The sequence below is a fragment of the Delphinapterus leucas genome, chromosome 3 (assembly GCF_059928025.1).
Source record: "Delphinapterus leucas isolate spDelLeu-1000000601 "Yukka" chromosome 3, BTC_Dleu_Yukka2, whole genome shotgun sequence".
NCBI classification, from domain to species: domain Eukaryota; kingdom Metazoa; phylum Chordata; class Mammalia; order Artiodactyla; family Monodontidae; genus Delphinapterus; species Delphinapterus leucas.
This window is the reverse complement of record NC_143131.1, coordinates 106189808-106333986: the sequence shown is the minus strand read 5'-3', so window position 1 is coordinate 106333986 and position 144179 is coordinate 106189808. Positions and strand designations below refer to the sequence as shown.

The 144179-nt window shown below is 42.8% G+C and overlaps 2 protein-coding genes and 1 pseudogene across 7 annotated transcripts in view; 2 read left to right on the top strand and 1 right to left on the bottom strand.

Moving 5' to 3' along the window:
* The window catches only part of MARCHF3 (membrane associated ring-CH-type finger 3), a 150882-nt gene extending 111691 nt beyond the window's left edge, over positions 1 to 39191 (top strand). The window contains exons 1-5 of one of the 4 annotated variants that reach the window (XR_016392758.1): positions 1 to 1842; positions 2335 to 2539; positions 28783 to 28992; positions 33625 to 34108; positions 35519 to 35633. The exon at positions 1 to 1842 is cut by the window's left edge and continues 519 nt beyond it. Coding sequence is in view for 3 of the 4 variants with exons in the window: in XM_089909256.1 (XP_089765382.1) it covers positions 1652 to 1842; positions 2335 to 2539; positions 28783 to 28992; positions 35519 to 35677 (765 nt within the window). In the remaining variant the exon portion in view is untranslated. Of the gene's footprint in view, positions 1843 to 2334; positions 2540 to 28782; positions 28993 to 33624; positions 34109 to 35518 lie in introns of all 4 variants that reach the window. The other 3 variants (XM_089909256.1, XM_089909257.1, XM_022588697.2) reach the window with 3 other exon arrangements.
* An 18650-nt stretch (positions 39192 to 57841) lies between these two features.
* Positions 57842 to 125379, bottom strand: LMNB1 (lamin B1). Of its 3 annotated transcripts, XM_022588696.3 has the most exons (12): positions 125255 to 125379; positions 124648 to 125151; positions 92749 to 92905; positions 91990 to 92115; positions 88838 to 89008; positions 87294 to 87419; positions 73182 to 73402; positions 71897 to 72122; positions 69940 to 70044; positions 66858 to 66977; positions 61486 to 61593; positions 57842 to 57934 (listed from the first exon to the last, which is right to left on the bottom strand). In XM_022588696.3, the coding sequence occupies exons 2-12, from the start codon at positions 125004 to 125006 to the stop codon at positions 57893 to 57895; spliced, it is 1761 nt and encodes a 586-aa protein (XP_022444404.1). In that variant the 5' UTR covers positions 125007 to 125151; positions 125255 to 125379; the 3' UTR covers positions 57842 to 57892. The 3 variants fall into 3 exon arrangements, with proteins under 3 accessions (XP_022444404.1, XP_089765381.1, XP_089765380.1); XM_089909255.1 differs by lacking the exons at positions 124648 to 125151; positions 125255 to 125379 and adding an exon at positions 124013 to 124224; XM_089909254.1 differs by lacking the exons at positions 57842 to 57934; positions 61486 to 61593 and adding an exon at positions 69652 to 69698 and having other exon boundaries at positions 66899 to 66977; positions 124648 to 125358.
* On the top strand, positions 108499 to 108907 carry LOC111182380 (protein S100-A2 pseudogene; annotated as a pseudogene).
* Positions 125380 to 144179: the final 18800 nt, after the last annotated feature.

Sequence of the window (144179 nt, the reverse complement as noted above, 5' to 3'; positions counted from 1 at the left end):
TTCGCTCTCCCTGCATCCCAGCCACGATCCTTCATACACACTCTGCCCCGTGAAGTATCATTGTCTCCCCCAAGTGATAGACCGGAGCCAGAATGAAGGCTCTGAGCAGCCCGGAGACGGCTTATCCAGGCCAGCACTTTGTCCCTGGAGGTCTCCTCTGGTGCTCTTGCTGCCCACTGGCAGGTTGAGAGCCACAGGCTGCCTGGCCACTAGGTACTCCTTGGCTTCTCCATTAGTTTCAGAATGGGTAAGTGGGATTGGGACTTACGACTGTAAAATACTGGACTTGCCTGTTGGTTTCAGTGCTGACACTTCCGGCCCTGAAACTTTGAGTCAGTCACTCAGACCTCGACTGCTTACCTTGGTCTGAGCAATTCAGCCAACCCCTCCGGTGCAGATACAGGCCCACCTACGTGCCCCTGCAGCAGGACTCCTAGTGACACCACAACATTCTCTGTCCCCCCCTCCTAGCCCCACACATGGTGGCCACCAGACACGGACTCACACACTGCCACGTGTTGTAAACATTATCCATGTGCCATCTACTTTCAATCCGTGTGGCTATTGCAAAGGGAAGAAATAGGAAAAAAATTAAAAAGGTCAATATATATTTTTCCACCTCTGGGAAAACTTGTAACAATCGGTTAGGTAGAACTCAATATACGATGAGGCAGTGAGCATCACTGCTCTGCTGTGAACTGAGACGGTTAGTTATCTGTCTGCATATGCCCCCGTCACCCTCGAGTCATCAATCACCTCATCTGATCAGGGAGAACAGTCTGCAGAGCTGAAACGACTGAGACCTGTGAGCCAATGTGCGTGTGTGTGTGTGTGTGTGTGTTCTACCACATAGAAACGTAAACCAGAGCTTTTACAGTTTTACACGCATTTGGTTCAGTGTGAATGACAGAGGCCAGTAATACTGAGAGAAAAAAGTCAACTCTTTAAACTTTCTTTTCCCACCCCTGAGCATGAGGGGGTCTTTTGGCAAGTGGGAAGGAGATCCTTTCCTCTTTTAATCCCCTTTTAGCCTTCACTCATTCCCAGGATCATCCCCAGAAAGGCCTTTCCACAAAGATGGAGTCAAAGAGAGTGGTGGGCATAAACCTGGAACACTGTCATCTCTGGGGGACAGGAAGAGGCGGGAGAGGGTGGGTAAAGAGTCTGGTCCTTGGGTTGGCACATACAATGATGACATTTTAAAATCTAATACCCAATAAGGACCTCTAGCAATATAAGAAGACATTAATCAGAGAGGGATATTCCTCCAGTATCCATTGAGAAGTGAGGCCATATTGGTTTGAGCCTTCCATTGGCCTCTGACTTATGTGATGAGGGCCATGTTTTTTGATTTTCCCCAACCTGAGTTTTTCTACAAGTGAAAATAGTTACCATTAACTAGGCACTTACCATGTGCTAGTCCCTCTTCTAAGCTTGTAATCTGGACTATCTTTTCTCATCCCCACAGTCGCCATATGAGGAAGGCACCATGCTTTGTGCCCATTTTACAGATGAGGAAACTAAAGTCCAGAGAGATGTTGTAACTCACCCAAAGTTAGCCAGCTCGTGAGCAGCAGACCTGCGGTTCAAGCCCAGGCAGCTGTACTCCAGAGCCTGCCTCACAAACCACTACCCTGTGTGTCCTCATAGAATGTGCAGGGGTGGTGTTTCCAAGTTAAAGGCCAAGCTGTGGACTGAGGCCACCTTGGTAGCACGTACCATTACTCACTTTCAGCTTACTGTCCTCAGCGTCCCAAAGTGCATCCTAGGAAAGCTCCAAGGACCAAGCTGCCACAGCGTCGTGCTCTGGCTCAGACTGCAGTTCTGTGTGGCAGCTTCAAGGTAGGCCGCCAGTCCGTTTCCCTCCTCTCACTCGCCTATCCCACTGAAAGAAGAAAGGAAAGGAACCTCTGGGCATTCAAAAGTGTCCCAGCCTGGTTCAAAAGATGCAGCTTGTCTAGAAACTACAATTGGTGTCGTTTCAAAACAACTTCTTAATAGCTAGGGATGATTTTTATTTTTTGATTGGTAGTTTGCCTGAACTACTTCGATGTCTAAGGTAAAATTAACACATTGCTCCTTTTCACTCGCTTATGACCCTGGTCCCACCTGCTCTGGTATTGGTCACCCCCTATTTCTTTGTATTGACAGAAGTAGACGCCCAAGGACCCCAGCTCCCACTACTGAGTGCCAGTGTAGATCTCGGGTTGTGAACCAGGTGTCTGTTCTGAGCAGCTGCCTCGGGTGAGGGTCCGAAGGACACAGAGCCAGAGGACCACGGCATGGCAGTGGTTTCCAGCCCGTTACCAGCAGGTGCCCCTTCTTCTCTTGCAGCCCCTTCAATGACCGGCCGATGTGCAGGATCTGCCACGAGGGCAGCAGCCAAGAGGACTTGCTCTCTCCATGTGAATGTACAGGGACCCTGGGGACAATTCATCGGAGCTGCCTGGAGCACTGGCTGTCATCCTCAAACACCAGCTACTGTGAACTCTGCCACTTCAGGTTTGCAGTCGAGCGCAAACCCAGGCCGTTAGTGGAGGTCAGTAATTGTGGCACGTCTTGAAAACTTAACTCTAATGAGCAAATGATGTCTGCTTGTATGCCCAGATCACAAACCCTGTGCAGCTTCACTGAAGCACAGTAATAGCTCTGTGTGTGTGTGTGTGTGTGTGTGTGTGTGTGTGTGAGAGAGAGAGAGAGAGAGAGAGAGAGACAGACAGACAGACAGACAGACAGAGCCAGCACTAAGGAGCCAACAGTAGAAAGGTGACCTCCACAAGGTGGAGACGAGAGAGTGGGAGAAATCAGTGTGAGAAGGGACGTTTGGAGACTTGATCTCCATTTCCCATTCCTGTGACGTGGAGCAAACAGATCAGACACTGTTCTCTTTGCACACCATCTGCTCACCTTGAAGCAACAGATAAATGGGCATTTGGGTTGCCTAGTCTGAGGAGTCTTTGTGAAAAAAAATAGTGGCATTGTATAATGCATATAGACCTAGACTTCTGGGTTTGAATAGTTCTATGACCTTAGGTAAGTGACTTCACCTATTGGAATTACTATGAGGGTTAAATGAGTTAATATTTATTATACACTTATAATACCAGATACATATTCAAGTGTTTGAATAAGAAAAGTATCAGTCTCTCCTAGGAAATTACATGCAAGCTTTTTTCAGCTAATAACCTGAATCTCTTTTCTTAAAGAGATTCTTAGGATTGGAATCTCTTTTCTTAAAAGGGATGCTGTCAACTCAGCCATTAAAATGTCAGGACATTCCTTTTCCTATTTTAGGGGCCATGTGATGCTTCTTTAGACCCAGGGTCTGGTCTTGTATTAACTGGGGGAATTGGAAAAAATTATTAGATTATTTTTGCCTTCTCTCCTACCCCCAGCTTCTAGTCAATCAAAACTTGGATATCGGCAACAAGAAATATTCTAATACATTATGAAGCATAGCTAGTTGAAAGGGACCAACACATTGTGCCTATAATCCAGTCAGGCTGATAACCTCCTCCTTATTTCAGCAGCTGACCCAGTGGAACTTTGACATTAAACTAGAGCTAGAAATCAAGAAGCCCTTCTTGGAGGCTATGTAAAATGGTGTATTAGCGCCCTGGCACTAAGGCTCTATAGGGAGCTCAGCTTAAACATTCTTTTGGTTTTGACCTTGAAAATTTAATCAGGACCTGTAACTGGGGCCTGTTTTAACTATGACTTGCTTGCCAAATGGCACAAAATTTATTTGACTTGCCCCAATAAACACTATGCTTCTCTTTAAGATTCTGGATCAAGTGACCTCTTAATTTAGGCATCTTGCTCCTTGACATCCACTTCCAGAAATTCGTTTTTGTAGAGTGCTGTGAGGGATTTGGCCCAATGCTGCATTCATTGGGATTTGCATTTCAGAACTTCTCTGCAGAGGGGGAAATATAATTAAATAATAAACAAAGGAGGTGCAGACTTCCAAGCCCAGTGGCAAACGTTAAAAAGAAGCCTATTTCTCCTTTCCAGAAACTTTTTGGAACCTTCCCAAGTTGATATTGCAGCTTCGTCCAGGGAAGCCGACTTCCCAAAGTAAGGAAACCCTGCTTTGAATGGGTTGCATCCAGTGGTCTTTTTTTTACCCGTCTATCCCCAGTAAAGAAGACTTTTGCTTGGTAAAAACCCCAGTGTGTGTATGCATAATACAATAGATAACAAAGGAGGGGGTGTAGGTGCGTGCGTGTCAGATAACACATATGTGTGAACCTTTTCAGTCTCAGAGAGGGACACGTACCCCAACACAGAGGTTTCTTCAGAGCTGCTGATGTCAGGCTATAGACAGACTCCAGCATCTTAGGCAACTGTCATTAAACAAGGAAACGAGGCAAATGACCTTGAGAATGTGTGAGGTGCTCTGCAAGATTTAGGGCCTCGCCTACAAAAACTTCACCCAAACGGTCACTGGTGGTGAAATTTTCATTGCACAAATGGAATGTGACATTTTTCAGAGTTAATGGTGATTGAACAAGTTGAAAGTGAAAGGCAGACCTTCTCAAGCCGGGGAGGCTGGCCATTTGATCATCCCATGGCGAAATGAACTTGCTGTTTGACCACAAGCAATAAAAAGAAGTTGTCTTTGGTTTCTCAGCTGGAGGACAAATGAGAACCAGGTGCAGGCAGATTTTTAAACAAATGACATTACTAATTGACTTTTATCCTCTTACCAAAGGGCGGGTTTATTCACAGTGAGCATTGCTTCCCAATATGTTTACCTCTAGGTGAACATGAATCTTTTAAGTAAATCAGCAAAACCTGCCTATTTGGGTTAAGCATTAGGAGTATTGTTACTTTATTTCTCATTTCCACTCTTTTAATTGCTTTCATCATTACTTTATTTACCAGTTGGATCTGCCTTCTCATTAAAGCAAGAAAATTCCATAACATTTCATTTCAAAATCAATGGGATAATAATAACTCCATTGCTAGAGGAAGTGGTTGAAAAAGTCATTTATAAATTTTATTTGTCAGCATCCAGACGTTACATCAGTCGGAATTGTTGTAACACCTCAGACTCCCATTCTTTAGTAAACTCTCAGTCCTTCATTCACCGTAAGCCTTCGTCTTCCTCAGTATTCCTGCTGGGAAGACACTTCCCCTTCCATCTTTTCCTACACTCTCTGCAACCAGCAGTTGGATGTTCATTTTTAACATATCAGGAACCCAGAGCCATCTTCTACACAGGCTGCTACATAAAGTCTTTCCTCCCTTTCCCTGCAAAAGGGTGAGTTTCTACTCAAAATGGCCAAATCAATAGGCTGGTTACTATTAGCATCTCCAAATAGGGCATCACCTCTCCACTTACCACTGACCATCTGGGTGGTGTGGCTGTTTCTCTGAGCTGCAGTGTGGAGGGTGAGCTACAGGCTCTCTGTGATCTCTTTGGCCTCTATAAGGCTCAAATTCTTGGGCAAAAAAATACATTCTACACTTAAAATAAGTACATTGTATGGTAAGTAAATTATACTTCAGTAAGTTGCTTGTGTGTGTCTACTTACTTACCCACCTACATGGCGGAACTAAATCTGTTAGTCTTTTAAGTTCATTGCCAGTTTTATACCCTAAATATTTTCTTGGTGCTAAGTAAGCAAGTATAACAAGAGTTAGTTTCAACCCAAGAGAGCTGCATTGCGATCATCCGGTTTATTCAATTGTGGATGAATTTCCTCCACTGTCCAGCTAAGGTAAATCTCCTAAGATCTGTGCCTACTTGGGCAAAGCTTGAAAGGAAAGCATTCGAACTGTCCATAGCAAAAAGGAAGAGCAGATATAACCCACATACATATCATACCTACACAGCCAGCACTTCTCTCATGAAAGCTACATATTTTTTGTTGATGACGGAAAATGAACCCAGTGGCGATTTGTCAGATGAATTAGCTCCAAAATATTGACCTGGTATTGGCAGAAAATAGACATCCACTAACCATAAAAGGATTCACGGAATGACCAGGCTGGGTAGTTTTATGGTCTCCTCCCTGCTCATTTTCAGTTTTCCTCATTTCTATCTGTAAGTTGAACTCTAATACCATTCTTTTATAAGGGTGAAATACAGCAAACCAATAAAAATATCACAGTTTGTTCCCAAAAATGTGCGCCTTGACTTCAGCCTGTTGCCATGATTGCATATCGGATTGAGCAGTTTGCCAAGGAAGCCCAGGTTGCTATGTGCAAGTAGCATGCTTGCAACATCAGCTTCTAGTGATGGGAATATCTGCCAGTGGGCTTTCCTAAGACGTGTATCAGTAACACCCACCCTTGCCCGGGAAACTCATGAAGTAATAGGTCAGCTCAACAATGTCGTGATTAAAGTGAAACAGCCAGGAAATGGTGGAAACCTGCAGGAAAGGCTTGCTAGGATCTGATCTTCCTCCAATCAGGGAGACACGGTGATGTTTCACAGAAGGAGTGATTAGGTTTCCATATTCCTATTTCCTTTACCCAACCCCAGCTGACTGATAAGAATCGTATGAACAATTTAAAAGCTGTTCTCTGTGAGTCAGAGGTTGAGCTAAATTGAAACAGACTGTTTTCACACATATCAGTTACTCAGAATAATAGGATATAAAGGGAACTGAGGATTAAGGATTTTTTTTTTAACTTTTTATTTATAATTTTTTTTTTAAGTCACTGGAGGAAAATGGTTTTAAAGTGTGCCCTGGATTCACTGTCATCTCTAGCTATACAACAGGGGGCAGAGTTGAACTGCTGTGAAGAAATGCCTTTGTACCTTGGTGCTTCACTATTTAATAGATTTGAGACTTCACTGAAACCCTCCTACTGTGTTTCTATCACACTTAGGTGAGGACATTGCTCACTTCGTTGTAGTGGGTTTGGTTTGGTTTTGATTTCCTTTTAATATTTATTTATTTTATTTTATTTTTGGCTGCGTCAGGCCTTAGTCGCGGCACACGGGATCTTCATTGAGGCGTGTGGGATCTTTCCTTGCGGCACACGGGCTTCTCTCTAGTTGTAGCACACGGTTTTCTCTCTAGTTGTGACATGTGGGTTTTCTCTTTCGTTGTGGCGCACGGGCTCCAGAGCGCATGGGCTCTGTAGTTCGCAGCACTCAGGCTCTCTAGTTGAGGCGTGTGGGCTTAGATGCCCCACGGCATGTGGGATCTTAGTTCCCCGACTAGGAATTGAACCCATGTCCCCAGCCTTGGAAGGCAGATTCTATACCACTGGACCACAAGGGAAGTCCCTGGTTTTGATTTTTAATGTATTATTGGAAGTAAAAACGTGAGCTTTGTGTTTCAGAGTATTCATTTTCATCAGCAAACCCTTGTAGCATTGGGATAATTAGGGAATGACACCAGAGGGGGTGTAAACTGATTGAGAAAGCTTCCCAGGCATGAGGACCACCTACTTCCTCGAAGGAAGGCAGGCAAGCTCCCCTCTTCATTCCAACCCGCGAGCGAAGGGCAGGCCAGTGAGAAAGGTGGCTGGACCATATTCACAGCATGTGATAGGCAATCACGAAGCCTCTGTTCGTTGAATAAACGGATGAATGGAGAACCTTCCCTCCCCCAGTTGCAAACCCTGTATCGTATTTGGGGCCTGTGGTTGTAAATCAAAGAAAATGACCCTTTGCCCTTACAGTTCAGGACAGACACAGTCGGACAAGGGCTTATATGACACAAACTAGCACCACTGCTTTGAGCCACACAACAAATGTGATGATTCTCACAAATCCTGGCTCCCGTTCGGTCATCAGTCCTCCATGAGGTTTTCAAGAATGGCAGGTGGCAGGAGCCCTGTACCACTGGTAGCCAGTGGGGAGAAAATGTATGCTTCAGGGCTTAGCAGCGAGACACTTGCCCGAGTCAGAGGAAGGTTTTGGGGGATGGGGAGGACCAAGCCGTTTGGAAAGATTCAGGCCCAGCTGGCGTTTGTCAAGCCTTTCTGAATCCAAACTCTGGGCAAGCAAAGGCTTCACCATAGTATTGGGGAAAAACGATCGTCTTACCCATTTGGTAGATGAAGACACAGGTTTCCGGTGGTTATGTGAGGTCAAGATCCCAGTGAGGAGGAAGGAAGGTCTCAGGAGCTGCACTCAGGCCTCGCTCTCTCCTGTATTCTGGAGGGACGAATAGAAGACAAGCACCGCAGCAGCATTTGCGCAGTGGGATGGGGGAGGGATTTACCTGAACCCACCAGGAGTTCCCACTTCCCACCTTCCTGTGCACTGAGCACAGGTCCTCAGCTCTCCTGGGGCTGATCAGGCCCCTCCTCTATGGCTCAATCTCCCAGAGGCAGCACTTCCACCCGCTCCAGGCCAGGCTAAGGCCTCCCAAAGCAGAGTCAGGACTCGTAGCATGAAGGACAAAGGAAAGATAATGTACCAGAAAGGGGAGCGTGTGGAGGGACTTTGTGTCTGTTTTCCGGACAACACGGCAAAGACCCACTGAGTGACATCTGTGCCGGTGACTTTTCCTAGCAGGGCTTAACATCCTGGCCGTGGCTACTGTTCTAGAACCATGAGACAGCCAGCTGGCTGCCCACCACCTCAGTGAGAACCTGAACAAGTCATTTCTCCTCTTAATGCATCAGCTTCCTCACCAGTGAAACAGAGCAGAACTAGCCAACTGGCGACCTCATTCACGCACACAGGTGTGCTTTATTGAATTAACACTTTTTAGTGTGAATGCCTTCAGGTGAGACATGCATGCACTTTCCAGTTCCCCCAGGCCTTGCCTTTTGCTTACACCCACCCAGCCCTCTTCACCCTCTTGCATTATGTGCCCACTATTTACATTTGAGATTCCAGAATTGGGTGATGTCTTTCAAAGAGTTTAAAAGAGTTCGCTAATGCTATGTGATTTCTTTCTACCAACATCTTTCTTCCAGGGTAACACAGACTGAACTTAATGATCTCCCTTCTATTGTCCGCACATTATTAGTGGCTGGTTCAACATCACACAATAAATAAACCACTAAGAGGCGGGGTAATAGCACCAACAGTGGTGAGAAGTACGTTGCACCGCAGCATCCCTTAGTGTTGGCCAAGCACTTCCCTGACCTCTGATAAAGTTGCTGAGCAAGCCACCAGCCTCCCCATCCTTTGTCCAGCAGCTGAGATGACCTGCCTGATGACCGAAGTCCAGCGATGCTTGATCCTGCAGTTGTTCAGTCTTGGATTTTTCCTCTTGGTTCTGGTGATTAATTTGGCAGTTGCTTCGTTACTTAAGGCTTAGTTACAAAGAAGCTGTTTTAAGGTACCTATTAAATTCGCAGCTTGCTTCATTAAAAATCACTTCATTAAAAAAGTATGCCAACTGAAGTGTTCACACGGCCATGCCAGATGAAAGGGAGCTAACTGACTGGTGCCTGGGTTTTCAGCCCATCCACTGCTGGGAAAGGACTAATTTGGGGGGGAAATCCTGTTCCATGCACTAAAAGAATTACATGACCAATTCTAGTATTTTAAATTGTATTGATACTTACAGTAAGCTTGGGTTGAAATACAAATTAGAATTCACGTTTTCAAGAGGACTTTTCTTGGTCCTAGTAGCTGCCCTCAACCCCTCCCCACCTGAGGGTTTCCTGCAGCAAGGCGCAAAGATGCGAAACACCAAGAATTGTTTCACACAACTTTTTAATTTTAATTATTCTGTGCTTTAACACATACAGAGGAGGGCAAAGAACAATATATAAACAGGTTTGTATCTACCACCTAGAATTAACGAATGTCACCATTTTGTGAGTGACATACCTTTCAAAGAACAGCTTCTTGAGGGGGCAGGGAGAAAATGTCTGGAGTCGTCACTAATTCATCCTCAGGTAGTCTCAAAGACAGGAGAAAATTCAGCCAGGTTTCCCTGAAGCACATCTGGGCCAAGAACAAGAAGTAAACAGAATGAAAGAGATAATCCTGAAAGATTCCAGCCCCTTTGAGCTACCTCCAAATGTAAGAACAAATAGTACAGGTAGTGCTGGCCACCAAGGGGTCCATTTCTTGGAAAGGTAGACAATTCGAAGTTACTATATGGGAGTTCGGGGGGCAGCAGGTGGAGGGGAAAGTGTCCCTGGGCAGCTAGCGGGAGAGCTTTGTAAAGGCGGGTGTGATCCAGGAGCAGTGAAATGTCACTGAATGAATACATCCAGTAATCATCTCTCTCCTAACTCCTGCCGAAATAACAAGGCACAATTAGCTCACAGGAGCTGCCCTGTGCAGGTAGAAGGCACCAGGTTGAACTGAAGTGAGACATAAATTGCATAAGCCCTGGTGCAGACTTGAGGTGCAGAGTTACCAAATATGCATGAAACTCCCCACTGAGGGCTTCTGCCTGCCCTGCTCTTGCCTTTTCAGTTGTAAGTGCCAACACCTGACACTGTTAAATCCAGAGAAAGAATACACATTTTTAAACACATAGTGGTGTGAAATATTGTGAGCAGTACATGGTTATGGTTAAATGCTGCCTAATGGGCAATTATATTCGAATGAGCCAAGTGGAGAAGTATCCTCAGTTAAGCAGTGGGAGCTCAGTGGCCATTTATTCACTGAATAACAACACCCTGCTTTGCCCATTGACGCTAAGATCTTCGTTTTCTAGCACAGGCACAGATCTTGACATGACACTCCAATCCTGGGGCATTCATTCATTTCGCTGTGACTCCATCTATTTTTATCCTTAAGATGTTCACACTCCAGAGTTTTCTCTTCTTAAATTATTTAACCATTTCCTAGGCAGAGGGGAAATATTATATGCTATACACTTTATATAGTCATCTTATTTCAATGTCTCGGGTATCCCTAGAATGGATATTATCCCGTTTGGTAGATAAGGAAGCTGAGATTCTGAAATCTCACCCTTCAGAGATCTTAAAGACTTTCAGCCACAGGGCTAGTAAGCAGAGAAGGCAGAAGAAGAATGCAGGTTCCTCTGGCTCCAGAGCCCATGCACTTGCCACCATACCTGGCTTCTTCCTTCCTGGCTCAAGACTACTTTCTTTCACTTGCTTATTGACACACACAGGTGCAAGCACACACAGAAGCGAGGACAACCAGCCTTTCTAAGGGACTAAATGTCCCTTAAAAAGGGGAGAATGCAAAAAGTGATGATTAAAGCCCCGATTTCCTCTTGACGTTGGCTTCGTCTGTGAAATCCAGAGCTGTTAGCGGGGAGGGCAGGATGAACAGGCAGAGCAGAGAGAATTTTTAGGGCAATGTACACCACTGCAATGGTGGCTACCTGTCGTTATACATGTGTCCAAACCCACAGAATGTACACCGGGAGTGAACCCTAATATAAACTGTGGACTTGGAGTGATGATGACCTGTCAATCTAGGTCCATCGACTGTAGCAAATGTACCAGTCTTGGGGGGAGGATGTTGATGATGGGGGAGGTTGTACATGTGGGGAGGCACTGGGTGTATTGGGCCTCTCTGTACTTTCCACTCAATTTTGCTGTGAATCTAAAACTACTTCTAAGAAGTGAAGTGCATTAAAACAACACAACCACAACGAGCTGTGCCAGACTCCTGTGTGCTGGGACAGTGGAATGGCAGTTCTTCTCTGTGCTCCTGATACCCTGGTCTCGGGGAAACAAAGCTCTTAGGTACACCACCCTATTAGAAGCCAGAAAACTCATTCTTCATTTCCAAGGGACTTTACACACCCTGACTTTTTCCCTTTCCATCTAGTTACTCTTTCTCTGCACTTGCGTCTTCATTTCCGTGAGCCATTATGTCACCCATTTCTTCTGAGATCTCTCCTAAGGGAGAGATGTTATTAGAAAGCCTGGTGAACTCAAAATGTTTGAGCCTTTTCCCTCCTTTCAGGAACAGGTTGTGAAGGTTAATCGCTCATAATATGGTTGTACACACACGCGAGGTAAATTTCTTTAAAGACTGTCATCTACATAACTCGGATAGGTGACACTGGTCTTGCAGCTCATGAAGGAGAACCCTGGTTTTTCTCTTGAATTATGTATGTAATTGCCTCGGTTCTTCGCTTCCCTTTCTTGACAGGCGCCGCAGATTTGGGGAAAGATAAGAAAGACTCTGTCAGGTCTTGTCACTTTGCTTTCCTCCTCCATATTGTTCACTAAACTTACATTCCTGTGCGGTGCCTCACGGCTGCCTGACTTCATTCGTGAAGAGACAGGGACCCCGTGAGATTGTCTGGGATAAAACTGTTTCTTTGCCATCCGTTATTACAGAGCTAGAGGGATAGGTTTATGCTGTGATGGATACATGAGAGCAAAGTTATGTTTGTGTGTGTCTAACATGAAAGAGAAAGTCTTTTGAAGCTTTTAGTTTAGAATACTGAAAAGCAGGCTTAATTCTTCGGTGTGCCACCTATTAAAATGTGTAAAACATCTGTTTGTGAAGACTGAGGTCAGATTAAAAGAAGAAAATGAAATATTTTCTACTCATTATTTTACCATCACTTCACCTCCAGCGACCCTATTAGAGACAGAAAGTTGGCATAAATGGTGAAGTTCAAAATCTTTTAGGGCTCTGAGGGAAAATGGCTAGTGTAGTACACGTGAAATGCTGCTGGCAGGTAGGAATAGCAGGAAAGTTGTAAAATAGAGTTTATAGGCATTAAGGACATATCTGTGTAGAGTCAATAAAAGCAGAAATCAGCAGATGAAGAGAAAACATTCACCATCCTAGAAAATTATGCAGCCCCTCCTAACACTTTGCTTGCTTCCAAAGGCTAGATCTTTGCATTAAAGCTGGCCGATGATGGGAGACAAGGCCTGAGAGATGAAAGTAAGAAAAGGGCTCTAATATTTTGCTAAACACTGGCTCATCTGCTTAAAAGCTATGAGTTTAATGTTGAAACCCAGAAGTCATTCGTTCATCAAAATATACACATTTTCGGCTGCTGGTAAGATGTACCTGACACATGCATATGTCTGAAGCATGACCCTGTTGGATGAAGCTATGGCAAGGCGGAAAGAAATATCTACAAAACAGGGTTCATGCGGGGGGGGGGGGGTCTGTAGGGAAATCTACAAGACACTTCAAGTCACTTTTACCAAGGCTGTTTTTCGGTCTCAGATTTTTTAAAACACGTTTATTCAGATACAATTCATTTACCACATAATTCACGGATTTGAAGCATACAATTCAGTGACATTCAGTGTATTCACAGAGTTCAGTAACCATCACCACAGTCAATCTTTTTAATAAAAAAATTTTTTTTAATTTGCCTACAGAAATTTCACTCCTAGGTATATACTTACAGAAATGCATACCTGTGTTCACCATGAAACATGTACAGCAATGTTCAGAGCAACACTACCTATACTTGCCAAAAACTGTATAAAATCCATGTGTCCATCTCTAGCAGACAGGGCTGGAACCAGAGTGAGGTAAGTGAAGCCCTCACCTCAGGAGCAAAATTTAAATGGTGCCCAAAAATCTAATACTCAAGATAAATAATATTTTAATGTGATGGATTTTTTCAATCAAAAGTAATGCAAAAACTCCATGATGAACAAAATATCAAATTTTTAAATAAAAGCAGGATCAGTATTACTGACTTTTCCTCAGGCTTCAGGATGGCTTGGCACAGAAATGACAGTAGAATGGACAAATAAATTATGCTATACGCAATGAGAATAAATGAACTACAACTACAACAATAGCATAGATGAATCTCACAGATATAATGTTAAGCAAAACAAGCCAGACACTAAAGTGTATGTACTGGTGACTCAAAAATAGGCAAAGTTCTTGTTCAAAAGTAGGTGAAACTAATCTAGGATATTAAAAATCAGGATAGTGATTTCCCTTGGAAAGGGGCATGGGAGGGGAAGGAGGGTTCTGTAACTCTAGGAATATTCTATTTCTTGATCTGTATGTTCCATGGGTTTTAAACTTTGGGAGAATCCATCAACCAGCTTATTTATGACTTGTGTACTTTTTATATGTGCTAAAAAAAATTTAGGAGTTGTCTTACTCTAGACCTAGAGATTATCATACTAAGTAAAGTAAGTCAAAGACAAATATCATATATCACTTATATGTGAAGTCTTAAAAAATGATACAAATGAACTTATTTACAAAACGAAGCAGACTCACAGACATAGAAAAGAAACTTAAGGTTACCAAAAGGTAAACAGGGGGAGAGATAAATTAGGAGTTTGAGATTAATTTATACACACTACTATATTTGGAATTAACAGATACATACTATTACAGATAAAATAGATAAACAACGAGGACCGCCTGCGTAGCACAGGGAACTGTATTCAATATCTTGTAATAACTGATAATGGAAAAGAATCTGAAAAAGAATATAGATATACATATATGTGTATATATATCTCTCTCTATACACACTCATATATATGTATAGCTGAATCACTTTGCTGTACACCTGAAACATTGTAAATCACCTACAGTCCAATTTTTTTTTTTATTTTTATGGCTGCATTGGGTCTTCGCCAATGCGCGGGCCCTCTCTAGTTGCGGCGAGCGGGAGCCACTCCTCGCCGCGGTGCGCGGGCCTCTCACCGCGGTGGCCTTTCCCGCTGCGGAGAACGGGCTCCAGGCACGCGGCCCCAGCAGCCCTGGCCCGCGGGCTCCAGAGCGCAGGCCCAGCTGCTGCGGCGCACAGGCCTAGCTGCTCCACGGCACGTGGGACCCTCCCGGACCAGGGTTCGAACCCGCGGCCCCTTCCTTGGCGGGAGGCTTCTTAACCACTGTGCCACCAGGGAAGTGTCTATAATTCAATTGTTTAAATGTGTGGGAAAACGAAAAGTATTACAAAAATAAAGAATAAAATTGAAAAAAGAATTCCCCTACTTAGAAGTGACAATGTATACAAGCAACTTCAAGATGAGATGAGCCCCTGGAGGAGGAGACCACAGTCAATTTTAGAACATTTTCATCACCCTAAAAAGAAACCTCACACACTTCGGCCTTCACTCTCCAGTCCTCACATCCCCGCCCCCGCCCCCTCCCCCCAGCCCAATGCAACCAAGAATCTATTCTATATCTCTATGATTTGCCTATTCTGGACATTTCCTATAAATGGAACCCTGCAGCGTGTGGTCCTTTGTGACTCGTTTCCTTCACGTAGCATAAGGTTTGCAAGGTTCAGTGTCAGATTTTATAGAAAGCGTATCTTAGCCTTCCTTGCTATCATTTTTATTTGACTCCTTCTCAACATCCTATTTACCTTAATATACTACCATTTACTGAGTCCTTACCCTGTGCCACTCTTCTAGGTACTTTCGTGTTCTATTATTTGTATGTACAACCTTCTCCATTTTAGAAAGGAGAAAACTAGCACAGAGGTGTGGATGGTTTACTTCCCTTTTAAAGTTTTGTCTTTTCCCTATCACAATTTATGTGATGAAACCCTGTTCGTTTTTTTTTACTCTTTTATTGTGTGGAAATCATCTGTGCATTGATTTTTTTATGTGGTCTGAAGTTTAGCCATCTTTGTCCAGTAAAAGTCCTTTTTTTCTTTAAGCCCTTTAATTTAATTTGGCTGCTTTCATGATTCTGCTGCCCTACAACTGCACAATTAATTTTTTAAATATTATAGTTTGTGCCCTAGGTTGATGTTTTTCTTAAACCAGGGTCTAAGGAGAGATTATGGATTCTCAGAAGGCAGTCAAATCCTACTGCCCATACTCCCATATTCATCAAAGCTCAGAGAGTTGGATTAGACCAAAGAGTGTCTTAAGACAGTTTAGGAAGATACCCTGGAACAGTGCTTCTTCTCTGCAAATATGTTTGAGAATCAGATCAAAGCTTGAATTCTCTCCCCTGAAATGCACAGACACCCAGTGTTCAAATAAAGTCACAAAGGTTTTCTGAAGCCCTATGCCCAGGGTCAAAGACCCCTGACCTAGAAGGATAGTTATATAAGCTGCAAGGGAATATGTAGATTTTCCAAAAGTGTCTCTTGCACCCTTAAAATGTTTTAAGCGTGAAAAGTAAGGGAAACTTATCAACCCTTCACTGTAAATTCCTTCTTCTGTGAGGAGGCCACATTATAACTCTGGGGTGCCACAACAGCGGATATGATTTGCTAGTCTTGATGGGAGGGCTGCTGGTTCAGTTCTGCACATATACGGGACTGGGCTAGTTATTAACTTGGGTTCTTCCATGGTTGGCTTGGTTCTGCCATGAGGGCACATGTCTCAGGATCGCTCATGCTAAAAATGCATGTGTGTCTCCCGATTGGAGTCGAGCTTTCCCACAGGCAGCAGCAGCTGTGTTCATCCAGCCAGTCTCCGGCCTGCCCGTCTGTAAATGCCAGTCCCTGACGTCATGACCCCTGTCATGGAGCCATTGCCTCTACCCATTAAGAATGTCTTCCCTGAAGGCAGCTCTGGGAGATTTGTAGCAAAAGGGTCTACAAACATTGAACATAATCAAAAGAAGTAATGCCAGCAAAATGGAAACCATCACCCTCCCCTCACGTGACACCGCAGCGTATTTCTACCTGGTGGTCTGATATTCCGGGCCCCATACCTAATGGAGGGTATCTGAAGAGTCCAGGGGAGTGGCTGGGGGAGCCTGGACAGAGAGGGGGAGACTCTTTCACCTGGATGTGAGGAGGCTAAGGAAGGGCATGTCTGAAATCTTACAAATCATGAACAACTTAGATAACGTGGGCATGACGTTCATAGCACGATCCAAATTACATGAATGCTGGTGGGCTCCCCTTGAAATCTGAGGGCAGGAGTGTCGAACAAAAATAAAGAGGTTCCGGCAAATACTGCAACTCATGAACTTAAGACATTGCCTTCGGTGGAGCCTTGAGAGATTCCAGATCCATTCGTTGCTAAGATGTGTCTAATGTCAGCAAGGTCAGACAGGCCCTAAATATTTGGGGAACTTTTTGGCAGCAAAACATTGGACTGTAAGCACTGTGAATGTAAAAGTTCCTCTGTTCTCACAGTTGTCCATCTAGCAGAAAGTTCCTCTTTTCACAGTATTCCCATCCTTGCTGACTTTGGGAATATATGGCCCTGGTGAGAATGTCTCTTCTATCCTGTATTTTACACATGCATCATATTTCAGTGAAATCCCTCCACCACACTCTGCTTGGATAGCTTTCATACTCACATTCTCACTACATCTGAGGGACACAGATTTTTTAATGTGGTCCCATTTTGAGGACCTGGTTGTGAATTTGATTTCTCCCTCTCTATTCCTTTAAATATCCCCAATTCTTAAAATAGGGATGTGTTATCCTTATTCATGTTATTCATCATATTCTCATCTTCTGTACAGTGTTCCAACTGGGGTTTTTACTTGGTACCCTGTCCTGGCATCTTTTGTCCCATGATCCTGTCTTTCTGCTGGAAGTAATTATTCGAAGCTCCAGAAACCTGGGCTCCAACCGCAGACCAGCAGAAAGGGTGTTAGATGCCAGCAGCTTTACCAGCTGGAGCGCCAGGGGCCCCATAAGAGCCAAAAGGAAGCAGAGCTCCAGGAACTGGGAGCTGCTGTATGTGTCCTGTTTATAGTAGACTACACGGTATGATTCCATTGGCTCCCAGAGTAATCATTTTTATTGTTGGCACTATGCGTTCTATTGATTAATTTCTTCTGCAAATTTCTGTTTTCTTTCTCTTCATCCTCTCTTGGTTGTTTATCTCATCTTCTTATGTTTCCGGCTTTACATGGATCACATATGCCACATAATTCTGCAGTACCTTCTCATACTTTGTTTTTGTTTTTTTTAAGATTTTTTTTGATGTGGACCATTTTTTAAGTCTTTATTGAATTTGTTACAATACTGCTTCTGTTTTATGTTTTGGTTTTTTTGGCCACGAGGCATGTGGGATCTTAGCTCCCCGACCAGAGATGGAACCCCGCACCCCCTGCATTGGAAAGCGAAGTCTTAACCACTGGACCGCCAGGGAAGTCCCGCTTCTCATGTTTTGGATAAGCAATCTCCATTTGGCTGTGATCACACAGTGATGATCTAAGCTAATTAGAGCCAAATGATTCGCATTTTACTTATATCTGAAATTGCAAGTGAATATATACAATTATTTTGCCATCTAATCCTGCTATCTTATGCTGCTAATCTTATCCTTCGAAAATTTCAAACCATCGGTGTGAGTGTGTGTAGCATTTGTTTAAATAATGCTGAAGCCAAATTATAATGTTCCAGACACAAATATAATACTTATGGAGCATTATAGTCCATTAACTGGCTTACCGGCCTGAGGACTCCAGGGAGCGTCACAGATGTCTAGGGTGTCCCTGAATATGATGTACACTTCAGTCAAATCACAGCTGTGAAGGCCCAGAGCAACTGCTAAGCATGTGTCTGTGACAGAAATTACTTTACTGGATTTGATCAGAAGAGTCGGGGAAGTGATTTTATTTATATATGTATACATTTCAGTTAAACCCATCTGATTTCTACTCAAAGCGATCCCCAGGTTAAGAAGGATTTGTGTATTTCTTCGGCTAGTATTTATCAAGCACAAACTAAATATTTTAGGAAATGGGGATATAACTGTGAATAGGCCAGAAGAACGCTGTGTACTAATAGAGTTTACCTGCTAGGAAGAAAGACAGAATAAGCAAGTAAATAAATAAAAAGATTATCTGTGATGGTGATACAAGTTATAAAGGAAGAAACAAGCTCTTGTGGTAAAGGATGACCAGAGAGAGAGAAGGTAGGGTTTTGTGAAGGCCTCTCTGAAGAGGTGACCTGTGAACCCAACACCCATGAGAAGGAACCAGATGTGGGAAGAGTATCAGGCAGAAGCAACAGCCACTGCAAAGGCTCTGAGCCAGGCCAGTTCGGTATTTCTGAAACAGGAAAAAACACTGCAAAGGAGCACTGTTTGAGGGGTCAAAGGAGCTAGATTGGAAGGTGCTTCAACTTTTCTGTCGTGGACTCCTTGGCCGTCTGTTGAAGCCTACGGATGGATCTCTTCTCATAACCATGTTTTTCATTACATAAGACAAAAATACATAGGAATGCAAAGAAGACAAATTACATTATAATACAGCTATCAAAATATTTAAAAGACAAAGCTGCGACATAAAATATAAGTGCTGCTTTAACACATTTTGTAGAAGATCTAATAACTAACTATGAAGTACAATTTGTCTGAAACAGTTGTAATGTGATATGAAATGTCTGTGGTTTCTCTAGGTGACAAAGTCACAGGTACTGCTCATACCACTAAGATTTTCTGCATTACTCAATGAAATACTAAATTTCAATTAGAGGATGTGAAAATAAAGGTGTGATTCCCCCCATTGTAAAATCACAGATCCCGTGAATCCTCTCCTTGGACCCCCTGGGGTCTGTGGAGCCCTGGGTACAAACAGCAGGGCTACATCACGCAGGTTTCTTGGGCCACGGCAAGGCGTTAGACTAAGCGCTATGGGGAGCCGCTGGGGAAATCTAAGCGAGAGAAGTGGTGTGATATTGCTGCTTTATATATAGAACCTGGATTCTAGGATAACAGTAGAAGAGTGAGGCGACTATTACATGGTTCAGGTGAAAGACGAGGGTGGCTTGGAAAAGAGTAGTGGCCCTAGTGAGTGAGATGTGAACGTGTTCAAGATGTGTTCCAGAACTGCCAGGACCTGCTGATGGATTGGGTAGAGGGGGCGGGGAATGAGGAAAGGCAGGTAAGGATGGCACGGAGGTTGCTCACAAGAGCCTTTGGGTGTTGGTGTTGCCATGTACTGGTGTGGAACCACCCGGGAGCGGAATTGGATTGTAGGAGAGTTAGGGCGGTGGCTGTGAATCCAGTGTGGCATTGTGGACCTGGTGAAGTGTGAGATGTTTATTACACAAATGGAGAGGGATCTAGTATGCAGCAGGATCCACAAGCCTGGGGCTCAGAAGAGAGTAGGGCCGAAAGATGACATATCCACTCTACAGTTGAACCTGACGTTTTGAACAAAAGTGGGAAGTTAAGACAACTTGAGAGGGGCTTTCACTACTCCCCTCAAAGCTGCACCTTCCCACTCCTTTGAGGGAGAGCCCCCATTTTTCACTCCCCAAGAGAGGTGACGGAACTTGATAAAGGTCACACAGCATAAGGGGGAACCAGGAGGGGGCACCTGGAAGCAGTATCCTGTCTCCTGCTTCCAAGCACGTGTTTTATCTCTGCTCAGTGCTACTTCTCCAACCTTATCCATTGTGAGAGCAAACAAAAATTAGGATCAAGGTTTTATGTAGCACAAAAGCTAGCTGAAGGGAAGATGTGAAAGAACAGTAGGCTGCAGATTTCAAATACTGGCTCCTCCACCATATAACATTGAACAAGTCACTTAACCTCACTGAAGCTTAATACCCTAATTCAAAATGGGAATAACACCACCACCTGGTGTTGTTAAATTCAGTAAAAATACCTGGCACATAAAAGGCACTCAGTACATATTTTTGGTTGAACTTGAGTTGTATAAATTTTTAAAATTTATTTATTTTTGGCTGCGTTGGGTCTTCGTTGCTGCGTGAGGGCTTTCTGTAGTTGCGGCGAGCAGTAGCTACTCTTTTTTTTTTTTTTTTTGAGGTACGTGGGCCTCTCACTGTTGTGGCCTCTCCCGTTGCGGAGCACAGGCTCCAGACGCGCAGGCTCAGCGGCCATGGCTCACGGGCCCAGCCGCTCCATGGCATGTGGGATCTTCCCGGACCGGGGCACGAACCCGTGTCCCCTGCATCAGCAGGCGGACTCTCAACCACTGCGCCACCAGGGAAGCCCAGGGGCTACTCTTCGTTGTGGTGCACAGGCTTTTCATTGCGGTGGCCTCTCTTGTTGCGGAGCACGGGCCCTAGGGCGCGTGGGCTTCGGTAGTTGTGGCATGCAGGCTCAGTAGTTGTGGCTTGCGGGCTCTATAGCGCAGGCTCAGTAGTTGTGGCGCACGGGCTTAGTTGCTCCGCAGCATGTGGGATCTTCCTGGACCAGGGTTCGAACCCACGTCCCCTGCGTTGGCAGGCAGATTCTTAACCACTGCACCACCAGGGAAGTCCCAAGTTGTATAATTTTTAAGTGGACACTTGGTATTGTCTTTTTCTCATATATTTCAAGGTAGTTTTTTTCTAGAAAAAAGAAGATAGTAATTGTGATGAAAACAGTACAAAGGACCTTGAATAATTTACTGAATTTCTCATGCTATTTCATGACCTATGGAAAAATAGATGATATTCCACGGTTATTTACATATTAGAAAAAAAAGCTTGAACAGAAACTACAGGGTTTTCACCTTGTAGCAACAAAACACTATGTAGGGGCTTCCCCAGTGGCGCAGTGGTTGAGAGTCTGCCTGCTGATGCAGGGGACGCGGGTTCGTGCCCCGGTCCGGGAAGATCCCACATGCCGCGGAGCGGCTGGGCCCGTGAGCCATGGCCGCTGAGCCTGCGCGTCCGGACCCTGTGCTCCGCAACGGGAGAGGCCACGGCAGCGAGAGGCCCGCGTACCACAAAAAAAAAAATAAAATATGGGCAGAGCCCATTCCCCATGTGAGAACAGCCACGTGTAAATTTGAAAATGAAGGGCGAGAGGTAGTAGGAGAGACACAGAGGAAGGCAGAGGTGAGGTCAGGTTTTCTTGTAGTCCCAGGTAAACAGTTTGAACTATATTCTAACCACTGGAGAATTTTAAGCAAAGGAGCAACATGATCTGATTTATATATTTACAAGGTCACTGTGACTGCTGTTTTGGAACTGGCCTAGGAGGTGACCAGAGTGGAAGCAGGGAGACTGTTGCCTCCCAAGTAGGAGGTGCTGGTAGCCCCGGGATGGCAGCAGTGGACATGGAGAGAGGGGCACAGACTCCAGATGTATGTCGAAAGAGTGCCGACCAGACTTACAGAAGGGCTGGATGTGCAGGGTAAGACACAGAAAGGAAACAGGATGACAAAGTGACTGGGTGGTTGGTGGTGTCATTTACCGATTCGGGTTGCAGAAAAGAAAGGTCATGAGGTCCGTGCTAAATCAAGAGTTTGGTTGTGGACAGATTAAGTTTGAGTTGTCTATTAGTCATGTAAGAGGAGCTGTTGAGTGGACTGCTGATATGCACATCTGGAGCTTTGGAAAGAGGCCGAGGCTGGAGATTGGCATTTAGGGTCATGAGCAAATCATCTGTGAAGTTTTCATTTGAAGTGCGTTGTTTCCAGTCGGGGTTGATGGATGTCTGGAGCGAGCATCTCCTTAGCTCCCCTGGAATCAGGATCACCTGAGCAGCTTCAGCTGTCCTGGAAATTCACTGACAGACTGCGGAGTTGGGGGATTTAAAACACTGGCAGGAGTTTGTTTGGTTTTGTTCTCTGCTGTTTCAAGTTAACTGAACTGCATGATTTTCAGGTTTCATCTTCAGTTTTTGTTTTTTTGGTTTTTTTGTGGTACGCAGGCCTCTCACTGCTGTGGCCTCTCCCGTTAAGAGCACAGGCTCCAGATGCGCAGGCTCAGCGGCCATGGCTCACGAGCCCAGCCGCTCTGCGGCATGTGGGACCCTCCCGGACGGGGGCACGAACCCGTGTCCCCTGCATCGGCAGGCGGACTCTCAACCACTGCGCCACCAGGGAAGCCCCATCTTCAGTTTTAAATCATGCAGAGGACCTGTCACATGTCTTCTGATCCTCGCACTGCCCCTTTCACATTGCGGCTCTCCAGGAAAGTAAGACAGCTCAGTGCAGGCTGTGTTGGACTTTAAGAATAAGCCCTGTCCCAAGAAAGGCAAGCGCTTGGTAAATAACTCTGCCAAGTGTCAGATTAACAGGAGACGCTCAGGCAGATAAACATTCTGAGTAAACATCCTGAGATCATGCCTTTTTTTTTCTACTCCATAAATTTGTTATGGTTCTATCACTTTTACCCCTTCTGTCAGTTTCTTTCATTCTCATGATGGTTTCTCATTAAGGAGATTCATGGGGAAGGTTGTAATCGATCAAAGCTATTAGCCACCAGAGTGTAATCTGGTTCCAGTACAAACTGACCTGCCCGATGTCCTGTCTGCCTTGGAGATTTAAGCCGATTAACTTAGAGTCTGGGAGGCAGGATCTAATGTCCTGTAGCACTGCACCCTCTCACCTCTACCCGCCAGTAAGGGATTTAATAAACTGACACTGTCATTAGAACTGAACCCACAGTTAACCCACCTTGAAAGTAACCACTAGTGCCTCGCTCACCTTGGATGTACATTTACAGCCAGTGAATGACGCTGTGTCCCTGGCAATGGAATGCTGCTTTAATTCCCTCTGCTGTCTCAGGCCCTATACTGCTGATTATGGTGGAGGTTTCTGTTTTGTTTCATTTGTTGGTTGGTTGGTTGTTTTTGTACCTACTTCCAAGAGTAGATCAATCTCATGGTTCGGGAACAAGTCAGTGATTGGAATGAGGTCGCCACAAAAAAGGGCAGCTCACTGCCAGGGCTTTCAGTAGCACAATCTCTGTCTGCTTTATGTTTTTGGTGGAATTAGAGAACAAAAGGCAGGAAGCTGCCCTGGGCTGCCCACAGATCCCCTGGAAGCCATATGGGTGGACCTGCCAAGTGAAAGATGCCATGCAAATTAGCATTCTCCATCACAGACCTCTGCTCTTAAAATACAGCTAACCACCAGGTACAAGCTGAGCACTAAGGTCAAACTAAAGACTCTTCAAGAATGATATTTTGGCTGCAAAAGCTGTCCACAAGCAGCAGGATAAATTAATGGGTATTTTGCACCAGGGGAACCATGATAAGTAAATATTCCTTCTTGCACTGATAACACCAGTTAAGGTGCAATCCTCCACCCCCCTTCATCCACCCGCTCTTCTCCCCCTCCCTTCCTTTTTTTTTTTATTGACAATGATGATATAATAGGAGCACAGTCCTTGGAGCTAGACCACACAGATCAAAGCCAAGGCCAAACTCCTACAAGTTTTTTAACTTCTCTGAGCCTCAGTTTCCCTATCTATAAAATGGTGATGATAATAATGGTACCTCTTTCAAAGATTATTGAAGAGTAGATCAGTTACTACATGTAGCAGATAAGATAGTGCTTGGCGTGTTGTAAGGTCTGAGTAAACGTGTAAACTTAAGCTACTGTCATTCATTCAACCTTGTGAACGTTGAACGTGCTACAGATGCCAGTGACATAAAGGTAAGGGCCTACCTCAGGTCAGTGGGAAGACGGACACACCAACAAACCTGCCACTCTGCCTCAGCAGGCCCTTTACTGAATGTGTGCGAGATGAAGATGCTACTACAGAATAGATATAATACTCTCTATATAATAAATATAACTGGTAAGAGAGGCAGAAGACATAGAAAAGCAAGAAATGTAATTGAACAATAATTGAGATCAACCTTTTGCCTCTTAAGACTTAAGCTAGGGCTTCCCTGGTGGCACAGTGGTTGAGAGTCCGCCTGCCAATGCAGGGGACACGGGTTCGAGCCCTGGTCTGGGAAGATCCCACATGCCGCGGAGCAACTGGGCCCGTGAGCCACAATTACTGAGCCTGCGCGTCTGGAGCCTGTGCTCCGCAACAAGAGAGGCCGCGATAGTGAGAGGCCCGCGCACCGCGATGAAGAGTGGCCCCCACTTGCCACAAGTAGAGAAAGCCCTCGCACAGAAACAAAGACCCAACACAGCCATAAATTAATCAATTAATTAATTTTAGAAAAGAGTTAAGCTAAAATGCATGACAATGTAGCTGAGGTTAAATGCCCAGAAATTGGACCTTATTGTGGTTTAGTAAAAGGATTAACATAGAACAGAACAGCAGCCTAAAAATATTTTATCAAGTTACCATGATAACATCCTGGCCAGCCAACCATTCAGTTATTTGATGTACCGATAAAACAGCAGGACTTACCGTATTCCACCAAGCTGAAAATCTGCAAAACATCTAGTGTGTGCATGTGCAGGCGTATACACACACACACACACACACACACACACACACACACACACGCCCACGCGCACATGCAAATGCCATTTGGTGCAGAAAGAAAACATAAATATGGAGAGCAAGGAACAGATGTGAGGCTGGTTTCAAGCTCACCCCTAATACCCACTTGCAATCTATCCTTAGGTGAGTTACTAAACTCTGCTCCCCAGTGTTTGCATCTGTAAAATGGGGATAATGTTAGCACCTGCCTCACAGGGTTATTGTGAAGACTCAATGAGACATTGCATAAGACACTCCAAATAGCTAGCAGTGGCTTGCCTCAGCCTTGGCTCTGTAATAGTTTATTTTATTGCTATAGTTTGCTGTGCACTAGACACCTCCCTCCCCTGACTCCCTCCTCTCTCCCTGTCTCTCTCCCTCCCTCCCTCTCTCCCTCCCTCCCTCTCTCCCTCTGGATGTATATATATATATATTTACACAAGTAATCCATGTTCCTTTTAGAAAAACAAGAATATACGTACAAAAAGGAAAAAATTAAAGACCATTCTGATTCCACCACCAAGAGTAGCAACTATTTTGCTAGTATCCCTCTGGTCTTTGTCTATGTAAATTCACTACATCTATGTAAATGTCCGTGTGTATGTAAATACATCACTACATATACAGGATCATACTCTACGTTCTGTCTAGTAGAATTCTTTTCCTGTTCAGCAATATATCATGTCAGTAAATATAAAATATACATTACCATTTCAGATTACTTTATAGTAGTCTGTTTTAAGTAAATTCCATATTGTAGTTAGACAATCCCCTATTGCTGGAAACTTAAGGCAAAATCCCATTTTCTCTGTTATAAACTCTGTTTGTATAAATACCCTGTATCAGCCTATTTGGATACTTTGGCAGAGGTTCTTACCATGGCACAGGGCGAATTTTTCCTCAACAACAGACATTACCAGTGGTCTTATTCATGGGGCCTGCATTTGTGTAGGAGATAAATTATACTTAGGGTCCTGAAGAAGTCGCAGATTTTAACATAGCAGTACCTGTTTGAAGAACCTCATACCTAAATGTGACCCAGCAGCAAACAATACAAAGGGTGAACTGAGCCAAAGAAGAACATGTATAGTGTTAATAAGGTGCAGAATCCAGGTACTGGTGGTCATGGACATAAAAAGTGGCCTGGAAATTTTTCAGGAATATAGAAGATCAAAGAACAATTAGAAAATAGGAAACTGGGAACAAGCAATAGCAATTTCTAGTTTGCCTTTGCAATTTATTTTACATCAGAGCTCAGTAGTCATCCACAATTACCTCCTTGCATTCCTGAGTCATTTCATTGAGCAATGTCAAGGGCCACATAAAGTGCTAAGTTATTTTTAATAAAACGTACTCAGAATTCCCAAGGAACAGAAACTGGGGGGGGGGGGAGTCTTAGCCAATGAGATAAGCTTGTCTGTGCACATCTGTCGCATAGTTATTGAGAACCTACTATGTTCCAACAAGTGGGGACACAGAGAAAAGTAGGCCAGGCTCCCAGATCTGCTTCCAGGGAAAATCTAAGCTGTCAGGGGGTGAGGGGGAGGGCGCGGTGGGGGAGGGCCGCTGCTAGGTCGGCACTGTTGTTAAAGAATCTGGACTTCTTTAATGTCTTGCAATGTCAATTTTCAAATATTTTACTGACAGGACATCTGAATAAGAGTGGAGAGTTTCTGATTCCCTTCTCAGTATCACCTGGAGCGGTCATTCTCCCTCACTGAGCCTCTGTAAAGTTGGGATAACAAGGCCTCGTTTCTACTCTCCACTTCACAGAGATAGTGCCAATGTTTAGATAAGAAAACGTTAATAACTAAGAGCTCTTTGAATTTCTTTGAAGCTGCCCAGATGTCTGAGGTAGCATGACAACACGTAGCAGGGTTAATACTGTTTGCACTTGATCATTTTGGTATTGTATTAAATTTGTATAATACTGCGTTTATATTCACAGACAAGTCAACTCCCCATAATCTATGTTTTAATATGTATTCAGCTCCATTTTTGAGCTGAGGTGACTTCTTTCAGCATCTCAGCCCATTTTTAAAGTGGATTGTCACTGGAAAGCGGTAATTTAGGCATTCGGGGTCATTTACTATTCACCTCAGGCAAACATTCAAGGGAGGGAACGTTCCAGAAAACTGTCTTCTGTGCCTTTGACCTCCCATCTCTTGTGCTCACTCCTTGAGGCTTTTGTGTTGGCCCTTACACAGCTCCTTCCTCAACTTGCTTGCCCTCTTCGCAGCTCGTATGTCTCTTGTCTCTGCCCCGAGCCTGGCCTTCCCCCTCTCTCCAGTCACTTCCATCCACTCTTGTCTCCCTGTCATGGTCCTTTCCCTCCCACCAATGGTTTTGTAGGAAATGCTGTGCTGGCCCCTTGGGGTATCTGCTCAGCAGCCCACAGCACTGCTAGTCCCCGAGATGAGATGGAAGCCAGCCAGCCAGTGTCTCTCCCACCTCACCCTATCAACTGTGTGTGACCTCACTCTTTCCCTGGACTCCTTCGCCTCTGTCATCACTACATGGGATAGTGAGATGGGAATGTCAAATTACTTGGGCACATTTCCCTGCTAATCCAAAGGAAAGCCACCTGGCTTCATTACCACTATGCACTGACTCCAATATGGAAGCATGACATTTCCTAGAATGGAAAACATCTCAGCAGACATTTAGCAGTTCCCCAAGTGGGAGGACAGCAACCCTATTTCCCGTCCTGCAGGAATGCTCATCTCTAGTCTTTCAACAAGCTGACGTTTTCCCCACCCTTTCTGGAGTTGGTTCAGCCAAGATGGTAGCACAATTAAGATGTCAGAGACGGTCCTACGTAGGAGGTTCAGCGTCCTAAAACATAAGGCAGGGGCATTACAAGACGCATGGAGTCAGATGAGTCTCGTTCCCCAAGACCACCCTCAGGCTCAGAGATTGACTAGAAGGACTCACAAAGCTCTTAGAAAAGCTCTTAGACTCATGGTTACGGTGAATTACAACAGAGGGATACCAATTAAAATCAGCAAAGGGAGAAAGTGCATGGGGCAACGTCCAAGAGAAACAGGGCACAAGCTCCCAGATGTCCCCTCCAAGTAATATCACACAGATGTGCTTAATTTTTCTAGCAACAATCTGTAACAACATATGCAAAGCGTTATCTCTTTGCATATTATCTCGGATGTTCACCCGAGCCTCAGTGTTCAGGGTGCTTATTGGGGTCAGTCACAAAAGACATGCAGCACCTACATGAAAGACCTCAAGCTACTCAGACTCCAGCCCCTACAACAAAAATAGGTGTTCAGCATAAATCACACTGTTGGCATAAACTGTCTGCTCACACTGGCACCATGTGGCCCAAGGCCTCAGGCATACAAAAACGCTCTTATGAGGCACATTATTACAAGGACTCAGAGCTCTTCTCTTAGGAGCCAGTCTTAAAAAAACAGGTCTTTCTTGGGAACATGCAGGATTTGAGCAACCTGGGCCTGCTGAGTTAACCCTTTCCCGCACACATTCCCAGGGTCAAGACGCAGGAATGCTCTGGCAGCTGACAGCACCTCCTGCACCTCAGTTACCTTCCAAATATAAGGTCCTCTCTGCCTTCCACATAGGGTCACTGTGATTCATAATAATAATCATTGAACTCTTTCAAAACCAGCAGGACACCTACAGCAAAGATGCTTTTATTATTATTATTACTATCATAATCACTATTGTCATATTACACTCACACCATAATCACTACTGTTCATGGGACAGGGCATGGGAATGAGCCCTTAATGCTTCTGTGTGATCTCAGAACAGGTCAGAAGTGCCTTTTTCCAGATGCTGTAGACAAGGACAACCTCAGAGTAGTGTGTCTTCACTCCTCCCTGGCATTTAACCCTGTCCTTGCTTTTCTCTGTCTCCCTTCCCTTGGCAGTGGCTCAGAAATCCAGGCCCCCAGCACGAGAAGCGGACTCTGTTTGGAGACATGGTGTGCTTCTTGTTCATCACTCCTCTGGCCACCATCTCGGGCTGGCTCTGCCTACGGGGCGCCGTGGACCACCTGCACTTTAGCAGTCGGCTCGAAGCCGTCGGACTAATTGCACTCACTGTCGCACTCTTCACTATTTACCTCTTTTGGACACTAGTAAGTATGGCTCAGGGCCTGGGAGTTAGGTCTGTGGGAGCTGGCAGCCCCCCAGCTGGCACAGCCTCCCCTCTTGTCTGTAGCTCATCTCACCCACCCGGGAGCAGACAGACCTTCAAATGCTGGCGAGAGTGTGTGAATCGGTTTACTACTGCACGTGAATGTGTGTGTGTGTGTGTGTGTGTGTGTGTGTGTGTGCACTGCTGGGAAGAGCAGATGAAGTAAAGAAAAAGCCCCAGCTTCTGAGAGTTCCTCAAAGACATGCACCCCAGACATCCCTCTCCTCTCGTAGCCAAGGACTCCACCTGTTAGGAGGCCTGGCGTTTTCTTTCTCTCGTCTATGCTCCTCTCTCTTGCCGGGATTGTAATGTGTGGTGAACGATTCACTTGGCCACTGTTGCTGTCGCTGCCTGCACAGATCGTGAATCCTCCTGCCGGTTATTTTCTTTTTATGTCCTGACGCGGCCTGAAGTCCTTGTTGGACGTGGAGCTGCACTTCGCCTGATGATTATTCTGGGCTGGGATATTGACTCTGCTGCCCATAGAAACACTCATTCATCTAGCTGAGAAGCTGTCACTAAAGAGAAACCATTTCCCAAGAAGTGTTCCTGCTGTATATGAGGGGAAAATCTTTAACCCTCTCTGGTTCTTTATTGTTTTCACCCCGTGATTGCGCGGGTACCAGTTGGCAGTGCAGCATCCGCCGTCTCTTGATGCTTCCCTCTGAGACCTGCAGGGAAGGATGTCACGATCCTCTAGAAGGTTTTCAGAAAGCGGGCCCCCTGCTTCCGGGCATGACTCTCCTGTGCCTGCTCATCTCTAATCCGAGCACATTCCATTGTTATTCAATATGTACTTCCTGTCTAGACTGTCCCGTTCCCATACCGGCAGCACGGTGGTGTCGGAATGTAGAAGCTTCTAGCGCTCACACTTGCTCCCTTGCTCTGTCTCCCGAGTCCTGTGCCACCAGCTGCCATTCCTGCCACACCGACCAACCGCAACCCCCTGCTCATCGCGTTTCCCTCTTGTCCAGCTCTTTGCCTCCTCTCAGGGGGGAATTTCAGACAATAAGTGGGGGACACATTTCAGTCTCAGTGAGAGGGGCATGACATGAGCCTTGGTAAACAGGTAGTGTTTACGATGCTTGGAGCTTTATCAGAGTCCTCTGGTTAAGGTAGGCATTCTGTTCCCAGCCTAATGAAGCCTCCAGGCAAAACTATTATTGTCTCCTTTAAATGTCTATGCTTCCAAAGTGTGTCCTGATTCACTGTGAATCAAGCAACCATGCTCACTCAGAAGCCACAAGGACACGGTGATGGGAAGAGGCTTAAAAATAAGAAATTAAAGGGCTTCCCTGGTGGCACAGTGGTTGAGAGTCCGCCTGCCGATGCAGGGGACACGGGTTCGTGCCCCAGTTCGGTAGGATCCCACATGCCGCGGAGCGGCTGGGCCCGTGAGCCATGGCCGCTGAGCCTGCACGTCTGGAGCCTGTGCTCTGCAACGGGAGAGGCCACGACAGTGAGAGGCCCGCGTACCACAAAAAAATAAAAAAAATAAGAAATTAGGGAATACCCTGGCGGTCCAGTCGTTTGGACTCAGAGCTTTCACTGCTGAGGGCCCACATTCAATCCCTAGTCGGGGAACTAAGATCCCACAAGCTGTGTGGTGTGGCCAACAAAAAGAAAAAAAAGAAAGAAATTGTCTGTCTACTACTGTCTAACTACTGAACCACCTTGGGAAGTCATTTCACTTCTCTGAGCCTCAGTGTCCTCATCTGTAAAGTGGGGATGAGATTAATACCCATCCTGCCAACTTCCCCTGGTTTTACGAGATTGAAGTGAAAGCGTCCATGGGAAAGCACTTTGGAAAATAATTAAGTGTAAGTTTTTACCATGTTTAGAGGTTTGCTAGTCTCTGATTTTTCTTATACAAGTGCGTAAGGTGAAGGACGGATGAAGATATAGACTTAAATGATGGGCATTCAAACCAACTTAAGGCCTTTTTGAAAATCTGCTTTGTAAAGCACACACTTACAAGAAAGAAAAAAAAGAGGGGAGTGGGCAAAAGAGGGAAAGAAAAAAAGAGATTACCTACGATGTGATCCTATTTCATCTCTCATCCCAGGTGAAAGGAAAATTTGGGAGGGAAAGGTCCCCGGAGTGGCTCTTTCAGGAGTCTGATAACATACGTCATTCCAGAAATGCTTCCAAAAGGCAGTGCTGCGTGGTAACAAGCACATCCCTTCAGAATCCAAAGGCTCTGTGTTTAAACCCAAGGTTTAGCATCCTGATAGCTGTGTAACTTCAAACAGGTCCCTAACCTTTCTGAGCATCCTTCTCCTAATGCAAAAACTTGGGGAAACGACTGCTAACCCCTAGGCCAATGTGCTATTGTGAGGATGAGGTGGGATGACCTCGGGAACATCCATCAGAGCACCTGGCAGAGGACGGGTTTTCTTCCTCTGACTGCTGTGTTCCACCACATCCTGCACTGCCCCCCGGCTCCCCGTAAAATGCCGAGCAGCTGGAGGGAAAGAAAGCGCTTCTCCCCTTGGGTGTGAAGAACGCACGGCCATAGCTCAGCAGCAGGTTATCGAATCTAGACTAACTCCTTCCCGGATAAATGCTGTACTGAGCGGCCCTAGCAAGAGCTGTAATTCAGAAGCTGACAGCACTTGGAAACTGCCCTCCAGCAGAATCGCACTGTAAACAAGCTGTCAGGCTTAAGGAGAATAGGCTGTGAACATGTCTTAGATAAACAAACACAGTGTCAGTCCCAGCCCGGCTCCTCGGAGGAGCCCTCCTGGAAGGGCCTCGCCTGGCGCTGTCAGGAGGGACCCGCGCCCCGTGCTGCTCGCCTGCGGGTGCCTGTGGAGCTCCTTGCCTCCACCAGGGCCCAGGCTTGACGCAGACTCGGGGAGTTCTGCCTTCTGAAACCTACTGTGCGGGAACACAGGTGTCTGGGACCCAGGAGGCCAAGACCTCTACCACCTCCCCACTGAGAGCTGGGGGGGGGGGAAGGGGGGGAAAGATACCCCAGAAACATCACTGTGCATGTCACCAACGATTTGAAGCCCATGGACACAAGAAGAGTAGGTGAGAACTGAGTCCACATGAAGCATTTAGAAAGTGTCCACATAGGACGTGCATTAGCCCAGTGTAGCGATGCCCACGTGCAGTGACCCCCAGGAGGTACCACCATCCGCCACTGCTGCAACCAGTGCCCAGCCCAGAAACCAGTTAAATCACAGGATGAAATGAATGATGCTCCGGCTCCACTGGCTGACTCCCAGTCCCACGGGTTAATCATTTAAAATCTCTTTACAAAGGGGGAAGGTCCCACAGAACACTGTCCCGGCAAGGCTCCCTGTGGGGCGGGTCTAGACACACCCTGAGGGTGTCCAGCACGACCTGGTGTGGCTGATTCACGCCCGCGCCGCCCTCTTCTCTTCCACAGTGCCATCACAGGTCAGTGAGCTGGGCCCAGTTCTGGGAAGGCAGCTGCCAAAGCCCTGGCCCCACCAATATGCTTCCGTCACACCATAAACTCCCGAGAGGGCAGAATCAAAATTCATAATGAGATTTCCCAAAGCCTGCTGCGACTTTACAGCAAAGCTTCAGTGCAGCCCATCACCTTCCTCAGGGAGAGGTGATGCTAATATGCTCCAGCCCTCTGTGTGCCATGCACATGACCGCAACTCTCTGTGCAGACCTTGCCCGTGACAGGAGGTTAATAAATAGCCTTTGGAGGAAGAAATGAAGACACTTCAAGAAACCCATCCCATAAAGAGTAGTGTTTTTAGAATAGTGGCCCTGTGCTCTTTCTTCACCCTCTTTCTTTAAAACCTCAGAAATTTAAGAAATATCTAAATGAAGTTCCCAGTGTTACTATTGCCATAGCTTCTTCTTCCTTCATGTTGTTTATTTTTTCCTCACTGCCTCTTTATTGCTCTAAGTCAAACCTGCTTTATTCCTCTTCTGTTCCACCAAGGGGAGGGAGTGTCTTGGTGCTCCTAGAGACCAAAGCCAGGACTACCCAGGGCGACTGCAAACCCATGGTCCCTCTGCCCTGCACCTACCTTCCTTTATTTTCCCCGATGCAGCGTCATCTTCATGATGCTTTCTTCTTATTGGTTGAATTTGCCTGCAGACATGGTGGTGAACAGCAATCAAGATAGATTAATGCATAATAAGATCTCGTTCGTTTGTCCGAACAAGCGGGCTGATTTTTGTACTTCCCGGCCAAGGAACCACGAGACCTGCTAAGTCATGGACTCCCCACGTTTCCCTGTGCTTCACAGGCTTGAACTTACATGCGAATCACCAGGGGATCTTGTTAAAATGCACGCTCTGATTCCGTAAGTCTGGGCGGAGCCCACAGGTGTCACATTCTAACAAGCTCCCAGGTGGTACGGCCTCCACGGGCACACCGAGAGCAGGGCTTTCAAGGAAATAGCCCAGCCTCTCTTTTTCTTTTTGCCCCCAGTTTCCTGTATCCAAGAAGGAGTGTCACAAAGTTATCTTCTTTTCCAGATTTAACCCATCAGAAATAACAGGCCAAGAACAGTAACGTGTGGCAGTGGCACTGAGCTAAGTGCTCTTTATGCATTCTCTCTGATATCATTATTCACAGTTTACAAACGAGGACACCGGGATTTGGAGGCAGCAAACAACCCTCCCAAAGTCGCGGAGACATCAGTAGAGGATGGGGCTTCGGCCCGGTGCGCCCGCCCGCCCGGAGCCCTCGGGCTGCTCCCTCCTGCGCACAGGTGCAGCTGCTTCTGCTGCTTGCTGAAGACGCCGAGCATGCGCAGCTCTTTAACATCCCGGACGAAGGGACTCTTGATCTCAAATCCAGCTTTCCTGTAATATTTCCAGATTCCAGACTTCTTGTACTGCCTCAGCTCTTCATTAGTACTTGTCTGTTTCCTACACCTTCCCGGCCCTTGGCCCTGAACAGCATGCTTTCCAGCCTGCCTCTTCCATTCATGAGTAGCACCAAGCAGCAGCAGGACAGAACAGAACAGATAAAAGAGAATCAAACTTAAAAAAAAAAAAAAAACAACCTCTGATCCACTTTGGCATGTTCAGAGCCTCTTGGAGAAAGGCACATCTGTGTGAGTTTAAAAGATTTTATTTTCATACTCAAATCTCTCTGGCATTCAGCCTGTGGCATCTGCTTTCTAGCCTCAGAAATCTGAGTGGCCTTGGATTTCATGATCCTGCCATGAAGACAAACAAGCCCTTGCTGATCAAGGGCCTGCATTCTCCTCTACTTCCAGAAACACCGAGCCCAAACCACAGGGTCAGCCCACTCCTTGACCGATGTAGGCCCTGTACCAGGGTCAACATGACCCACACAACCCAGGTGGTTAAACAGCCCATACCTGGATAATTTGTCACTCTCAGGTCATGGGCGCCTTCCTCCCCAGCACTTACCTAGTTATCTGGATATACTCAAACTAGAACCTACTTCCACCTTTAAAGGCAGTTTGTACATCTTCAGAAGGACAGATTATTTGAATTTCCTGGGCGGTTCGTCAGTGCTTTGTGCCAGCCTTCTCCAAAGCAAACCACAGATGTAAGCATCTCATTCCAGTCTATTTACACAAGAAGCAAGCACTTTGGGGGCAAGTTATGTCACAGTTGATGATGCGTTTACTGCTCGTGCTGTCCTGTGTCATGTAAGAGAGGCCTAAATCTAAAGCAGTGTTGCAATTAGAAGGTACAGGATACCTCGTCACTCATCCATGCACTCAGTGAACTTAACTAAGCAGCTTCCTAAGTGCCAGACACTGCGATAGGCACACAGCATGCAAAGATGAGCGCAGCACAAGACCTGCCCTCAGCATGCTTCTAGCGCGGGGTGAGAGAGAAACAAGTGCCGTGGTGCCCAGGCCAAAGCTTCCCCACCGGACGCCATGGAAGGACTGAGCTGGAGGCAATGGGGATCACCCACAGGGGCCGCCAAGTACAGCTGTTCAGTTTGTCCACAGCACAGTACGAAGGGTGCCCTTCCTATCACACCGTGAATGGGGTCCTTCGAGTTGTGCAGTGTCCAACCTACAGAAGGGTGCGTGAAGCCCCAGCATCCCTCTCATTTAACAGAGAGAAACTTGACGACCAGAAAGGCACATTGCCTAGTCCCACAGCTGGGCAAGGGCTGGCGCCGTACCTACTCTGCCCACTGCCCCCAGCCAACTTTCTTCCCCACTGACACTTTGGGGCCCAGACCACTATCCTGAAAATAAATCCAAACTCAGGAGGAACCTCATTTCCTATTAATACTCCGATTTTACCCAGTTTGAAGAGGCACGAGGGAGACCTGCCCCTTGTTCATACGTGGGTGCTCTGTGGCTGGGGCCAGTCTCCCAGCGCTCAGCTGCCTGCTACAGCAGTTTCCCCCCAGCTGTTGCCCCGCTGTACTGCTGTTTGGAGCTGTTTTAAATGGCGTGTATGTTGTTTGGATTGATAATCAGCTTCCGCTTACCTGAAACCTTCCCTTATTTTTCCTCTCCTGACCCCAGGTGTCATTTAGGTACCACTGTCGATTGTACAATGAATGGCGTCGGACCAATCAGAGGGTGATTCTCCTCATTCCAAAGTCTGTCAACGTCCCTTCTAACCAGAAGTCCTTGCTGGGCCTCCACTCTGTCAAGAGGAACTCAAAGGAGACGATTGTTTGATGTTTGTGTGTTTGGTTGGTTGATTTGTTGTTTGGGGTTTGGAAGTTTCTGCACTGGGCCACCCCGAAACCCTTCCTCGAGCCCGTGGGTCGAAGAACATCCAGAGCCATGTTATCATGTCGCCCTGAGCAACAGACTCCGCCTGAAGAAAGCAAATCGCTCTTTGACTTCAAATCATGGATGCTGCAACCATATGATATTTGCTAAGCTGCCAAACATGTTTATTTAGCAGATACTGTACGGAATTTTCTGAACACCTCTTTAACATATGAGGAAGGTTGTCCTGCTAAGGATGCAATTCAACTCTTCCTTTTTTATTACTATTTCAAATATATATATAGATATATATATATATTAAACTTAGATGATAATCAAAGTTGAAAAGCCAATGTTAAAACTGATTTCATGGTTGGTTTGGATGGGTTTTGTTTGGGTTCGTTGGTTTGTTTCCCAGTTTCTACTGTAGATTCTTTGGGGTAATTTGATAGCTTGAGTGTCTTTTCCATCTCTTCCATGCCCCTTACTCAAGGGGACAGCGTAGCAGCTGCAGGACAAGTCATATTTGAAGGATGTTTTGTACTCAACTTCATTTAATTATTCAGTTTTTAAAGGAAAAACAAGCGTGGCAACTCTCCCCACAGTGAACTGTTTACTTAAATTTCATTAAGGAGAAAAACAATTTATGGTGAGAAGCACGCTCCTTTCAACTTGTTTGGTAATGACAGCTGATAGAAGCTATTTTCTAATAATAAATATCCAGTGTGTGAAAGACAAACCCCCACTGATTGCAATACTATTTTTTTTAAATCACAAAACCTGTGAAGTTTCCCAAAGTAGATTTGAAAAAGGAAAAAAAAAAAGCAAAAGCAAAAAGGTTGGTGTTCCTATTCCCATTTCATTTAGCGCATGTCTTAATCCTTCATTCGCATTGAACTGGAGGATCATTAGACATTTCTAGGAACCCTGGACCTGTTTTGCATATCAATTAGCATTCCCATTGCTCTGCCGAATTTCCGGCTTGACAGGTAGTCGTGGCCAAGAAAGCCTGTCCAAGCAGTCTAAGACCCCTTTGTCTGATTTTCCAAAAAAACAGAGAAAAAGGCCCCACGCAGTGCCTTCCCCCAACCATGAGCCAATTCTGTCACAGGCTGAAATAGGCTTTTTCTAAGGGCTCCATGTCCCTCTTTTATCCATCGCAGTGTAAAGGGTCTAGACTGCTCCCTGCCTTTGTGTGTCCACTGAAGCCAGGGAGCAGACATGCTGTCTGAGGAGAGCACTCGCTCAGATTGGCACTCAGGCTCCCGTCCGCCCATCTACCCACAGCCCTGAAGAGAAGACGGAGCCCAGCTTTGGGGAATGCTTAAAATTTGGATTTCTAGAACATGACCCACATTGCAACTATCACTCCAGCGTCTGCCTCGTGCTCCAGGAAGTGCAAAGGAACAGGCAGTGGGGAGGGTAACGATTTTTGTCTGCAGATGGATCAAGCTGATGCAGGTGTCGCCTTTGTCTGGCGAGCCCTCCGTTCACAGACCTCTCCCCGCGCTGCCTGGGGAGAGAAACAGCTGTACCGCTGTCCGCTGCGAAACTCAGATGTGCTTTATGGCCTGTGACAATAGGTTTTCCCCCACCACGCTTCACTTCGACACTTCAATTCCAGTAATATATGTCTCAGCCCTTCTGTTTACTCAGCCCTGCTCGCCCCTCTGGGCTGTCATTAGCTGCACCACCATCAACCGTTTCTTAATTGACCTTTCTAAAATGCTGGACACCACTGGCTGCACGCAGCTGTCACACATTAAATTTCCAGAGCCAAGAGTCCGGCTTGGTAGCGTGTGAATTGCAGCCCTGTAATATAGTTGACAAACGATGTCCACCCAGCCTTGGTCCCTGAGCTGTCTGGTCAACCAGCCTCTCAACGGAGTGGTGCAAACATTCATGAGGGAACCATGCCCTTGCTCCTCCCTGTTGTTTCCATGAATTAAGGAAGCAGTAGCTTCCCGGGATCATTTCCTGCTGAGGTTGGTTGGCTGCAGAAAATTCCTGCTGTCTTGGTTCATGAGATGAGATGTAATGAAGCAAAATATCAAAAGCAGGCAGGTCCCTCCCCGGCAGCTCGCTGGGGCTTCCGGGCTGGGAAGGTTGGCACGGTAGTACTGTGCCTGAGCCACGCCTCTCTCCCCGCAGTGCACACTCCCACCCCGGGAAATTAAGCAGAGTCCACGTGCAAGGAGTGGGTTGCATGTGGGGTGGTGGGCAGGACACCCTGGCAGCCAAGGGAGGCATCAGTGCCTCCCTGCCCGGTGAGAGACTCCGATCTCCACAGCACCAGGGCCCATCTGGGATTCTGAAAGCTCTTGCAAGACACTTCATCCCCTCTTGGCCCTTTAACCCTGAGGTCATTCAAGGTGGGAGAGTCCGGGAACTGCAGCATAAGCACAAGACACCAGCCAAGAGGACAGAGGCAGCGGGAGCTTCGGTCCAGGCTCTGTGTATGTCAACAAGCCACGCAGCACCTGTCCGAAGGTGGGTGCATTTGCTAACTGGGGTGCTGCATGAGTCACCAGTGGTCCTTCTAGCCTTGTTCTCTCTCGCTCTCTCTGCTTCTTTCTTTTTGAAAGATCCAGAATGAAACAGGGAAAGGAACGAGGAGGGGCAGGTAAATGATCCTACTGGTTCACTGCTTCCCTCCACCGACCCCTTTACACAGTCCTCTCCCCGCGTCCCTCGCCGTATCCTGTCTGGACCATTTTTCTTGAGAATATTAGATGGAGACAAACGTGTGTCACAGTGAAGCCAGAGAGGAAAGTAACAGAAACAAGTGCAGGGCACTCTCACTGGCCCCTGTGTGTACTCACGTGCCTGCCTGTTTCTCTTCTGGGGAAGGACAGGGACACAGAGCATTCACACGAATTCTCCGGCTCCTCAGAGAACTAAGCAGAAGCTCAGATGGGCTGTGAAGCCCAATTAAGGAAAAATAAATGGCATGACTTGGAAGTTGTGTGTATTTGTCTTTCGTGTCCAGGTCTCCCTCCCTGTGCCCCACGCACCCAGGGTGGCCACTTGCGGGCGGCTGGGCTGTAGCCACAGTCATTTTATTTTCAGTGAAAGTCACTCATCTGAGGACGTGGAGAAGCCAAAGGAGAAAATGGAAGTGAACCAGCAGCCTGGCTACCTGCACTGGGGCCCCAGCCGGCTGGAGTCTCCCTACCCTGGGGCCTCTCATTCCCCTGTTGGCACTGGCCTGGGCCCGGCCCGGGTCTGCCTTGCCCCGAAGCTTCACGCAGCTTACAGAGAGGTCTGGTGTGCACAAAACCTCTGTCCTCAACCTGCCCTCCCAGGGGGTGTCCTCAGGCCGAAAGACCCAGAGGAGGAAGCAACCTGGGGAAGGGAATCGGCGGCACATGCTTCCTCTCCGCTTTCATCCGATGTCTTCCCAGAAGCTCCCTGCAGACCAGCCACAGAGCAGGCAGCCCTCGTGCTGGATCAGAATTACAGGTTGTGATTCTGCAGGCTTAAGTGGGATGGGAAGTGGTCAGTGGGTGGGGACGGGGTTCGGGATTATTTTAGGTGGAGAGGTTGGGACCAGGATGGACCTGGTTGGACGCCATCCCTCCCAGCCACGCACATGCAGGATTTTGCAGGCTGCCAGCCGGAGGCTTCTTGCCACGGAGGCTACAGTCATGAGAAATTGGCTCTGAACTGCAGACCCTCTCCAAAATGTGTCAGTTCTGCAGAAATACACGGGCTATTAGGTTCCACAGTCCACCTTTTCTGACCTTACAGAAGTCTTGGTGTCTTGGAGTTGTGGCTTTGGGACACACTGCCTTCCCCTTGCTGTTGAGTTGCTCTGGGGTGAGTCTGGATCTTTGCTTCCCAATGGGACAGAGTGGGAGAGGACCAGCTGTGAATCAGGCTACCTGAGTTTGAATCGGGCTCTGCAGTGTCCCAGTGGTGGTGTCCCACCTATGTAAGCCTCAGTTCCTGCCTCTGTAAAATGGGGACGATACCTACCTCAGACAGTCCCTGTAGGGTTTGTAAGGTGCCCAGTAAGCAGTTCATGCATGAACATCAGCACCCTTCCCACCACTTCCTTCCACTCGCTGTTGCTAACGTCTGGGCGATCGCCTGGGTTTTGACAAACGACTTTGATCAATGATTTGAAGGACCATAAACGGTTTTAAATCCTTTTCAAAACGAAGAGGGATTAATTTAAAATAATCAACACATTTATTGAGCACACTGTGTTTGGGAGTAAAAAGAATTGTAAGAGATCCTTCTGGAGGTTGAAATGACTGACTTGATTGAGATCTTTGAATTACGCATGGATTTCATTTATCCTTGCATTTCCTTATACTGGAGCCTATGGCTAATTGAGAATTCATCACGGATAAAAAATGTGCTTGTTCTGGCTCTAGCGCTGCAGAGGAAAACAAATATAGTCCATCAGTTGTCTGTGTTCCCAGAAATGAGGGACTCGTGAGTCACTGAGCTCATATATCCAGTGCCTTCTTGGAGGCTCTGAATTCCGGGCACAAAGACAGCAGAAGAGATGGGCTCAGGGAGGCCTGTGTCGTTTTGAAAAACTTTTTTTTGGATACACTTTTCACCTCCTGGGCCACAGTTACCCTATCAAGGAAATGAATAGATGGACCTATTGTAGGTTTTATTTTATCTTATTTGTGGGCACCAGGTGCGAAGAATTGAGTTACTCCTATACTTTAGCCCAGGACACGGTTTCTGTCACCGTCAGCCTCTATAAATCCCTGTTCTATTTTATTCCACAAATGTGTACATAGAGCCAAGCACTTCCCACGAGCCATGCGCTATTCAGCACTTTGAAAACTACCTCCTTTAATCCTTACAATGACCTCATCCATTGTCGCCTAACAGGACACCCCCAAATTTAGTGGTCTCAAACAACCATTCTATGGCACCTCACTGTTCCATGGGATGGCTAGGGCTCAGCCAGGCAGTCTGTGGGCAGTGCCTTTTCTGGTCGCACTTGTATGTCTCAGACAGTCAGATGGCCCAGGTGCTTCTCCTGTGGTTTCTCTCCACGTGACATCTCAGTTAAATGGCCCCTCTTTCCACGGCGACTCAGGGCTCCAAGAGGGAAGAAGCTTCTCTCCTGCTTCCTGCCTGGGCTTGGAAGTCCCTGAGGATCACTTCCTCTGGTCCTATTGGTCAAAGCAGTCACAGGACTCTCCTCTTGATGGGAGGTGCTGCCTGCACATACAGGGAGGGGCAGAATTGTTTGGGGCCATCTTTGGAGATTAGCTACCAGACCCTTATTACAGATGGAGAAGCTTAACCAAAGAGGTTAAATTATTTGCCCAAGGAAACAGAGCTAGTAAAGGGGAGAGCTGGAGTTCAGACCCAGGCTCTGGAGTCCCTGCTCTTAACCACTGTATTCTGATGCCTCTCAGCTTCTAGTTTTTTAATAATTTCCTCTTCATTCCTAATCTCCACTTTAATCTCCTTCCTTCATTAGTTACTCATTCTAATACGTTTGACATATAAACTGACTATGGACATATCTTTGCAAAACATATTGTTTTGTGAGTATATGCCTTAATTTACATAAAAGTGATTATGCTGTACATCTCGTTCTTCTCCCCCACCCCCCTCCCACCTTAGCACTATGTTTTTAAGATTTGTCTGCATGTGCCTCTAGTTTATTGCTTCCAATGACTGCTTGGAATTCCATTTCCTTTTCCATTCCCTTCATGTTACCTCCAACTCCCTGCCGCATCCAACAGTGCTGTGATGGACATCCTCTTACCTGTCTCCTTAAAGCCCTGTTGGAGGGTTCCTCTGCTCTGGTCGGTGGGAATGCTGGGCTATAGGATGTTGATGTTTAATTGCAATATTTTTGTATGGTTCTCCAGGACAACTATTCCACTTTAGATGGCCCCCAGTAGTGGCTGAGTTTTCCCATTTCTCCACATCCTTTCCTGTACTAGCTATTATTTATTTATTCATTTTTAGCCAATCTGACAATATAAACCTAGGTCTTATTGCTTATATCTGTCCACCTTTACACTTCTCTATGTTTCCTGTTGGGCTGACTACCTTTTCCTTCTTAGTCTCCCTCGTCAGTTTGATGTGCCGCAAATTCTCTCATTTGTTCAACTCTCTCTTAACTTTTCTATAGTATACTTTGTTGAATAGCAATCCTGAACTTTGAACAGTCAAATCTAGTTTTTGTCATGTTTTGTACTATGGGTCATCTTATTTAAATTTTAGAAGTCCTTTCTCATTCCAAAATCACAAAGATAGTCTCCCACATTTTCTTCCTTTATGGTTTTATGTATCACCTTTAGGCCTTCAGTCTATCTAGAGTTCACCTCTGTATCTGATATAAGGATCCAACTTTATCTCCCTAAGGTAGGCAGTTTGCCATCACCATCTACTAAACAGTCTCCCCTTTCTTCATTCACTTGTGGTGTCACCTGGATCGTGTACCCCGTTCCATATAAACACGATCTGGTTTTGCATACTCAGTCTATGGCTTTAACCCATTTGTCCGTTCCTGAGTTAACCTCACTGGTTTTCTTAATACGGCTTCATAATGTGCCTCTTTATCTGGCGGAATGAGCAACTCCTCCCCAGTCCCCCACTAACTTCTCTCCATTCTTCAAAATTGACTTAGTTATCTGTGGACAGGCTTTTTATCCCTGTGTATAAATTTTAGAATAGTTTTGTTAAGTCATTTTAAAAGGCTTGATGGACTTTTGATTGGAATTGTAGTGAATTTACATATTAATTTCATGAAGATTACAATCTTTACAGATCTTCACAATTTTTAGCCAATCTCCTATAATTCCCACCACCAGGGAAGCCTGGGAGTGTTATTCTTTTGTTTTGTATTTCAGTTATTATTACATTATGGTCAAAGAACTATGTCCTTGATGATTTGATTCTTTGAAATGCTGGCATGTTTTTGTGGCTTCATACATGGTTGAGGGACTTCCCTGGTGGCATAGTGGTTAAGAATCTGCCTGCCAATGCAGGGGACACGGGTTCGAGCCCTGGTACGGGAAGATCCCACATGCCGCGGAGCAACTAAGCCCGTGTGCCCGAACTACTGAGCCTGCGCTCTAGAGCCCACGAGCCACAACTACTGAAGCCCACGCATCTAGAGCCTGTGCTCCTCAACAAGAGAAGCCACCACAGTGAGAAGCCCACACACCGCAATGAAGAGTAGCCTCCGCTCACCACAACTAGAGAAAAGCCTGCGTGTAGCAACAAAGACCCGACGCAGCCAAAAATAAATAAATAAATAAATTTATTTTTTAAAAAGATACATGGTTGATTTTTACAAATATATATGAATAAATAAGGTACAGCTTATCAATTGTGTAGTTCACATCTTCCTATCTTTGCTTTTTTTCATGCTTGATCTGTCAGTTTCTGAGAGGGACATATACAATTTCTGATTACAATTGTTGATTTATTTATTTTTCCCTCTAGCCCTGTTGGTAGCTCCTTTATGTATTTGAGGCAATTTAAATAGATTTATCTTTATGATTATATCTTCTTGCTATATTGCTCCTCTTCCCCAAATATAACATTCTAATATTCTGCTTGTCCATTTTGATGTTTTAAAAAGCTTTTTTGTCTGAATTAATGTTAAACATTTCTGTATCCTTTTATGTCTCTTGTAGACAGCATACTGCTAAAATATTCTTTTCACAATTTACTCTGAAAATCTCTATCTTTGGATTGGTGACTTTAATCCACTTACATTTGTTTTACTATTATGTTGGGTCTTAATTCTATCATCTTATTTCATGTCTAGCTTTTTTTTCTGTGATCGCATACTCGCCTGGGGATCTTGTCTCCCTTGGCTAGTGATGTGTACCTACGACAGGGGAGCTAAACCCCTGGTGGGGCAGCAGGGGGTGGGAGATGCTCTGTGCTGCAGTTTGGACTGAACCACTCTCCACCTGCCACACCACAGCAAGTGACTCTGCTCCTCAGGGAAAATCCTCATATCTCTATCCCCATCACATTTTCTAAGTTCCGTCTGTCTGGATTGCCATCAGCTTTCCTTTGAAGCATAGGGGGATAGTTGGGGGTCCGGAGGGGTTGGGGAACGGGGCGGGGGGGGGCGGCACGTGTTAACTCCATATGGGTGGCAGATCTCCCTGCACGTATGCTATATGCACCTACCCCGGCATGGATGAATGCAGCCCTAATGTTACCCCACTGACCTGGTGGCACTGGGCTGGCTCTGCTATCTTCTGTTTTCTGGGATGTGATGAAGCGGTGATGATGCCTCCAAAGGTACTATACAGGAGAGAGAAAAGGACATGACCGCCTCCCCGCTCCCCCCCGTTTCCTGTCCCCTGGGTACGTCACCAAGCATCCATCCCTCCTCCTCACACATCTTCTGCAGCCCAAGTGTTCCGTGGGTTTTATTTTCTTTTCTCACTTCCAGGGTTGATCACGGGGGGAAGTGAGGGGAGCCAGGACTCAGGATAAGTTTGCCATAGTATCTGCCATGAACACTTTTCAAAAAGCCCTTCTTGGAGCCCTGAGTTGCTGTGGGGGACGGGGCATGGAAAGAGCCCCCAAAACCTAGGCTCTGGTGCTTCAGCCCCACCCAGCCACTTGACCTCTGCTTCATATACTGGGGATCTGGGCTAGATTTCACCCAAGGGAAAATAATAGTGCTAGTCTGTTAGGTCCTTTTTTATTCTAAAATTCTGGGTAACCTCATCTAGCTCCCTGACTCTTGGGGACCCGGGGTCTGTCAAGGGCAATAGAGTGCTTGGCAGGAAAGGATCTGCACCCGCGTGGGCCCGTCCTGACGGCCTGCTCCCCCTCCCTCCCCATCCCCTCCCAATTCACAGCAAGGAGGCATCTGTGACTTTTAACCCAGCTGCAAATAATTAACACTTAGGAGACAAATGAACTGCATTTTGTTCTCAGATAAAGCTTAAAGGCTGCTGACGTTAGGATTTTTTAAGGTCAGTCTGGAGATTTGTGCGAGAAAATGTCTGGGAGTGACCGGGAGGGCGACTGTGCAGAACATCCATCACAGACCTGCATGGAGACCCTTCGAGGCCCAGGAAGCAGCAGACAAGCTTGCTATGAGCATGTCCCCCACGAGGGGCGAGTTGGCATCACTTCCACAGTATAACAACTAGCATTGTTTTCCTGCCCCTTAAACAGAAGCTCAGACTGGCTTTGGGGAAATTTGCAAATAACTTTGCTAATGTGAAAATGTACTCCTACAGAGCTTGAAATGTCACTGGCTTTTCTCCATCATTTACCTTCCTTCTCACCGCCCCCGCCTAGTAAATGCGGGGCCAGCCACATTTGATGCCTCCAACTCAGCAGCTGAGGGTACCAGGCAGCTTAGTGACATCCACAGGACACTGACTCAGAGCTCACCCTCTACGGGTTCTCTCAGCAGCAAGGGGCTACTGACAACCTGGCCCCAGACCACGGAGACAGATTAAGCGGGGGTCTATAGGAAATGATCTAAGACTCTGTCATCTGAGCACCAGTGGATCTATTCTGCAGCCTGTGTGAGGGCACAGGACCCAAGCCTTGCAGGCAACATCTTAGAACGAAATTAGCAATCCTGAGTTAGGAGGTCCGTGTGTGTGTGAGAACCTCCCTGAAGGCATGCACCATCTGGGAAGGCGTGGGGCAGTTCTCCTCATCCCACAGAGCAGGGCAGCTCTGTCTGAGCAACCTCTAGAGCGCAGAGAATCCTCGGCCCGAACCTCCCCTCTCAGAAGCCTGTGCTCACAGGAAGGGTGAGAGGAAAGAATCTAACGGTTATGGGTAAATTTACTTCATCCCAGAAGGACCAGGAATCAGACTCAGGCAGGGTCTACAAAAGCAGTCTATTTGAGGAGGTTCAGGTGGGATTTGTTTTGTTTAATGCACCTGGTGAAAAATGCAGTGGCCGTCAATCACACCCTTGTGTACCACCTGGGTCCCCTCTGTATATACAGATCCCTTACAGGCTCATTGCTATTTACGCAGAGTCTTCAAAAACTGGGCACACCTGGTTGTGGTTTCTAAATGCCCTTTTCCTACTAAAAAGAATCAGGTATCCTCGGAGAAATGTCTGAGTCTAGGTCAGGGACAGGGAATGTGTAAAAGATGAATCTGGAGCAAGCACCTTGTCATATCAGAAAGCAAGGGGGACTCCTGTGGTCATGTCCAGAGGACACGGGATAAAACCCAAATAGGCTCCCACTGGCCTAAGGTGGACAATAGGGGCATCACAGAGAACAAGACTGCGCTGAATTGTTACACATCACCTATGTTAAAATTCATGAGTTTATAATGATACTAAAAAAAAAAACCGGTCTTCCCTGGTGGCGCGGTGGTTGGGAGTCCGCCTACCGGTGCAGGGGACGCGGGTTTGTGCCCCGGTCCGGGAGGATCCCACATGCCGCGGAGCAGCTGGGCCCGTGGGCCATGGCCGCTGGGCCTGCGCGTCCAGAGCCTGTGCTCCACGGCGGGAGGGGCCGCGGCGGTGAGGGGCCCGCGTGCCGCAAAAAAAAAAAAAAAAACTCACTGGCCACCTTTGGAGCATGCCAGAGAACCAAATCATTATTCCAATAATGGCTTTTTAAAAAGTGTCTTGTGTGCACTGTACCTTGGAGTATAAAGGAGGAAGGAAAGTTCTTTAGAGAAGACTTGCACCTAAAAAGTGTAGAAATAATGATAGAATCTAAACGAAATCATGGATGTGTCTAATGATCATTAGCTAAAACCATTAGCTGATGGGGAACTTATGATAGAAGTCAGACCCTCAGCACCCAAACCCACAGATCGATCTTAACCTCACAAGAAAGAGAAAATCTGACACTGGGCACCGCCTGATGTGATGCGGTAGGATGTGCACAGAAACGCTGTGAGGGTATTCCTGCAAAAAACTGAACCTGCGTGTGATCAAGCACTGCTGTCTAGTAGTTTACAGGAGTGAGAGAGACCGATGGTTTGTTAAATGATACCAACATTTAACAGCACCAGTACTATTGACACTTTGGGGTGGATAATTCATTTAGAAGACTTTTAAAAATGTATTAACAAACATAACATATGGGCCTTGTTCGGACCCTGATTCAGAAAAACAAAATATTAAAAAAAAAAAATTATGAGACTATCAGGGAACTTCGAGCACTGGATATTTGATCATATTAAGGAATTCTTTGTTTCAGGTATGATAATAGAATGACGGCTATGTTTATAAAACACCCTTGTCTCTTAGAGATACATTCTGAAGAATATGAATGTGCAATATCTCACATTCCACTGGACGGCAGAGTCAGGGAGTATGAAAGACACAAGACTGGCCGGATGTGGATCATGGTTGAAACGGGGTGATGGGTACACGGGGTTCATTATACTATTCTCTCCACTTTTATATAGGTTTAAACTTTTCCACTGTAAAACTTTATTAGAAAAAAAAAAGTAGTAGGACACAACCGCCTGACACAAACTCTAAAAGGCTTCCCGGCTTGGCAGGGAGCAGTGGGCTGGAGCTGTCGCCGTAGGAGTGAGCGGCTCCGCAAGAACAGGAGAGACCAAGGATGGGCCTGAATCAGAGGCTGTAGGGTCAAGGCTGGTCATTTTCCTTAGTGATGTTATACACGCCGAGGTCAACTACTTTGCTGTTTGCCACGCTGCAGTGAAACTCTGCCAGATGGCACAGTGATACCCAGAGGAGGCGGCATGGGGGAGAAGCAGCCTCAGGTTCTGTGCCACGAACAATGCTCTCGGGCACAGATAGAAGACTGACCGTCCTCGGCGCGTCTGTTTAAAAACCCCACGCCCAGCTGAGACTGGGAGGCGCCAGTGAGCTGTCACCCATCAGCCAGGCCTACGGCTGCCGAGGCCTCCCCCAGAGACAGGACGCAAGCGCCCCGGAAGCCTGGCACGCGCCCAGCTGGGTTTGGAGGCTGGGGGTGGGGTTCGTGGTGAGAGAGTGATTTTCACGCGCTGGTTCTCGGCGTTCTCTCCGCATCCCCATGTCAAAGCGGGCAGTGCGGGGCGCTCCGAGGGCCCGAAGCAGGTGCAAGGGCGGGCAGGTCTGCCCCGACCCCTGCCAGGCTTCCCAGCTGGACAGAAAAGCCCAGCCCCTGTGAGGGCACATCTTATTGATCCATCCCCACCACGGACAAGGAGGATGTGTCTGGTGGGCCCCGGGGCATAAGAGAGACTTGCCATCCAAAGGACAAAGCTTTGTGAATCGAACGCCCTCTGTGGTCCAAAATGAGTTAACAACATCTAGATAGAGGACCAAAACTGGGGTACTTCTCCTAGAGGAAAACTTAGCAGTTTAAGAAGTAATTGTGAACCAGAAAATATGCTCCCACAGACACACACATGCGTGCACAGGCGCACATTAAAAACCCCTGTCACACAGAGAAAGACAAATATCATATGATATCACTCATATGTGGAATCTTTAGAAAATGGTACAAATGAACTTATCTACAAAACAGAAATAGAGTCACAGATGTAGAAAATAAACTTATGGTTACCAGGGGGGTAAAGAGTGGGGGATGAATTGGGAGATTGGGATTGACATATACACACCGCTATATGTAATATTGATAATTAATAAGAACCTACTGTACAGCACAGGGAACTCGGTACTCTGTAATGACCTATATGGGAAAAGAATCTAAAGAAGATATATGGCTATATGTATAACTGATTCACTTTGCTGTACACCTGAAGCTAACACAACATTGTAAATCAGCTGTACTCCGATAAAAATTTAAAAAAACAAAAAAACCCTGTCTCACACACACACACACACACACACACACACACCCCATTAAGAGAATCCTGGGACAAGCCAACTCTTTCCGTTGTCAGTATCAGTGTGTCTCAAGGTGACATCCTTTGAAGCCCCCCCTCTCCGCCCCCCGCCCCACTCCTGAGTTCAGCACCACTCAGGGAAGAAGTGCCTGGAACACAGTGATCTGAGGAGGAAAAAGAACGAGGCAGCAGCTCTGAGAAGCAAAAGTCGACCATGGAAGACTCAGGAAAGAAGCGGCCGTATGTCCGCCCAGGTCAGGGCATTAGAGAGGAGGGGAGGACGCATCTGTCTCCACAACTTCCCGGTAGCTCTTCTGACATAACAGGGGTCACAAGGCCCCAGATGGGGACAATTTCCGTGTGAGTCAATGAATGGGTAGTAAACACGTTCACATTTCTTGCTCCTCCCCTGTATTCTTGGAGCCTCTTCAAACAACAGCCTTCCGGAATCCTGTCCATTTCCTCATTTCCCGCTGAGACAGTATGGGTGAGCGTTGACTTGTTTCCCAGTTATAACCACCCAGAGTCACTCACAGGTCAGCTCCTGCCGCCTGAGACTGTTGATGAGAACACACTGAGAACAACTTGCTGAAGAATCGCAAGGCAGCCTGTGACACACCGTCACAAGGCTGAGCTCATAACTGTAACTGAGGATGCATGAGCCAAGGATGACAGAAGCACGCCGACTGCCTTCCTTTATTTCATAATTCAGTGTTTCCCAACCTTCATCATGCAGTTTGGGAAAGAGCTGCCACAGACCCATAGTTACTTCTCCCAGCAACCTGGGCGGGGAGGCGGGGGAAGTCCCCCTGGCTGGTCACGTGCTGCTTTAGCAGCCAGAGGCCTTGCCCGGTGAGGTAGCAACCCCTTTCCCAGCTGAAGGCTTGAATTATTTATTTACATGAAAGCCTGAAATCAACCTACAGACACCACATCAAGGACAAGCGAGATCCTGTCTCCTCAGTTCCGTGGATCAACCACAACAAGTCGGTGCGCAGCGTGCATTCGAGGGCAGCTGGGAGGACAGCTCGGCTTCGGCAGCGCACAGGCCCTGCGCCAGGAGAGCACTCAGAGAAGGGCGGCCAACCGGCGCGAGCCAGAAGATTTTCTCAGCGTTAGGGTCTCGGTGGAGAACCGGGAAGTGATTGCAAACACGTTCCAGAAATCCTCTCCATTTCCCATGAGCCCTGAGCACAGGGGGCCCCTTGACAGTCACGGGCATCTTTGTCAATCTGTGATGGGTTGGCCACATTGGCACCTCCGCCCCTGTTGTTTAAAACCAGAGTTCCCAAGTGCCGCCTTCCTACCTCCTCTTATGGGAGACCAGTTGCTCCTGGTCTCTTACGGGAAACCTGCTGTGTATGGTGCCTTCCTTCTAGAAGTGCACTTAGCACAGCTGTGGTTTTCCACCTTTGTATGATTATTTGATTGAGGCCCACACTGAGCTGTAAGCTCCATCAGGGTCAGGACAAGATTTCCTTTTACTCAGTGTTGCACTTGCCCGTGCCTAGTACACAGCATGGCACTTGGTAAGTGCTGAATAAATGTGTGTTGAAATTAATATTTATTCATGAGATGAATAAAATGTGGCGCTTCCGGTATTCTCAATGGCTTTCCTTGTTTAACCACTCAATTGACCAGAAGTGTTAGCTCTAACACCGTCTTCACTTGTAGACTTACATACACTAAGAACAATGAACAACCTGCCATTTCAAAACCAAAGTCTCACCTTACCTCCCAATTCCCCTAATCAATATATTTGAAGTAATCATTAGTTTTAAATTCCTATGTATTTTAAACCTACCATATTGGTATGATCTTTCTACGTGCTCTAATATAATTCTCCCATCAACTCTCTAATAGGACTTTTTTCTTTTAGTCTTAATTTACAGACAAGGAAACTGAGAAGCAGGAATGTTAGCTTTTTCAGGATCACACCGTTAAGTGCCAGCAACTTAGTGTCACTAATGCCGCTCCTATCAGGGGTTTTCCATTCAGAGTTAGTTCAAAGGCAGAAACAATGCTGTTCTTTCTTCTACTTATAGCCTGTCTGTGGAGAAGGACCATCCATGTGGGAAAGTACAAATTTGGGACATAACCCATGACTACACTTGGCATGTTTTAAATAAGAGTTAATTCTCTATCATTAAAAAAAATTTTTTTTTACCTCCTTTGCAATCAGAGCTGAATCACAGTGCTAGTAATTCCGGTCATTCACAGCCCCTACTGCCCACTAGGATAAATGGGGTGTGCGGTGCACACTCTCTGGGCCACTTTCAACAACTCCCAGATCTGTCACTAACATGTTGCTTCCCTGAGGCCCAGCCTGCTTTCAACTACTCATTAAGCCCTGTACCACCCCTGCTTAGCTTACCTAACAGTGACCCCACAGGAGACTTTAAACCAGAACAATTAATCAGCTCCCTGATGTCAGGAAAAACACATCTTAAAACGTAGCCAGTTCAGGAAAGGGCAGTCCACCCAGGCTGTAACCTGCCGTTTCATCGGAGAGGGTAAATGCAGTGCAGAGTAAGGAAGACAGAATGAGCACAAGCTTGAGCTCTGGAAAAAAAGCAGAATGCCCCGTCCACTCCTGACTAAGGCACATCAGCTAACCTACATGAAAGCATTTTTTAAACAGCAGCACGCAAGTAATATTTATTTACCTTGACATTCATTTGAAGAACATCACAAACAACAGAGATTTAAAATGGGGATTTGGGAGTCACCTGACAGTTGGAATTGTTCCCATTCATTGTTGACAATGAGTAGTACCACTGTCAATGGTATACTAGCTACGTACATTATTTCCTAACAGCTGCCTGGGACAGTAGAATAGGCAGAGCTGTTGAAGTTGGTAGCCTGGGGAATCCCCTGGCGGTCCAGTGGTTAAGACTCAGCGCTTCCACTGCAGGGGGCTCAGGTTCGATCCCTAATGGGGGAACTAGGATCCCACAAGCCGAGCAGACAAAAAAAAAAAAAAAAAGATGGTGGTGGCCTGGGCAATCAGACTGAGTTCCCAAGAAAACCACAGGATCTCTCATCTTGGTATTCCGGCTGCTGGCAAGGCAATGCCTGGCAAAACTAAATCCCCCAGTGAACGGTCATTGAAGGAATGAATGAATGAATGACTTAGCCTCTGGGCAAGTTGACCCATCTGCAAAACAAGGATAACACTACTTGCCCAGTGTGGTACTACGAGCTTCAAGTGAGTTAATGTTTGGGGGACAACCCTGAGCAGAGTGCCTGGCTGTGTGAACATTCAACAAACGTCTAATCCTTTCACTTTCTCCCTCCTTCCTCTTTATGGGTCTTTCCTCCTCCCGTATGAGATTGAAACTATTCCATGTGTAAGCAAGAGACCAACATGTGATATTCTGTGCCCCCCACACAGTGCGAGAGCAGCATTGCACATCCAGGACCCTGCCCCTGCCCATTCCTCTTGGTTGGGTTCCCAAAGTTCCCCAGGTGCCCGACACAACTAAAGGCCCTGCTTCAGGTTCCTACAGGAGTTTCTGGTATGAGGCACCCTGAGTCATCCCCCCTCTGATGCCCAAACCCTTCCTTCTCCACAAAAGGATCCCACCCAGATTTGTAAACATAAGCACTGAGTCCTGGTGACCCCACGGCCACACCTCTCAGAGTTCAGTCCAGGCTATTTCTTTCATGACGTAGAATAATGAAAACTAGGCAACAGGCGCTCAGTGAATGTTTTCAGCTCGTTTTTCCGAAGTTCAAACTTCCTAACAACTTTTCTCTTAGCAGGACAAAAACTTAAGAGAAATGGGCACCTGGGAAAATGGTTCAGAGGAAAATTCTGGCCCTAGAAAGAGCTTGGGTTCAGCCCTCTTGACACGGGTTGGAAGGCAGCATAACAAAGGAGTGGGGAGCTGGCAGCGAAGAGCGAGGCTGGGTCACGATCCCAGGCTTCAGAAGAGAATCGACTAGCTGCCAGGGCCTAGGTCAAAAAGCAGTGCTTGTTAAAGGCGGGGGTGGGCTGGGAGGCTCCCTGGCTCACAAATAGAGAATGGAGAGAGAACGAGAAAGATGAGGGGAACAAGTGACCTGGGACTCAGAGTTTGGAAACCACAACAATGATCTAAGATCATTGTCTCTAAGACCGCTCTTGGCCACTAAGCTAGAAAGCCGGTTTCTGCCGGAGTGAGACCTGCTATCTGGAGACATGCCCCTCTGGTGTGGTCACACAATGGACACTTAGCTAACACTCGCAGCTAACTTACATCATAGGACACAGGATTATATGGAGGGGGTTGTGGAAATACCCAAGCGTATTTAACAGGCCAAACCAGACAGTCTGAAAATAATTATCCACATTGAGTCACAAAGCGCTGAAGAAAAACAAAGACTAGGGAAGGTACGCGCCCCCAACTATTACAGCTGTATGGGGAGGTCTGCCGTAAGCCAGATGCATGAAGAAAGTCAGAAAGCTGGCAGACCAGACGCTAGTGGCAAAGGGCATTAGGGCACACAAGCTGCGGGAAAGAAGGCTTAAAAGGCAGGTGAGGATGATGTTTTAAACCACAGAAATAAACACCAATATCAAGAAAATGGTATACAAAATGCAGAGAAATCATTAAGGTACACAGACTGGGGCACTCACATAATAAATCCGCATGAATATGTGTTTTATTGTTATAAGTAATTAAACTACTGAACAAGCTGTCTCCTTAAACTGAGAGGTGCATTTTGTCTCTTGAGAAACATCAGCAGAAGACAGGAGTTACTGTGCTGTTAAAGTAAAGGAGAAATACGTATCACGAAAGCGAGGATAGGAGGTAGGGAGTGAGGTGATTCCCCCGCGGTCGGGTGCATGTCTCCAGGGCAAACTGGCTCCCAGGGGACTTCTGTGATTGTCCTCGGCCCGCACTCTAACCTTCCAAAACAGCAAAGCCGCATCCACTCCCAGTCCTGTCTGCATTAATTTACTGTTCTTCCCATTCAACATGTTAATGTGAAGCTCCCTCTCCAACTTGAACTGTGACCTCTGTGAGCTTTACATGTATTTTGCCTAAATATTTTCCTCATTCCCATCAACTTTGTTCTGAATGTTCCTTTAGTAAGGTAGACAAATGGCAGAAAAACCGAATCCTAAATACCACCTCTTTCAGTGCCTTTTTTTGGTAAGAAGGGAAGGAGTCAGTCCCAATTTCAGAATTCTGGGTTTTGCCCGGTAAATATCATGGAAATTCCAGAACCTTGCTTCAGGGGCTCAGAAGTTTGAACCCTAAGACTCATTCTCCTCTGGTGGTACCTCCTAAAATTCACACCCATGCCACTACTTCATGCAGTGGAACTAGAAAGACCTGCATTTTGTTCAGAAGCCAATGATCCAGAAGCGTGGATCAAAGCGTCTCTTCAATTTCTCACTTTGTGTTAAACATGTGATTTGGCCAGGAAAAGAAGGGGCATTCAAATAAATTTCTTTGTAATTTAAGATTTGGGGGCTTCCCTGGTGGCGCAGTGGTTGAGAGTCCGCCTGCCGATGCAGGGGTCACAGGTTCGTGCCCCGGTCCGGGAAGAACCCACGTGCCGCGGAGCAGCTGGGCCCGTGAGCCATGGCCACTGAGCCTGCGCGTCTGGAGCCTGTGCTCCGCAACGGGAGAGGCCACGGCAGTGAGAGGCCCACGTACCGCAAAAAAAAAAAAAAAAAAAAAAAAAAGATTTGGTAAAAGGGATGATGATGGGTAAGAAACTGAAACCCAAAGGAACATGATTTAGCATATCTGTATCTCTTAAAACTACACACATATGAAAATAAATGTGCATTTATTTGTATGTGTGTGTGATGGTGGAGTGAACTGGCCAAGATGACCCCTTCCTTCCACTATAAAACTGATAAACTAGAACTTATTTTTGTTTTAATCTAGGACTAAGCCTAAAAAAACAAGAAATGCCCAGGTGCCATAAGGAACAAAGAACTCAAAGTCTTAAGGAGAAGCCTCGGGGGCTGGAGATGGGGACAGGAAACATGGCTTTAAGTCCATGCAAGGAAGAGGGCCCGGTGCACAAGGCACAGGACCATGCCATGCAGCCCACAGCCCAGGCAAGCAGAACACGGACCGCCTGCTGGCCCAGAGCAAAACCCAGCTCCTGCTGGGGCCGGGGGACTGCATGTGAAAGTCACCTGCAAGAACCAGCAAACACTCTGCACAACTGTCGTAGTGGACCTTCACCACCGCAAGGTGAGAAAACAGCAACAGAGGTCCAGACCACTATACCACCTCATCACTGGGGAGACAGCACAGGAAACCTCCAAGTTACTCTACAGCAAAACCCTGGGACAGGGACAACTCACAAAATAAACACCCCTTACTGAAGATAAGTTCACAATCCTAAAAACCCCACGAGGAAGCAAACCACCAATAATTTTTCTGCAGCTGAGAGAAAAAAAATGGGCATACTCAAGAACACAGACTAGAGACTATAAAATAAATACGATGAAAATGACCTTTTTAAAAGATGACAACTATAGTTAAAAAAAAGAAAAAAATAGTTGAAAAGAGGACAGGCAAATTTTGAAAAAGAATCAAGCACAATTTCAGAAATGAAAAGTACAGTTAACGAAACTAGAAACTACAACAAATGGGATAAACAGATTAGACAGGGCTGAGAACATAATTAGTGAGATAAATACTAAGTTACTGAGAATACAGCACAAAGAAACCTAAAACATATGAAAGAGGATAGTTTCAATGTAAGGCTAAAAGAAATCCCAGAAGAGAAGAACAGCGAACAGGGATAAGCTGATATTCAACAAAATACGAACATCCAGAATTCTCTTAGTCAAAAACCCTGAGGTGAGAGCTGAGCAAGAGGAAAATAAATCTGTATCTAAACATAGTGGTGAAACTAGACCACTGCAGATGAAATAAGGGAGGAAAATTTCACGCTTGTTATGAAACAGTTCAATAATGCAGATACGCAGCCGTAGCCTCCACTGATGGGGAGAAGCACTTACTACGGAGAGGCAGCCGTTGAGCCTCTGCCTCCCAGATGCTCTGTGGGAACAGGTGTACGTGCAGCTCACTTTCAGAAAATTTCTATTTAGTGTAAAGTCTGTCAGCTTAAATCGACTCAACAATCTCCTGCCACATATTCAGAGGCATCCAGCTATGTATTAACTGAGTCCTGGGTTCTTACTCTAAATTTCACTAGAGTATATAATATTCCTCTGTATTAAAACTGCCTGGGCTTCCCTGGTGGCACAGTGGTAAAGAGTCTGCCTGACGATGCATGGGACACAGGTTTGTGCCCCGGTCCGGGAAGATCCCACATGCCGCGGAGCGGCTGGGGCCGTGAGCCATGGCTGCTGAGCCTGCACATCCGGAGCCTGTGCTACGCAATGGGAGAGGCCACAACAGTGAGAGGCCCGTGTACCGCAAAAAAAAAAAAAGAAAAAGAAAAACTGCCAAATTTTCTTAATGCTTAACTAATTAAAGTGATTCCTATAACCCAATTTATCTGGCAATAAAGTACCCGAATGAATTTTGATGGCAAGAATCCTATCTTGTGGCAACACTTTTCACAAGCAAGTTGGGCCATACCCTGCACTGCCATTTTCATTCTGAAGATAAATCTGTGTGGAGAAGTTATCATTTTATCTGCTTCACCAGACAGAATTTCTAACCCAGCATTTATCTTGTGTCTCCGACGGCACACGCGAATGCAGTAAATCTGCAGAGCACAGTAATTCTGGGACTTTGTGAGTTATTTTCAAGTGTAAGTTGCTAGTCTGTGCAGCTTACTGCAGGAATATTTTAAGAGAAAAGCAAACGCTGGCTCTGGATTAGCTTCTGAATTGTTATCAACGGTTCATTCTAGGGATGGTTTGGATATTCTACTTTCTACAAGATGAACTAACTCACTTAGCTAAAGCAATCACAAGATAAACTCTCCAAATGCGTAAAAAATGACACTCTAGTTACCACCATACGTAACTACCCCACACAGCACACACATATTTTCTATCATTCATACTGTACTCCTTGTAATCAGTGTCTCTTCTGTGTTTCAAAAGACAGTAAAACTTGGGCTTCCCTGGTGGCGCAGTCGTTGAGAGTCTGCCTGCTGATGCAGGGGACACGGGTTCGTGACCCAGTCCGGGAAGATCCCACGTACCACGGAGTGGCTGGGCCCGTGAGCCACGGCTCCTGAGCCTGCGTGTCCAGAGCCTGTGCTCCGCAACAGGAGAGGCCACAAGAGTGAGAGGCCCGCGTACCACAAAAAAAAAAAAAAAAAAAAAAGACAGTAAAACTAGATTCCAGAAATATTATCTCCATTTTTTTCCTTTAAAAGGAGTGTCTTCCCCAATTTCTCCTACTGTCCCTAATGTTCCTAAATGGCTGTCTTAAAGAGATTTTCAAAGGTCTTATTGTTAATAAGCTAAAAAATATAAAGCACTGAGCATGGTGTCTGGCTCCAAAAAATTAGCTATTATTATGGCTTTTATTAGTGCTATCATTAATGACAACAGAGTACTGAAAACAGGGGAGACCCCAAAATAGTTTGTGTGTTTATATTCCCCATTGTCAGAGCCTTAAAGAAAAATCTAGTTCAAACAAAAAGCCAAATTATTTTTATCAAAAGTAAAACTGAAACGCTTTTCTCCCCCAAAACAGTTCTAAAGTTAAAAGACAGCAGATTAATATTAAAAACAGCTTTTTATTTGTTAATGTCACATAAGAAATTTAAGCAAGTTACACTATCTTAAAAAACACAACTAATGCATTTTAGGAGAAACCCTTCCCTCCCCCCTCCCCCCTCCCCCCATTCCCCTTGTGAATTAAGAATCTAAGAGAAGAAGTAACCATAAAACAAAGTTTTGTGGAATCCTTCATCCAGAGTGCTTACATGATGATTAGGTTAATATTGCCTTCTTACAAAATTTCTCTTTTCTATTTAAAAAAAATTTTTGTAGGCTTGATTGTTTATTACAAAAAAATTCAGTACAAAAGTTCAATATATTGAAAAATGCTTTTCCCCTCCCTCACAGCACCGTTATATATAGCAGAGAATAATCAAGAGCAGATTGCTAATCTAGATGGAGCAATCTTCAAATTAAACCCGGACACACAGTGGTTTATTTACCCTCCCCTCCTCATAAAAAAAAAACCACACATACAAAAAAAATGTCAAAAAATTTGAGGGACCCTTTTCAAACAGTACACAGTTCAGTGTCAATTCACATCTTGCAACAAAGTGTATGGATATGATTTCTTTTACAAAACGTTCAGTGTCAAAAAAGGAAATTAAGGCCATCAGATTCGCAGCTTAAAAATTCACATAAAGGAAATATAAAAATATTCTGTGCTTCTGAGAAGGCTCTGCACTGCATGTAGGTAAGGATTACCATACTTCTTTATTTTGAGGAAGACAGTTGATGTGAGAAGTTTACATAATTGCACAGCTTCTATTGGAACCTCTTGGGGCTCCCTGATGAGGAAAACAGAAAAAAAAATTAGTGCTAAGAAAATGGATCACGGTATTTTAAAATAAGGCAGAGATACTACAAATTCATTATTACCTAACTTCAAATGGACGTTTATTACTTCTCACTTATCCTTTTTAACCTCCTCTTATGGACTTCTCCCCTAGAATACTCCAACAAATTCCAGAACAGTGATTCTCAACTCTAGCTGCACATTGAGATCCTGAGGAGTTCTTAAAACAAAATTCTGATCTAGGTCCCTAGATCAATTAAATGAGAATTTCTCATTTCGGACTTCCCTTGTGCCACAGTGGTGAAGAACCTGCCTGCCAATGCAGGGGACACAGGTTCAAGCCTTGGTCCGGGAAGATCCCACAGGCCACGGAGCAGCTAAGCCCGTGCGCCACAACTATTGAGCCTGAGCTCTAAAGCCCACAAGCCACAACTGCTGAGCCCGCATGGCACAACTACTGAAGTCCTCGCACCTAGAGCCCATGCTCCACAACAAGAGAAGCCACTGCAATGAGAGGCCCGCACACCACAACAAAGAGCAGCCCCCACTCGCTTTAACTAGAGAAAGCCCGCACACAGCAACAAAGACCCAATGCAGCCAAAAATAAATAAATAAACAAAATTTTTTTAAATAAATGAGAATTTCTCATTTAACTGGGGAACAGTATCTATTTATATGTAATTTTAAAGCTCCCTAAGAAATTCTAATAAGCAGCTGAAGTTGAAAATTCCTATTCAATAACATCCTTTGGTAACTTAGGAAACAGGAGCTCAGTGGACGGCATTCTGAACAACCACATCAGGAAATATGGCTTGCTGGATCCTCAGCTTTCATATCCTGAAGCATGTGCATTGGGTTCGTCTTCAAATGTGAAGCCAAAACGGCTCCCTCCATCCATTTCTTTATCCCTCACTAATTCCTTAAAATCTCACAACATGACTGTGAAACACCACTTGACTACTGAAATTGGTTTCTTGAAGGTCAACCAGAAAGACTTCTAATCAACTCGAAAGGCCACTGGATTCATTCTCTAATATGAAGTCAAAATAGTTGATCCGTCCTTCCATCTTCCCTCTTTTGAACTTCTTTTTTTTTTTTTGCGGTACGCGGGCCTCTCACTGTTGTGGCCTCTCCCGTTGCAGAGCACAGGCTCCAGACGCGCAGGCCCAGCAGCCATGGCTCACAGGCCTAGCCACTCCGCGGCATGTGGGATCTTCCCAGACCGGGTCACGAACCCGTGTCCCCTGCGTCGGCAGGTGGACTCTCAACCACTGCGCCAACAGGGAAGTCCCCTCTTTTGAACTTTTATATCATTATTTCTTCTGATCACAAAAGCTAAAAACCTCGCACATCTTTGATTTTTTTTCTTCTCCCCCTCAAGTTCGGTCACTATGCCTTAATTAATGAATCTCCATTTGCATAGTCTCTCAGGGTGTCTGCAATCTCCCTTCTACAGTCATCCCTCTGATATTGTCTCAACTTCTCCTTGCTCCAAAGTGTGCAGAAGCTCCTTCCCTAGGCATTCCAGAGTATGCTGATTTAACACCAACCTCCCCACTTCACTTATCTCTCACTCACACCCTACAGACACAACTGGATGGACAGATATACTTGGTGCTCAAGTCTTGACATATACCCTGAGATGAATTAAAGATCATGATAAATTCTTTGCCACTCCTCCCATTATGAGGTGGAGACAATTTACCCTCCCCTGGAATTGAAGCTGGCCTATGACTTACTTTGACTAAGAGAATATGGGCTAAGAAATCTAATGCTTTCCGTATTCACTCTCTTGGAAGCCAGCTGCCATGCTGTAAAGAAGGTTGGGCTAAACAACCAAATGATAAGAAACCACATGGAAACAGACATGGAGAACATTCGAGCCCTAGCCAAGCTTCCAGCTGAATGCAACTGCATGACTGACTTCACTCTCCATCGGGTGGGAACAAATGAATTGCCCAGTGGAGCCCAGTCAAACCACAGAGTCATAGGAATTAAGAAATCAGTTTTAAGTCACTGAGTTTTAATTTAAGGTGGTCTCCTAATGTAGCAACAGATAATTCAAACAACCACAGAACACTACCATCTGCCTTCTAATACTCAAATAATTGCCCATCCTTCAAAATACTGGATAAGCCTATTTTCCAGAGATCTTCTCAACTGTTCTGGTGGCCTAAACAGCCTTCTCCAGCATCTGACCTGCTACAACTCATGCTCTGAACCACTAGCCTGGCACCCTGAGATATCTCTTATATTGTTATTTTACTTCCAGTCATTATAATGTTTCAAATAAGGGCAGAAAATGGATCTTGTACCTGTTTCTTGTTAAAGCCAAGTATAAAACACCTGTTCTTAAATATTCCTCCAAAATGTACGAGGAAGTATCCATGCCAAAAATTCATTCTACTATAACCTACCTCAAGTGGTTCTCAACTCTGGAGGCTGAACACATAAGAGAATGTTTATTTGGAGCAGGACTGGGGCTAATTAAGCAAAACAAACAGATTTATAAATCTGGAGACATGGTGACGACATCTTATAAGGATAAGGGTAGGAATTTTGATTAATGATAGACATGAACAGCTTGAGAATATAAATTGAAGGCTCATTACTTATTAATAATTCCAATTTAATTAATTAAAATCAAATTTGGAGTTTATTTCAAGGACTCTCAAAAGTCCAAGCATCAGCTAAAATCTATCTTGCAATTAAATGATTAAAAACTTAAGACAGCAAGAATTTTACTTCACACTGAAGCTGAACATTACTCTTTTTTTTAATCAGGTAATGATTTTTTTTTTATTTATGTATTTTTTGGCTGTGTTGGGTCTTTCTTGCTGCACATGGGCTTTCTCTAGTTGCAGCGAGCAGGGGCTACTCTTGGTTGCGGTGCACGGGCTCCTTATTGCGGTGGCTTCTCCTATTGCAGAGCACAGGCTCTAGGCACGTGGCCTTCAGTAGTTGCAGCGCGCGGGCTCAGTAGTTGTGGCTGGCGGGCTCTAGAGCACAGGCTCAGTAGTTGTGGCTCACAGGCTTAGTTGCTCTGCAGCATGTGGGATCTTCCCCAACCAGGGCTCGAACCCGTGTCCCCGGCATTGGCAGGCGGATTCTTAACCACTGCGCCACCAGGGAAGTCCCTACTCTTTGTTTCTTTTGAGTTTATATGCAGATACCTGCTCCAATTTAGTCATCTAAACTCAATCAAAGAACCCTTCAATAAATAATTTTTAGCATGCATTCCAATCCATATATACTTATTTAAGTGGCATACATGCCCTACCATAACATATTACATACATTATAAAACAAAAGACAAAACTGAAATTTGATATGAGAAATAATTTTTAAAAAAGAAGTGCAAACGTTTTCTTCCAGTACCCAAATGTACTGTATCCTGAAGATCCCCTCAGGAAAAACAAACCCCACTTGGTAGATCACTGACTTAGTTCATCAAGTAATAGGGAAAAAACAAGCTCCACTACTGGTTTTGGTTTTCATGTAATTCTGTTAATAAAATTTAAAAGACATATATTAAAGTAATACCTGCTGGTGGAAAAGTTCTTCCTCGACAGCCACTTCAGCTGTTTCTTCCTCCTCCTCCTCCTCTTCAGGTATGGTTGTTTTGAAGACTGTACTTCTTTGAGCAACCTCCTAAACACAAGAGTTTGATTTAAGTTAAAACACTGTACTTTGGGACTTCCCTGGTGGTGCAGTAGTTAAGAATCCGCCTGCCAATGCAGGGGACACGGGTTCGATCCTTGTCCCGGAAGATCCCACATGCCGTGGAGCAACTAAGCCTGTGCGCCACAACAAGGGAAGCCACCACAATGAGAAGCCCGCGCACTGCAACGAAGAGTAGCCCCCGCTCACCACAACTCGAGGAAGCCGGTGCGCAGCAACAAAGACCAACGCAGCCAAAAATAAAAAATTAATTAAAAAAAAAACCACTATACTTAAAAATCACAAAGACTGTGGGAGGACGACATCTTTTCGTTGCATAAATTTAAGAAACAGCATTCCTACGTCAGGGACTTTTTTTTTTTTTTTTTAAAGTGGCTCATCAATAGCTTCAGCTACTGAACAGAAATTTTTGCATAATTAGTAGCAGTTCTTAGATTTTCAATATTCCCTGCAGGGGAGCTACTGGTATCCAATTTGAAATACCTGCTGAGAAGTTTCCACTGCTTTTTATCCCATTCTGTTACTAAGAATTCTGTAAATGATTTGGCACACTAAATTCTTTATAACACTCAACATGAATTCAGCTTAAAGATCTTGGCTCCTAGCAAAGAGAAGGTGCTAAATAAATGCTGAATAAAATGAAGTCAGAGTCTAACTGCTGTGCTCTCAGGGACCTCGGTGGCAAGAGGACCACCTGATGAGTGAGATGAAAAGGACAAACTTTCATTCCTTCAGCAGCTAGTTCCTCTTGAATGAAACAGAATCAAGACACAGGAACACTATTTACTAATAACATACCAGTGAAGTTCCAATGTACTCTTTACAAAAAAACAGATCTCCTATTATTCACTGGAGGCATAACAGAAAGTAACCATTTCCATTTTCTACTGAAAGGCGCAAATACAAATGACTATCCTGTAGAGAATGCTGACTTGCACAAATGCAGCAGTGTTTCTGTTTAAGCACAAGGCTAACCTGATGATCTAGCAGCAAGTAAATGAGTGTGTCCTAGAGTGCTGCAGAACGTCTAATTTTACTCTGTACCATGCATGTCCTAAGGTTACTCAAGAAAGATAACTCCAGATGAAGACACTAAAATCACGTCAGTAAAAGCTTACCTGAAATTTAACACAGACCAGCTAGTTTAAAATGGCACAGGAAGAAAACCAGAGAACAGTGACAGAGAAATGAGAGTTCTATTTACAACATATCCACATATATATTTTATAAATGAAGTAAGGTAGTACAGTAGTATTTTGTAGGGAATTTTGATTATTGTTGCACGGCCGAGGAAGATAGACCATTTTGAGTCTGAATTAGCCAGAAACTTCAATTCTGTGAGATCAGTCCATGTTTATACACACTAATAGTCTTTTCACAAATAACACTTGCTTTAACCAAATTAGTACTAATAAAAAAGCATGTGAATCCTTAGATCAATTACAACTCTTTGAACTAAGATATCCACTGGGGGATGATGGCATACAAAACAGAAAAAAGATTCCCAAAAAGTTTTCAGAGTACCTAGCTTCCCTCAACTCATCTTAAAATGAGGAAAGAAAAGTCAAATAAAATCTGTTATAGAATTCTCACATTTCAGCTTCTAGCAACTCATGACAGTGTATATACATCCCATATGGAAACACCGGCTCTTAGAGCTTGTGATGAAACACCAGACTATGAGCCTCAAATGAGAAGCTTAGAAAAGAGCAACTTGCCCAACTTCATTAATTATGAATTACTTCAGCATAACTGCCTTTAATGTAAGCCTGCTGTTAAGTACTTTTCATTTGACAACATTTAAAAATCAGTTAATTTAATGCAGAAAGCCTGTATGGAATATAAGTGAGCTAAATAAATATGTTGACAAAATTAAATAGAAAAATAATAAAACAAATTTAGAACCAAAAGTTGCTGGAAGGTTTAGGCCCAGGAAATTATTAGTCAAGGTGCTAAAAGACAAATGTCTTTACCAAAAAAATTCCTCTCAGCAAGACACCCAACCCTATCAAGTGCCCTGAAAGGCACCCAAAAATGGTCTCTATCAACATGCCATGGGTCTGCCTGGGTAAAGCCCTGGGCACATAAAGGTACACCCATCTCCCCAGCAGTGCTGCAGGGCCAGCTAGCGCCAGCTCACGTGCTGCCTCTTCAACTCCGTGCTCAGTCACAGCATGTGGGTATCCTGAAATCACCACAGTTCAGCAAATACTAAAAATCAAGGCAGTTTTTGTTGATGAAGGAGCTGACTGTTAAACTAGAGCATCTCTGTATACATAAGTAATCATCGGCATATACAAAAATTTCAGTGATGCCTATATTCTAGAAGGTACACAGAGACTGCTTTATTTTTTATTTCCCTCATTAAAAAAACATTTTATTTCTCTATGGTGACATTTGCTGTTTTTCATCCCTAGGACCACCCCTCCCCGGCCATTTCTCAGTAAGAGCCCCCACTTTTACCTGGGTACCCTCTCTCCCATGGAGATGTGACATGTATGTCACAAGCTGAATGTGATCTAGCCATGGAGAAGGCTCAAGCTCTAACTCTGTTCTCTTGACTCCAGGAACTGGCTCAGAGGTGGGCACATGACCCAGGCTGGTACTACGAGAGCAAAGCCCAGACGAGGACCTGACTAGGCACAATGCTCTTGCCCACGAGAAGTAAACCTAGAATGATGCACCTGAGGAAGACACTCAGGGAACAGACAACAGAAAGATCCTTGGGGACACTGGGGGAGCCAATGGATCAAGTCCACTATCTCTGGATGGTTGGTTTTGTGAACTCATATATTCCCATTATTTTAAAGCCAGTTTAATTGGGTTTCCTGATATCTCCAATGTCTCAGCAAGAAAATATACGTAAAAAAATTACACTGACTTAAGCCAATTACCTACAATCTTACAGAAAAGTGGTCTTTATGATGGTAATTATGAATTATTATAAATATGGTCCGGGATCTATTAATAAACATGGTCTCACAAAATTAAATGAATAAATGCCAAAAGTACTTGCCTGACAATCACAGAAATAAGAACTGTATTCATAATACTTTCCTCATTTCTGACAGAGGTCACTTCATAGAGCCTAACAAGCAGAATGCAGAAGTTTATTAAAAGAACAGGAAAACCAACCAACCAAATAATCCATTATAGAGTTCAGTGGTTTGAATTATGAAGGGAAACCTGAGCTTCATTCAGCTTAATTGAAACATCACTGGTAACACTACCTCCAGACATATCCCATGTCATGGCATCTACTTTTTCACTTGTCGTATCTATTTTGTGCGCTTTTAAACCCTCTGCACTCCAAATATCCTCCTATAAGATCGTTTCTAACTTGGAACACATTTTCACACAGAAAAAGGTGGTGACTAGATTCCATGGTTCATGAAAACCTATTTCATCTACCATAGCCCCTATTTCATCTACCATAGCCCCTTAAAACCGTGCTTTTCAATCTGGGCAAATCGGCACTCGTAACACTGTTTTGAAAGAGACATGTATTCTGCCAATTTTAGATGTCGAAGGAACTACCAGCATAGGAGCTGCAGTAATTTCAGCACTTGGGCAGCAGCACCAGTGACGACTGGGAAGAATTCCAAAGTGCCGAAGGCAAAAAGCGAGCAGGGCTCCACACAGAGAACAGGAGGAGATCCAGCTCCTCGAAGTTTGTGAATTCCGGAAGGCATCTGTAAACGCCCACACCCTGAGAACCAGCAAGTATTTGGAGTGAACCGTACTGAAGTCTGCAGTGGAAAACATCAGGTGCCCTTCCATTTTCAGCCTCAGTCTGAGATAAGGGGCATTCTTCATTCAGCAGACAGTGAATCCTTACTAAGAGCAGTCTAAACGCCAGCAGATGTTTACAGCGAGGGATGGCTGGAAAGACAGCTGGACAGAGGACTTCTCGTATGCAAACACCTCAGACCCCCAGAATGAATGTTATTAATTACACTTTATTTCTCTGAACTTAAATAAAGGTCCATGTTTGATCTTCCTAAAATTTTATCCAGTAATTTCTCACTAAGTGCCTATTATGTGCCAGGAAAAATCAGAACAGGTCCTTGCCCTTGACATGCTTATTACTCTAGTGAGAGAGGACAACGTGACAAGCTAGACAAAGTCTGTGCCTGGGCACTATGGGAGCAGAGAAGAAACCCCTAAGGGGATACTGTACTTTGACCTGAAACCACGCCATCCTCGAAGACACTTTCATCTCTTGGTATGTGTGCGTGGCTGGGGGAATTTGGGAGTGTCTTTATGTGACAGTGGGGGTAGGTAAGGTTCTTTGACAAGAGTTCTAGGACTGACGTGTTGAAAACATACACATCAAGCAAATGTACACTCCACAATCCTTAAACTCAGTTTCACGAGCATGTTGAAAGTCAGTAACAAGGTTAATAACCTAAGCATTTACCAGTGGCCAGAAACTATTCTGACCATTTCCCAAGGATTGTCTCATTTATATTATTCTCATTATATTATCTTATTTATATTAGTTATCTTGTTATTATTATCTCCATTTTAAAATGATAAAACTAAGAGAGGTGAAGGAACTTACCCAAAGTCACTGGGCAGTGAAGACAGAAACTGGACACAGACTGACTCTGGAACCTGTACTAACAATCATATTTCATTCCTAAAACCTGGAGTTAGCATCTCTTTCATTGACTCAGCAGCCTTGGTCTGATTTAAGCAATCAGTTACTTCACATTTAAATTTGATTTTTGAAAAGAAATCACACTTGCATGATGAACTCTCAGGTGAAACTGACACTGTGGTACGAACATAGAGAAGAGTCTGGTGGTTGCCAAGGGGGCAGGGGTTGGGGCAGGGATGGGAGTGGGAGGTTGGGATGAGCAGATGCGAACTATTATATATAAAACGGACAAACAACAAGGTCCTATTGCATAGCACAGGGAACTATATTCAATATCCTATGATAAACCATAATGGAAAAGTATTTTAAAAAAAGAATGTACACAGGAATTCCCTGGCAGGCCAGTGGTTAGGACTCCACATTCTCACTGCCAGTGGCCGGGTTCAATCCCTGGTTAGGGAACTAAGATCCCACAGGCTGCGTGGCGTGGCCAAAAAAAAAAAAAAGTACATATATGTATAACTGAATCACTCTGCCATACAGCAGTAATTAACACAACATTGTAAGTCAACTATACTTCAATGAAGAAAAAAAAATTGACACTGTGGTGGTACCGATAAAATGACCATACCTCTCCCTGAGAATTTTTCAATATAACCTTCACATCTTCGCCAGTGCCCCAAGAGTTCTGGTTCTTCCAGATGAGGTCGGTGGGAGGACTGGCTGTGACACCGGCATTTGCAGCCCAGATCTAGAAAGAAAAAAGGAAATCATTCTACACAGAGCCCAGCTTTCCCACATGCCAATAACAACATAATGATGAGACTTTAACACCTTGTAAGAGGACTGATTCTAAAAGTTCCAGAACTATGGCCTAGCTTTAGACTTGCTATATTAACTAGCTGTATATCCCACAGAGCTTAGCTAGGCCTCAGCTTCCCAGTCTGATAAATAAAAATGTTGACACACGGGACTCTGAAGTGAAGTTGCCTAGATTCACATCCTAGCTCGCCTACATGCCAGCTCACCTTGAGCAAGCTACCTTACTTACCCTCCAATGGTACAGAAATGGTACTGATAATACACGGGGCTGTTGTGAAGAAAAATGATTACCCACATGGAGGAGATGGCTGACTCAATGAATATAAGCTCTCACTGTTAGCATTCTGTTATTCTACGGGTTTCATGAGCCATCCCTTCTGTGTTAGAGCCTTCTACCCCTTCCAATGGTATCCTCCAGCTGCCTATAGCAGGAATTGAGGAGATGACCAACTTCTCTCAAAAGCTCTGCAGCAGACAGCCTATCTAGAATATTCTAATGGAAGGTGGTATATATCCAACCAGAGACAGTGTCATAATACCCCAGTGTCTGAGTCTGAATTCCGAAAAGAATTCAGGAAACAACCCATTGTTCAGAAAATATGACTGCTACAGAAATAGGCAAAAGAAACAGAAAGATTTCCCTTTTCATAAGCAGGGAAATTCTGCAACATTTTTTATGTATTTACTGGCAGAAGAGCATTGGTAGAATAGAGAACACTTGAGAGTTAGAAAACCTGGTTTTGTATCGTGGACATAACACTACACCTCTACAAACCTCTATGTCCTCACTTGTAGGGACACTACTACCAGTCCTGATCTTTCTAAAAGACCATATGAAAAGAGACAGGAAAGTTTTGTACTCCATAAATTGTCTTGCAATATAAAGGGCCATACGATGGCAGAATGAAGACTGGAGATAGTATAAGCAGGTATTCTTTTAAATGTGGAGAAAACCTTATCAATTACTAATTAGGAGAGACCCCTTCCTCTTAAAGTGCTCACTTGAAGCTTCCAGATCTTCCATCACCATTATAAATGGAAAGGGGCAAGGAGCATTACTAGGATAAAACTGAAAAGAGAACTGGATCTGGGCTGACTTTCAAGTTATGTGGAATGTTAATCTAACCTCAAGCTATACTTTTCACTAGTCCATATGGAATCATACAGTTGGTTTAGTGTTTAATAATAATCGTAACACGTCAATAACCTTACTGGGTAATTTAAACTAAAACTAATATGTCCTAGAGCTGTGTCGTTCAATATGGTAGCCATATGTGGCTTGTGAGCACTTGAAACATGGCTAGTCCCAACTGAGGTGTGCTGTAAGGGTATCTCGAAGTGTCAAGATTTAGTTTTTTTTTTTTTAAAAAAAAGGGACTTCCCTGGTTGTCCAGTGGTTTAGACTCCACGCTCCCAAAACAGGGGGCCCAGGTTCGATCCCTGGTCAGGGAACTAGATCCCACATGCCGCAACTAAGATCCTGCATGCCACAACTAAAGATCCCACATGCTGCAACAAAGATCCTGTGGGCCGCAACTAAGACCCAGTGCAGCAAAATAAATAAATAAATAGATATTTTTTAAAGTGATCTAATAACTTTTATATTCATCAGATGTTGAAATGATATTTTAGATATATTGGGTTAAATTTAAGACATAGTTCTAAAGTTAATTTCACATCTTTCTTTTTCACTTGTTTTTAATGCGGCTACAAGAAAATTTAAAATTACATAGTAGTTCCCTTACTTCTGTTCTGGAGGGGGTTTTTTGCTTTTTTTGTTTTTTTTTTTGCGGTACACGGGCCTCTCACTGTTGTGGCCTCTCCCGTTGCGGAGCACAGGCTCCGGATGCGCAGGCTCAGCGGCCATGGCTCACGGGCGCAGCCGCTCCGCGGCATGTGGGATCCTCCCAGACCAAGGCACGAACCCGTGTACCCTGCATTGGCAGGTGGACTCTCAACCACTGCGCCACCAGGGAAGCTGGAGTTTTAAACTGATCTTTGCTATTGCCCTGCCTTGTACAATTTTACAGAAATATCACTTATGATTACCACATTCCAAAGAGCTTCTTAACACATTTATGCCAGCTACCAAAGGAAAAAAAAATGCCTTACATTTTTTTATGTGAAAATTGAGTTCTCCACTAGACCTATAGAATATATCTATCTATTTAGTCACTGAGGAACTGTATCCAGTGGAAAAAGCAGATGATTGGCAGAGTGGTTTTATACTTTTAAAGAGATAAAGGGCACGCTCAAATCTGAATCTTCTGAATTAAAAATGTCAGATTCTTTCCATCACATTATGCAGCTTCCGTAAGACACATAATAGGGCTGAGAAATTTCCTCTCATTACAATAATTACTAAAGAAAAGAAAAGATAGCGCGGTTAGGATATCTTTTCCAATTTTTACCCATTATTACAAAATCAGCATCTGATATTTTCACAATGTGATGGCAAGTTCTATGAATACACTTTTTAAAAGAGAAGTTCTAACCTGTTTGAGCCTTTGATCTTAAACACTCAGTAAGGTGTGTATCAATCATAAAATCTTAAACATGTATTTAATATTTTTACAAAGGAATTGAAAAAAGGAGACAGTCACCTCAACTTCTTTAGGGGTGAAGGGGGGGTGTCAGCTGCTAATTTCTACTGGAGTAGAGAAAATAAAAATAATTCAAAGGTCACTTCTTTCACTTTTAATAGTCACTTACCACTCTCAATAACAAAGAATTTTAAAAATCTTTAATAGCACTTGTAATTCCCTAATAATGTCAAAAACATTTTAATGCCCATTTCTAAAATGCTTCTCTTTAAGCCAAAATGGTTTTAATTACTTTAACTATTGGTTAAGACAATGAAGTTAAATTAAATGATGACTAAATTAACTTACTGTAACAGTCTGGCCTGCCTTCAGCACATATCTTGAGGTATATTTGTAACTGACTGATGTGTCTCCAATTTTTCTGATCATCTCCCAGCCTCCCATTGGTTGATCCTATTGAAAGAACAAAATAAAACAAGGTCACTTCAAATATACAGAAAGTTATGGAATAATCAAATAAATCAATCCATAGGCAGTTAAACTAAGACCTTTATGACTGTCTTCCCATGGTTCATATTTTCCTACTATGAAAAGAAAACATGGTTTTGTCATTCAGAAAAACAGAAACTTTGACAATGCTGCAGTTTTAATTATTAAAGTGTTTAATTTTAAAGAGGACAAAACTGAAAGAAAAGGGATGTGAGCCAAATTAAATGGTGATATTCAATGCTAGAACAGGTATATAATTTAAATTTACAACACAATCTAGCTTCATAACCACCATTATAAACATCTAATTTTTGATTGCTTTAAGCTTTTAAAATATACACACATAAAGCCTGGAAAGAGAAGGAAGAAAATATGTCCTTTTTCTTCATCTGTACCACTTCTGCCCATATTTAACTCTTACCTTAAAGCATAAGGGGCTCAAAAATGGGTCAATGACATAATGAGCCAGTCCCAAGCACCGGCTATCAACCTAGCCCGTAGGCTGCCCAGAGCTGCCTGACTCTCCTGAGGAACGGTGCAGGGTATTAAAGCAATTAGCTGAATTAATTTATTTATATCCATCTCTAACTCAAAGACAGGAGTAAACAAGGCTGAGAGCCAGCTCCAGAATAGCTCCACAAAGCACAGCAATGCCTTTTGAAAAACAGCCAAACTACTACAATGGAGTAGCAGAGGCGACTCTGTTCTTTAGTTTCTGAAGTCGTGACTAAGAGGGCTTAGAACCTATGCTCTTCCATATCAGGACTGCTAAAGCTCCTTTGCCCATCCAAAGTATTTATTCATCCACATGCAAGATAGTTTCAATAGCTTTGGTGAGAAAAGGAGTGATTTTACAAACATTTTACAAATCCTGAACATGCTTCTGGAAGTGACATCCATCCCACTGCATCCCCACTACACCCCAGACCTGCCTTCCTCTGGCATCACCTGATACCCCTTCACGACCCCAGCTCAATGATGCCTAGCCAGGGTCTTCCCAAGACCTCCACTACTGAGCTCTCAAAAGCCCCAGCACAAAAGTTCAGAATTCCCTGCTATGAATATTTTTATTTATTTATTTTTTTTTGCAGTACGCGGGCCTCTCACTGTTGTGGCCCCTCCCGTTGCGGAGCACAGGCTCCAGACGCGCAGGCTCAGCGGCCATAGCTCACGGGCCCAGCCGCTAGGCGGCATGTGGGATCTTCCCGGACCGGGGCACGAACCCGCGTCCCCTGCATCAGCAGGCGGACTCTGAACCACTGCGCCACCAGGGAAGCCCCTTGCTATGAATATTTTATGTTTACTTTTAAACAAATAATTTCAAGATAGGGCTTCATACTAGTCTTGATATAAATTAAATCAGTACTATTCATTCATTTATTTAGAGAGAAAAACACTCCCTACACGTGTCCGAGTCTGGGCTCGTATTTCCTTCCTTCCATAAAATTAACAGCTGGGAAAGAATATCTACCATCTATATCCATAATCTAACTTCTTCACAAATCTGGCTAGGCAGGACAGGGAATATTAATAATTCATCCTTAGGAAGGCCATGGTGACAAAATGACCAGATGTGAAAAAGAGCCCTGGCTCTCTGAAGAAGAGCTAAAGAATAAAATCTTTAAACTACTAAGCGCACCATCCCTCTTCCTCCTCCTATTTAAATTTATACTACATTTCATGAATTTAGGTTAAAAAGGAGAAGGAAACTCTTATTCCACAAAGACTGAATCCAAATAAAGGCTGAGAAGTTATTACAATTGCAAGACACCAATCAGCAAAGCCACGCTGGACAAAAAGGGGCCTGTGTTTCCACCTGTTCGGAAGTGTTCTTCAAGCGGATAAATTTCCCATCAACATCTATCTCTTCAATGCAGACATTCCCAGTGGCTGAGGCAGAATGAGAGATGCTGACACTACTGCTGGCCTCGGATTCTTCCACGTCCACTCTCTTCCGCTTCCCTCTGGTTGTACGCACACTGCGACTCGAGGATGCGCGTGATACTGTCACACGGGAAGAAGGGCTCGGAGAGAGCTTCAATCTACATGGAGGAACAAAACATTCCAATTATGAAACACATATGCCCTTCCTTACCTTAAAAAAAAGGATATTAATATCCTGCACATGCATTACTAAAGCAAAACATTAATGACAATCTGTTAGACAAAGCCAACATACATTTTTTTTTTTTTTTGCAGTACGCAGGCCTCTCACTGTTGTGGCCTCTCCCGTTGCGGAGCACAGGCTCCAGATGCGCAGGCTCAGCGGCCATGGCTCACGGGCCCAGCCACTCCGCGGCATGTGGGATCTTCCCGGACCAGGGCACGAACCCGTGTCCCCTGCATCGGCAGGCGGACTGTCAACCACTGCACCACCAGGGAAGCCCCAACATACATCTTAACGAAGAGAAACTTATTTGTGCTACAATGCCCACTGTCATACTTTTTTTTCTTTTTAAAAAAGTATTATTTGAATGTTTTAGGTAGGAATAGACTATAACCATAATGCAGGAAGTTTGGAAAACCAGGGGGTGGGGAGATGAGGGGAGGACATTGGGGTGAACATGTCATCTACCACCACCCTACCACAACCCCTGTTACACTTAGTATACTTTCCTTAAGTTTTTCATACCTGCATTTTCTTTTTACAAAATTACAGTCACAATGTATACAATACTGAAATTAAATGGCTTTTATTCTAAATCAGACACTTTCCCTTTGGAACTTTTTTCTCAGAAAAGGTATAAAAGGATTAATACACTAACCAGATTTGAAAAATAAGTATAAAGTCTCTTTCAGCAAATTTGATATTTTGCAACATATTAAATTATCAAAACATTTTAAATCTCAAAGGAAAGACTCTATCCTGACAGAGTTCAGCATTTAAAATAATAAGACTGCTTGAACATCTTCTATTGGTGAGGTAAAAGTATGATCTATTACTACCTATCTCTACAGCTAGGTATTAAAAGAAACGAGAAAATATTTAAAGTTGCCTTAATTGTTAAAAAAAAAACCAAAAACCTATTTACTTTTCTTTAAATAGAAAGGGTGGGGGCAAAAAGCAGACTATGAGGTAGGGTAACAACTAAGTTACTCACCTCTCTTCTTCGCCTTCTAAGAGCTTCCTGTATGCACTGATTTCCATGTCCAGGGCTAACTTTACATCAAGAAGTTGTTCGTAATCGTTCAGCTGTTGCTGCATCTGATCCCATATTTCCGCCATCTCTCTCTCTTTGTCAGACAGCAGGCGGCGAGAGTTGTCTCTTTCTTTAGCAAGCAAGTCCTCCAACTCTTGAATCCTCTCCAAACATGCTCTAGACTTAAGATTCAAGGGAACACATTTACTTTCTAGGAACATTCCAACAGTAGCACAAGGCAGCTATTCTAAACTATTTCCTGGACTGGAACAAATCCAATCTCTGACACCAGAATCCAAGAAAATTTTTATTTTAAGAAATTAAAAACCAAAAATTTCTCCAATACAAAATACAGCCCTCAGGAAAGTTTTATCTTATAAAAAGGCTAGAAAAAGATATATTCCTCAAATGTGTCATAAATGTACATATAATTTTTCTTTACTTGACCAAATAAAATTGTAAGCTGTGGTTTTAGTAACAGTCAACTCTGGCTACCCTACAAACCATTGAGCTCAAAAGAATAAAGTAACAAAAGTAAAGAATTAAAAGACAGAAAACTCATTGACAAAAGAAACCTAGTATCTTTTGGAGAAATGCTGGAACTGTTCAGAAACTGAAGAAAAGTGATTCCAGTTACCACTTTAGAACTGTTGTTCTTTCCCACGCTCAATCAGCATGCAAAGACTATATGATATATGGTAGTCTGGAAATATTATTGTAAACATAGAAACTTCATATTTGGTATTAAAAAAATGAAAAATCACACATCCTATACCAGAAGGTTCATCTTAGAAACCCTGTGGTTCACTAGGTAATTATTCATCTGTATTTCTCCAAGACAGAATTCATCTCCATAACCTCAGAAAATAACAAAGGTAATCAACTCAGAAAGACTGATGTATAGCTTAGGCCCTTAAATCACAAGTACCTGCGCATCAAAGCAGGAGAGAAAGGGCACATACTGTGCAAAAGTTAAATCTAGAAGGCTAAAGATAAAAAGGAGCTCTATGTTATGCAGAAACACTACACTCCAGGTTAGTGAATTTATTTCTCACAGGGGTACAGGTTAAAAAATCTGAAATTATTTTGCATGTATACTGGGGCTGGATAAATAAGTAAATGGGATGGCAGAAACCAGGTTTCTTACTCTCAGAGAGCAGTTACAGGTAAGCAAGGAAGGAAGCCTAAAGTGAACCCAGTGGTACAGGGTTAAAGTCAGAGACATATGTATAAACTCTTGGTTACCTTAATATAAACACAAGTGGACAGAGATACAATTACAGATAAATGTGTAAACATGGGTTAGCATATACACATTTATTACCTAGCTCTGCCCACAAGCAGGCCTAGAAGCAATGACACCCCAATACCAATGAGCATACTCAGTGCCCAGAGCTTAATTCTAGATGCCACTCTCCAATAAAAAGAACCAGGGCTATTTGCAGAAATAGCTGATTCTAGTGCTGGGGCAGGGAAAATACAAGATGGGCCTATAGCATCTTATAGAACCAGAAAGTAAAGAAGTGCTCAAAAAAAGGGGGAACATGGTAGCCAATCTGACAGAACTCCTTATAGCCAAAGCTAGAACAATCTGAGCCAGTAAAACAATGTAGTATTCGATATTATACTAAAAAACATTTTATAAAAACATTTCCATGAGTCCATACTGATATAAACAAATGAATGAATAAATAAATATACAAATAGGGGGAAAAAAAGATGAATCTTTACGAAAGAATTCCATTTAATAAAGGTAAATACTTTCTTCAGGATGTGGAGCTAAATTCCTGCCCTTTACCCTTGAGAGTGGGATGGACTTAGTGACTTGCTTCCCAAGAACAGAGTATGGAAAGGCAAAAATAGTAACTTAACAGTGGAGAAACCTGGCAAACACTGTCTTAATCAATGATAAGGGTTAACATCACCAGTGACGTTTTGTGTATGTCACGTAATCCCTGATATGATGTAACAAGAAGGGCACTTAAAATCCATAACCCCAGGCTGATCATGAGAAAAGCACCAGACAAACTTAGATTGGGGGACAGTCTACAGGACACCTGGCCAGTTCTTCTCAAGACTTTCAAGGTCATGAAAAACAAAGAAAGCCTAAGAAACTGTCACAGACCAGAGGAGACTTACAGAGACCTGTGGTATCCTAAAAAACACAAAAACTACAGTACAGCCTAGAGTATAGTTGATAGTAATGTACCAATGTCAGTGTCTTAGTTTTGACAAATGAACCACAGTCACCTAAGACGCTAACAATGGGGGAAAAACTCAGGGAGGGAGATAAGGGAACTGTCTGTACCAGCTTTCTAACTTTTCTGTAAATCTACAATTATGCCAAAATAAAAAGGTTATTTAAAAAATAATCAACCAGGGACCTCCCTGGTGGCGCAGTGGTAAAAAAATCCACCTGCCAACACAGGGGACTTCGATCCCTGGTCGGGGAAGATCCCACATGCCACGGAGCAACTAAGCCTGTGCACCACAACTACTGAGCCTGTGCTCTAGAGCCCATGCACTACAACTACTGAAGCTGGTGCACCCTAGAACCCACGCGCCACAACTACTGAGCCCACGCGCCGCAACTACTGAGCCCACGTGCTGCAACTACTGAAGACAGCACGCTCTAGGGTCCTCATGCTGCAACTACTGAAGCCCACGTGCCTAGAAACCATGCTCGGCAACAAGAGAAGCCACCACGTTGGGAAGCCTGCACACTGCAACGAAGAGTAGCCACTGCTCACTGCAACTAGAGAAAGCCCATGCGCAGCAATGAAGACCCAACACAGCCAAAAATTTTTTAATTAAAAAAATAAATCAACTAATCAATTTATTAAAATCCAGAGACATTCTATATCAGAAGCAGGCATTCATCTCAAGAGTGATACTAAACAAAATCCTGCCTCAGAGAATTTGCATTTAACTGCATTTGCAAAAAACCAGGCTATAAACTGAGAAATCCATTTTTTTCTCCCTCTCAGGCTTATGATTTTTTTTGGAGGAAGAAAATATAAGAAGTGTAAAATGTGTCCTCTTTGGGAACTCCCTGGCGGTCCAGTGGTTAGGATTCCTCACTTCCACTGCAGGGGGCACGGGTTCAATCCCTGGTCCGGGAACTAACATCCTGCAGACCAGGCGGTGTGGCCAAAAAAAATAAATAAAACGTCTCCTCTTCAATCAATCTCTTCACTTTTATCTCCCATGTGGGAGAAACAGATGGGCAACAAGGTGGAATCTAAAGGGACATAAATCACCCAAGATTCAGACTTAACTTCTGAGCCTCAATTTGTAAACACCAAAATGTCTCTATTTGGCCGCCTTTGATGTTATAGAGTTTTTTAAGAGGGAAAAATCACAATCTAGGTATAAGTAAGCTTTAAAGTTACTCTGAGTCATTTTGTATTTTAAATAGAAATAGTTAAATGTAGTTTAAATAGCTGCTCTACACCTGCTTTGTAGTGAAATACAAAGAACACAACATGAGAGAAGACCTAGATTCTTCTTCCTGATTCTGCCATTAACTGTAACATACCTCACTAAACTGGTATCCACATTAGGAAAATGAAGAGGTCTAACTAAACTATCCGTTAAGATTCTGCCTGTAACTCTACAGGCAGATAGAGTTAATATTTTACTAACTGGTTTCTAATGGTCTTGAGTTTTCTTTGTTTTAAAGTATGTAACATAATTGTACCAGTTTATTATGATCTAGCTGCAACAGAAGTTTCCAGAGTTCGGGTGTTAGAAAAACAAAAAGTAGAGTAATCTCAAAGTGCCACTGGAGACTCTTTTGCCACTCAAACAGTCTCTGACCAATCAATTAATTTGGCCAAAGTCAAACATCTAGATAGAAATGAAAGAGATGCTATAAGCAATGTATGAAACTCCTAATTCCAAAACATAACACTATCATATATATATATATCTTAAAAAATATTTTCTAAGTCAACATTTTTTTTTTTTTTTTTTTTGCGGTATGCGGGCCTCTCACTGTTGTGACCTCTCCCGTTGCGGAGCACAGGCTCCGGACACGCAGTCTCAGCAGCCATGGCCCACGGGCCCAGCCGCTCCGCGGCATGTGGGATCTTCCCGGACCGGGGCACGAACCCGTGTCCCCTGCATTGGCAGGCGGACTCTCAACCACTGTGCCACCAGGGAAGCCCCTCTAAGTCAGCATTTTAAAGGCTATGTCAGGAAGATCTTCAAGATGGCAGAGGAGTAAGACATGGAGATCACCTTCCTCCCCACAAATACATCAGAAATACATCTACATGTGGAACAACTCCTACAGAACACCTACTGAAAACTGGCAGAAGACCTCAGACTTCCCAAAAGGCAAGAAACTCCCCACATACTTGGGTAGGGCAAAAGAAAACAGAAAAAACAGAGACAAAAGAATAGGGATGGGACCTGCACCTCTGGGAGGGAGCTGTGAAGGAGGAAAAGTTTCCACACACTAGGAAGCCCCTTCACTGGGGGAGTCAGGGGGGTGGGTCGGGGGGAAGCTTTGGAGCCACGGAGGAGAGCTCAGCAACAGTGGTGCAGAGGGGAAAGTGGAGAGATTCCCACACAGAGGATCAGTGCCGACCAGCACTCACCAGCCTGAGAGGCTTGTCTGCTCACCCGCCGGGGCAGGCGGGGTCTGGGAGCTGAGGCTAGGGCTTCGGAGGTCAGATCCCAGGGAGAGGACTGAGGTTGGCTGCATGAATACAGCCTGAAGGGGGCTAGTGCACCACAGCTAGCCAGGAGGGAGTCCGGGGAAAAGGCTGGACCTGCCTAAGGGGCAAGGGACCATTGTTTCGGGATGCATGAGGAGAGGGGATTCAGGGCACCACCTAAATGAGCTCCAGGGATGGGCGCAAGCCACGGCTATCAGCGTGGACACCACAGATGGGCATGAAATGCTAAGGCTGCTGCTGTAGCCACCAAGAAGCCTGTGTGCAAGTGCAGGTCACTATCCACACCTCCCCTCCCGAGAGCCTGTGCAGCCCGCCACTGCCAGGGTCCCGAGATCCAGGGACAGCTTCCGTGGGAGAACACATGGCACGCCTCAGGCTGTTGCAATGTCATGCTGGCCTCTGCTGCTGCAGGCTCGCCCCGCATCCGTACCCCTCCCTCCCCCCGGCCTGAGTGACCCAGAGCCCCCAAATCAGCCGCTACTTTAACCCTGTCCTGTCTGAGCAAAGAACAGATGCCCTCAGGAGACCTACATGCAGAGGCAGGGCCAACTCCAAAGCTGAACCCCAGGAGCTGTGCGAACAAAGAAGAGAAAGGGAAATTTCCCCCAGAAGCGTCATGAGCAGTGGATTAAATCTCCACAATCAACTTGTTGTACCCTGCAACTTGGAATACCTGAATAGACAACGAATCATCCAAAATTGAGGCGGTGGACATCAGGAGCAACTGTAGACTTCGGGTTTGCTTTCTGCATCTAATTTTTTTTCTGGTTTTACGTTTATCTTAGTTTACTATTTAGACCTTATTATCATTGGTAGATTTGTTTATTGATTTGGTTGCTCTCTTCCTTTTTTTATATATATATAGATATATACAATTATTACCTTCTTCTCTTTTTCTGACTGTGTATGTGTATGCTTCTTTGTGAGATTTTGTACAGCTCTGCTTTTACCATTTGTCCTAGGGTTCTATCTGTTTTTTCTGTTTTTTGTTTTTTTATTAGTATAGTTTTTAACGCTTGTTATTATTAGTGGATTTGTTTTTTGGTTTGGTTGCTCTCTTCTTTCTTTCTATTTTTTTATTACTTTTAAATTTTGTTTTATTTTTAATAAATTTTTATTTTAGTAACTATTTTATTTTTTCTTTCTTTTTTTGAATTTTATTTTATTTTATTTTTATACAGCAGGTTCTTCTTAGTTATCCATTTTATACATATTAGTGTATATATGTCAATCCCAATCTCCTAGTTCATCATACCACCACCACCACCCCCTGCCACTTTCTCTTTCTTTCCTTTTTTCTCCCTTTCCCTCTGAGCCATGTGGCTGACAGGGTCTTGGTGCTCCAGCCAGGTGTCAGGCCTTTGCCTCTAAGGTGGGAGAGCCAAGTTCAGGACATTGGTCCACCAAAGACCTCCCGGCTCCACATAATATCAAACAGCAAAAGCTCTCCCAGAGATCACCATCTCAACGCTAAGACCCAGCTCCACTCAACGACCAGCAAGCTCCAGTGATGGACACCCTAAGCCAAACAACTAGCAAGATAGGAACACAACCCCACCCATTAGCAGAGAGGCTGCCTAAAATCAGAAGTTCACAGATACCCCAAAACACACCACTGGATATGGTCCTGCCCACCAGAAAGACAAAATCCAGCCTCATCCACCAGAATACAGGCACTAATCCCCTCCACCAGGAAGCCTACACAACCCACTGAACCAACTTTAGCCACTGGGAGCAGACACCAAAACCAACGGGAACTATGAGCCTGCAGCCTGCGAAAAGGAGACCCCAAACACAGTGAGTTAAGCAAAATGAGAAGACAGAAATACATAGCAGATGAAGGAGCAAGGTGAAAACCCACCAGACCTAAGAAATGAAGAGGAAATAGGCAGTCTACCTGAAAAAGAATTCAGACGAATGATAGTAAAGATGGTCCAAAATCTTAGAAATAAAATGGAGAAAACACAAAAAATGTTTAACAAAGACCTAGAAAAACTAAAGAGCAAAACAAACAATGATGAACAACACAATAAATGAAATTAAAAATTCCCTAGAAGGAATCAATAGCAGAATAACTGACGCAGAAGAACGGATAAGGGACCTGAAAGATAAAATAGTGGAAATAACTACCACAGAGCAGAATAAAGAAAAAACAATGAAAAGAATTGAAGACGGTCTTAGAGACCTCTGGGACAACTAAACGCACCAACATTCGAATTACAGGGGTCCCAGTAAGAAGAGAAAAAGAAAGGGACTGAGAAAATATTTGAAGAGATTATAGTTGAAAACTTCCCTAACATGGGAGAGGAAATAGTGAATCAAGTCCAGGAAGTGCAGAGAGTCCCATACAGGATAAATCCAAGGAGAAACACGCCAAGACACATATTAATCAAATTATCAAAAATTAAATACCAAGAAAACACATTAAAAGCAGCAAGGGGAAAGCAACAAATAACATACAAGGGAATCCCCATAAGGTTAACAGCTGATCTTTCAGTAGAAACTCTGCAAGCCAGAAGGGAGTAGCAGGACATATTTAAAGAGATGAAAGGGAAAAACCTACAACCAAGATTACTCTACCCAGGAAGGATCTCATTCAGATTCAACAGAGAAATTAAAATCTTTACAGACAAGCAAAAGCTAAGAGAATTCAGCACCACCAAACCAGCTTTACAGCAAATGCTAAAGGAACTACTCTAGGCAGGAAATACAAGAGAAGGAAAAGACCTACAATAACAAACCCAAAACAATTAAGAAAATGGTAATAGGAACATACATATCAATAATTACCTTAAATGTAAATAGATTAAATGCTCCAACCAGGGCTTCCCCGGTGGTGCAGTGATTGAGAGTCCGCCTGCCGATGCAGGGGACACGGGTTCATGCCCCGGTCCGGGAAGATCCCACATGCCACGGAGCGGCTAGGCCCGTGAGCCATGGCCGCTGAGCCTGCATGTCCAGAGCCTGTGCTCCGAAACGGGAAAGGCCACAACAGTGAGAGGCCTGTGTACCACAAAAAAACAAACAAACAAACAAAAAAAAGCTCCAACCAAAAGACATAGACTAGCTGAATGGATACAAAAACAAGACCTGTATATACGCTGTCTACAAGAGACCCACTTCAGACCTAGTGACACATGCAGACTGAAAGTGAGGTGATGGAAAAAGATATTCCATGCAAATGGAAATCAAAAGAAAGCTGGAGTAGCAATTCCCATATCAGACAAATTAGACTTTAAAAAGAGACAAAGAAGGATACTACATAATGATCAAGGGATCGATCCAAGAAGAAGATATAACAATTGTAAATATTTATGCACTCAACATAGGAGCACCTCAGTACATAAGGCAAATGCTAACAGTCATAAAAGGGGAAATCAACAATAACACCATCATAGTAGGGGACTTCAACACCCCACTTACACCAATGGACAGATCATCCAAAATGAAAATAAATAAGGAAACACAAGCTTTAAATGATACATTAAACAAGATGGACTTAACTGATATTTATAGGACATGCCATCCAAAAACAACAGAATATATTTTCTTCTCAAGTGCTCACAGAACATTCTCCAGGATATATCATATCTTGGGTCACAAATCAAGCCTTGGTAAATTTAAGAAAATTGAAATCATATCAACTATCTTTTCCGACCACAACGTTATGAGACTAGATATCAATTACAGGAAAAAAATCTGTAAAAAATACAAACACATGGAGGCTAAACAATACACTACTACCTAACCAAGAGATCACTGAAGAAATCAAAGAGGAAATCAAAAAATACCTATAAACGAATGACAATGAAAACACAACGACCCAAAACCTATGGGATGCAGCCAAAGCAGTTCTAAGAGGGAAGTTTATAGCAATACAATCCTACCTCAAGAAACAACAAACATCTCAAATACACAACCTAACCTTACACCTAAAGCAATTAGAGAAAGAAGAACAAAAAACCCCCAAAGTTAGCAGAAGGAAAGAAATCATAAAGATCAGATCAGAAATAAATGAAAAAGAAATGAAGGACACAATAGCAAAGATCAATAAAACTAAAGCTGGTTCTTTGAGAAGATAAACAAAATTGATAAACCATTAGCCAGACTCATGAAGAAAAATAGGGAGAAGACTCAAATCAATACAATTAGAAATGAAAAAGGAGAAGTAACAATTGACACTGCAGAAATACAAAGGATCATGAGAGATTACTACAAGCAACTGTATGCCAATAAAATGGACAACCTGGAAGAAATGGACAAATTCTTAGAAAAGCACAACCTTCCAAGACTGAACCAGGAAGAAATAGAAAAATTTAAATAGACCAATCACAGAAACTGAAATTGAGACTGTGATTTAAAATCTTCCAACAAACAAAAGCCCAGGACCAGATAGCTTCACAGGCAAGTTCTACCAAACATGTAGAGAAGAGCTAACACCTATTCGTCTCAAACTCTTCCAAAATATAGCAGAGGGAGGAACACTCCCAAATTCATTCTATGAGGCCACCTTCACCCTAAGACCAAAACCAGACAAAGATGTCACAAAGAAAGAAAACTACAGGCCAATATCACTGATGAACATAGATGCAAAAATCCTCAACAAAATACTAGCAAACAGAATCCAACAGCACATTAAAAGGATCATACAGCATGATCAAGTGTGGTTTACCCAAGGAATGCAAGGATTCTTCAATATACGCAAATCAATCGATGTGATACACCATATTAACAAACTGAAGGAGAAAAACCATATGGTCATCTCAATAGATGCAGAGAAAGCTTTCAACAAAATTCGACACCCATTTATGATAAAAACCCTCCAAAAAGTAGGCATAGAGGGAACTTACCTCAACATAATAAAGACCATATATGACAAACCCACAGCCAACATCGTTCTCAATGGTGAAAAACTGAAAGCATTTCCTCTAAGATCAGGAACAAGACAAGGTTGTCCACTCTCACCACTATTATTCGACATAGTTTTGGAAGTCTCAGCCACAGCAATCAGAGAAGAAAAAGAAATAAAAGGAATCCAAATCGGAAAAGAAGAAGGAAAACTGTCACTGTTTGCAGATGACATGATACTATACATAGAGGAGAATCCTAAAGATGCTACCAGAAAACTACTAGAGCTAATCAATGAATTTTGTAAAGTAGCAGGATACAAAATTAAGGCACAGAAATCTCTGGCATGCCTATATACTAATGATGAAAAGTCTGAAAGAGAAATTAAGGAAACACCCCCCATTTACCACTGCAACAAAAAGAATAAAATACCTAGGAATTAACCTACCTAAGGAGACAAAAGACCTGTATGCAGAAAATTATAAGACACTGGTGAAAGAAACTAAATATGATACAAATAGATGGAGAGATATATACCATGTTCTTGGACTGGAAAAATCAACATTGTGAAAATGAGTATACTACCCAAAGAAATCTACAGATTTAATGCAATCCCTATCAAACTACCAATGGCATTTTTCACAGAACTAGGACAAAAAATTTTGCAATTTGTTTGGAAACACAAAAGACCCCAAACAGCCAAAGCAATCTTGAGAAAGAAAAATGGAGCTGGAGGAATCAGGCTCCCGGACTTCAGACTATACTACAAAGCTACAGTAATCAAGACAGTATAGTATGGTACTGGCACAAAAACAGAAATACAGATCAATGGAACAGGATAGAAAGCCCAGAGATAAACTGACACACCTATGGTCACCTTATTTTTGATAAAGGAGGCAAGAATATACAATGGAGAAAAGACAGCCTGTTCAATAAGTGGTGCTGGGAAAACTCAACAGCTACATGTACAAGAATGAAATTAGAACACTCCCTAACACCATACACAAAAGTAAACTCAAAACGCATTAAAGACCTAAATGTAAGGCCAGACACTATAAAACTCTTAGAGGAAAACATAGGCAGAACACTCTATGACATAAATCACAGCAAGATCCTTTTTGACCAACCTCCTAGAGAAATGGAAATAAAAAAAATAAACAAATGGGACCTAATGAAACTTCAAAGCTTTTGCACAGCAAAGGAAACCATAAACAAGACCAAAAGACAACCCTCAGAATGGGAGAAAATATTTGCAAATGAAGCAACTGACAAAGGATTAATCTCCAAAACTTACAATCAGCTCACGCAGCTCAATATCAAATAACAAACAACCCAATCCAAAAATGGGCAGAAGACCTAAATAGACATTTCTCCAAAGAAGATATACAGGTTGCCAACAAACACATGAAAGAATGCTCAACATCATTAATCATTAGAGAAATGCAAATCAAACTACAATGAGATATCATCTCATACCAGTCAGAATAGCCATCATTAAAAAATCTAGAAACAATAAATGCTGGAGAGGGTGTGGAGAAAAGGGAACCCTCTTGCACTGTTGGTGGGAATGTAAATTGGTACAGCCACTATGGAGAACAGTATGGAGGTTCCTTAAAAAACTAAAAATAGAATTACCATACGACCCAGCAATCCCACTACTGGGCATATACCCAGAGAAAACCATAATTCAAAAAGAGTCAGGTACCACAATGTTCATTGCAGCTGTATTTACAATAGCCAGGACATGGAAGCAACCTAAGTGTCCATGAAGAGGTGAATGGATAAAGAAGATGTGGCACATATATACAATGGAATATTACTCAGCCATAAAAAGAAACAAAACTGAGTTATTTGTAGTGAGGTGGATGGACGTAGAGTCTGTCATACAGAGTAAAGTAAGTCAGAAAGAGAAAAACAAATACCGTATGGTAACATATATATGGAATCTAAAAAGAAAAAATAGTTCTGAAGAACCTAGGGGCAGGACAGGAACAAAGACTCAGACCTAGCGAATGGACTTGAGGACACGGGGAGGGGGAAGGGTAAGCTGGGACAAAGTGAGAGAGTGGCATGGACTTATGTATACTACCAAATGTAAAATATATAACTAGTGGGAAGCGGCTGCATAGCACAGGGAGATCAGCTCGGTGCTTTGTGACCACCCAGAGGGGTGGGATAGGGAGGGTGGGAGGGAGAAGCAAGAGGGAGGAGATATGGGGATATATTATATGTATAGCTTATTCACTTTGTTATAAAGCAGAAAGTAACACGCCATTGTAAAGCAATTATACTCCAATAAAGATGTTAAAAAAATTTTTAAATAAAAAATAAAGGCTATGTCAATTTTAAGTAAAACTAAGGAAGTACTTCACTAACATGAGTCACTTAACCAAAAAGGAAGTTCTATGGCCTAACGCGCAGCATGACGAAACTAAGACTCCACAACAAATACAATTAAGATATACAGTATGAAAAATATATGGCTTTTTTCTTTTTGGTGATCTTTTTAAGGTTAAAATTTATCAACCAAAGAAGATATCCCTTAAAATATATTATTTATCATAAAATATGATACCAGTAATGAATAGATGAAAGGATCATTCCCCATCCCCCTGAAATTTAGAGAGAAATTTTAAACTATTCTGGCTGAAGGAGGTGCTTCTCTCCTATTTCCTAAAGAGTGAGCTCCTCAAAACCCCCAGGTCCCTGCCTGACATTTTTTAAAAACCACTAACATGAAGTTAACCAAAAAACTTGCAAAGATGCGAACATAACTACCAGGCAAACAGGGAAACAGCCCTGGACCTGAGTCAGAAGACGTAGCTACCAAATTTCAGAGCCTACCACTATTTAACCACAGGCAAGTCTTAGTCTTTTCATCTGTAAAACATCCATACCTAGCATAATCAAGTGGATTAAGCACCAGCCACATCCCCACACCCCCCAAAAGACAGGGAATTGTAAAATTGAGGAAGAGGGGATAATTAGAATACGATTTATTAGATGGATAAGAGTAGTAAATGTCAACTCAGAGTAAAAACAGACAGGACTATTTTTGGAAAGGTACCTATTAAATGGTGCAATGGAAAAGAGATTGTTAAATTCTTTTCTTTTTTTTCTAGAATGCACTTACTCTCACAGGCATTCTCTGAAAGGCCAAATTCTTTTTTTTTTTTAAATCTTTATTGGAGTATAATTGCTTTACAATGGTGTGTTAGTTTCTGCTTTATAACAAAGTGAATCAGCTATACATATACATATACCCCCACACCTCCTCCCTCTTGCGTCTCCCTCCCACCCTCCCTATCCCACCCCTCTAGGTGGTGAGATTGTTAAATTCTTAAAAGAAAATCTTTGAAGAGAGTGAGGTGTAAAGGGAAAAACTGGGAACTATGAAAGAAACCCATTTATCAGCCTACATTCTCTGGGCCGGTCATTAAACTCACCCAGGTCTGTGGTCAGACTGAATGAACTCAAAGGTCCTTGTCCTTCCAGCTCTACTGTTACATGAAAACTTCAAAATACTATCAGGACAAAATAGGTCCAAAATAATTTTTAAATTTATGTTGTGAGTAATAAAGTAAGTACACATGATAAGCATTGTAAAAACTTCTGTTTTTTAATTAACTTTTTTTACATCACCCTGTTTTACATAACTCATTGCTTTCTAAATTCCTACAATAAATGTCTTCAGTTTTACAATCAGAAAAGGATATTACTAAAAACAAAAGAAAAAGAAAGCTTAATCAAGAATAAAAAAGTTTATTCATGTGGAAAATTTAAAACAACAAAATTTCCTCCCTTAAGGAAAACAGAAGCTGAAGTTACTTCCCAAGTAATTAAGGTGAGTAGATTATCAAAACATTCTGCATACTTATATGGTTGTATATGTACTTTGTGTGCACATCGACATCACCCTTAGACTAAAAACCAGATTTCAGGCAGTGTCCACACCTGCTTACGCTGCACTCAGAGTGCACCATCACATACTGACAGGCACCCATCAACACAACCAGTAACAGTCACGCGACAGTTAGGCGTGCCAATGAATCAATGAGTCACTAAATTCCTAACTAAGACGCAAATTGATGGTACTTCCCAAGATACTAACCATTGGGTATTCTAAACACGGAAAGAATTTGTCTAGAAACACAAAGCATTTACCACCCACACAGAATTTCTGCAGGTTTTTCTTCATTATGGTTTCTAAATGTGATGAAAAAGAGTACATTGGAAAGAGCACTATGTGGAGATCAGGCTGCTGGATGGGTCAGAAAACGTGGGCCCTGGGGTAAACCCAAGGAATAAGCCAGCAGGTTGCACCCTCAAGGGCAGCTCTGAGTAATCTATTAGGTCAGGAACAACAGTCTCTGCTCAGAGGATGCTTATGAAATGACGAATAGAAAAATATCTGGACAGCACTGTGAAACCAGAATTCAGGAAAATACTATCCTCTCTGAAAAGTGATTTCAGGCAGAGCTGAGCAGGTAGACTACCGTGGTGGAGGTGGCCTTCAAGTACAACTCCCATGCTTACTTACCTCTTTCTGTAGATTAGAAAGCTGAGATGAGAGACTCTCAATTCTCACACGACTTTCCATCAGTTCTTCCCTGGCACTATTGACAGTAGATGTATTCATCTCTGACGACAGTCTGGCATTCTCAAGCTAAATAAAAAAGCAGACCATAGTCAGTTTTATCTAGTGAATTAGAACAAACAAATGAGGAACCATGATTCATCTCAAGGCATCTCATTTCAAACCTAAACCCTGCCAGTAACTAGTTGATGAAACAGGAAAAGCATCATGAAGTTTGCTGATGTGCTATGAACTACCTTAAAAGTCTTTCTGCCTTTTCGGCTCAATTCCCAATATAGGAGCTTAACAATGCTGATATATCTGGGTCTTTACCCAAAATTTAGTGCTTCAATATTTCATCCATTATATCTCTAATGTCTCAGATAACACTGCTAATAAGGAGACTGGACAGGAGCAATTTAACTGTGGTGGCATTTGTAGGAAAACAAGCATCATATACCCCTAACCCACCAAATCTGATACAGAATATAAAGCAATAAGCAGAAAGTACTAATTTAGAGATTATTTCAAACCAAACAGACACACTTCTTTTCAGAAGCAAAAAACAGCTCCTCTGGTAGAAACAATATCCCGCTCCTCCAAATGCCCACAGCATTCTGTTCTGCATGTGTCTCAGGCACGTTTTTTATGTATGTCTCCTCCCTGGCTCCCTTTGAGGCCAGAGTCGCTTTGACTGACTAATCCTTACTTTAGCTCTGTCACTGCCCAGCACAATGCCAGCACTGAGTAAGTGCGGAACAACTAAATGTAGGGATTAAAAGATCTCTCCCTCTCACCAGGCAATTACTACTTCATGACGTGGATTAAAAGCAACATGAACAATTTGAGGCCATGCAATGGAAATTATTTTCAACACCTCTATGACCCTAATTTTCTAAGTCTTCCACTAATAACTCTTTTTAATCAAATCATGTAACATTTAACACATTGGGGTAAAATTATTTACTATGAAAGCCCGTACTCAGGGAGTTAATAAATTTTTGCATGGTCTCCTAATACAAGAGAGAAGTTTCTATAGTCTTTTTTTAATGAATAATTAGTGGCAGAGGAAACTGCAGACACTGTCCATTTGGCCTTTGTTCAAAAAAGCCCAAAGTGTGGTGGTCACAACCTATGTACAATGATGACATGGAAGTCAGAACTAGATGCAGTCCAACAAGATTAGTACTTGTTACTGAAGGAAAAGCTATTTTCAGATGTCTGGAGTTTAACTAATATGACTTGACATGAATGATCAGTTGGACAAAGAGAAAAACCTTACCTTTGATAAAAGTGGAATAACCCTACTTTCTTTGAATAATCTCTAATAACATTTACTTTATAAAAAACTGTTTTCTTTTAAAAAAAATCCATTTTTTATATCCATGGAGACTAAGGGAATTCATTTAAGAAAACTAGAACAAACCAAACATCAAGTCATGTTCTCAGGGAGACTATGAAACAAAGGCTTCAAGTGTGTAAAGCCATCCCCGGAAGAGTCTGCTCACTTTGGCGTGGTAAGTCTGCTCCATCTCTTCCTTGTACAGCTTGACTTGGGCATCGTGTTGCTCTCTCATCTCATGAAGGGCTTGAGCCAGCTTGTACTCATACTCAATCTGACGCCCAGAATCCACCTCTACCAAGCGAGTTTCATGCTTCCTTCTGGTCTCATTAATCTCCTGGGGGGGGCGGGGGGGATGACATAAAACCAAGTTACTTACCATAGCTGCACTGGTACAAGTCTGAGTGACATCAAGGCCATCTGAGGTATTACACACCAAGCTCCTCATGTTTTGTCCTAGGGCAAGTATGTGAATAGATACTTTTTTGCCTTCATTTTCAAGTAAGAAGATTTTTGAGCTGGAACTAATGACAGAAATGGTAGCATCTCAAGCCCTAGGAATTTTATGTTTCTTTTCAGTGGCATACCTATTTATTTCTCTAAAGGCAAGGAATGGCTGGAAGACTTACTAAAGTACCAGGCAATCGTGGATAACTAGGTACACTGAATAGCACGTAGTTATTTTTCTAAATTGTACTGATGATACTAAGGACAACTCTGAAAAAAATCTACAAGGTAAGTTAGAAACTTATCAGCAAAACTTCAACTAGAAGATTTATACATAATAAAACTTTTCTTAGGCATACTAAGATGCAATAGACAGAGCAAGCTAATTTACATGACTTATCCTAACAGCTGGTAGTGTGCTAAGGTATCAACATCAATTGATACAGAATCTTACTGACAATATTACGTTGCTATCTCAAGTACATATGACAATTCACTATTAAAGAATAGAAATAATAGGCATAATCCTTCACATTATGTTTTAAGGAACTATCCAAACTTGAATGGCTAGGAACACAAGTCCAAGAATAAAATTTTCATTCTAGCTTCTAGCTCTGAAAATACAACGGATGTCTTTAATGGCAATAATTAAAGAGGCCACAAGAGGGGGATATAAGAAGAACATGTTTCTGTATCATCTTACAGCATGCAGTTTTTGTTTGCATTTCCTCATTTTTCTCTTAACCAGAGGAAGATGCACTCAATAGAATCAGAAACCCAGGGTTCAAATTCCAGTTCTGCCATTAATCTCCCAAGGCTCACATCTATATGATGACGCGAATGATACTTAAATCATAAAAATATGCAAATGAAAGGTTTAGTTCAACAAATATTGAGTACCTACTAATCATTTTGCCCTTTGTCTGCCTCCTTTCCTCTTCTTCCTGTTTTTCTCCTTCCTCTTTCTTACCCCTAAACTGTTCATAATAAGGAATTTACGTATATTTATTGCAGAGAATTTTATTCTGCATGTTAAAAAAAAGAAATGAGGAATATTTTAAATTCATTCTCAAAAAGGCAAAACCCCAAAATTCAAAGTTGCTACCCAAACATTCTAAAAATACTAAATTACTTTTTACTGATGCCGTTTTTCACTTAACATTTTATATAGAATCAGTGACTTACAAAGAAAAAAATACTCAATTCCTGGTTTAAAGATGCGGGAGTACACACAGCGTCAAAAGTAAGAAATAATAAATCACGGACAATTTTAACAAAACAAAACAAAAATGTAGGTCAACTTAATATAAAGATACTTCAATTTATAAGCAGAACTGTACTTAATAATTATATGACAGGGACTTCCCTGGTGGTGCTGTGGTTAAGAATCCACCTGCCAATGCAGGGGGACAGGGGTTCAAGCCCTGGTCCAGGAAGATCCCACATGCCGCGGAGCAACTAAGCCCAAGTGCCTAGAGCCCGTGCTTGGCAACAAGAGAAGCCACTGCAATGAGAAACCCGCGCACCACAACAAAGAGTAGCCCCCGCTCGCCGCAACTAGAGAAAGCCCGCATGTGGCAACGAAGACCCAATGCAGCCAAAAATAAATAATAAATAGATTTACTGAAAATAATAATAATTATTATTATTATATGACAGCATTCACTGTAGTTTACAAGAAGCTATCACACACAATATTCCACTTTGATCCTCACCACACCTTGAAGAAAAAATAGCAGGTACTGATATTTCATTTTTAAATAGGAAACTGACTCAAGAACTGTCCAAAGTCTGGCTGCTTATCCAGTGAGTGCACTTTGCCCCCACAATACCTAGTTTAATACTATATTGTCACAAAAATGGTCAGATTTTTATTATATTATTTTTTCTCCAAATAAAAAAAATTATTTAACTTCTACAATAAATTTCTATTTTAAAAGCATTGTTAGTCACCGTTTTCAAAATTACATTACTTTTAAAAACATTATGTATTTAACTGCATGTTCTCTAACCTGGGTGAACTCCAACACTCTTCAATTTTGAGAAAATATATATTCCCCTTTCTTCAACTGTATTACAGTATACTTCTTTTTTGGCAAATCTTGCTACCTTCACCCTCAAGGCTTAACCAGAAGTTACGGCTTATAAATGATACTGTTAGATATACATATATAACTATAAGTGCTCTGGGTAACCAGCCCCCAGTGGTTGCTGCCTCCCGGTATTCACCCGCTGTGTGATCCCCCTTCCATAGTGCATCTTGGTTGGTCTGTGTGATGGGGAGTGAGGGTGTATCACTTTGGGATTAGTTAATAGAAGTTAATGTGGCTTGTCTTGCTCTCTCTCTCTCATCACTCACTCGAAGAGTCCTATCAGGAGCAGCCCTATAGAGAAGCCCATGCTGAACTGATACCTCTGGCCAAAAACCTACGAATGAACTCCAAACCGGTTCCTGCAGCCCAGGCTGAAAGCCTGACTACAACCTCATGAGAGACCCTGAAACAACCATCCAGTTAAGCAGCTCTCAGATCCCTGATCTTCAGAAACTGTGAGATAATAAAAGTCTGTGGTTTAAGTTACTAAGTTTTTGAAGTAATTTGTTAATTTGAAGTAATTTGTTAGGCAAAACATATAACTAATACAAATGCAGGGGTTGATAGTAATTAACAGCTGTAGCCAAGCCTTTTTAAGTTAGATGGAAGTAAAAGCTTTTAAGTTTACCATAGCACTCTGAGTTCTTCCTCGCAGCCCTTTAGCATCAGTGCCTTAAATAATTTGCCTACAAAATTCTTCCTATTTTTCATACGTATAGCTTATAACAAAGCCTTTTGGGATCTCTCCATTCCTTAAAAAAAATAAAATTATAATTACCTCCTCATACATGTTTTTACGAAACTCCAAGTCCTCAGTAAGGCTCTGACAGCGATTCTCCAAATCCACTTTAAGTAAAGTTTCATCTGCTAACTGTTTTTTCGCAGCAGCTAAAGAGGCTTCCAACTAATATAAGGAAAAAGAATTAATGAAAATTATACAGCAACCATTTAGCAATGAATTTAATAGATACCTACGGATTGAATCAAATCAAGTATTACAATTTCTATCTATTTGTTAATGTATGAGAGTCCCTCATGATAACATTTATCACAGAACTGTGGGTTCAACTGCTGGTCCCACCCACAGAGTGTCACATCAAAACACCTCTCAAATTTGGTAAACGGCAACAGGGAATGAACAGAAACCTATGACTTACATTTCAAAACTCTAACGATTTTAGCTACCACTTTCATTTTTTCCTGTGTGCAGAGCACCATTATGACACCTTCTCTCTTCTTACCTCGCATTTTGGTACAATAATGAAATAGGCTGTGAGAGCAAGAAACAGAATGAGCATAAGCACAACAGAGAGGACGGAGAGCAGCAACAAGATCTGCATAATCCAGACACAAGGACTGAGAGGTGAGGGTGCTTTACATGTTAGTTCAAGGCTATCCTTGCAGGTTAACCACCCACCAAAATAACTTAATAAATTTTTAAAAGTAAAAAGCATAAAATAAATTTTACAATCAATCAATCAAGACAAATGGAGCAATTAACCTGCCAAATACGGCTCAAGAGCAGAGTTTACCTTACCTGGGCAATCTGATCCTTCAGATCCTCCAAATCACTCTCTAAACTTTTTTTATCACCAAGTGCAGTAGCCAGAGCTGCATCTTTTGAATTCAGCGCTGCTTCGTATTCTCGAAGCTTGATCTGGGCTCCATTAAGATCAGATTCTTTCTTAGCATAACTGCAAGACATTTGAAAAAGTGCAAGAAATCAAATTATACCTCTGACTTGAAGCCTTCTCCCTCCCTGCTTAAGGGGGAAATAGAAGAAGAGGCAATTTAAATAAAGGCTGCCATACCTACTAAAATTACAGGAGCAATTCAGGAACACTATATCTAGAGTTTTTGGTGAATAATAACTTTCTCTTTCAATGATTTCCCTTCCCTGATTAGGAATGACTCTAGGTCTAAAATGTCCATAGGCCCAACGTACCAGAATCCTGGTTGTCTCTGAGGGAGAACACAAGTCCTCCTTTTTCTATAAAGAGGCATCTATATGCTTCACTAAAACATTTTTGAAGAAATGGAAATTTACTATTTTTAAATACAATGAATATTATAAAACAAGATGTACAGGAGACATAAATCAAGATAAACGATGAGATTAAGTAAGTGAAAATGAAATGTTACTTTGAAAAATAATTTTATGACTTGATGATATATAGAAACTCCTTTGACATTACCTAAGAATTAACTGACCCCCCTTTGACATTACCTAAGAATTAACTGACCCTAAGCTTGCAAGTAGTTTCCATTTCTTACATAAGAGGTGATTTTAAAATTTCCTTAACTACAAATAAGGGGCTTCCTTAAAAAAAAAAAAAAGTGGGCTTCCTAGTATTTTGAAGAAAAGTTAATTTTTCCTGTTTATACTATTAACTACCCAAGAATGAAACTCAAATTAAGGTTTCTTTTACTTCTAAATATCACTTTTTATTAAATGGAATTCTACATTATAAAATTAAGGTTCCTTAGGATATATTTTGTCAAATAATTATATTTTAAAGATCAGTATTTTTTAATCCAAATAAGTCCATTATCATTAATTAGTCATATGGGCAAAGCCTTAATAACATAAAAATTTTTGATAGCTGTTCTTAATTAAAACTGATATTACAGACAAGTATTTCTACTACTGATGTGTGAGAGTGGGTTTAACAGAGGAATCTTTAGTTAACAGAACTTTTTAAAAATATTGTAATATTATAATAAAATGAAGAAAACAGCTATCCAAAGGATAAGCAAAGGTAGTTTGAAGAGAAGATTTAATAGTACTCATTTCTTACTCATTTTGGTATTATGCAACAACTACGTACACACATAAAATCTCAGCAGTCATATCACAATAATTTTTTTCTTAAATCCTGTATTTTTAAAAACCACAAGATGGCAGCCTTTCCCTGAAGACTTTGTTTAGGAAGGTGGTGGTGGGGGATGGACTGTTGGGGGAAAAAAAATTCCATACAGTCACTACTTTGTAACAAAAATGCCTAGTTCATACAAGTGCTGGGTCTGAAAGCTAGGAACACCATAGAAAAGAATCAGTGCTTGTGGAGAAGCTATTACTTTACCTCACTATATAAATGACCAGAGCTGACAGGGAAAAATACCATAATAGAGAATTGCACAATATTTACAAAAGCTACTTACTCAAAATTACTTACTTAACAGTTACAAAAATTCTACTGCACCACTGTCCAATATTTAAGTCTCAGATCATAATGTGGTGCTTCTGAACATGGTGCCTCAAGGCAGGAGAGTGAACCTGTGCTTCCCAGAAACCAAAATGGCCCACCAAGAAGGATACTGAATTAAAAAAAAAAAAAAAAATTCACACCAATTTTACTGGCTACTGCATGTTCTGTCTGTTTGATTTCATTGGCTTAATAGATAATAATACATGTCATGATTCCAAATTCAGAATTTTGTAGCACAAGTGAAATTACTGCGCAATGGTCTTGTGGAGTGTAGGAAATTCGAGAAGCCAAAAATTAGGACAGTACACCTAAATGGCTAGAATATGGTGATTTCTTCAACAAAAATCAAGACCAGATAAGACAAGGAGTGGTGGACTAAGGGGATGAGTAGGATATGCTATCATCTTATTGTGATAGGTACCCTCTAGCCCTGCAATGGTACCAGCTGAAATCTGATGTCAAGTTCTTAGTCACTTATACCACCGTTACTCTGTAAAAATATAAATTGTTCCATTATAAATTCTTTCTTAAAGTTGTAACTTTTACATTACTGAACAAATTAAGCAGATATACATCAGAAGTTGGAAATGTGCTTAAAATTACAAATAAAAGCTAACCCCATATACACCCTGGCTTGAGGGAAGAGAGTCGAAAACTGCTTCTGCACGTGGCACATACTTATATTACACTTACCATACTGATCCTATCTATTTGTGGATATACTTAGCTACCCTGAGAGACAGAACTCTTTGAGGGCAACGGCCATGACTTATTATTCTTTTATCTTCTGTATAGACAACGTGTAGACAATGAGTGTTTTGGTAATTGTTAAATGAAAATCCCCCATACACTCCCCCCAAAAACTCACTCTGCTTTTTTTATGCGATGTAAAATATCATGTCCTTTCCTACAAGAAAAAATAACTGTGACACTTCTGTAATCTCTAAAATTCACATTCCTAGATGTCCTCCCTATTACCTTGCCAATTTCCGAGGCTAGATGGGTCATGAAAGAAATTTTTGCTTACACTCAAGTCTCCATCTGCTAAGAAGCCACAAATCAGTAAGTTTTATATGCCATACAAGCACAACAAGGACAAACGTGGGCCAAGCAGCAAGTTAACATCTTGAACATAACTGATGTCATAGTTTTCTAGTTGTATTATTTTTCATTCATTAAAAATGATGCAGGTAGATTGGTTCAAAATGGTGGAGTAGAAGGACGTGCTCCCACTACCTCTTGCAAGAGCACCAGAATCACAACTAACTGCTGAAAAATCATCGACAGGAAGACACTGGAACTCACAAAAAATGATACCCCACATCCAAAGACAAAGGAGACACCACAGAGAGACAGTAGGAGGGGTGCAATCACAATAAAATCAAATCCCATAACAGCTGGGTTGGTGACTCACAAACTGAAGAACACTTATACCACAGAAGTCCACCCACTGGAGTGAAGGTCCTGAGCCCCATGTCAGGCTTCCCAACCTGGAGGTCCGGCAACAAGAGGAGGAATTCCTAGAGAATCAGACTTTGAAGGCTAGTGGGATTTGATTGCAGGACTTCGACAGGACTCAGGGAAAGAGACTCCATTCTTGGAGGGCACACACAAAGTAGTGTGCGCATCGGGACCCAGGGGAAGGAGCAGTGACCCCCACAGGAGACTGAACCAGACCTACCTGCTAGTGTTGGAGGGTCTCCTGCAGAGGCGGGGGGTGGCTGTGTCTCACCATGAGGACAAGGACACTGGCAGTAGAAGTTCTGGGAAGTACTCCTTGGCGTGAGCCCTCCCAGAGTCTGCCACCAGCCCCACCAAAGAGCCCGAGGAGGCTCCAGTGTTGGGTCATCACAGGCCAAACAACCAACAGGGAGGGAACCCAGCCCCACCCATCAGCAGACAAGCAGATTAAAGTTTTACTGAGCTCTGCCCACCAGAGCAACAGTCAGCTCTACCCACCACCAGTCCCTCCCATCAGGAAACTTCCACAAGCCTCTTAGATAGCCTCATCCACCAGAGGGCAGACAGCAGAAGCAAGGAGAACTACAATCCTGCAGCCTGTGGAACAAAAACCATATTCACAAAAAGACAGACAAGGTGAAAAGGCAGAGGGCTATGTACCAGATGAAGGAACAAGATAAAACCCCAGAAAAACAACTAAATGAAGTGGAGATAGGCAACATTCCAGAAAATGAATTCAGAATAATGATAGTGAAGAGGATCCAGGACCTTGGAAAAAGAATGGAGGCAAAGATCAAGAAGATGCAAGAAATGTTTAACAAAGACCTAGAAGAATTAAAGAACAAACAGAGATGAACAATACAATAACTGAAATGAAAACTACACTAGAAGGAATCAATATCAGAATAACTGAGGCAGAAGAACGGATAAGTGACCTGGAAGACAGAATGGTGGAATTTGCTGCTGCAGAACAGAATGAAGAAAACAGAATGAAAAGAAATGAAGTCAGCCTAAGAGACCTCTGGGACAACATTAAACACAACAACATTTACATTATGGGGTCCCAGAAGGAGAAGAGAGAGAGAAAGGACCCAAGAAAATATTTGGAGATTATAGTTGAAAACTTCCCTAACCTGGGAAAGGAAATAGCCACCCAAGTCCAGGAGGCACAGAGCGTCACATACAGGATAAACCCAAGGAGAAACACGCAGAGACACACAGTAATCAAGCTGGCAAAAATTAAAGACAAAGAAAAATTACTGAAAGCAGCAAGGGAAAAACGACAAATAACATACAAGGGAACTCCCATAAGGTTAACAGCTGATTTCTCAGCAGAAACTCTACAAGCCAGAAAGGAGTGGCATTACATATTTAAAGTGAGGCAAGGGAAGAACCTACAACCAAGTTTACTCTATCCAGCAAGGATCTCATTCAGATTCGATGGAGAAATCAAAAGCTTTACAGACAAGCAAAAGCTAAGAGAACTCAGCACCACCAAACAAGCTCTACAACAAATGCTAAAGGAACTTCTCTAAGTGGGAAACACAAGAGAAGAAAAGGACCTACAAAAACAAACCCAAAACAATTAAGAAAATAATAGGAACATACATATCAATAATTACCTTAAACATGAATGGATTAAATGCTCCAACCAAAAGACACAGGCTTGCTGAATGGATACTAAAACAAGACCCATATATATGCTGTCCATAAGAGACCCACTTCAGACCTAGGGACACATACAGACTGAAAGTGAGGGAATGGAAAAAGATATTCCATGCAAATGGAACTCAAAAGAAAGCTGGAGTAGCAATACTCGTATCAGATAAAATAGACTTTAAAATAAAGAATGTTACAAAGGACACTATATAATGATCAAGGGATCAATCCAAGAAGATATAACAATTATAAATATATATGCACCCAACGTAGGAGCACCTCAATACATAAGGCAACTGCTAACAACTATAAAAGAAGAAATCGACAGTAACACAATTAATAGTGGGGGACTTTAACACCTCACTTACACCAATGGATAGATCATCCAAACAGAAAATTAATAAGGAAACACAAGCTTTAAATGACACAATAAACCAGATAGATTTAATTGAGATTAATAGCACATTCCATCCAAAAACAAAAGATTACACTTTCTTCTCAAGTGTGCATGGAACATTCTCCAGGATAAATCACATCTTGGGTCACAAATCAAGCCTCAGTAAATTTAAGAAAATTGAAATCTTATCAAGCATCTTTTCTGACCACAATGCTATGACATTAGAAATCAATTACAGGGAAAAAAAAACATAAAAAACACAAACACATGGAGGCTAAACAATACGCTACTAAATAACCAAGAGATCACTGAAGAAATCAAAGAGGAAATCAAAAACTACCTAGAGACAAATGACAATGAAAATACGACGATCCAAAACCTATGGGATGCAGCAAAAGCAGTTCTAAGAAGGCAGTTTATAGCAATACAATCCTACCTCAAGAAACAACAAACATCTCAAATAAACAACCTAACCTTACACCTAAAGGAGCTAGAGAAAGAAGAACAAACAAAACCCCAAAGTTAGCAGAAGGAAAGAAATCATAAAGATCAGAGCAGAAATAAATGAAATAGAAACAAAGAAAACAATAGCAAAGATCAATGCTGGTTCCTTGAGAAGATAAAAAAATTGATAAGCCATTAGCCAGACTCATCAAGAAAAAGAGGGAGAGGACTCAAATCAATAAAATTAGAAATGAAAAAGGAAAAGTTACAACAGACACTGCAGAAATACAAAGCATCCTAAGAGACTATTACAGCAGTTCTATGCCAATAAAATGGACAACCTGGAAGAAATGGACAAATTCTTAGAAAGGTATAATTTTCCAAGACTGAACCAGGAAGAAATAGAAAATATGAACAGACCAATCACAAGTAATGAAATTGAAACAGTAATTAAAAATCTTCCAACAAACAAAAGTCCAGGACCAGATGGCTTCACAGGTGAATTCTACCAAACATTTAGAGAAAAGCTAACACCCATCCCTCTCAAACTCTTCCAAAAAATTACAGAGGAAGAAACACTCCCAAACTCATTCTATAAGGCCACCACCACCCTGATACCAAAACCAGACAAAGATACTACAAATAAAGAAAACTACAGACCAATGTCACTGATGAACATACATGCAAAAATCCTCAACAAATTACTAGCAAATAGAATCCAGCAGCACATTAAAAGGATCATACAGCATGATCAAGTGGGATTTATCACAGTGATGCAAGGATCCTTCAACATATGCAAATCGATCAACTTGATACACCATATTAACAAATTGAAGAATAAAAACCATATGATCATTTCAATAGATGCAGAAAAAGCTTTAGACAAAATTCAACACCGATTTATGATAAAAACTCTCCAGAAAGTGGGCATAGGGGGAACCTACCTCAACATAATAAAGGCCATATACGACAAACCCACAGCAAACATCATTCTCAATGGTGAAAAACTGAAACCATTTCCTCTAAGATCAGGAACAAGACAATGATGTCCACTCTCACCACTATTATTCAACATAGTTCTGGAAGTCCTAGCCACAGCAATCAGAGAAGAAAAAGAAATAAAAGGAATACAAATTGGAAAAGAAGAAGTAAAGCTCACTGTTTGCAGATGACATGATACTACACATAGACAATCCTGAAGATGTCACCAGAAAACTACTAGAGCTAATCAATGAATTTGTAAAGTTGCAGGATACAAACTTAATGCACAGAAATCTCTTGCATTCCTATTCACTAATGATGAAAAATCTGAAAGAGAAATTAAGGAAACTCTCCCATTTACCATTGCAACATCAAGAATAAAATACCTAGGAAAAAACCTACCTAGGGAGACAAAAGGCCTGTATGCAGAAAACTTTAAGACACTGATGAAAAAAATTATAGATGATACAAACAGATGGCAAGATATACCATGTTCTTGGATTGGAAAAATCAATATTGTCAAAATGACTATACTACCCAAAGCAATCTACAGATTCAATGCAATCCCCATCAAATTACCAATGGCAGTTTTCACAGAACTAGAACAAAAAATCATAAAATTTGTATGGAGACACCCAAGACCCCGAAGAGCCAAAGCAGTCTTGAGGGGAAAAAATGGAGCTGGAAGAATCAGGCTCCCTGACTTCAGACTATACTACAAAGCTACAGTAATCAAGACAATGTGGTACTGGAACAAAAACAGTAATATAGATCAATGAAACAGGATAGAAAGCCCAGAGATCAACCCATGCACCTATGGTCAACTAATCTATGACAAAGGAAGCAAGGATATACAATGGAGGAAAGAGTCTCTTCAATAAGTGGTGCTGGGAAAACTGGACAGCTACATGTAAAGGAATGAAATTAGAACACTCCCTAACACCATACACAAAAATAAACTCAAACTGGATTAGAGACCTAAATGTAAGACCGGACACTATAAAACTCTTAGAGAAAAACATAGGAAGAACCCTCTTTGACATAAATCACAATAAGATCTTTTTTGATCCATCTCCTAGAGTAATGGAAATAAAAACAAAGATAAACAAATGGGACCTAATGAAACTTAAAAGCTTTTGCACAGCAAAGGAAACTACGATGAAAAGACAGTCCTCAGAATGGGAGAAAATATTTGCAAACTAATCAACGGACAAACGATTCATCTCCAAAATATATAAACAGCTCATGGAGCTCAATACTAAAAAAACAAACAACCCAATCCAAAAATGGGCAGAAGACCTAAACAGACATTTCTCCAAAGAAGACATACAGATGGCCAAGAAGCACATGAAAAGATGCTCAACATCACTAATTATTAGAGAAATGCAAATCAAAACTACAATGAGGCATCACCTCACACCAGTTAGAATGGGCATCATCAGAAAATCTACAAACAACAAATGCTGGAGAAGGTGTGGAGAAAAGGGAACACTCTTGCACTGTTCGTGGGAATGTAAATTGATACAGCCACTATGGAGAACAGTATGGAGGTTCCTTAAAAAACTAAAAATAGAATTACCATATGACCCAGCAATCCCACTACTGGGCATATACCCAGAGAAAACCATAATTCAAAAAGACACATGCACCCCAATGTTTACTGCAGCACTACTTACAATAGCCAGGACACGGAAGCAACCTAAATGCCCACTGACAGACAAATGAATAAAGAAGATGTGGTACACGTATACAACGGAATATTACTCAGCCATAAAAAGGAACGAAATTGGGTCATTTGTAGAGACGTGGATGGAGCAAGAGACTGTCATACAGAGTAAAGTAAGTCAGAAAGAGAAAAACAACTATCATATATTAACGCATATATGTGGAACCTACAAAAATGGTATAGGTGAACTGGTTTGCAGGGAAATTAAGACACAGATGTAGAGAACAAACATGGACACCAAGGGGGGAAAGTGGCGGGGTGGTGGTGGTGGTGTGATGAATTGGGAGATTGGGATTGCCATATATATACTAATATGTGTAAAATGGATAACTAATAAGAACCTGCTGCATAAAAAAATAAATAAAATAAAATTCAAAAATAAATATACTTACAAAAAAATAAATAAAAGCCTGCCCTGCTGAACTCCAGAGTAGCTATGGGCTCACTTGGCCAATGAAAAGTGGGCAGAAGTGACACTACGAACATAGTTTCCCATCTTTCTTTCCCTCTGTCTCAATGACAGGAAATGTTCCCAGGAGAGGCTACTCCATCAGCTTGGCTTCAGTATGGAGATATGGAACGGAGTGGCAGCTGAGCCTTTATAGGACATAGGAGTGAGAAATAAACCCTTATTATCATTAAAAAAAAAAAAAAAAGATGCAGGAGGGCTTCGCTGGTGGTGTAGTGGTTAAGAATCCGCCTGCCAATGCACGGGACACGGGTTCGAGGCCTGGTTCGAGAAGATCCCACATGCCGCGGAACAACTAAGCCCGTGCGCCACAACTACTGAGGCTGCACTCTAGAGCCCACGAGCCACAACTACTGAGCCCGCATGCCACAACTACTGAAGCCCACGCGCCTAGAGCCCATGCTCCACAAGAAGAGAAGCCACGGCAATGAGAAGCCCACACACTGCAACGAAGAGTAGCCCCCGCTCGCCGCAACTAGAGAAAGCCCACACAGAGCAACGAAGTCCCAATGTAGTCAAAAATAAATGAATAAAATAAATTTGTTTTTAAAAAAATGATGCAGGACGTCTTGAGCTAATTACCAGCACATGGTCAAAGTGCAGAAACCTGCAAAACTGACATCATAAAACATTCGCACATGAATAGAAAAATACACATTACCTAAGCACAGAGTAACATCTGACAATGCTCCGGAAGAAAGGGTAATTTAGACAGGAATCCAAAGTTATCAGAAAGTATCACTGAAGAGATTGGCATTTTTCTTTGAGTGTATTTCCTAACTGGATTTGTTCACTTACTGACCTGCCTATTCCTACCTCCAGATAAGGAGACATTCTCAAGTATGCACACTGCTGAGTGTAAGTCAGAAAACATACCGATTTACTGTAAATGTTCACGTGAGAACCTAAACTTTAATTGCAGCTAAGAAAAAAGTTTTATAAAGGGCTTCCCTGGTGGCGCAGTGGTTGAGAGTCCACCTGCCGATCCAGGGGACACGGGTTCGTGCCCCGGGCCGGGAAGATCCCACGTGCCACGGAGCGGCTGGGCCCGTGAGCCATGGCCGCTGAGCCTGCGCATCTGGAGCCTGTACTCCGCAACAGGAGAGGCCACAGTAGTGAGAGGTCCGCGTACCGCAAAAAAAAAAAAAAAAAGTTTTATAAAATGTAATTAACAATCTATTCTAATTAAGAATTTCCTTCCTTAATAAACAAAATTAGGGCTTCCCTGGTGGCGCAGTGGTTAAGAATCTGCCTGTCAATGCAGGGGACACGGGTTCAAGCCCTGGTCCGGGAAGATCCCACATGCCACGGAGCAATTAAGCCCGTGTGCCACAACTACTGAGCCTGCACTCTAGAATCCGCGAGCCACAACTACTGAAGACCACGTGCCTAGCGCCCATACTCCGCAATAAGAGAAGCCACTGCAATGAGAAGCCCGCACACCCCAATGAAGAGTAGCCCCCGCTCGCCACAAATAGAGAAAGCCCGCGCGCAGCAATGAAGACCTAACGCTGCCAAAAATAAATGATAATAAAATAAATATTTTAAAACTCTTATCTATAAATAAAAATAAATAAAATTAGCTTTCATTTCAAGTAAGCTTGACTGTCAGTCATAGCAAGCAACCAGGTCTAATCGAATATCTGACCATTAAAAAAAATAATCAACTGGAAAGGATACATTTACATTCCTGTTAACATTCTATAGCAGTGAGTCAAGAGTTAAGACATAGCCTCAGTGATGTACTTCTCCAACAGAACCTGGTTCTAATTAACAATCTGAGACCTGTCCTTATAATCTCCTGAGACCTGTAGGACTAACCTAAATGCAACTCGTTACTTGCTACTTTCTGAATTACTCCTGACCACCTCTGACTACCAGCAATACCACTGTACTTCACTGCTTTAATCATCTTGGCTTTTCAACTTACCAACTCTTTGAACTTGACTTGTTTTCGGATCAGCATTTCAACCTTGGCTTCTGCACTGAACTACCTGGCTCTGGAACTCAGTGTCTGCTCGCTTAGGACTCTGTACTACCCTTTCTGTTTGGATGACTCAAGTATCCCACTCCCTCAGGGGTATCCTTTATTTGTCTAAGGGTACCCCATTCCAGACTACTCCCACCAATAAGGAAGTGGAGATTAGAAAATGCAACCGGGACTTCCCTGGCGGTCCAGTGGGTAGGACTTTGCACTCCCAATGCAGGGGGCCGAGGTTCAATCCCTGGTTGGGGAACTAGATCCCACATGCATGCCATAACTAAGAAGCCTGCATGCTGCAACTAAGAAGTCCACGTGCCGCGACTAAAGATCCTGCATGCCGGAATGAAGATCCCATGTGACGCAACTAAGACCCAGCACAGCCAAAATAAATAAATATTAAAAAAAAAGAAAGAAAGAAAGAAAATGCAACCAATTACAGAATTGCTGGAAAATGAATGAGGGTAAATGCATCATTGCTAGGTAGTAATTGTAGAGCATTTAAATAGTCATATCACATATATATGACACAGAAAATAACTTAAGACCTAGTAAGATATAATAACTACTTGAATCATATTGTAATTTTAACACTTGAAAAATTAGACTGACCACTTAAACAGGGAACAAAGAATTAGTGTGAAACAAAAAATAAGAAGCAGAACTGGAGGGACAAACACATACTTAGGACATAATCTGAAACTCACTACAGAACAGTTTTTAAATTAAAAACTGTTAATTAAAAATTACAGTTTTAATTAATCAAGCATTGGCAAATTATTGCCTTTCTGTTAACATTTCACTGGTCAGTTTATACCATACAAGTCAGTATATATCACGGACGCTCAGCTGAATGAATTTTCTAGTTTGACTAGTAACACAGGCACAAAAGTCCCTGAACTCAGCTTCTCTAAATCACCTATTATGTACCCGTGAACAAAGAATCCATGTTCATTTTCAGTATGGGATCTATACACATGCTTGGGTTTGGATTCCTTCTTTTACAAGCGCCATTAATTTTCACTTTTTTTGCAAGTACTTTTGTCCTTGTTCATTGATTCTCATATACAGAAATATAAGAACAAAGTGTTACATAAAGCAATTGAAAATGAGACGTAAATTATTAGATGGTCTCTTAGAGATAGAATAATTACATATCTAGAAAAAGGTATACAAAATTAGTTTTTGGATATTAAATGGCATTTCCATGAAACCCACCAAAGATTATTACACTGCATATATACAAGAATAGATAAGGGCAAGAATTTGTGTTCACCAAATGCTTGCTAAATGCATAAAATCTGTTGGAGATGTGTATTCTTATGGAAAAATTCACCCAAAGTATAATATTGATAGACTTAAGAATACAGACTTTTAAAAGCTACACATCTGAAAAAGCAGACAAGAAACATTCATGTTTCTAAAGATAAAAAATAGAAATTCAAACATCTGGATTTTTTAAATGACTGCCTTCACATGTCAGATAAAACAACAGCTTACGGAAACCAAAACTGACTCTGAGGTCAGTTTTAAGTCCCATTCATAATATTCTATAGCAAAATACTAGGCAACTCTCTGGTTGCTTAGATCACTTCTTAGCAATTTTGAGAAGCTATTATAGATTGTCAGGTTCACCTTATATAAGAGTAGCTGGGCTTCCCTGGTGGCGCAGTGGTTGAGAGTCCACCTGCCGATGCAGGGGACACGGGTTTGTGCCCCGGTCCGGGAAGGTCCCATGTGCCGCGGAGCGTCTGGGCCCGTGCGCCATGGCCGCTGAGCCTGCGCGTCCAGAGCCTGTGCTCCGCAACCGGAGAGGCCACAACAGTGAGAGGCCCGCGTACCACAAAAAAAAAGAAAATCAGGCAATCCCTAATTGCAATCAGGTTAAAATTAGGAAAAATATTAAATAAGACCAACACTGGACCACAGAACCATTTCTCTGAACAAAAGAAATCCACTGACATAACAGACACAGGAGTGGGGAGTGGACACATACAGTTTAAGTCCTAACAAAAAATGACTTATTGGGGAAAAAAAACAACCAACAATCACAACTTCGTTATATATGCCAGGCCACTGATCTGGGTGTGTGGATATCAGCAACGAACAAAATATACCATCCCGGGCCTTCCCTGGTGGCGCAGTGGTTGAGAGTCTGCCTGCCGATGCAGGGGACACGGGTTTGTGCCACGGTCCGGGAAGATCCCACGTGCCGCGAAGCAGCTAGGCCCGTGGGCCATGGCCGCTGAGCCTGCGCGTCCGGAGCCTGTGCTCCACAATGGGAGAGGCCACAACAGTGGGAGGCCCGCGTACGGCAAAAAAAAAAAAAAATATATATATATATATATATATATATATATACACCATCTGATCTTATGGAAGGTACCCTATACTGGGGAGAAGCAAACAATAAACAAATACCTATACAGTCAGGGTAATCAGTATTTTGAAGAAAAATAAATCAGAATAAAGAGTTAGAGAGGGACTTCCCTGGTGGTGCAGCGGTTAAGAATCCACCTGCCAATGCAGGAGACACGGGTTCAACCCCTGGTCCATGGAGATCCCACAGGCTGTGGAGCAACTAAGCCCGTGCGCTACAACTATCGAGCCTGCACTCTAGAGCCCGCAAGCTACAACTACTGAGCCCGCGTGCTACAACTACTAAAGCCCACACACCTAGAGCCCGTGCTCTGCAACAGGAGAAGCCCGCACACCGCAACGAAGAGTAGCCCCGCTTGCTGCAACTAGAGAAAGCCCACGCACAGCAACGAAGACCCAACACAGCCAAAAATAAATAAATAAATAAAATTTATTTTTAAAAAAGAGAGAGAGAAGAGGGGAGGGTGATCATTTTATATAGTGTGGTCAGAAAGAGACTGATTTTATGCCAATAGCCATTTTTCACATCAGAAAATCACTTTTCAAACCCAGATTTTATCCAACAATACAGTTACTAGTATCATTAGTTATTTCACTGCTCCTCTATGGGTTATATGCAACCCAATCTTATAGGAAAATAGTCTCCTAAAAAAATGGTTATTACTAAGTCAATAATTATTTTGGGGGAGCCTAGAGAGTGCTAGGAAATGTGCTGATACAAGAAGCAAAATCAGACACTAGCCCTGTCCACAGAGAGATTCCACTCTAATAAGGGAATCAATCAATCACACAAAATTGTCTTAACAAATCAAACTTGTCAGCAACTTTCTTGTCTAAGACAAAAAAGTACACAGTGCTGCAAGAACACCTGATGTAACTTCTGGGTAAAAATGGCACATTAGACATTACTCCACTATTACCCCTTCCAGAAACACAACTAAACAACTGAGGAACAAATTCACAATGAAAACAACTGACAAGGAAAGAACAAAATTTTAGAAGCTGAAATTAGATGAGTGAAAATGAGCTTAGTCCACCCAAGAGTGCTGAATCCCAAAGCCAGACACAGGGCTATGTGAGAAGCAACCTAATTTATACTGCAGATACTGCTGATAGCAAGAGATACCCTGGTACTCTGAAGTAGGACTAGATGAAAATCTATCTAAGAAGCAAAGCAGATCGCACTCCATGCTCCTGGGCCAATGGCCCCTCATTCACCAGGATAAAAGAGGAAAGGTTTACTCTCTAAGGAATAAAACAGAATCTCAGACCTGGTGTCACCTGGTACAGCCAAAGGCAGCACTACTATACTGAAAAGGCAGGAGAATTCCAGTGGACTTTTACAGATGCTGATGTTGCCTCTCAATCTCCCTCAGCTTAAAGTACGCTGTGCAGCCAAAGCCCAAGAGAGAAGACCTGAAGACACTGATACTGGGTGTTCCCAGTGAAATGATTCCACTGTTACACAATGAAGCTTAGTCAAGAAGCCCCACTCATGCGTAGAGCTTCCCATCAGATTTTTAGAGCCCTACTTCTGAATACAGAGGACATACAAGTCATCAGACCTCAGAGAAAAACTCTGTGAATTGACACCCAATGGCCATACCACCCTCCCAGTTGTACTTTCTTAAACTAGAAAACTAAAAACTACATTTGCCAGAATCTCTTGCAGCTAGGCTTCTGGATGCAAATTAGGTACTCTAATACATCCATAAGCAATGAAAGAAGGAAGTATCATGGGGCCACCGTCCTGGTCTTTGTGGCAATTTTGCTGCTGACAAGCAGGGTCATTAAAACCTGAAATTCTGGGCTTCCCTGGTGGCGCAGTGGTTGAGAGTCCGCCTGCCAATGCAGGGGACACGAGTTCGTGCCCCAGTCCGGGAGGATCCCACATGCCGCAGAGCGGCTGCTGGGCCTGTGGGCCATGGCCGCTGAGCCTGCGCTTCCGGAGCCTGCGCGTCCGGAGCCTGTGCTCCGCAACGGGAGAGGCCACAACAGTGAGAGGCCCATGTACCGCAAAGGGGAAAAAACAAAAACAAAAAAAACCTGAAATTCTTTTGTCCTATATCAATACCACACACATTACTGTAGTAAACTTTGAAACCAAGAACTGACTCCTCCAATTTTTGAGATTGTTTTGGCTATTCTGGATACCATGCATTTCCATTTAAGTTTTAGGCTCAGCTTCTCAATTTACAAATGAGGCAGCTGTGATTCTGATAGAAACTGCACTGAATCTGTGGGTCAATTTGGGGAGAATTGCCATCTTAACAATATTAAGGTGTCTAGACACGGCTGTGGGCTCAGGAAGTCTTAGGGCAGCCTGTCTGCTGATGGGTGGGGCTGTGTTCCCACCTGGTTGGCGGCTTGGCCTGAGGCGTCCCAGCACTGGAGCCTACAGACTGTTGGGTGGAGCCAGGTCTCAGTCTGGTTACCTGGGCAAGATGTCCACCTCGAGGAGAGTTCATGCAGATGGATACTCCCCAAAATGTCTGCCACCAGCTTTCATGGTCCCAGAAGAACCACAGCCAACCCCCACCTCCCCAGGAGACCCTCCAAGACCAGCAGCCCCAGATCCAAGATGTCCAGTCCCCTGAAGCAGGTTCTGGCTGTGATGGTCACCACCTTCCACAAGTACTCCAACCAAGAGGGCAACAAGTTCAAGCTGACTAAGGGGGAGATGAAGGAATTCTGCACAGGGAGCTGCCCAACTTTGTGGCGGAGAAGGTGGATGAGGAGGGCCTGAAGAAGCTCATGGGTGATCTGGACCAAGGACAGCAACCAGTAGGTGGACTTCCAGGAGTACACTGTTTTTCTACCCCTCATCACTACCGTGTGCAATGACTTCTTCCAGGGCTCCCCAGAGCAGCGCTGATGCAGAACTCTTGGCTCCCTGCCATGGGTCTCTTGGGCCCAGGAGGACTCTGTCTTTTTTAGTTTTATATTCAGTAGATGTTTTTGCTTCTTGACACCACCCCCGCCAAAAATACATATATATATGCCAATATTAAGTCTTCTAATCCATCAATGTAGGATGTCCTTCCACTTATTTAGGTCTTTAATTTCTTTCAACAATGTTTTGTGATTCTCAGTATACAAGTCTTATACTTCTTCTGTTCAATTTATTCCTAAGTACTTCATCTCTTTGATGCTACGGAAAATGAAGTTTTCTTAATTTCATTTTTGAAAGTGTTCACTGCTAGTTTACAGAAATACAGCTGAGTTTTGTACATTGCTTTCATACCCTGAAATCTTGCTGAGCTTGTTCATTAGCTTTCAAGAGTTTTTAGTTTTTGTTTTTTACAGATTCCTTAGGATTTTCTTAGAATCATTTCATCTGCAAATAGAGACACCAGTGACCCTTGAACATCAAAGGTTTTAACTACAAGGGTCCACTTACGTGAAGATTTTTTTCAATACTAAAAACTATAGTACTACATGATCTGCAGTTGTTTGGCTACAGAGGGTTGACTATAAGTTATACATGGATTTTTGCCTTGCAAAAGTCACCCCCCCCCAACCCCCATGCTGTTCAAGCGTCAACTGTGTAGTTGTTTTACTACTTCTTTTCTGATCTGAATGCCTGATTTCTTTTTCTTCCTTAACTGCCCTGGCTAGAACCTCCAATACAATGTTGTATATAAGTGGTAAGAGTGGGCAACCCTGTCTTATTCCTGACCTTAGGGAGAAAGCAGTCAGTCCTTACCATTAAATGTGATGTTAGCTACAGGTTTTTCACAGATACCTTTTACCAAGTTAAGAAGTTCCCTTTTATCCCTCATTTGAATATTTTTATCATGAAAGACTGGTACATTTTGTCAAATGCTTTTTCTTCCTCTATTGGGATGATCATATGGTTTTGGTCCTTCGTTCTATTAATAACAGTATATTACACTGTTTACTTTCACAGACTGAACCAACCTTGCATTCCCAGGATAAATCCCACTTGGTGATGCTGTATAATCCTTTTACATGTTGGTGGGTTTGGTTTGCCAGTATTTTTGCACCTATATTCATAAGGGATATTGGTCTGTAAAGTTTTTCTGAAATAATGTCCATTCTAAGTCCATTCTCCAGCTTGCTTGGTGTCATGAGGCAGTTGTTCTTACAGCAACAGCAGTGACAGCTTCCTGGTCCTGAAGTATAGCTATACACTGTTTTTTCAATTCAGTGGTTTCAGTGGTGACCTCAGACATAAATAAAAGCTCCCAAAGAAGATCAGTTCTACAGTGTTTGAGGTATTGTTACTGCTTCTCTGACCCTTCTAATAATTTTTTATAAGCATCTACTTTCCATATTGTTTTCCTTTCTGATTAAGATATCTATTGGTTTCCTGAAAGATACAAAGACCTAAACAATTAGAAAAAGAAATTAACTTGGAACAATCCGGAACTATGAAGGAAAACGGAGACTTCTGAAAAGAGAAACCATTGCATCCATGAAACTGAAATGAGATCAGTATGCTATAAAGAACCATTAAGAATAAAAAGAAGCTATTGGAAATTTCGAATATGACAGCAAAAATTGGAAGATAAAATTGAGAACATCTAGCAGAGAAAAAGAGATTTTTTAAGATAAGAAAACTAAAGGATCAATTTAAGAGGTCCAACATTTGAATAACAGGAGTCTCCAAAAGTAATAAGAGGAAGAAATCATCAATAAAATAATTTAAGAATGTTTCCAAGAACTGAAGACATGAATTTCCAGGCTGAAGAATTCTCACCAAATGACCAGCACAGTGGATGAAAAAAGATCCACACCAAGGAACATCCTTGTGAAATTTAAGAACTAGACCACAAAGATGATACAAGCTTTTTAACTTTTCACTCATTAGTACTTCTTAGCAACAACAGAAGCTAGAAAACTGTAGAGCATGCCTTCAAAATCCTGAGGAAATATTCTTTACAACTTAGAATTCTATACCAAAACTATCAATGCTTATGAAATGCAACTAGACTAGAAAAGAGCACAGACTCCAAATGATACTTCTTTAATAAGATAAAACTGGGACTTCCCTCGTGGTTAAGAATCCACCTTCCAAAGCAGGGGACGCAGGTTTGATTCCTGGTCGGGGAGCTAAGATCCCACATGCCACAGGGCACCTAAGCCCACACTCCACAACTACTAAGCCCATGTGCTCTGGAGCCTGCGCGCCACAACTAGAGAGCCCACGTGCTACAACTAGAGAGCCCGCGTGCTGCAACTACTGAGCTCACGTGCCACAGCTAGAGAGAAGCCCGCGCACCACAATGAAAAACCCCACATGCCACAATGAAGATCCCGTGTGCCACAACTAAGACCCAACGCAGCCCAATAAATAAATAAATATTTTCTTTTAAATAAGATAAAACTAATAGAAAGCCTCCTGATTCTGAATGACTTGGTGTTTTAACAACTGGTATCATCTTTCTTTATAGTTAGCCAAAACTAAGTAAGTAGGAAAAATCCTATTTTCACAGGCAATCAAAAGGTGGTATAGGGAAGGGAAACTAAGTATAGTACACTGTTGAATTCTGCTGGGGGTTATGTTCATAGGGTATAGGTATTAACACAATATATGTGTTCCTGAAAACTCTTACATTCTGCACATATTAAAATTAACAAAGAATGGGAAAAATAAGGTTGGAACAAACCACTAAAAACCTATGCAACCTTGTAACCAGAGCACTAGCAGTAATATAATTAGTACCCCAGGGACTTCCCTGGTGGTTCAGTGATTAGGAATCCACCTGCCAGTGCAGGGGACACGTGTTTGAGCCCTGGTCGGGGAAGATCCCACATGCCGTGGAACAACTGAGCCCGTGTGCCACACTATTGAGCCTACGCTCTAGAGCTCACGAGCCAGAACTACTGAGGCTGCATGCCACAACTACTGAAGCCCGAGCGCCTAGAGCCCATGCTCCGCAACAAGAGAAGCCACCAGTGAGAAGCCCATGCACCACAACGAAGAGTAGCCCCCACTCACCGTAACTAGAGAAAGCCCACGTGCAGCAACAAAGACCCAACGCAGCCAAAAACAAATTAAAAAAATAATAATAAATTAAAAAAAATAATAATGATGATAATTAGTACTCCAGGAGATGACTTGGACAATGCAAGCAGTCAGTTTAGTGTGTCTAGAGCTGCCTCAAGAGATGCTCAGAGATGCACAACAACATCAGAGTGGCCATGCTGGCTTGCAGGAACTGAGACATTAGAGATAGAAATAGACTCTGAACACAACCCCGGCTACAAGAACAAAGGTGGTGCACACCTCTCTGGGGGAGGGAATCCTGGGTGCAGGCAATCCTTTAACTTTCTTAAAATAGAGTTGAAATCAGAGCTTTCTTTCCCTCTGAACTCTACTCTTGATATTCTGACTCTCCTTTACTAGGAAAAGTCATATATAAGTCAATACAACCTCTAATTACAATATCATTTCTCTATCTACCAGTCACATATGAGCGAATGGGTGCTACAGACGCATTTGCAGCAGAACACAGTGAAATAATACTTAATATACCAAAACTGATCTAAACTAACCTCAACTAAAATGTAATGTATGACTATTGGGAGGATAAGAGGAAGAAAAATTTGTTATGAAGAACAAAATGAAAAAGTCAATTCCTCATCTTCCATGGCACAAAGTCAATAATGCCATTTAGATATCAAGATAAATATCAAACGAGCAGTTAAAATAGTTGAAGGTAATTTTTTCATAAGAAGTCTTGGAGATCTCTGAATCCTTAAATTATGTTCACACATACGCATTTGTTGGATAGTCACAGGTTTTGGGGTTTTTTTGGTAAAAGCTCACATTTACAAAACCAGATAGGGAAGACTTCCCTAAGAAATGAATTAGAGATCTGAGGTTTAAGGAGGAGTTAACCCAATGATGACAGAAGTCCAGACAAAGGAAACTGCATATGCAAAGGCCCTATTAAGAGACAGCATGGTAAACAGGACTGAATAAAAAATTTCATGGTTGGGGAGCAGAGAGCAAGACCAAGTATGGTGTGAGTTGAAGCCACAGTCATTGAGGAGCCAGCTCATAAAGAGAAGAACTTTTAGGTATGTCCAAGTTTGTCTAGGGTAATTTCCATTGATGCCAGTGTCCCAGCATAATTATCAATAGCTCCCTCTCTCACACCAAGAAGGAAGTAACCCTGTTTGAATGCTAAATTATACGGTCACCCTAGTATTAGGTAATACTGAGGATTTTACTCTTCATCCTAGAAGCTACTATCCTGGAAGCCACTTAAAGTGTTTTAAGCAAAGACGGTGAAGCAATCATTTTTTTAGTGAAGAATGTTAGAGGGATAAGTGTTTTGGTACCCTATCCAATGTTTTGTTATATAAACATTGAGTAAGAATCTACTTTAAATCGACCTTTAAGAATGTCTTCTTCCTTTCACATCAAACACTCTTTATGACCTAAACTCATGACCTTTATTCCCATTTCTTCCTTAATTATGGTCAGTGGCTTTGACCCTACTGCTCTTTTCTACCATTAGATGCTCCTCACAGTCAACAATAAGTTCCCAAGAACCAAAGTCAATGGATACTTTCTAGGCCTTATCACACCAAAACTGTACTACCATTCCTTTGTAAATCTCCTTGCCTTTCAGGACAACGCCTCTACTAATGTTTTCCATTTAGAAGCCAACCCTACTTATCTCTCAACACTCAGATTTCACTGCCTCCCCAATTCCTCTGGGATGTCTCTCAAAACTTTACAAAGCTCCTACTCTGCTTTACGTGGTATGGAGAAAGGGGTAGCCCCTTTCTCCATAGCAAGATGTGGATACTGCTATCACAGCACTTGTTACATTGTACTAGCATACTGCAGTTACAGTATCACAATACTGTAGTGCATTTTATGTCTTCCTCACTACATTGTAAGCAACTTGTTAACAGGCACTAAGTGTCCCATCTCCCTGTTACCAGCATCTGATTCAAGGCCTGGCATGTAGTACTTGTAATAGGGAAGAACCTGACTCCATATTGATCTGTTTCTTCTACTTTAACCTTTGTATTCTATTGCTTTTGCTATAAGTTAATCATTAAATGGATGTTGCCTACAGCTTAAAGTATACATAATGAGCCATCTCCAGGAACCCTGTCTCCCAGTTAAGCTAAAATACCTTGGTTTAGTATTGGAATACCCTTGGAATACCCTAACCAGGCCCACCTGGGAATGGATGCAGGTAAGAAGAAATGAACACATCCCCTCCCATTCTGGCCTGAACCAGGAAATATTAGCAACAACGTATCACCTTTTTTACTTTACCCCTCACCTCCCCTTCTTTGTTCTGAAAGAAACTAGCACCCAAACCCAGGCAAGATGGTTCTTTGGGAAACTAGTCCACCATCTTCTTGGTGTGCTACCCTTCCAAATAAAGCCACTATTCTTTGCCCCAACAACTCGTTTCTCAATTTACTGGCCTGCTGTGTGGGGAGCAGTACAAGCCTGCACTTCGTAACAGTACCTGTTCCACAAATGTGTGCTGAATAAAAAATGAAAACAATATTTCTGCCATGAGTATTCAAGACTTATTTAGAGATTTTAGTTTATTTTAAAGTTATTATTAAGGCACGGAGTAAAGTAGGAAAGTTTTTCAACAAGGAAGAAAAGACAAAAGAGGTCTCTTTCAGTAATTCATTTTTATCCTTTCCTTATTAGCAAATGAAGCCCTCAGTATTTCAAACAGCTGCCTCAGTTACTGCACCCTCCTGACAAATCCAAGATTATCTCAAATATCACTGTGAAAAACTCACATCTAGTACCATTTCCAAAAGTAGCACCCAAACCTGAAAGTCAACTGTCTTATGTAAAACTTCAAGTCCAAGGACAGATGACAGTGCTCCATGAGCCTGCTTCAGGTCGGTATTAAATGGCATGATCCACGTAAAAACCCTGTAACAATGCTAGAAGACAGAGCTAGGATCTATTCTAGCTCTGCCATTGATCTGCTAAGTTATCCCAGGCAAAATATTTAACCTCTCTGAGCCTCAAGTTTCCTCACCCATCAAACAGGGTTATCGTAACACTTAAAAGACAGTGTCTGTAAAGCACTTAGCATAGTACCTGGCAAACACAATAAGCAGAAGATAAATGTTAGCTCTTTTTGTCCCACATCTTGCACCAGTATTCTTCTCTCTCTAGGTCTCAATTTCTGAACCTACACAGTGGGCTGGATAGATCAGATGATCCAAGTCCCCTCCTAGCTATAAAACTGCTATAATCCTATGATCAATAAACACAAATGCGGGGCTTCCCTGGTGGCGCAGTGGTTGAGAGTACGCCTGCCGATGCAGGGGATACAGCTTCGTGTTCCGGTCCGGGAAGATCCCACATGCCGCGGAGTGGCTGGGCCCGTGAGCCATGGCCGCTGAGCCTGCGCCTCAGGAGCTTGTGTTCCGCAACGGGAGAGGCCACAACAGTGAGAGGCCCTCGTATCGCATGCATAAACAAATAAATACATACATACATACAGACAAAGGCAAAAAATTAAATTTAAAAAGGACCAAGTAGGGCTTCCCTGGTGTCGCAGTGGTTGAGAGTCCGCCTGCCGATGCAGGGGATGCGGGTTCACGCCCCGGTCCAGGAAGATCCCACATGCCGCGGAGCGGCTGGGCGCGTGAGCCATGGCCGCTGAGCCTGCGCTTCCGGAGCCTGTGCTCCGCAACGGAAGAGGCCACAACAGTGAGAGGCTCGTGTACCGCAAAAAAAAAAAAAAGGACCAAGTAAACATACTAACTAGGGAAAGTCTCACTTATCATCTAGGTCTACAGCAAAGATATCAGCAGAAACCTAAGATTATGACCCAAATGTGGATCTTTTTACTCCTTTATGTTTGCAACATGAGCATAACAATAAAAATGATCGAGAACTAAAAAGAACCTGCAGAAATTAAAAATAAATTCCCCCAAATGGACACCCATATGCTGTTACTGGCATGAAAAACTGGCAAAGTTGTAATTACTTTATGCAATGGTTAACATTTCACCAGTAAATTAGTTTAACATTTAACCATTTTTATCAATATGTTAACCAGGAGAAAAAATTTGATATTGTCAGAAAGTGGGAAGAGGATAATCATGGCCCTCTATGGCCTCTGAGAAATTAGGTAGTCACTGCAAAGCCGACATCTCTGGTCACGGTAAACTAACCCTACCCATTAAAGGCTGTTGACGTATCTTCAAAATGACGACACAGCACATTTACTGACATGTAAAGAAGTTCACAAAGCAGTGTAGCATGAAAGAAGGTTACGCATCAGTATTTATCATGAACCCATTTTTCGTTAATAATATGGATATAAAAAGAAAAACTTCAGAGCTCTTATTTATGGAACCAAGGGTGACTTTTATTTTCTTCTTGGTGTTTATCTGTATTTTCTAATTTTCCATAATGAATATATAATTTTTGTGTAACAAAAAAAATCAGTTTTTTAAAATTTCCCAAATATAACAGCCAAAACACAATCCCTTTCATCAGAGAGATATATTGGAAAAAAAAAAAAAAAAAGAAGAAGTTAAAAACTCTGATTAGGAAACTTCCCTGGATCCCAGAAATAATTGGGAACTTCAGTTAGACAGGGTGTCGTCACCCAATTAACACTTAAGGCTCATTCTCACTATTTGTGCATGAAATAGACCTACGGTGATGATGTAAAAGTCTAAAGATCTCTAACTCAGAAATACCTGAGGTGAAGTCATCTGGACAAATGAAAAGAACAAGCATAATGGAGTATATGGAAAAAAAAAAAATTCAGCAGCATATTTTTACAGTGCTTTATCTTTCATTCTGTGTGTTTACTTCCTTGAGCCTGGGTACACCAAAAGATTACCTAGTCTAACCTCCTAGTTTAAATAAACAACTCCAAAAGATACGCTCTACCAAACATCCTTTGAAAGCATGGGAAGGAAGCATCATGATGGTTTCATTACTTAGGACCTGTCACCTAGACTTTAACACCAATTCTAGTCGTCTATCCTTCCTGTTCTTCCCTTGAAAATTAAAGTAATATTTACCATGAAGTTTTATACCTCTCATATTAAGGCAAGGGTGTTACTGGCAACTTGCTTCTACCAGGGCAAAATAAGGACATAAACAAAAGACCAAGTAATATATGGGATCAAGATTTTTGTTTTTCAATTAATTATCCTACCTACAAAGGAAAGTCCCTAGAGCAGATTAGCATTTATTACTTTAGGTTTGAAAACTGAAAAATATTAATGTTAAAACAACCCTGAAGATACTGTTTAGCCCTGCACCTAAATTTCATTCTGTGTGACCAAAATATGTAGAAAGTCAACACAGTAAACATATACAATAAGTCCAAATATACAGTAAATCCCCAGCACCCCCTTCTCCCCAAAGAAAGAGAAAAAAGTTTATCTGATTTACTTTCACTTCCATATACTTCCTAATTTCTTCAAATAGCCAATTCTGATAAAAATCCACCCGTTATTATGAGACAAGTAAATGACAGGCTAGAAAAAGATCTGGGTTTCTTAATTCTTCCTGAGATTCAGAAAACTACTAGTTATGCCTTATCCCAATTACACAGATGAGGCATGAAAGCTCAAAGAATTAAAGTATTAATACCTGCCCCAAGTCACAAAATGTAGGAAGGTGCAACTTCATGTAGTGCTCTTGCTTAACACTACTGTATCTCAGGCTACTGTGACTGACAAGTGTCCCAATTATACATGCGAGTAGCACGTGAACATCTGTACACATTTTTTAACGAAAACACACAAATCCAAATTTCCCAACAGAAGTTTCCTTACTAACGTACTGACAAAGCAAAATCAGAGGAATGTCATTTTCCCAAAGGAATATACTATGTAGGCTTGATCCCCTCAACCTCAAACCTATCCTATTCAAAACTTGCTTGGGGACGAAGGTAGGAAGCCTACAAATCTTCAGGTGCATATATACTGTGAAAAAAATACAAGCAACATTACACTTTATTCTATTTTAAGAAAAACTTTTCTTTTCATGAAATTATATTTAAAAAGAAGCACCATCTGTTTTGAAAAGATATGAAATTCTGCTTTAAATAACAAATTTTTTGTCCAGTATCTCAAAGACTAATTTGAAAACACTGGCTTTGAGGCCCAATACCTATAATACACTAAACTATGTTTCTTGGGACATCCTTTTTATTTTTTATAAGATTTGGTTTTATATTTTTGGCCGCACTGGGTCTTTGTTGCTGCGCGCAGGCTTTCTCTAGTGGTGAGTGGAGGCTACTCTTTGTTGCGGTGCACGTGCTTCTCATTACATTGCAGTGGCTTCTCTTGTTGTGGAGCACGGGCTCCAGGCACACGGGCTTCAGTAGTTGCAGCATGTGGGTTCGGTAGTTGTGGCACACAGGCTTAGCCGCTCCATGGCATATGGGATCCTCCCAGACCAGGGATCAAACCTGTGTCACCTGCATTGGCAGGTGGATTCTTTTTTTTGTTGTTCGTTTGTTTGTTTGTTTTGCGATACCCGGGCCTCTCACTGTTGTGGCCTCTCCCACCGCCGGAGCACAGGCTCCAGACGCACAGGCCCAGCGGCCACGGCTCATGGGCCCAGCCGCTCCGCGGCATGCGGGATCCTCCCAGACCGGGGCACGAACCCACGTCCCCTGCATCGGCAGGCAGACTCCCAACCACTGCGCCACCAGGGAAGCCTGGCAGGTGGATTCTTATCCACTATTCCACCAGGGAAGTCCCGGGACATCCTTTAAAAAAAATTTTTTTTAATGAAGGGACAGTAAATTGACTGGCTCAGCATCTCAAACAATGCTACAGCATCCATTATATTAGTTATATTCCAGTGAGCCCCCATCTCCAGTTTCCTAATTAATTCATAATTCTCAAAAAAGAGAAAATGACTTTAGAGTTAATTTTGCATCCTTTCAAGCTTGAATATCTACTGTGAACCAATCAATCAATCAAATTTATTTGTGTTTGAGGAATAAAGCACAACTTCTAGAACCTGATGAGTCAAGCAAAGTTACTAAGAAGTAGTCAATTAAAAAACATGAATCATTACTCTTATATGTAATCCCAGAGCTCTAAAACTTAAATTTTCATTAATTCATTTGGTGACAAATGACCTGAATGGACATGAGGCTATTTTTAGTTGTCTTTCTCCATTTACTGTGACTATTAATCTTTCCCTGCAAAAATACCTGTTTCACATAGAGTGCTACCCCAGACCCCACTGGGGTGTCATATACAGTATACGCATCATACTACCTTCTTAAAGTTGGAATTGCTTTTAATTCCAAACACTTGTGGCTATAAGGGTTTTACATAAAAGACTATGGATCTGTACCACTGAAGAAAAAAAAAAATGTATGCATCTACAAAATTAGTTACTGAACAACTGTTCCACATAACTTTCTCTTACATTTAGTTTTCCTGCAGAATTAGTTAATACTGAAATTCTCAATTAAGTCAATTTTTCTTTGCTTTTTTTGTTTAAAGTGTTGACTGATGGTATTCATCATCATTCTTGGCAAGTATTCAAAAAAGCTTCCAACGAAATATAATTAGGCTTGGAATGAACTGGAGTAGCTATATCTTAGATCTAAGATCAGTTTCCCTGTAAGAGACCACCTGCACAGAAGCCGTTGTCAAATTCTTTCTAGCAGGACAAGTGTCTCCAAGAATTCTTCTGTCTTTGAGGTATGTTGTATGCTAAAGAACCAAAAAGAGACTAAGTAATTTTGGAATCTATAATTCTCTCAAGACTTGCTTTCTTTTTTTTCTTTCTTTTTAAATGAAAGCTTATTTATTTATTTTTGGCTGTGTTGGTCTTTGTTTCTGTGCGAGGGCTTTCTCTAGTTGCGGCGAGCGGGGGCCACTCTTCATCGCGGTGCGCGGGCCTCTCACTGTCACGGCCTCTCTTGTTGCAGAGCACAAGCTCCAGACACGCAGGCTCAGTAGTTGTGGTTCAAAGGCCTAGTTGCTCCGCGGCATGTGGGATCTTCCCAGACCAGGGCTCGAACCCGTGTCAACTGAATTGGCAGGCGGATTCTCAACCACTGCGCCACCAGGGAAGCCCCAAGAATTGCTTTCTTAACCTAAATCCACCTAACAGACTAATTACAAAGACTCTAACTCCAAATAAATTACAGAAAATTATTCTTAAACGAAAGAGCTCAATGGACCCAAACAGATAATAAAACATTTCTTCCTTTTCATCTTACAAATTGTACTTCAATTACTGTTCAAAATTAAAATATTTCCAAGATTTCCAAGGATTACTATGCACAGGCACTGACCTCCCCACTAGACCCTAATAAAAAAGCAGTAGGGACTTCCCTGGTGGCGCAGTGGTTAAGAATCCGCCTGCCAACACAGGTGACACGGGTTTGATCCCTGGTCTGAGAAGATCCCACATGCCACAGAGCAACTAAGCCCGTGCACCACAACTACTGAGCCTGCTCTCTAGAGCCCACGAGCCACAAATACTGAGCCCACGTGCCACAACTACTGAAGCCTGTGCGCCTAGAGCCCGTGCTCAGCAACAAGAGAAGCCACCACAAATGAGAAGCCCACGCACCGCAATCAAGAGTAGCCCCTGCTCGCCACAACTAGAGAAAGCCCGCATGCAGGAACGGAGACCCAACGCAGCCCAAAATAAACAAATAAATATTAAGAAAAAAAAGCAGTAAACAACGAATAAACCCACAGCAAGAAAGTGAACAGAAAAAGGATCATTAGCAAACATTTCAACAAATTTCTAGTAGATAAAATGTAGAGGACGTCCCTGGTGACACAGTGGTTAAGAATCTGCTTGCCAATGCAGGGGACATGGGTTTGAGCCCCGGTCCGGGAAGATCTCACATGCCACGGAGCAACTAAGCCCGTACGCCACAACTACTGAAGCCTGCGTGCCTAGGGCCCATGCTCTGCAACAAGAGAAGCCACTGCAATGAGAAGCCTGCGCACCACAATGAATAGTAGTCCCCACTTGCTGCAACTAGAGAAAGCCTGTGTGCAGCAACAAAGACCCAACACAGCCAAAGATAAATAAATAAATTAATTTAAAAAAAATAAAAACTTAGTGGCTTAAAAAAATATATAGATAAAAGTACCTACCACAGAACGTGCACACAGGGGCTACAGGAGAAAGTGAGGCAGACTTAAAATGAGGGATTAACTCATGAAACAGCTTTGCACCTCGCCCTCCTGGGCACCCCTTAACATAACTGCAGGCTTTCCAACAAGTTGGCCAAGAATACATCCCATTCCTACATAAAGAGATCCTAATTTGCTCTTACACTCAGAAAAGTGGGAAGGAGCTACCTAAATAACTCGGGAGTAATATTCAAGCATTACCTAGTTCTTCATTTGAAAATGTAGACAACCAAGGATCAGCAACTGACAAAAATGAGTAGGAAGATAAAAAGCAAACCAAACAAAAAGAACAAGTGACCAGGGAGGGAAAAGAGATAATCCAATTAACAGAAGAGAATTTAAAAAGAAAACCCTAAATATTACCCTCAGACAGATTAAAGAAAATAATGCATCCTTAAAAATAAACACAAGCTGAAAAAAAGAGAAATACCTGTACAAAAAGATTTCTTGGAATTAAAAGTATGACTTGTGCCTTTAAATGTCACTATTGAGCTGGAGAAGAGCAAAGTAATTTCCCAGGATGAAAAAAAGAATTATAAGGAAACAAGAAACCCAAGAGTTCAACATTCCAACAAGAGAGAACAAAGAAAATGGAGCACAGAAAACACAGAATAAAGTAAATTTCCCAGAGCTAAACAAAGACCAAGACTTTAAATGGAAAGGACCTGCTTATAACAACTACAATGCATAAGAGAATATCCATACCTAGACCTATCACCATGCAATCCCAGAAAACCAGGAGAAAAGAAAATTCCAAAGCTTCCCGAGAGGCAAAGCAATTACCAAAAGAAAGTAACTGTGACTGGCATTAGGTAGACATGAACAACAACTGGCTACTAGAAGACAACGGGGCAATATGATACTTTCCAAGCTGTGAGGGAAAATGTTGAACCAGTATTCTATACCTAGCCCAACTATTCATCAAGCATGAGACAAAAATCAAAATTATTTTCAGATACACGAGACTTGGAAAGTCTACCTCCTGCCATCTTTTCTGAATAAGTAACTTAAGGATGTTCTCCAATAAAATGAAGAAACCAAGGAACTGAAAATATATGATACAGGAGGAAACTGGGTCTAAATCAGGTAAATTCCTAGGACGTCAACTGCACATCATGTCTTAAGAGCAGAGAGCTTAAGGGAAGAAAGTAGCCTCATAAATAGATATTATGATTAGATATCTTTTAAAAGTTTGAAGATATGCTAAAGGCAAAATTTTCTTTAATCAGCAAGAAAAATGGAAGGCTATTTAGGAACAAAATTGTACAAAGAAAGTCAGGATTGAAATATGAAAGTAAAATGTGGTATGTTTTGAGGAATTGATGGCACATCAGAAAATAAAATACATCTAATCCTAATAGATATATATGTTCAGGCTCTCTCTATATAGTTATATATAGACATTTATCTATCTATAAAATCCCAGTACACTACCTGACATCTCAAAGAAAATTGTTTCCAATTGTCAAGCCCTCAGACAGGCCTTCCTTAACTATACCATCCCTTCACCCTGCTCTATTTTTATTCCCCTAGTATCTGTTATCCTAACATTATATCACATTCACTGATTTCATTGATTCTAACACATATATTCTTCACTTTTTAATCTTGATGAAACCAGCATGCATTTTACAATCCATGCAGAGCATTTTACAACTACAGTCAGCCAGGTGGCAGTCTTGTTACTGTGTGAAAAACCTTCAGTGGATACCTTCTGAAAAGATTATAAAAGCACCAGCATCAAAATGTTTCAAATTAGCTGAAATACAATTTTTATTCGCTTACTGGGTATCTCCCCTATCATCAACATAAGGGCAGTAACTTATTTTTTTCAAATCTCTGTATCCTCTACATAAAACAGTGACTGGCAGGTAACATACTTAATCTGTGTCACACTTTAACATCTCTGAAAACAGGGTGGGTCCAACAGGATGGATCCTGCATAGTGGGCCCTGAAGTTTTTCTTCTTAGTGGTACATGTGATAATGGTGAATCATATAAGCAATGGCATCCAAGATATGAAGAAATTCAGTAATGAAAAGTTTGGAGGAAGATGGAGACAGTAGTGAGTGAATTGACCCGTTTCAAAAGACGACTCCAAAGATTAGAAAATCCAGGAAACAGAAACATAAGCTTATTATTATTTTTATTTTGTGGAACTAAATACTCAAAGAAATAAAAACAAAAGAGGCTAAATGTGATTGTCTCCTGGAAGGAGGCAAGAGACATCGTTTTTCACTATAAGCCCGTCTATACATTTTTTTTTACCAAGTGCACATATTCTTTATGAACCGTTTTTCAAGTATTGAACAAGATGGGGAAGTTGAGATTCACATACTGAAAATCACAGAGACTGAGACAGGAACATTTACACGGAGACAGAGGGACATTCAGGGGAACACAAAGTCAAAGTCAGAATCAGGTATCTCCACAGATTTCAACGGGCAAGAGGGGATGAAGACCACCGGAATTCTGGAGGCAAACCGAGCAATATTCTAAAGCGTGACTTCAACACTAGCTGCCTACTGAGGATAACTATGCCATTTTGCTCATCAGAAAGGCAAGGTAGGATCGGCAAAGGCTTGCTAGTTTATCCGTGTGCCCTGAACTGAAAAATTCAGACCCTCTTATGTGAAAAAATTACAAGCTCTCCCTCGCCACAACTCTCCACATTTACACAACACCCTTTCACCTGCCCTGGCCTGTCAACAATAAGGACAGATGCGGGGACTGAGCTGGGTCTCCTCTACACCCGAAAAAGCAAGTGACTATGTCTGGGCGATACAAAAGCTAGGGGAGAGGACTGCTGCGGGAGGGCAGGCGGTTCGTCGATCCGAGAACGGTGGCCAAGACGTGAAAAAACCCAGCTTGCGGAGTCCGGTGCAGAGAAACACCCAAAGACCGCGGCCTGTCTCGGCATAAAGAAAGGACACCTTTCCCCAGAGAAAGCTAACCAGCTTGAACACCCAACTTGCCCAGAGCCGACAGTGGCGCGCAGTTCAGACTCCGCCCCTCCCTCTTCGCCCAAGGCAGGCGCAGAAAGATCGCAAAATGTCACAGGGCCAAGACTGAGCGCGCCAAAGCGGGACCCACCCCCGGGAGACCGGGACGCCGGAGGCAGGTCCCTCCCCTTCCTCTCTCCGCCCGCGCAGAGCTCATTCATTCTCCAGGCGGGCAGCCGGTCCTCCCCGGCCGGCCATTCCTGCACCGCAAACCCACCAGACGCTTTGTCTCGGGCCCGGCCGGAAACCGGGGCGCGCATTCGAGCGCGCGCCCAGACGCAACCTCCCCGCACCTGGCGCCCGCCCGATCTCCGCGCGTTTAAAGCCTTCTGGATCCCGGGGTCCGAGGCCCGAAGCCGGTCGCCTGTCGCTGACGGCCCCAGGCGCGCACTTCGCCGAGTCCCACTGGGTATCCAGGATCGGGAAATGTGCATCCCGGTCCCACCATCACTACAGCTTGAGACCCCCGCGCGACCCCCGCCCCCGCTGAAAAACACTAGATTCTTTCTCCTTCTTAGAGACCGAGACCCTGCCCCTTCCGAAGGACGTGAGCACCCCGGCCCTCGCCCTCCCGCCCGAGCTGCGCCCCCGGCACTCACTTGAGGAGCAGCTGGTCGTGCTCGGCCTTGAACTTGCCCAGCTCGATCTGCAGCTTGGCGCGCTCGCGGGCCGTGTCGTCGAGCGCGCGTCGCGCGTCGGCCAGCTCGGTCTCGTAGAGTGCCTTGAGGCCGGTGAGCTCGCGGCCGCGCACCTCCTCACGCTCCGTCACCTGCAGCTGCAGCGCGCTGTTCTCCGTCTCCAGGCTGCGCACCTTGTCGATGTACACGGCCAGCCGGTCGTTGAGCTCGCGCAGCTCCTCCTTCTCTTGCAGCCGCGACAGCCGCGTGGGGCTCAGTGGCGTGGCGGGGCCGCCGGCGCGGCTGCCCGTCCGCGGCTGCACGGGGGTCGCTGTCGCCATGGCGATCGGCGAGGAGAGCTGAGCGCTGAGGCCGCGGGCAGCGCCGGAACACGGAGGGGGCGTCAGGCGGAGAAGCGTGAGGGAAGGCACGAACCGACGATCCGCGCTCGCGGAGAGGCAGACGTCGGGGGGAAGGACGAAGCACCTGGGATGGCGGGAGAGGGGTTATAGCACAAAGGGCAAAGGGGGAGGACTACGAATCAATTAAACGTAAAACGTCCTTTGTAAGAAAACATGCACACACTCACACACGCGCGCACACACGCTCAGGAAATACAGGGTGAGGGTGGCCGGGAGAGCCGAGCAGAGTCCGCGCGCCGCCACCGCCGCCGCCGCCGCCGCCGCCGCCGCCGCCGAGTCTCCCGCCCGCAGCACTTTGTTTCCTCTCAGGCGGCGCTGAGCCGCGGGCGGGGGGAAGAGGGCGGAGGGGCGGGCTGCCTGCGAGCCGCTGGGGGCGGAGGTGGCGCGGACCGCGGCGCCGCGCTCCCCAAGATGGCCGGCGCGCTCCGGCGTATCCACGTGACCGTCTCTGGCCAATGGGGGGCCGGCAACTCGGGGGCCGGGCCTGTAAATTCAAAATCTGGCCCTCAGGCAACCGTCGGCTCGGCGCGCCCGGCTGGGCGTGGCTGGGGGCGGAAGGACTGAGGGCTGTGGGGAGGGGTCCCGGGGACTGCTCGAGCGGCGGCTTTGGGCTCCGCGCCGGCTGTGCCTTCCCACCAGCCCGCGGGGACCGCTAGTCGGGTCGGGTCGGCGGATGGCGGGAAGGGGCCCAGAGGCTTCCGGGGCGGGTCCGTGCCGCCGCCCACACCCGGCGGTTCAGGGAAATTCAAATGTAAACGTCTCTAACTGACACACGCACAACTCGTAGAGCCCGGGACGACCGCGGGCGTTGTAACCTTATCCCCGCCCCGCGGTGAGGGTTCGGAAAAAGGCCTGGAGGCCCGGCCGCTGTGGAGTTATGTAATGAGCGCTGGTGTCCGAGGTTCAAGACCAACTGCGTGCGGGTTCCAAGTGCAAACCTTTATTTTTCTCTCAGGTGGAAAACGGTGTAGCAAAACACCTCCTCCCATCAAATTGACGCACGCGTGTCTTGAAGCGGATGGATAAAGACCACAGAAAAGCCAGTGCTGATGGGCGGTCCCCGATTCGTTTATTTCTTAACAATTTAGGGCTTTATAAAATCAAAACCACCTCACAAGTGATATGATTAACATGTTACTAAGTAAATAGCACAAGCTCTTCATGGTCATGCTTCACTAAAATCCCATGTATCAAAATCGAAACTTGTGAAAACTTAAGTAGAAATGCTTTTTGCTTTGAAAAGGGATTCCCCTGAAATGTAATTGACCACAGTTCTAATAGAATGTCCATCAATCCCTTTGAAAACTTTTAAAACTTTTAAACTTTTAGACTTAACATTTATTGAAGTTTACTATGTGCCCTGCCCTGGGCTTTTCGTGGATTATCCATCCACACATTCTGTGGTGTGGGAACCAGATTCCTTCCATTTGAAAATGTATCCACGTAATAGATGAATTTCCTTACAGCCGCCCGGCAGGCGACAGGACTGCCTTTGAACCCAGGCGGTTTCAATCGCCTCCAGAGCCTCGCCCTCAACTATAAGCTGGAAGGCCAACTCAACCCTTTAGGGACGCATCGGTAGAGTAATTACAGGTTAGTTACCTTAATAATGGCAGAAATGAAGACTAGAATGTTCTTTCTTTCTTTCTTTCTTTCTTTCTTTCTTTCTTTCTCTCTTTCTCTCTTTCTCTCTCTCTCTCTCTCTCTCTCTCTCTCTCTCTCTCTCTCTCTCTTTCTCTCTTTCTCTCTCTCTCTCTCTCTCTCTCTCTCTCTCTCTCTCTCTCTCTCTCTCTCTCTCTCTCTTTCTCTCTTTCTCTCTTTCTCTCTTTCTCTCTTTCTTTCTTTCTTTTCCGGTACGCGGGCTTCTCACTGTTGTGGCCTCTCCCGTTGCGGAGCACAGGCTCCGGACGCGCAGGCTCAGCGGCCATGGCTCACAGGCCCTGATGCTCCGCGGCATGTGGGATCCTCCCGGACCGGGGCACAAGCCCGCGTCCCCTGCATCGGCAGGCGGACTCTGAACCCCTGCGCCACCAGGGAAGCCCTAGAATGTTCTTTAAATATTAATCATGCACATAAGAATTAGTGAAGGGCACCGGTTGAATATCATCCTCCTTGAATTTCCGGGCACTCTATTAGTGATGATACTCTTCTTGTTAACGGTTCTATTTCCTACCCTGTTTGTTATCTAAAATACCTCCTTCCTTAACGCCCTTGACAATTAAAAAGTTGAAAAGGTTCTTTTTTGAAGTTGGTGTTAGGAGTTTATAAGTATTCAAGTAAAGTTTTAGTAACTTAAAAGGACCTTGAAAATCTAAATTACTTATAAAGAAATGAGGCCTAAAGAAGGTGAGTGCTGTGTCCAAGGTGGTAGAATCCGGATTGCAATGTAATTCCAGTCTTCTTGAGGCCCTTTCCACTACACTGACAGCTTGGCTTTCACTCCATACCCTCCTTTTACCTCAGACGTTAAAAAAATATCTTTGGAAATATTTGAAAGTTATTTTCTCTCCATTTTTGAAGACTGTATGTGAAGTGATTTCACGCATGATTTCTACTGCTCTCAACCCCACTAAGCTTTCCCTTGAAAGCTTGAGAATCCCTCAATCTCATTGTTTTAGGAAACTCAGATTATATCCTATTAGCTGAAACAACAAATACACTGGAGTCAGACAGTTGGGGATTTGCTGTTGATAGCAATGTAACTTTATGGAAGTTACTCCTCGGGTTCCTCATAGGAAATGGGGATGATTCCTACCTTGCAGGGGTTTGCAATAATTAAAGTAATATGTGTAGTGTTTAGACATAATATGGGAAAGCTAAATAGTAATCCTTACTAATAGTAATCCTGTGTCTCCTACCAAAAGCAATGAAAAAAGATGGAAAACCTCTTAGCCTTAGAATTAGGTACTTGCGCAAACATTTGGTCAGGCACTTTACTAAATGTAAACTTCTCTTATTCTCTTGGCTTTTCCCAAGCCTAACTCTGTACCTGGAATAAGGCCTATTTCATCCCTGCTCTTTCATACTAAATGTGCCCAGCCCTCTTCATTTAAAGAATTCCTGCAATCCCATTACCACCACTGTTTTCCCCAATAAATGAGAAGTAGCAAATACTGTATGAGTATGGTGACAATGCTCCTGCATTTACAAAGACAATCATGATTTCAAATATTCTGTCTGATTTTTTTCTATAAACCTTCACTTACTTGTCAGTGCACGTATTCTGATTAGTGGTTAGGCCATATATATTGCCACCAAGCTTCAACTTCCCATGGCATCACTTACCTCTTTGAAACTCCTCCCAAAACACACAGCTGCCTCGCTACATGCAGCAAATTTATTTGACATTTGCCCTACTTTCTGTATGTCTTATGGATCTGGGACAATAAAACACAGGATACCTATGAGGTCTGGGCAGAAGGGACCCAGACTAGGATGGGGGTAGGTAGAAAGGGAGAAGAGAAGGAGAGACTGAAAGCTAGCAAATAACCCAATTTTGTCCCAGGAGATGGGGGAGACAGCTGGCAGTTAGCTGAGTATACAGTGTAAACAAATGGGGAAGCTAGGGATGCGGTACAAAATGAAGAAAAGTATTGCTAAGCAGTGTCTCTTTTTTTAACTGGTATCTCTTCAGTATATGTTTTCTGAATATTTGAATGACGAAATAAATTAATACATGGTCTTCCACTAGACCAGATTGTTTCTATTTAATATACTTTGCAAAGTTAATACTTTTTCTAGGTATCGTAAAAACATAAGAATAAATCATGTTTTAGAAGGTTGAGTGACTACAGAATCCACTCCAACTCTGATAAAATAATATTTGTTTTTTAAAAAGAGCTTAAGAGTTTTAAAGGGTATTTACCACCCTCAATAGAGTTCTCTTAGCGTAGCCCCATGAAGTTTATACACTGCTCAAAATTGTTTTCCAAATTGCATGTTAAAATCTGGATACATGGCAAGAGTAGGATTGGCAGGATTATTTTAACTCAATGGTTCCATCTGACTGATCGCTTGTGATTTACGCAAAAAGAAAAACCAATTTGCACTTTTGTATTTTAGTTTTATTTTATGCCAAAATATGCTCATAAACCTACAACATTTTATTTAAATTATTTTTAAAAGATATCTTTCAAGCCTTTGTTAAACTAAACTATGCATCTGATTTTTAACAGCTTGTTTTTTAGTCGTACAAAAGTATGCCCCTTCACCCTGTATTCTGCATCTTTGCCTTTAGAATGGTAAAAATAACAAAAAAGACTGGTGTCTAAGTGTAGAGTTTACATGTAATTCAGCTGTTTCTGCTCTGATTGGAACTGACCCCACTCAAAGAGTTTTTCATGAAAAAACAAAGTCTTTAGTCACTTTATCTGGATGTATGGTTTATCCCTCCCAATAACACTTTAATTTATTCATTTAGTTCATAGATTATTGAGGTAAGACTTTCCTTGCCTAAAATATCTTCCCCCCCAGTCTTCCTCTGTCACTTTGCCTGAAATTTCCCCATAAAACTTAGTCTTTTAGGTCAATCTAGAAAAGTAAGGGCACTGTTTCCAGACCCCACAGCTGAGTTCAGGAATGCAGAGGAAAAAGGAACTTACAATATTTGCACAGTTGATATGGTAAAGTATAAGAATGAAGTTTCAACCAGCTGTCAGGATGTTCTTTTCTTCTTCCTCATTACCACAATTTTGGGGTGCCATTCTTCCCAGAATGGCATGGTTAAACCAGAACTAAAGATAATCACACCATTCTCAGCTTTTAAGTTCAATAGCGTTGACACTGGTATAAGAAAAGATTTGAAAAGAAGTGTAATCTGGCTAAACCAGTCCCCTCCACCCCATTTCCCATCCCTATCACCCCAACCCCAGTGAATGCCTCCTGGCTGGGAAAGGAAGGAGAGTTTGAAGCCACATGCACTGTGGGAGTCATGGTCCCTTGTCCCATTCCTGAGCTGAGTTGAGGATAGGGGTGAAGGATCCAAGAGGAGAGATGGTTTGTGCCTCACAACAAAGTCTCTTGTTTCCTTCTGTCTTGAGGCAACAGAACAGAAGCCAAGAGCAGCCTTCCTTAGAACGATTGTAGACAGCAGCCTCAAAACAATGGCAACAAGGGGTATGAAGAGCAACAAGGGGAGTGCAGAACAGCCTAACCTTCTGTGATTGTTAATGTTATGTGTTAATTTAGCTGGACCACAGTGCCCAGATATGTGGTCAAGTATTATCTGGATATTTCTGTGAGGGTGTTTTAGATGAAATTAACATTTGAATCAGTGGACTTTGAGTAAAGCAGATTGACCTCCATGCTGTGAGTGGGCCTCATCCAATCAGTTGAAGGCCTGAAAAGAACAAAAGACTGATATCCCCAAGCAAGACAAAATTTTAACAGCGGACAGCCTTCAGACTTGAATTGCAACATTGGCTCCTCCTGTATCTCCAGCCTTCCAGCCTATCCTGTAGATTTTGGACTTGTTAACCTCCCTAATCACACAATCCAATTCCTTAAAATAAATCTGTCTATATATACACCTCCTACTGGATCTGTTTCTTTGGAGAACCCTTACGTACACCTTTCCTATGCCCATAAGAAGAATGTGGAGGAGCTAAGGAAAGCCAACAGATTGAATTGAGTGAATTGCACAGGGACGCTGCAGACTGAGCTGGGTGAACTGGCCACTCAAGTCATGGTGGAACTGCAGACAATTCAGCAGAAGCATTGAAGACAGACGTGACAGAGGCCAATGTACTCAGGAACTAAAAGAAGTCACATATAGAAAAGGCCAGCACAGAATGGAGACAGAGCAAAACCAAGAGGCAGATGGCTCTCCCTACGGTTGGTAAGAATCTCCTTGGACTTAAAATCAATCTAAGGACAGAAAGGATGAGGTGAAAAATCTTTGGAATATTAAACTCGAATATAATTTATATATAAACCTCAACTGGTCCATGCCACTGGGAGATTGCAATCCCATCATCAGAATGGTCTCCTTCTAGATCTCTTCACACTGCTTTTCCTCCCAAGTAGTCTTTATTCTAACATGAGCTCTCTCCACAAGGTTGAAAACCTGGCTTCTAAACACTGAAGCCAAAGTTCTACTAACTCACAATATAACAAATCTCAGGAAAACTGATTTGCCTCTTTGGGTCACATGCCCAGCCTTGAATGGACTGCTGTGTCCAGAGCTAGGATGTACTCTGGTTAACCAAGTCCAAACCCAAAATCACTTGTTTGACAGTCAGGGGTGGGAGAGAGTCAGGAGTCAAGGCTGGCCTCACCAGACCATATAGGATGGGATTCCATCAGCAATGAAGAGTTCATCCTAAACAGGAATGAAGGGATGCTAGACAAAATAACCCAGCATATATCTACCTCATGGAAGGACAGTAAGAGAAATGACATAAATAGTGCTCTTCTGGCCTAAAATTCTCCATAAATTTGCATATTAAAAAAACATTAAAGTAGAAACTCTTAAAGGTTCAGGATACCTAAAAAGTCATGCCCATTTTCTCACTCATTAATCCATGCATTTATTCATCAAACATTTGTGGAGGACTTACTACATTCAGAGCAAGGATGACTGAAGTCCATGCATGATCCCTGCTTTGAGGAGCTTGCCAGTCCAGTGATGGACAGGCAAACATTCATGTAAATAAATTCTGCCTCACAGTGCCCGGTACTAAAAATAAGGCATGAACAAGGTAGTGTAGGTTCAACAAGGACCAGACAGGCCTCTGAGTTGGGAGGAGGAAACCACTCACAGACAGATGATCCCTGAGCTGGGCTGGTAAGAATGTCAGTCTTCAGGGACTGGCAAATGGATCGGGTACTTAATGGAGACCTGTAAATGGCAACCAACATCTCCAGGGGGAATTAGAGGGAAACCCCAGATGGAATCCTTAACCTCCTTGTGGTGTGCTTTTTATTTCAAACCACACTGTGTAGGGGGTGCTTCAAACTAGGAATTAGTAAGGTGGTAAGGGAAACAGATTTTAGTCAACAATCTTAACTTTTTTTGTTTGCTTTTATTTTTATTATTTTTTAAATTTATTTATTTTTTATTTACTTTTGGCTGTGTTGGGTCTTTGCTGCTGCATGCAGGCTTTCTCTAGTTGTGGCAAGCAGAACTACTCTTCATTGTGGTGCGCAGGCTTCTCGTTGCGGTAGCTTCTCTTGTTGCAGAGCACTGGCTCTAGGCAGACTTCAGTAGTTGTGGCACACAGGCTCAGTAGTTGTGGCTCACGGGTTCTAGAGCGCAGGCTCAGTAGTTGTGGTACACAGGCTTAGTTGCTCCGCGGCATGTGGGATCTTGCTGGATCGGGACTTGAACTCGTGTCCCCTGCATTGGCAGGTGGGTTCTTAACCACTGCGCCACCAGGGAAGTCCCAACAATCTTAACTTTAAACATGGCTTACATTAGTCAAGAAAATGGAAAATTGAGGAAATTACCATATAATTAAAACATTACTGAAGCTGAGTCGTAAAATAACAGTTATGCCTTTTGCCTAAAGCAAAACAAAAATAGAAAACCAACTAAGCAGGAAATTTTATTGAGTAACTCCTGTGTGTAAAGTGCAGCACCACATGCTATCAAAGAAACTTTTTAAAGTATGAAATGTGGTTCATTTCCTCCATAAAGGTATTGTATTGTGTGTGTGGAAATGAGATGTATACATGCGAATAATTAGGTTAGGAAACTAAGCCATGAGTGACAAAGGCCCAAAGGAATGACATCGATGACAGGTGTCAAATCTCTGGGGCTGCTAAAATTTAGAGAATGAAGAAATTAGAGAATGAGAGGACAATGTGAAAAAAGAGGATTTAACTAGACATTGAAGTAGAGAAAGTGTTATCCAGTAAGTGATTTGATTTATAAAAAATTGTCTTTACAGGGTCTTCCCCAGCAATACAGTGGTTAAACCTCCACGCTTGTGCTGCAGGGGGTGCGGATTCAATCCCTGGCAGGCAACTAAGATCCCACGTGCCACATGCTGTGCCCCCCCCAAAAAAAAATCTTTACACAGTTTTTCAGGAATAGAACTATCCCATAAAGTGAAATGATTTTATATTTTTCATGAAATATTTCTATTTGTCTATGTTTAGTACATATATTAGAAACTGGGCAAGACTTATCCAGAATTTGGATACCCACGTGCTTGGGATTTAACAATATCAAAAATATTCTGTTAAAGTCACTGAAAAGAGATGACATTGAAAATCACTTAGTGACCTCTCTGATTTACATGTATAGTGCGTAAAGTAGGAATTGAAACTTTCATATATTGCTGATGGGAGTGTAAAATAGTACAACCACTTCAGAAAACTGTTTAACTGCTCCTTATAAAGTTAAAAATGCTCCTACCCTGCATTCCAGCAGTTCTATTTCCAAGACAAATGAAAGCACATGTCTACTGAAAGACTTGCACAAGAAGTCTGTAGTACCTTTATTCAAAATAGCCCAAACTGGAAACAATCCAAATGTCCATCAACAGAATAGACAAATAAATCATGGTATAAGTACTACTGAGCAATTAAAAGGAATGAGCTACAGTTACATGTAACAACATGGATGAATCACACAAGCAATACAAAGCACATTTTATGTGACTGGTTTATATGAAATTCAAGAACAGTAAGTGTAATCTATGTGAAAGAAGTCAGAACACTGTTTGTCTACTGTGGTGAGGATTGATTGGAAGGGGACATTGAGGAACTTTCTGGAACGATAGGGTCATAGGTACATGGACAAATACAGTAATCAAATCTCATTAAATTGTACACTTCAGATCTGTGCATTTCACTATATGTAAATTTTACCATGATGAAAACATAACCTGGTCTCTTACAGATTAGATTTAAAAATTCATAAGGTATACTTGGAAGCTTTTTTTATTCCTTTTTTTTTTTTTCTGGTAAGTGGATACCATTTCCACCTTATTTGTTGCTTGAATTTTAAATTTTCTGTGGACTCTTCATTTTTTATACCTATGCTATAAACCTGTGTGATTTCTTCAGGAGTCAGAAATTGTATAAAACATTTTTTTTAAGCCTATGACTTAATCAGATTTAAAAGATGTATTTGAGTGGCTTCCCTGGTGGTGCAGTGGTTAAGAATCCACCTGCCAATGCAGGGGACATGGGTTCGATCCCTGGTCCAGGGAAGATCCCACATGCCACGAGCAGCTAAGCCTGTGCACCAAAACTACTGAGACTGCACTCTAGAGCCCGTGAGCCACAACTACTGAGCCCGCAAGCTACAAATACTGAAGCCCTCACGCCTAGAGCCCGTGCTCTGCAATGAGAAGCCCGTGCACCACGATGAAGAGCAGACCCCGCTCGCCACAACTAGAGAAAGCCCATGCACAGCAACGAAGACCCAACGCAGCCGAAAATTTTAAAAAAATAAATAAATAAAACATGTATTTGAGTAATGAAGCCAGGTGTTAAGGGTGAAACTGGTGACTTGAAGAGAGCTACTGCCATTTTTGTCTTAAAAAGTTTGGAATATGAATACTAAAAAACTGAGAACTTAATAAATTTCTAAAGAAAGAAATAAACCTAAAACAGTAGTTTCTACCTATGAAATTCTGTTTTTTACTACTATGTTTGTTTTATAAGTTGACATATTTGGACACTGATCATCCTATTGATCAGATACAAATACTTATTTCTAGTAATCCAAGGACCTAAATTCTTTTATTAATGTAACAACTTTCTAAACAAAAAAGACACACCACAAGTTTAATTAAATAAGGATAGAGAAGAAATTTTCAAAGGGGATGAGGATAAGGGAAGAAAAAAGGGAGTTATCAAAATCTAGGATAGCAAAAAAAATTACCTATTGTTTTAATAAACATATTTAAAAGTTTGACTAAATCTTCTTGGCCAGACAGGCTTTGTAAAAGCTGAGATTCTCAACTGAAGGTGGGGAAGGACATAAGGCACCCTGTTTATAAGGGGCTTTCTCAGGTTTGGGGAGGCAGATGAGATTTTTATGCTTATCAAAAGAGATCGTGGGATGATAAAGTTATGAGACACTGCAGTGGAGAACGTAGAGGAAGCAAAGCACATAGCTCCTGCCATTGGTCTCACTGGGGCTCTTGAGTTACATCCAGAACAATACAAGCCTGTATACCATTACATACCTGAAGTAACTAAGTCAGACAACCCACCATGACAACCATGACTGCAGAAAAGTTCCGTCACTGTGAATTTCATTTGGAAAAGTCACCCTGTGGTAACTTGAGTCAACTCCTTCACAAGGTTTTCAGAAATGTGTTGTCATTTAAAAGAAATTGGTTTCATTTCTCTAATCTTAACTTCTTAGTTCTTTTCATTTACTATATACTTCCTTTAAGGGATTTAAGTTGGGTTGATCTCAAAATGAGGGATGTAAAAACAAGATCTCAACCGTCATAGGGAAAAGAGAAGTTACAGCAATGAACCCAGCATCATTATTTTTAAAAGTAAAGTGAATCCAAAATGTCTGTTTTACCCCAAAATAATTTAAATGTCATTCCTCCTATGAACCCCCATGGCATGATCATCTATAGCAGTCACTCGGAACCAAGCATATTGCTTTTTGGTCCATTATTTTGACCAAATCATAAGATTCTTTAAGGTAGGAGAATTTCCCTGGGGGACAGTGCGAATGATGAAATGTTGTCACTTTTGTGTCCACAACCCCCAAATGGGAGTAGAGCAATATACAACAATGGATAATCTAAGTATCCTGGCCTTTCACCAATCTCTCATTTCTCATAATGGGTCTACCTCATCTAAGAGGAAGTGAGCAAAGAACTCTAATAAGCATGAGTGAAGAGACACTCGTAAAACTTCCCAAAACAATTATTTAAAGACTTTGTAAGAATTCCGTTTGGAAAACTTCTTATTTTCTATAACTTTTGCCTGAAAATAAGAGTCTGATCTATAATGTTTATTTCTGTGATTATCTATTATTGATAAAATAGTACCAAATATAGTAAATAACAAGATGTAATATAAGACTTTTTCTCCTTAAATATGAACAGCCTATTTCAGTTTCAGGTTTACTATGTCATCTCAAATGCTTCCAGCAAACTTCATCATGAAGAAATTGGAGGAAATCAACGACTTGACCACTTGATTTTTTTTTTTTTTTTGCCACACTGCCCAGCTTGTGGTATCTTAGTTCCCCAACCAGGAGTTGAACCTGGGCCCTCAGCAGTGAAAGCACGGAGTCCTAACCACTGGACAGCCAGGGAATTCCCTAAAATGCATATTTAAGAATTGATGCTAAGCAATGAGAAAGAGAACCAAAGATGTATCACCTGCCCCAAATGGAATCTAGCTAACATCCAACACGTTGCTAGATCTAAAACATGTTCAGCCCATAGGATAAATATCAAATACAAGAATAAGATACACGTGTCACATATTAGCAAGTACAAGGTGAATGTGAAGGTTGAAAATTTGGTAGAAGGGAATTGCAGAATTGTACATTAGGATCAAATTAATGCTCTGTTCTGGATTACCAGCAATATACTATTTCACTTCCCATTTGTCTTTTAAAGCTCTAAAAATGATTTAATGTGAGAGAGTTAAGCAGTTGAAGACCTGGATGCCAGATCTCTGTCTGCCATTGGGATGGGGGAAAGAAAGAACGTGGAGACTACTTTAGAGGTAGAGTAGGCTGATTCAACCAATCACTGGACAAATAAAACAGAATATTGGGGGGACCAATGGAGATACTGGGGTTCAGGTAGAATAAAGGCAGGACAGTAGAGTCAGGCATACCCAAGTGTGTATTCTGCTTAGTCACTATGTGACCTCTAGCAATTAACATCTGTGAACTTCCATTTCCTCATCTGTAAAAAGCAGAGAAAGAACTACCATGTAGGGATGTTGAAAGAATTGAATATGTTAATGTATGTAAATTATATCTGTTACATAGTCAGTACTTAGTAAATATTTATTCCTTTCCCTTCCTCAAAAACAGGTATCAGGATCTTTACTTCCCAATTTTGAAAGCTATTTAATTTAGCATATAAAGCCCTATACCAGCACTGAGAAAAATCCATGCCTGTTACAACACCACATTTTCAAAATGTTAACTGTTTAACTTTGTCATGCTCACTAATATTTATCTTGCATGAAGTCAATAATTATACAAATATTGAATAGTACATATAGTGGTTGACTTACTATAACTTCATTCCATTTAATAAACTTTCAGTGAATATCATTATGGCCAGCTCCAGAGAAATTGCGAAATGATCAAGCCACAATCCCTGCCATACAGAAACTGCTGGTGTCCAAGGAGCGAAGTCAATGTTAGTACCTCTGACACGTGCCCTGCTGAATCTTCTTACAGTTGTCTATAAGCCAACCTCTCTCCAAACACAAGGTGCTATGGTATTGAGTTTGAACTTCATAGCCGTTTTTATCATTTTATCGATTATCTTTTAGATATCCAGACACAGTTTGATTAGTTTGGATTTTTTTTTTAATATTTATTTATTTATTTATTTGGCTGCGCCGGGTCTTAGTTGCGGCATGTGGGACCTAGTTCCCTGACCAGGGATCGAAGCCAGGCCCCCTGCATTGGGAGCGTGCAGTCTTAGCCACTGGACCAACACCAGGGAAGTCCCTTGGACTGATTTTTGTAATAGAAAGAACAAATCACTTTCAATTGTTGTCAAAATATGAATGCACATATACTTATTGCAAAAGATGGAAGGAGATACGATCTATTTTTCTTAGATACATATAACATTTAAATCTAGATTTTCCCTTTGTATGCTTCTCCACCACTTCCACATTTTGAAGAGGAAAAAAAAAGTGCATGCTTTCTGGGGCTTCCCTGGTGGCACAGTGGTTGAGAGTTCGTCTGCCGATGCAGGTGACGCGGGTTCGTGCCCCGGTCCGGGAAGATCCCACATGCCGCGGAGCGGTTGGGCCCGTGAGCCATGGCCACTGAGCCTGCGCGTCTGGAGCCTGTGCTCCGCAACGGGAGAGGCTACAACAGTGAGAGGCCCGCGTACAGGGAAAAAAAAAAACAAAAACGTGCATGCTTTCTGCCTGACCACAAGGTTCAACCACTACTGCCTGCTGGACAAAAAAAAAGGGTGGTATTAAGGGTGCAGCCATCTGCTTGACACTGGCTCTGGGTGAGCCAAGGAAAGCTAATTAACGCCTCTACCCTCCCTCCTCTCCTCCCCCCTACCCTTCTCTCCATGCCTCCACCATCTGGCTGACCTTCCCTTCCCTCTCACACCAGCTTCTTTCGGCATCCTATGGCTTGGGGAGGTTAGAGACATTTGCCCGTCCCAGGAAGAGACAAGAATGGACTTCAGCAGCATCCTGGGCCATGAATTTCTAAAATTTGAAAGGAAATTACACAAATTACCTCCCCCACTCCCACCAATGGTGCTCTCTTTCACTGATGAAATCTTACGTGAAACATCTTTTCTTCCCTGTTCAAGGAAATTGGTAGGTCTGGAATCCAATCCACTTTGTAATGGACAATAGTCTGATAGGCAAGTACCTAATTTGTACACTGAGTCTCTCTCGTCAGTTTCTTTAGGGGCAATTAGTTTTAGGGGCAGAGATGGAATACGAAATCACAAAGTAAATATAGTATCTTTCACCATAAAGCCACAGGAAATGATGCGAGGGTACATTCAATGTGAAACGGCAGGGACAGCTCAAACGTCGTTACTCATTAAAAAGATATCAGATAAATAGGACATCAATGAAGCAGACTAAGATTTTGGGACTTTAAAGAATAAATAGTCTTTGAACTAGTAAACAAACACAGACTAGCTATTAACACACAAGAAATATGATTCTATTTACCTGAGAAATAATGCAATCTGGATAAACTGATGTTTCACTAACAAAAATCCTTGTTAACCTTGGATTTGGTTACAAAAATAACTATTTTTTTCCTGTACTTCACTCTTGTTCTGCCTTATTTTTTCTCTTTTTCTACCTTGTAGTAATACAAGCTATGTAATTTTTTTTTTAAAGAAAATCTAACTTCCAGTTTAAAAGAAGAAAGACAATAGAAAACAAACTCTGAAAATTACAAAACTGTAAATATTGGGTCAGAATAAGAACCTGATTAGAATCTTGAAGGTAAGCTATAGTTAAGTTTACTATAAAAAGACTTGCTCCATAGTTATATTTCAACACAATAATGTAAACTTGAAAAAGACAAAAATACTGTGAGGTTTTGATGTCAGAATTTTTACATTTCTAAAAGAACTTGCTAAAATAAATTGCCCAAGTGTATCTTTTTAAGAACAGAAAGGGAGGCCAACAAACCAGTTTAGAGTATTTTTCAAACACAGATAAAATTAAGCTGTGACTCAGATCTGTACAGAGCACCAGATGCTTCCTACCTGTAGAGGACATCTGTAACTTTTTTGGTTGCTCACTCTGAACTGTCTTCCTATGTTTGGGGAATTCCTTACCATTTGAGTCTTAGCAAGAGACAGGGTCTGCCTCCCACTCTAGATGCTAAAAAAGCCAGCCAGCCAGCCGTTTCTTTTTCAGGCCTAGGTTTAGCCAATCAGATGCAGCAGGTCCAGAATCTGACCCAAAGCAATGCAAGACTGGCGAATCCATTCTGGTATCGACCTTCAATTTCCCAAAGGCACTGGGGACAGAGTACCATCCTACCTGCGGGGTTTGTGGATAGCAGCTACAGAACCTACTTTTACTTGGAACACTAACGACCTTCCCAGACAAGTTCTGGGCCCCTGATATGAAGCCTCCTTTGACCTAGGACCTCTAGCCTTCCCACCATTCTGTGAGTTACACAATATGTTTTCAGTACTTTCCTTTTCTGCTTAAGTCAGAATTAGCTTCTGTTGCTTATAGTCAAGAACCTTAAGGCACACAGAGCCTCTGGAATACTGACATAGAATTTAAAAGAGAGGAACGAGGGAATGGATAACAATTTCTCATAGAAGCTATATATGACTCATAAAAGAGTTGAAGGTAAGCTCATTAGTGATGAGATATGTGCATATTTTCCCTTATTGTAAGTCAGGAGTGTGTGTCCAGGATATATGGGGAAAGGCTGGTTTCAGTGATAGTCTAGAAACAAGGATGGGAAGACTTACCCCTTTATCTAGGTCCAGGCCTAGATAACTTACACAGGTTAAAAATGCAGGAGTACAAAACTGTATACATTTTACGAAAACATAAAACAAAATAATGTACGTTAAACACATGAAAATGGTTGCCTATTGGAGTTGGAAATAGGAGTGGGGAGTGGAGTTAAAAGGGAATGGTTGAATAAACTCATGCAAAATGCAGGGTTTCTATCTGAAAGCATCTGGCGCACATGCCTGGTGCCATTTCTTCTGCCTCTGAGATCTCCAGGAGAGAAAGAAACCCCAGCTGCCCATCCTTCGGGCTTGGAGAGGAGCCTGCAGGTATTGATGGGATTCACCATGAGGCTGGTGCTCCCAGCTCAGGTACCAACAGGAAGCAGGGGGTTGTAAGAACACCTGGGGTGGGGAACCATGGCAGAGGATGATGATATTAAACACCCTCTTTTATAAACAAAACTCTTTCAGTCTAGACCTAATTATACCATTGCAATATTGTGAGCAGTCTTGTTTAGGGTGATGAAAAAGTTTGCAATAGACTGCGGTTATGATTATACAACATCATGAATGTAATTAACGGCACTGAATTGTACACTTAAAATGGTGAATGTGGGGCTTCCCTGGTGGCGCAGTGGTTGAGAGTCCGCCTGCCGATGCAGGGGACACGGGTTCGTGCCCCGGTCCGGGAAGATCCCACATGCCGCGGAGCGGCTGGGCCCGTGAGCCATGGCCGCTGAGCCTGCGCGTCCGGAGCCTGTGCACCGCGACGGGAGAGGCCACAACAGTGAGAGGCCCGCGTACCGCCAAAAAAAAAAAAAAAAAAAAAAAAAAAATGGTGACTGTGGCAAATTTCTTTAGATTTACTTTAACACAATTTTTAAATATTAATAATGTAATATACCAAAAACCATTGAATTGTACACTTTAAATGGGTGAATTGTATCATATGTGAATTATATCTCAAAAAAAGCAGTTAAAAAATTATTCTAAGTGTTTAGGGATCTTCACTTTTAAACATTTGACACTTGGTGCTGAACACTGGTTTTTTGAACAAAAGGTATTTTGGGAACTGAGAAATTGTTCCTCCCGTCTAATGGATAACCAGTCACTTCCCTTTCACAGCACGTTAGAGGCATATATCTGGGACAATAGTAACACAAACATCCCAAGATTTGGAATACATCAGGGGTTTATCATTGAAAAGAAATAAAATGTAACGAATCACAAGAATCTAGCAGAGATGGACAACTCACCTAGAAACTGGCAGCACTGCTGGAGGGAAGTTGAGAATATTCAAGAGAAAATGAAAACCACACTTGGCAGTAATTGGCTACTTTTTTTTTTTTTTTTTTAAATCTATGAGGTTTAAAGGAGAAGCTGCTGGCTTCAGGCCCACAAAATGTAACACAGCCCACTTGAAAGCTCCCAGGACTGGATCAACCGCAGCTGGAAGGGTCTGAGCTGCGGCGGGAGCCCAGGCCTGCCAAACATCGCAGCTGCTGAGTCGTTTTCCAGGCCCGTCCCTGTATCTGCCCTGGATGTTCCTACGTCTGTGCCATCACTCATGCTGTTCCCTACACCTGGAATGTCCTTTCCACTTATCAGCAGACTTCCCAATCCTACTGATCACTCAAGGTTCAGCCAGAATAGCATTCTCTCCTTTCCTAGGGCCCAGCAGGAGGGATGCTGCTGAGAAAAACCAAATTGATTTCAAAGGGATGATTGCAGACACATCTCTCAGATATTTTTGACCAGGCAGGGGGTAGGGAATGGAGATCTGAAGTGTAACATGACTCTCATCGCTGGCAGGGGGGAGACCAGCAAAATTGTATTAAGAGAAAATACTATCCCTACTGCTCCCTACCATTCTACAAGTTTAGACTTCCTAGATCACCTGATGATCTTTCAATATCAAAGAAGGCATTTTTAAATAATTACTTATGTAATGTAGCTAGTGGTTTTAACATCTTCATTCAAAGTAATGGCCTCTCGGGGCTTCCCTGGTGGCACAGTGGTTGAGAGTCCGCCTGCCAATGCAGGGGACACAGGTTTGTGCCCCGGTCCGGGAAGATCCCACATGCCACGTGGAGCAGCTGGGCCCGTGAGCCATGGGCGCTGAGCCTGCGTGTCCGGAGCCTGCGTGTCCGGAGCCTGTGCTCCGCAACGGGAGAGGCCACAACAGTGAGAGGCCACAGCAATGAGAGGTCTGCGTACAGCAAAAAAAAACAAAGTAATGGCCTCTCTTTACAAATTATTCTTCTATAATTAAATATTATGGGAAAAACACCTTGTATGCACATTGTTTTCTCTCCTGGTTTGACATTTAACTTTTGTTGAATTGCTATTAATTGCTACTTTTGGTGGCTTCCAAGGAAATGTTTGCATTACCTAGAACAGCTGCTTCCCAATCTTTTAAATGTCACACCAATAAAAATAATTTTTTATTTAGGAATACAGAAGCAAAAGGCTGAGTCAACCATATCCCCAATCCCTCAGCACAGGGAGCATATTTATTTATTCATTCATTCATTCATCCATCCATCCATCCATCCCTCTATCCCTTTTTATCTCCACTCCCCACTCCTATTTCCAGTTCCCATAGGCAACCATTTTGACATGTTTAATGTATATTATTTTGTTTTCTGTTTTACTGTAAATGTAGGGTTATTTTGTACTCCTGCATTTTTAATTTATGTAAGTGATGTCAGGATGAAGATCTCATTCTGTTTCTTCCTTCATTTCCTCAGCACAGCTTTGGAGACCCACAGTGTTGCTGTGTGCGCATCTAGTCTGTTACTCAGGACTTCTTGGAGGGCATCTCCTACATTAGCACCCATCCCCAGAGACACACACCTTGATTGCACGGCTCCCTGTCTCTAAACACCTGATCATGGTAAATACTCTCGTACGTGCCCCTTGAGAGGGAACTGACGGGTCATAGGGTACCTAGACATTCATCACAATGACGTACCCTCTACTGCTCTCTAGACTGCCTACGCTCATCTAGAAGCTGTACATAAGGTTTCCTAGAGGCCTACAGTGCCACCAGCACTTGGCATGAAAATGTGAGTATTTGTACAGCACACTGGGGTGAAACAATGATGCTGCTCCTTGGAAGAAAACGGGTCCCTGGACTCTTGCAGCCTCATCCATGCAGCCTCCCTCAGGGCAGAAGCATCAATACTTCTGGTATTGATCTATTTGCCTGTAACCCCTTTCAAAGCATTTCTCTGCGGCACAACACAAATGAAGAAATGCCAGAGCAGGAGGCCTTCCCTCCCCATCTCCCACTGTCTTCTTAAAAGTTAAGTCTCAGGAGTCTATGGAATGAGGAACAAGTGTTAAATTTCTCAGGGTGGCACTTACTGTACCTGCACACCCCAGGTGTGAAGGTGTCTACAGGGAGAACCCAGGGTTACCACTAGCAGCCACCATCACTTCCAGCATTCCTTCCCGGTGCCACTGACACTATTGCTTACCATCCTGCCACAGTCCTGGACCAAATATTGCTATTTCCAGTTTAAGGAAGAAGCGAATACTAAGGACAGAACAGTCAGAGCCTCACAGCAGGGGGTGTGAGGGGCAATTGGAATCCAGGCCTGCTTGACTGAAAACCCCAGTTTCTTTGTAGGCCCTCCTGGAAAATACTGCAAGAACAAAGGGCAGAAATAAGCCCTGCGGGAGAAATTAACCTTGCTTCCCTGGGGAACCTGGGAGCTATAGGTACAGAGCTAAAGACTCCAAGACTGAGCTTTCCCATGAACACTGCAGATTCCAATGAGAGCATGGGTCACTTTCTTTTGCTTTGTTACCCCAGATTTCTGGGATTTCAGTCTGGCAGTTGAGGTACAAACATGTCAACTTTGTTTGGAAAAATCTGATGATCTAAGAATCATTGAATTTGCTTTGATAGATTTTTCTTTTTTCTATTTGGTGTTTTGTTTGCCTTCAGAGGTGTAAATTGCGTGACTAATGTGTTTTCACCATCTGTGGG

What these genes read in the sequence shown, in the direction of transcription:
- LMNB1 (XM_022588696.3), bottom strand. Translation starts at nt 125,006, where the DNA reads ATGGCGACAGCGACCCCCGTGCAGCCGCGGACGGGCAGCCGCGCCGGC. An exon ending in TGAAAAATTCTCAGGGAGAG is followed by an intron (nt 61,594 to 66,857) that starts GTATGGTCATTT and finishes TCTTGTGTTTAG; the next exon opens with GAGGTTGCTCAAAGAAGTAC. An exon ending in AAGAACTTTTCCACCAGCAG is followed by an intron (nt 57,935 to 61,485) that starts GTATTACTTTAA and finishes TTTCCTCATCAG; the next exon opens with GGAGCCCCAAGAGGTTCCAA.